Source organism: Lithobates pipiens, unplaced genomic scaffold (genome assembly GCF_037356315.1).
Source record: "Lithobates pipiens isolate NorthernLeopardFrog02 unplaced genomic scaffold, aLitPip1_a1.2 Scaffold_22, whole genome shotgun sequence".
Taxonomy (NCBI): domain Eukaryota; kingdom Metazoa; phylum Chordata; class Amphibia; order Anura; family Ranidae; genus Lithobates; species Lithobates pipiens.
This window is the reverse complement of record NW_027507784.1, coordinates 276,014,274-276,158,231: the sequence shown is the minus strand read 5'-3', so window position 1 is coordinate 276,158,231 and position 143,958 is coordinate 276,014,274. Positions and strand designations below refer to the sequence as shown.

Sequence of the window (143,958 nt, the reverse complement as noted above, 5' to 3'; positions counted from 1 at the left end):
AAAATATATATATACACTTTAACCACTTCAGCCCCGAAAGCATTTTCCCCTCTTAACAAGGGCATTTTTTTGCGATATGGCACTGTCGCTTTAACTGAATAGCGTGGTCATGCGACGTTGTACCCAAATAAAATTGATGTCCTTTTTTTCCCCACCCACGGATAGAGCTTTCTTTGGTGGCATTTGATCACCTCTGCGGTTTTTATATTTTTCCGCCATCTCTATCTATCTATCTATCTATCTATATATCTATATATATTACACACACACACACACACACACACACACACTGGTGGTGATCTGCAATTTTTCGTGGGACAGCGACATTGCGGCGGACAAATCGGACACTTGAAATTTATACAGCAAACAGTGCTATAAAATGCACCAATTACTGTATAAACATCACTGGAAGGGAAGGGGTTAACACTAGGGGGGCGATCAAGGGGTTAAATGTTTCTAACTGTGGAGGGATGGGACTGACTGGGGGAGGAGACATATTGCTGTTCGCAATTAGTACGAACAGATGTGTCTCTTCTCTCCAGTCAGAACGGGGATTTGTGCGTTTACACACACAAATTCCCCGTTCTGGCTCTCGTGCCCACCTGCAATTGCCCTTAACCACTTCAATACCTTAGGGCGCCATATGACGTCCTTGACTGTGTGTGGGGATATCTGAATGATGCCTGCAGCTACAGGCATCATTCTTTCTAGCCGGCGATTCTGTGCACGATAAGATTGATCATGGATATAATGTAAACATCCCTTGTAATAGAAGTAAGGATGACAGGTCCCTCTTTATGGAGAGACCTGGGGTCAAAAAAAAAAAAAAAAAAAAAAAGGACACACACACACACACACACATACCCTGGACTGAAAATTACACGATGTCCCTCTAGTCCTCCAAGGCCATGGAGCCTATGGGAGCAGCCGTCTGGCCGCTCAGTTATCCTGAGAAAGGCCGCCTGCTGAGAAAACAGTACCAGGGTTATGGCTGATATCTTCAGCCATAATTCCAGTAAACATACATGTATACACACTCACACACTGTGTTAGGCAAGTGGTAAAGAAAAAAAAAACCTACAGCATGCAATTTATACTCCCTCCATGTGCAGCTGTCCCACGCCAGCTCTAAAGCCTCATACACACGATAGGACTTTGTACAAAAATCCAAGGGAAAGTTTGTACAAAGGGCGTCGGCCCTGAACTTGTATTGCATACACACAGCGGGACTTTTTCAGCCAACTTTCACCAAATCACATGGTTTTCTGCTCTTTACCGCCACCTTTGGTCAACTTCTGTATTGTTGTCTGATCTTTTGCATTGGTTCTGAGCATGCCTGTTTGTACTTTGTAAAAAAGTCCTATGGTTTTCTGTACACACGATCAGACTTTGCTCCATCGGACTTTTGTTGCCAGAAAGTTTGTCCATTCGCACAGCCAACAAAAGTCAGATGAAAACCAAAAAAGTTTGTCCGATGGAGCGTACACACGGTCGGATGTTGCTCCAAAACAGCTAATTTGCATGTTTGTTGTCAAAAAGTCTGATCGTGTGTATGGGCCTTAAGGCTTCATGTACATGGCTGCTGGTAAACAGACATTTATGAGCAGTTGGGCATTTTTTTCCAACCGCTCCTGAACTCTCCTCTATTATCTTATCAGTACATGTACACAGGGTTGTTTATATGCAGTCGCGTTGAGGCTTTTTAGGAAAAGTGGGGGAAAAAAATAAATAAATAAAAATAAAAAAATAAAAACAGCGCTCGGAAGCTGCGTTTAGAGGCATTTCAAACACGGCTAAATGTGGCCTCCCCTCGTTTAGGCGCATTTTCGTCTAGTAGCGTTTTTAAAAAGGGAAACATTTTATGTATTAATTTTGAGCCTGGAAAATGCTAAAAAAAATAAAAAAATAAAAACACACCAAAAACTATCACTGTATGCAAGCTTAACAGCTTCAGCCCTGGAAGATTTTACCCCCTTCCTGACAAGAGCACTTTCTGCGATTCGGCTTTAACTGATAATTGCGCGGTCGTGCGACGTTGCGCCCAAAGTTTACGTCCTCTCTTCCCCCCCCCCCCCCACCCCTACAAATAGAGGTCTCTTTTGGTGGAATGTGATCACCTCTGCGATTTTTTTTGGGCAAAAAAATAAAAAAAAAGGTGCAAGTTTTGAAGGAAAATAAAAATAAATAAAAACCCCCACAATATTTTTAACTTTTTGCTATAATAAATACCCCCCCCAAAAAATGTATAAAAAACGTTTCCATTTTCCCTCAGTTTAGCATATGTATTCTTCTACGTTTTTTTCCCCACAAATATCACAATAAGCGTATATTGAGTTTGCGCAAAAGTTTTAGCGTCTACAAAATAGGGACTAGTTTTATGGCATTTTTATTATAAATATTTTTTTGTACTAGTAATGGCGGCGATCTGCGATTTTTAATCAGGATTGCAACATTATGGCAGACACATCGGACAATTTGGACACATTTTTTGGGACCAGTCATTTATACAGCGATCAGTGCGATAAAAATGCAGATTACTGTAAAAATTTAATTTGCAGTGAAGGGGTTAACACTAGGGAGCTATCAAGAGGTTGTTCCCCAATGTGTGTTCTAACTGAAGGGGGGAGGGGACTGTAGGGGGGAGATTAGATCGCTGTTCATACAGTACAACTGCGGCGGCTGGTCGGCAAGTGGTTAATATACTATGTGATATTCCCCTCATCAGCCAATTATGCTGTACAATACACAACTTGCATTACTTGATGCTGAAGTTGAATAGGAATTTCACCCACCCGTCAGCCATTGAGAATTTAACCTGATGACCTCCACATGTGTTGAGCCATCAATGGATGTGTCCAGTAGTGACGGACTCTGGTCCTCAAGCAATTTTCTATGTCTTTGGAGACTCAGCAAAAGCAACATCAGGAGCATTTCCTCACACATGCTCATCATGGGATCCATATTAAAGAGGAAGTAAACCCTGATGAGTTTACTTCCTCTTTCATTCCCTGCAAAGGCAAAGCATAATGGACTACTATGCATCGCATAGTAGTCCATTATGTGTCACTTACCTGACACAGGAGCCAGCGAAGTCACCGCTGTCCCCTGTAGTCCAGCGCATCCATCTTCTCGGTGGGTCTCGCCACTCCGCCGCTGTCATTCGGCGAAGCCGTCACTCCCGCACATGTGCACAGGAGCTGCCACGCGCGGCATGTTGACGGCAGCGCGCTCAGTGCGCCGCTGTCTATAGCGCATGCGCTGTAGACAGCAGTGCCTGTCTTTCGGTAAATATCTCCTAAACCGTATAGGTTTAGGAGATATTTCTTGGACCTACAGGTAAGCCTTAATCTAAGCTTACCTGTAGGTTAAAGTGTGTTGTAAGGGTTTACAACCACTTTAACAGACCAACAAAAAATAACAGCTATCTACAAGCACACTGCTTTCTCAGCAGCTACTCACACTGTTCTCTCACAGAATGGCTGAAATAGTTAATACTTGTTTTTAGTGCTTTCTAATCATTTGGTAGGGTCTCCTGAGGTTTTTAGTAAACACTCCTGAACGCAAACTCAGCTAAACAAGGCTTGTAAACGCTGCTAAACACTTTTTTTGTTTTTAAACGTGGATTACTAGCTATGATGTTCCAGCATTCGGGAGAGGTTCAGAAAACGTCCCATGTACATGAAGCCTAAAGCTCAAAAAAACATGAGCTTCTTTGGAGCAGATTACAGGCGTTTTTCTGCTTTTTACATTGGTGGCCTGTACAAAATCCTGGTAAAAATATAAAAACGCACATTGTTTTACAGGAAAAATTCTCTTTTCTTTTTTAAATAGTTATTTTTTGTCGCAGGAGCCTGGAAAAAAAAATTGCACCAGTAATCAGCAGATCACTGAAGCCATGCAGGCCTCCTGCACAATGTCAGTGTATGGGCTTATCTGTACTTCCCATACTCCCTCACAGGAAAACTCCATGAACTACCAAAGTGCTCCACAGCAGCGGTCATCAACTCTGTGCTCAGGGCCCACTAACAGGCCAGGTTTTATGTATTATCTTGGGTAGATGCAGAGTAGAATACTGCAATCACTGAGCAGCAAATATCATCTGTGATGTATTTCAGTTATTTTGAAAACCTGGCCTTAGTGGGCCCCGAGGACAGGGTTGATGACCACTGATCCACAGCACCGTGGTAGTGCATTGACAACTACAAGCACAGCCGCTAACGAGGTGTCTGAATGACACGGCCACGTGGATGGAGCCCTGCATGGCCACCCTGCTCTCAAATAGTGGTAGCTAGTTCAGAGAACTTCTGTACTGCTGCCACAGGGAGGGGGACAGTGGCTGCAGCATTGGGAACATGTTACACCCTAAAATTAGGTGGAGCACATTCACAAAGGAGAACTTATCCTTTAAAGCTAGCCAGGTAAATATCTAAAAAACGATGCTAGAGGAGCATCTCTTGAATAAACTATGTGGAATATATATGGAATATTTAAAAATGTCCAGGACACCGGCAGAGTCTTAGACAAATGAGTTATATACTCCTACCTTAGGCAGGCCATACATGGGTCATATTTCAAAAGAATTTTCTTTTGAAAAACTTATCTAAGAATTTTCATTCGTATTTCGCACCATCAGTGGGCTGCAGCAACAGCCAGTTTTCATGCAGCAATCAGATTTGCGTAAAATCGGACATGTTGGAAATTTTTTGAAAAACGATTTTCTAAGCGATGATGGGAGAATCGTGCGAGAAATGAAAAAAAAAAAAAAAAAGTGCATGTGCAAGAAAAGAAATTTCCCAGCCACGAAAATTATTTTCTGTAGCAACATGCAGTAAAATTGAAGGCTTGGTTGGCCCGAATTTTTTTAAATCAATGGTGGCACCATTGGATCACAAAACGCACAAATTTTCTGATTTTCAAAAGAAAATTCTTTCGAAATTCAACCATGTATGGCCAGCCTTAAGGTGAACAGACAACTGTCAAAGCAGGAGCTGTAAGACTCTGGGACCTGACCCTGGCAAAGCACAGCTGTGGGAGGGAAAGGATTTGCATTTACTTGAAATTTTCCTGCAGATTAATTCATGTACCCTGCCACGCACCAGATGTGTAGACATATTGTACAGATTTTGGATCAGTAACCCATCCTGTAACTGCACCCCGCCAGCTGTAAAACATGGGTCAGCCTATATTGTGTCACTTCGGGCACTGGAATGCCTCATCCTGGCACAATAAGCAAACCATGGACTTAACAGCAGTGGCCATCTATTTTCAGTGGTTCTAGCCCTTGAAGACCCTCAGAGTAATCCTTTCTAAAGTTAGCGAAGCATGGGTGGCAAATATTCTCTCAAAATTACCAGGGCTCATCTATTCTTGGGATATAAAGTTAGGGAATGGCCCTTTAACCACTTACTTACTGGGCACTTAAACCCCCGTCCTGTCCAGACCAATTTTCAGCTTTCAGTGCTGTCGCACTTTGAATGACAACTGCGCAGTCATACAACACTGCACCCAAATGAAATTTTTATCTTTTTTTCTCCCAAATAGAGCTTTTTGGTGGCATTTGATCACCTCTGCGATTCTACCGCTTTTTTTTTTTTTTTTTTTTTTTAATTAAAAAGATCACATTTTTAACAAATTTATTTTTGTTTTAAAATTTTATAACTGGTAATTTTTGTCTGTCATTGATGTACGATGATGAAGCGGCACTGATGGGCACCGATAGGTGGCAGTGATGGGCAGTGATTGATTACACTGATAGGCAGCACTTCTAGGTGGCACTAATTGGCACCACTGGTGGGCATCAATAGGTGGCATTTGTGGGCACTGTTGGTCAGTATAAAAGAGGCATAACTGTCTCTCCCTCTTAGGGACCGATGTCCCTTTAAGATAAGCCAGTGATCAGCTTTTCTTTCCCCTCTTCCACTGTGTGAGGAGGGAAAAAAAATAATCACTGAGCTTTTGTTTACATCATGTGATCAGCTGTCATTGGCCAACAGCTGATCACATGGGAAGGGGCTGGGATCGACCCCTTACTCGGATCAGTGATCACAGCACGCGCATGTTCGGAGCACAGAGCTGCAACCTTGTGCAATAGTCCTGGGACCAGGCTACAGCACTTTGGGTTTTGTTTTTTGCCCAAATTCATACTTTCCTAGGTGGATGCAGCATCGCTCCGATGCTACATCTGTCCCTCAGCGTCTCTGCACTGAGAACCGAGCCATCGAACACTGCCGATGGCTCGGTTCTCTCAGCTCATCGAGAGGAGAGCTGCCGACTGTTAAATAGCGTCTCTCCTCTTCCAAACTAACTGGAGCGCTGAGCTGTGGAGGGATGGGGAGTGGTCATCACAGAAGCTCAATGGAGAGGCTGAGACTGCCATCAGTCCAGGCACCTGGCGGATCCAGACTTCAGAAGTCAGGATGACGCAGTGCCTGGACTGAACTTGGTCACGTCAGCAGAGAGAGCGGACTTCAGACCGCTCTCTGCTGAAAACAGGTGTCACAGGACCGCAAAACGAATTGCACTCCTGTGACCCTTAGGAGAAGCCCAGCCATATGAGCCCAGGCTGGACTTCTCCTTTAAACCATGTGGCGGCTTTGGAGGACCACCAACTCTACAGCCTATCCTCCGAGATTCTGTTTGCGCCCGTGAGCCCTTGGGGTGGGATCAGGTTTGGACACCATCTTGTCTGCACAACTGTTCAAGCACAATCTACAGAGCACTACTGCAACATTCTGCTCCTGCTCTCCTCTGGTTTTGGTGGCACAGGCGACAGGCCAATATGGACACACAGCCATTAATCCCCTCCTGCAATAGTTGTAAGTAACCTAGTGGCTCCCCTCAACGCAATAGAAAAGCATAAAAGAAGGGGGGGGGGGGGGGGGTTGGTACCACAGGGCTTTTGCCTACAGAAAATATATCCCTCTGCACTCAAAATGTGCACTCTGCAGTCCAGAAGGCATCCCTCGGTCTGCTTTTACATGAGGGTACTGGGGCTGAAAGACTCTTAGGGCCATACATTATATCCAATTTCACTCACGGCTGCCAAACTTAGCAATCTGTATGTGTGTGATAAGCTGGTCTCTGCACCATCGCATGCGATTCTTGCCCAGTGCAAGATTAACGAAATCGGACAAAACGAACTGGTCCCTTCTTCACAATGAGGAGTTTAAACTTCTGTCACTGGTGGAGGATGCCGGATGTGGACCTTCTATTATCCAGGTTCAACACTAAACTGGACAAGCTTCTGTCACAGGGATCTGGTGACTCTGAAATCAGTTCTTCACAATTTAGGCCTTTTACATAGGATACTTCTTCCATTACTCAACTGGATCAAGGTGAAGAGCATACAAAGTGATCCTTATGGCAGCAAATTAGATCAAAGGACACAGTGCTTAGACATTCCTATACCTCTCCATGCTGGGAATCAGACTTCTCGCAAGGTCTGGTCATAGCACTTGGAAATTTTACTTGCTTGGTGTAAACTAAGGAAATTTCATCCTAGACAGTACTCTGTAGGACAAATACAACCCTTCCTCCAATTCAGCCATTAACCCTGGAACTCCCTCTGTGGGAACATTTCAATCTTGGCCATCCTTCGCCAGCAACCACTGGCATTTCAGCCCTCAGTAAAAGGCCTTTGTACAAGGATTTGGTCATACAGCTCCCCCTAGGCCGGTGATGGCGAACCTTGGCACCCCAGATGTTTTGGAACTACCAAATATTGCTTCGATCAGGCATGCAATAGCTGAATTTCAGTGAGTCTATAATAAAAAAAGGGGGGGGGTGGGGGGGGGGGAAGAAGAAGGGGCTGTGTAAGAATGGATTTTTGCACTTAATGGGGAATGCTTTCCTTCAGTAGCTCTTTTGGCGGAAAAACAGACCTCTGGGTATATTACTTGTCTCTAGGAGGTTGGACACTAGGAGGAAAAAAAAAAAAAAAAAAAAGTTACAGCTCCTCATAGTGGTTCTACATATAGTCTAAGCCCAGATATAGCAAACAGTGAAACATGGTGTCAGAAGCAAATGGAAAAAAAAAAAAATGGAATTACGTACCGGTAATGTCCTTTTCCAGGAGTCTTTCAGGACAGCCACCTTAGAGAGACACCGGCTCCTCCCCTCTGAGGAAACACCGCCTTCAATTTCATAATTTAAGCCTCCTCCTCCCTTCGTTCCTCAGTTCTTCCAGAGTACCTCCGGCCAAACTGGGGAGACACAAGAACACGTCAAACAAATAAACTTTTTAAGTCTTACCTGACGATCTCATGCAATGAGTTCCCGATGATCTGCAACAATTTGGGTGGGAACCGGTGCTGTCCTGAAAGACTCCTGGAAAAGGACATTACCGGTACGTAATTCCATTTTTCCCCAATCGTCTTTCAGGACAGCCACCTTAGAGAGGATAAGCGAGTATATTACCTTAGGGTGGGACTACTGCCTGTAGCACCTTTCGACCAAAGGCTTGGTCTTTGGCTGACAGAAGATCCAGTCTATAGTGTCTCACAAACGTAGAAAAACTGGACCACGTTGCAGCTCTACAGATCTGTTCCGGAGACGCACCAGCCCACTCTGCCTGAGAAGTTGCCACGGCCCTGGTTGAGTGTGCTCTAATGCCCGCTGGAGGATCTAATCCCCCTGCCACGTATGCCTGCCCAATGGCTAACCTTAACCATCTAGCTATGGTACGTCTAGAGGCTTTGGAACCCTTCCTGGCCCCTGAAAATAAAACAAAAAGTGAATCTGTCTTTCTGAACTGACTTGTGCAGTCTAAATAATAAAGAACACATCTTCTAACATCTAGTCTGTGAAACATGTGTTCCTGTTCTCTAACTGGATTTGAACAAAATGTAGGTAGCACAATCTCCTGCATCCTGTGGAAACTAGAAGCTACCTTAGGCAAAAAGGCCGGATCTATCTTCAAAACCAGACGATCCGGAAAAGCCTGAAAAAAGGGAGCCCTGACAGAAAGGGCTTCGAGTTCACTTACTCTTCTTGCTGTAGTGATCGCCACCAAAAACACCGTTTTGAGAGTGATCAGCTTTAATGAGCAAGATTCTAACGGCTCAAAAGGTTCCCCTGTGAGAACCTGTAAAACTAAAGAAAGATCCCAAACCGGGAAGGGGGAGCTTGAAGCTGGTCTTTGCCTACCTAGGGCCCTGAAGAACCTTACGACCCAAGGATCTGACGCTAGATGTTTCTCTAAAAACACGCTCAAAGCGGAAACCTGAGCTTTTAGTGTTCCAAGCGCTAACCCCTTATCCGCCCCTGCCTGCAGGAACTCTAGAACGGCTATAGGGCTATGCACGTTGAAGGAACCCTCTGAACACCAGCTGTTAAACCGTTTCCATACCTTTAAGTAAATGGACTGGGTTTCCTTTTTCCTACAGTTTAGAAGAGTGGCTACCAACCGGTCTGAGAAGCCCTTGGCTTTTAGCAATTCTTCCTCAGAAGCCACGCTGCCAGGTTCCATCGTCCTACCTGAGGGCAGAACACCGGACCTTGAGACAGAAGATCCTCCTGCACTGGGAGAATCCAGGGGGGTTCTACAGACAGGCCCTTCAAGATCGAGAACCACGGCCTCCTGGGCCAGTGAGGTGCAATTAGAATGAGGGTAGTATTCTCCGCTTGAAATTTCCTTAATACTGCTGGAATGAGCACTGGAGGGGGGAAAGCATAGCACCTGGAGAAACCCCAACTCTGTGCTAGTGCGTCCACCGCCAATGCCCCGTCCCCCCTGTTTATGGAGAAGAACGTTGCTACCTTCGCATTTTCCCTTGCGGCAAAGAGATCTATTGCAGGAATCCCCCATCTCCGGGTGATCATTTCGAATATTTCCTGCTTGAGAACCCAATTGCCTTCTCTCAGAGTTCTCCTGCTGAGAAAATCTGCCACCTGATTTTGTTCTCCCTTCAAGTGGATTGCTGAAAGGGACAGGATATTTGCTTCGGCCCATCTGAGGATGGCTTCCGCTAGGGCCCATAAGGACTTGCTCCTGGTGCCCCCCTGTCTGTTGATGTAAGCTACCACCGAGGAGTTGTCCGACCTTACCCTTACGTGCTTCCCCCGGAGCTCCTTCTGAAAGGTTCTGAGAGCTAGATCTACTGCCCTCAGCTCCCTCCAATTCGAGGATCTCCTCGAGTCCCTCTTTTCCCAAATACCCTGTATTAATTGGGAGTCTAGGTGTGCCCCCCAACCTGAGCTGCTTGCATCGGTCGTGACCACCCTGGAGGTTGGCATGACCCACTCTAGACCTTGGGACAAATTTGCTCCCTTCCTCCACCACCAGAGGGACCTCTTTACCTGATCTGGACTCGAAACCAGAGAATCCAAAGATTCCTGGCTGTGATCCCAAACCTTCAGCACAAATAATTGTAGAGGGCGGTAATGTAACCCTGCCCACTGAACCGCTGGAAGAGCGGATGTCAGCAACCCTAGCGCTGACATGATCTTCCTTATGGAGATCTGGTGGTTGCCCTGAAGACACAACAGAGCCCTGTCTATCTTTTGAATTTTTTCCAAAGGAAGAAAGACCCTTTGTACTGTTGAGTCCAACTCGTACCCTAGGAAAGTGACCCTCTGGGAAGGGATTAAGTTGGATTTCTCCAGGTTCAGGAGCCAACCCAGGCTTACTAACAGGTTTCTTGTGACCTGTAAATCCTGAATTAATTGTGCTGGGGAAGGGGCAAACAGAAGGAGATCGTCGAGATATGCGATCACCGAGATTCCCCTGAGACGCAGAAATGCCAGAACTTCTGCCATCACTTTGGTGAAGATTCGGGGGGAAGAGGATAGTCCGAAAGGAAGCGCTCTGAACTGAAGGTGTAGTACTTCCATTGGAGTTCTCACTGCCAGTCTGAGAAAACGCTGGTGGGACTCTGCGATTGGAATATGCAGGTATGCATCTTTCAGATCTATTGATGCCATGAAGCAGTTCGGAGGTAGGAGTGCTTTTACTGAGTAAACCGAATCCATCCGAAACCTTCTGTAGGTAACTGAGACATTCAGGGGCTTCAGGTTCAGGATGAGCCTGAACTTTCCCGAAGGCTTGCGAATCACGAAGACGTGAGAGTAGAAGCCTCTGCTTGTCTCTCCTACTGGAACCCGTACTACCACCTCCTGTTCTTCCAACTCCTGAAGAGAGGAAAGAAGGGCAGATGATTTTTCTGCGCATTTTGGCAGCTCGGTGACAAGGAACCTCAGAGGAGGGAGTTCCGAAAACTCCAAATGGTAACCTCCTCTGACGATCCCCAAGACAAACTGATTGGAGGAAATCATTTCCCACTGTGGGAGGAAGGCCCCCAATCTTCCTCCCACCGTGACCCTGTCACTGAGATTTTTTGGGCTGTTCAGGAGGGCGAAAAATTGCTCCCCCGGGGCCCTTGCTTTTGGGTCCCCAACTTTTCTTCTGCTGAACCGTACGGGGTGGTACAACCCTTTTCTGGGGACGAGTCTTTCTTTTGGCTTGTTCCCCAATTTTCCTTTTAACAGGAAAGGCCTTTCTTTTGTCTGCTGTGCGATCTAGCACCGCTTCAAGGCCTGGTCCAAACAGTAGATCTCCTGTAAAGGGGATTCCACAAAGTTTAAGTTTGGATGCATTGTCTCCAGGCCAGGTCTTCAACCATAAGGCTCTCCTGGCAGAGTTGGTCAGGGCCAAGGACCTTGCCGACATCCTCACGGATTCCGCCGAAGCGTCCGCTATGTAGGCTATCCCTTTAAGAAGCATGGGAAAGGAGGATAGAATAGTCTCCTTTGCTGTCCCTGCTTCAATGTGTGCGCTAATCTGGGTGAGCCAATACTCCATGTTGCGGGCCACCACCGTGGTTGCCATGGCTGGCTTAAGATTTCCCTGTGACGAATCCCAGGCCTTCTTAAGAAGGTAATCCATCCTTCGATCCATAGGGTTAGACAGTACCCCCATATCCTCAAAAGATAGATCAGTGTGTCTGGACACCTGGGAAAAAGCAGCGTCTAGTCTGGGAGATTTATTCCAGACGAGAGTCTCTTCCTCCGAAAAAGGAAACCTACGTCTTAATGCCCCAGAAAAGAAAGGTTTCCTTTCGGGATCCCGCCATTCCTTCTTGATGGTATCGATCAAGACGTCATGCACTGGGAACACCCGCTTCTTTTGTTCCCCCATGCCCTTGTACATCCGATCATGGAGTGACAATGTCTTAGTTTCTTCTTGAATACCTAAAGTGGTATGAATCGCTCCCAAGAGCTCATCCACCTCCTCCAGGGAAAGCTTATACCGCGAGATTCTGCTGGATTCCCCATCCAGCATCTCTGCGTCAGACTCCCCCTGGGAGTCTGAAACGACACTGTCAATTTCCTCCTCAGCTTCCTCCCTGGGACCCTCTGAATTCTCTCCCCTTGCAGGAGGAACATCCACAGGGCTGGATGGTACACTCTGCTGCGCTGGTGTAGGAGTACTCGGAGGCTGGGGCCACTGAAAACTGGAAAAAAAAGTTTTGGAAGGACTGAAAGGTACCAGAGAGTTCCTTCATAGAAGCTACCAGATCTGCACCCTGCTCTACTGCCTGTTCCTTAAGTAAATCCTCAACACATTGTTTGCAAATAGCTTTAGACCAAGAGTCTCCCATAGACGTTCTACACGAAGGGCACTTCTTCTTAGAACCATGGGGGGACTTGCTCGTGGCTTTCTGAAAGACACAAAATACAGGAAGGGGCAGCATGAGCCTAAAAAACTGCAACACCAGCGCTACATAGAGGACCACCGGGAGTGCCCCCCCTAGGATCAACCATCACCAGGATCCCAGACACACTACCCTTCCCCCCGACCACCAAGGAGGAACACCAGTGGAGCTACTGGATACAAGTAAGGGAACACCTCCCCAGGTTTCCTCTTACCTTCGAGTGGCTGGTGCTATTATCTCCAGGAGTTTTTGAAGCCTCTGCCTCGGACATTCTCCCGTTGAGGAAGCGTGGTACGAATGCGCCTCTAACAGCTACCTGTGCAACTGTGAAAAGAGAGGCTGCACCAGCCGAACGCTAGGTTCCCTTTCACGTGCCGCGTCCGGAACCGGAAGACGCGGATCGAACGAAGGGGTCCGCCCCCACCGGAACTGACGTCGCCCGCCTACCGGTCCGGCTTCCAGCTCCCAGCCGGCTGCGTACACAGGGGGGCCCTGGACGCCTTCGTTCAGCACCCCACTGGGCGAAACGCAAGGATGAACCTCTCCAAAGACTTCCTGCTTTCCCCAAGCGAAGATTGGAGTGCGTGTAAAGGTCAGTCGAGTATTCAGCTTCCCCAGCCGACTGGACTGTTTGTTCCGTTGAAACCCCCGCGGGTGAACGAACGGACGACCCCATAAACTTCCCGCTTTCCCCAAGCGGAGTTTAGGGTATATGGACAGTACGAACACTACAGCTCCCCGCTGATAGGACTGTCCTGGACCGACCGATGAACGGTCGGATAGCCGAACGGGGCCAGGGCTCCGCTCGGGTGGCTTCAGTTTCACCAACCGAATTTAGCCTAAGGTTCCTTGGCGATGTCTCCCCGCCGGAGGAAACACCATAACTGAGGAACGAAGGGAGGAGGAGGCTTAAATTATGAAATTGAAGGCGGTGTTTCCTCAGAGGGGAGGAGCCGGTGTCTCTCTAAGGTGGCTGTCCTGAAAGACGATTGGGGAAAAATTATAATTTTTTTTGGAAACCGTCACCAAGCAAAAGAATGCACACAGACAACAGGCCCTTCAATAAGATGCTGCAGAAAATGATTTTATGGTGCAATATTGGTGCTTTATGCTGGGGGAACCCTTGGATAGGAGACAGCATGTCCCTCTTCCTGAAGGAAGCAATAATAGGTGAATCCTGGTTTGCCCACACAACCCCCACCTACAATCTCCTTGAGAAGTTTGTGGAAAAGGAAGAGCAGTTCAAGGTCCTCATTTTAATGGATGGACTATAGGACCCTTCAGAAGAGAGAGAGGAAAAAAAAAAAAAAAAAAAAAAAAAGGGAGGCTGAAAGACCACCATGTGACTGAAGTGATGGCACGTGGGACATCATGCAAGGACCAAAAGGGGGTCCCCATGAAGGATATACAGGACTCTATTAAAGTCCCACTGGGTCACAGGGATATCCAAGTAAAAAAAAAAAAGCTACCACAACACACCAATCTCCAGCACTTTCAAGAAACTATTGATCCATATGGTCACAGAAAAGTGCCACCCTAGGATGGTTTGTTAAAATGCTGTTTGCAGCATAAAGTCTATTTTCCTGGAAAACACACGTTAGGCCCCTTTCACATATGCGGACTGTTCAGATCCATGTGTCTTTTTTTTTCAGCAGATCTGAAAGGTCACTCCATACAACTCTATGGAGCATAGGATGTCACCGGCGACATGTCCGCTGACATCCGATCCGCAAAAGCCAGACGGATGCAAACCTTAATTTTCCATCCGTCTGGCAGATCGGATGAAAACAGACAGGCGGTCCGTATTCATCCAATCCCCCCCATGGAGGAGAGGGGATATCGGACAGGTCCATCCCTGCATAGAGTGCAGAGACGGATTTGTCATCCGCCGGCTCAGTGGATATTAATGGAGTGATCCTCGCTGAGCAAGTGGAGGAGTAAAAAACGGACAGCCCTGTGTGAAAGGGGCCTTACACAGAAACAAATGGTGGCTTGCATAAAATGCAATCAATGTTTTTGCTATGTACTACTAGTTGGAATACACAGCTATCCGAAGGGTGGACCCACTCAGGAATTCTTTTGGGCAGAGATTTTACGGCACTGGGCACAGTGAAACTCTCTAAAGCCGAGGGGCTGACGTAAGGGAGAAAAAGTAAAGAATATTGTCGCTGAAAGATGAGCGAGAGCTGTTGGTGCTTAACCACCTCAATACTGGGCACTACCACCCTCTTCCTGCCCAGGCCAGTTTTCAGCGCTGTCACACTTTGAATGACAGTTGCGCGGTCATGTGCAACACTGTACCCATATGACTTTATAATTTTCTTCAAAAATAGAACTTTTTGGTGGTATTTAATCACTGCTGTGTTTTTATTTTTTCCTAAAAAAAAAAAAAGGTCTCAAGTTTTTTGTAAATAAGTAATCTCTGCTTCACTGATGTGCGCAGATTAAGCAGCACCGATAGGCACAGTTGGGGCTGCATTGTGATCAGTGTCCTGATTACCTTTACACGTCTCCCCTATGAGGAGATGCCACTGATCGGCTCTCCTCGCCTCACACTCTGGCCAGTTATAAAAATGCCTTTAGCTGTAGAATGCAAGTTTTTTTTTTGTTTTGCAGTAGTGTTTTTAGCAAAAACTATACTCCCACAAAAGCTCATGGCTCAAAGATGCTCGAAAGACAAATGGCAGCATTTTACCAGCTGAAAAACTCTTCTTCAAACCCACTAGTTCTGAGTTTTTTTTTTTCCCCAGCCAGAAAATTCCCCTGCCAAAAACTGCTGATAAAAGCCTGTGTGTGCATGGACACACATGATAACATGCTGGGGAGATTACTGGCTGTAGAAAAAATTAAATTAAAATAAATACACACACAAACACACACCTTAAAGCGGAGGTCCACCATAAAGTGGACCTTCCGCTCATCGGAACCCTCCCCCCTTCTGGCGCCACAATTGGCACCTTTCAGGGGGAGGGAGGTGCAGATACCTGTACAGTACAGGTATCTGCACCCACTTCCGGGATAGCTCTCTGCGGAAAGGGACCGCCCTTATTGCACAGCGCGACTCGCGCATGCGCAGTAGGGAACCGGGAAATGAAGCCGAAAGGCTCCATTTCCTGATTCCCATACCCAAGATGGCGGCGGCAGCACTCGAGAGACGATCTAGAGATCGGCTTCGGGTGCCGACATCACGGGCGCGCTGGACAGGTAAGTGTCACTATTTTAAAAGTCAGCAGCTGCAGTATTTGTAGCTGCTGGCTTTTAAAAAATAAAAAAAATAAAAATAAAAAAAACGCGGAGTCCCAGTGGACTCCCGCTTTAACGCTGGTTCACACAGGGGGCGACACAACTTGCAGCGCGACTCACAGACGCGACTGCAGCAGCGACTTCTGTATAGAAGTCAATGCAAGTCGCTCCAAAAATAGTACAGGAACCTTTTTCTAAGTCGGAGCGACTTGAGTCGCTCCTATTAGAACGGTTCCATTGTACAGAAGGGAGCGCGACTTGTCAGGCGGCGAAGTCGCCTGACAAGTCACTCCTGTGTGAACCGGCACTTAAGCCAAAAACAGCAGCTGTAAAAAACGTCCAGTGTGCAGGAGGCCTTAGTGAGGTCGATTACTAAACTCCCCCACCTGGAATACTTGCCTCAAGCCATCTTTCCTCTGACATGGCCCGACTGGCTGCCTTTTATAATAAACATGTCGCTGCCCATCGATTCCTACGGACAAGCAGCATTCATGGTGCCTCTGAGAACACCAAAGCAATAAACGTGCCCTCAGAGCACATATGCCGTGTTCAAAGACACTGTCCAAACAGGAAAGACCATTGAATTATGGCTGGGGAGGTTATCCTAGGTGGGCTGCACTCAGGGTGAAGTTTTTCTTTAAACCCTTGTCTACTAAAGGTACGTTTATATAAAACGTCTTGCCATTCAAGGGGTGAAAACAAATTCACAGTAGCTGCTCTTAGCTCAGTACTGTCCATTATATCCAGCTACCAAGTAAAGATGATCTGGGCGGCTGTGGAACCGCCCGATCACTTACAGGTTTGCATGAAAATATTCAAGAAGGAAGCTATGATGTACTGCACATCGGAAAGCTGCCCTGACTGTGCGTCAAGCAAAAGAGGGGACCGCAAGCCAGGGGGCCCCGCAAGCCGACCCCGCAAGCCAGGGGGCCCCCGCAAGCCGACCCCGCAAGCCAGGGGGCCCCCGCAAGCCGACCCCGCAAGCCAGGGGGCCCCCGCAAGCCGACCCCGCAAGCCAGGGGGCCCCCGCAAGCCAGGGGGCCCCGCAAGCCAGGGGGCCCCCGCAAGCCAGGGGGCCCCGCAAGCCAGGGGGCCCCGCAAGCCGAACTCGCAAGCCAGGGGGCCCCGCAAGCCAGGGGGCCCCGCAAGTCGACCCCGCAAGCCAGTGGGCCCGCAAGCCGACCCCACAAGCCGACCCCGCAAGCCAGGGGGCCCCGCAAGTCGACCCCGCAAGCCAAGGGGCCCGCAAGTCGACCCCGCAAGCCAAGGGGCCCGCAAGTCGACCCCGCAAGCCAAGGGGCCCGCAAGTGCAAGGGGCCGGCAAGTCGACCCTGCAAGCCACCCCAGCGCCCAGTAAGAAACGCCCTCAGGCAGCAAAGTATATAGAAAGCCAAGCCCAGCATGTCTCCCCAAACCCAACAAAGGCCCAATATGTGTAGTTTAGAAAACCAGTGTCAGTGATATAAGACACTACAGACCCTCATACAGTGTGACACACGTCCATCAGACACACAACCGACCTCCCCGGTCCTCATACTCACCACACGCCGCTCCTCTCACTCACCGAACCTACAACTCAGACTCTCTCCCGGGTCAGTTGACGGTCTCGGGGCGGAGCTACAGACTGAGCCGCAGAGGCCGCGCTGTATAGAAATGTCGTTGACGTAATCACGCAGCTGGCAGTAGTAGTGTGTGGAGAAATGAGGATAGATAGGGAATGGTGGCGATAGATTACTGCCACAGAATCATGTGTAGGGTATAAGGGAAGTTACTATGGACTAAAGAATGAGCAGTATATGACAGTGAGCAGTATATGCAGGAAAGGAACGAGGGTATGCTGGTGGGTGCAGGAGAGGATGGAATGATAGGAGGAGAGGAGGGAATGATGACAGGCTATGCAGGAGAGGAGGGAATGATGACAGGCTGTGCAGGAGAGGAGGGAATGATGACAGGCTGTGCAGGAGAGGAGGGAATGATGACAGCAGAGGAGGGAATGGTGACAGGCTGTGCAGGAGAGGAGGGAATGATGACAGGCTGTGCAGGAGAGGAGGGAATGATGGCAGGAGAGGAGGGAATGATGACAGCAGAGGAGGGAATGATGACAGGCTGTGCAGGAGAGGAGGGAATGATGACAGGCTGTGCAGGAGAGGAGGGCATGATGGCAGGAGAGGAGGGAATGATGGCAGGAGAGGAGGGAATGATGACAGCAGAGGAGGGAATGATGACAGGCTGTGCAGGAGAGGAGGGAATGATGGCAGGAGAGGAGGGAATGATGGCAGGCTGTGTGGGAAAAGAGGGAATGATGACAGGCTGTGCAGGAGAGGAGGGAATGATGGCAGGCTATGCAGGAGAGGAGGGAATGATGGCAGGAGAGGGGGGAATGATGACAGGCTGTGTAGGAGAGGAGGGAATGATGACAGCAGAGGAGAGAATGATGACAGGCTGTGCAGGAGAGGAGGGGATGATGACAGGCTGTGTGGGAAAAGAGGGAATGATGGCAGGCTGTGCAGGAGAGGAGGGAATGATGACAGGCTGTGTGGGAAAAGAGGGAATGATGGCAGGCTGTGCAGGAGAGGAGGGAATGATGACAGGCTGTGCAGGAGAGGAGGGAATGATGACAGGCTGTGCAGGAGAGGAGGGAATGATGACAGGCTATGCAGGAGAGGAGGGAATGATGGCAGGCTATGCAGGAGAGGAGGGAATGATGACAGGCTGTGCAGGAGAGGAGGGAATGATGACAGGCTGTGCAGGAGAGGAGGGAATGATGACAGCAGAGGAGGGAATGATGAAAGGCTGTGTGGGAAAAGAGGGAATGATGGCAGGAGAGGAGGGAACGATGACAGGCTGTGCAGGAGAGGAGGGAATGATGACAGGCTGTGCAGGAGAGGAGGGGATGATGGCAGGAGAGGAGGGAATGATGACAGCAGAGGAGGGAATGATGACAGGCTGTGCAGGAGAGGAGGGAATGATGACAGCAGAGGAGGGAATGATGACAGGCTGTGCAGGAGAGGAGGGCATGATGGCAGGAGAGGAGGGAATGATGGCAGGCTGTGTGGGAAAGAGGGAATGATGACAGGCTGTGCAGGAGAGGAGAGAATGATGACAGGCTATGCAGGAGAGGAGGGAATGATGGCAGGAGAGGGGGAAATGATGACAGGCTGTGTAGGAGAGGAGGGAATGATGACAGCAGAGGAGAGAATGATTACAGGCTGTGCAGGAGAGGAGGGGATGATGACAGGCTGTGTGGGAAAAGAGGGAATGATGGCAGGCTGTGCAGGAGAGGAGGGAATGATGACAGCAGAGGAGGGAATGATGACAGGCTGTGCAGGAGAGGAGGGGATGATGGCAGCAGAGGAGGGAATGATGACAGGCTGTGTGTGAAAAGAGGGAATGATGGCAGGCTGTGCAGGAGAGGAGAGAATGATGACAGGCTGTGTGGGAAAAGAGGGAATGATGGCAGGCTGTACAGGAGAGGAGGGAATGATGACAGGCTGTGCAGGAGAGGAGGGAATGATGACAGGCTGTGCAGGAGAGGAGGGAATGATGACAGGCTATGCAGGAGAGGAGGGAATGATGGCAGGCTATGCAGGAGAGGAGGGAATGATGACAGGCTGTGCAGGAGAGGAGGGAATGATGACAGGCTGTGCAGGAGAGGAGGGAATGATGACAGCAGAGGAGGGAATGGTGACAGGCTGTGCAGGAGAGGAGGGAATGATGGCAGGCTGTGTGGGAAAAGAGGGAATGATGGCAGGAGAGGAGGGAATGATGGCAGGCTGTGTGGGAAAAGAGGGAATGATGACAGGCTGTGCAGGAGAGGAGGGAATGATGACAGGCTATGCAGGAGAGGAGGGAATGATGGCAGGATAGGGGGGAATGATGACAGGCTGTGCAGGAGAGGAGGGAATGATGACAGGCTGTAAAGGGGGGAAGGGGGGAATGATGACAGGCTGTGCAGGAGAGGAGGGAATGATGACAGGCTGTGTGGGAAAAGAGAGAATGATGACAGACGGTGCAGGAGAGGAGGGAATGATGGCAGGAGAGGAGGGAATGATGGCAGGAGAGGAGGGAATGATGGCAGGCTGTGCAGGAGAGGAGGGAATGATGGCAGGAGAGGAGGGAATGATGGCAGGCTGTGCAGGAGAGGAGGGAATGATGGCAGGTTGTGCGGGAAAAGAGGGAATGATGGCAGGAGAGGAGGGAATGATGGCAGGAGAGGATGGAATTATGGCAGGCTGTACAGGAGAGGAGGGAATGATGGCAGGCTGTGCGGGAAAAGAGGGAATGATGGCAGGAGAGTAGGGAATGATGGCAGGCTATGCAGGAGAGGAGGGAATGATGGCAGGAGAGGAGGGAATGATGGCAGGCTGTGCAGGAAAAGAGGGAATGATGGCAGGAGAGGAGGGAATGATGGCAGGCTATGCAGGAGAGGAGGGAATGATGGCAGGCTATGCAGGAGAGGAGGGAATGATGGCAGGCTATGCAGGAGAGGAGGGAATGATGGCAGGAGAGGAGGGAATGATGGCAGGCTATGCAGGAGAGGAGGGAATGATGGCAGGCTATGCAGGAGAGGAGGGAATGATGGCAGGCTATGCAGGAGAGGAGGGAATGATGGCAGGAGAGGAGGGAATGATGGCAGGCTATGCAGGAGAGGAGGGAATGATGGCAGGAGAGGAGGGAATGATGGCAGGCTGTGCGGGAAAAGACGGAATGATGGCAGGCTGTGCAGGAGATGATTGTGGAATGTATGACAGCGCTATGTGTAAGGAAGCAGTACAGAAAACGAATGCAGCCATCACAGGACTGATTGTTGATGGTACATCATGCATCTGGAATGGCAGCCTACATGGTGCTGTAGGAGATCAGCATCACTGAGCTTTAATAAAGTATGAGCCAAGGGCGAATACAAACATTTTGTTTAAAAAAAAAAAAAAAAGAGGCAATTGTTTATGTCACACAGCACTTCAGGCATGTATGTGTATATGTATATATGTAGCCATGTGCATGTCTGGCTACAGACAGACAGTAATTTAGGACACTGTGTTGCAGTGCTTTCTGTGTCTCCTAATTGACTTCAGCTGAGTAGGTTAACACTACCTTGCTTTAATCCACCAGGGGGAGCTGATAAGCAGAAGGCGCTCAAGAGACTTGATGGTTTGCAGCATGGAATCATGGGAGATGAAGTTCAGGAAAGAAACTTTACTATGGCAGTTAATGGACTATTGGACTACAAGTCCCAATGTGAGCCAGGTAAAAGGCTCCATTCACACCTGGGCGTACTGGAATGGTGATTGTGCCCTGGAAACCAGAATTGTGGCAAAACACGGGCTGCGTTTGCAATGCCATTATTTTTAAATGGTACCCCAATCGCGGTGCGATTTTGCCACAATTGTCGAGCAACCAAATGGGCCAAAATGATCTTAGGGACTGGCCATCTAACTAGCAGCATAATTTACTTCTAAAGGCCCCTGCCTCTAAACATCTGTAAATGCCTATGGTAAAATAGGCTAAATCAGTGGGGCAGAAAAAAAATGCCAAACCCACTTAAAAGAGGCATTTTTGATGCCCAGTGTGTATGTAAGAAGGTTGAAATAGCCACTTAGGTGCTGTCCTGGCCGGGATGGTGGGAGTTAAAGCTTTTCCTGGTTCTTTGGTTTTTGGCAGGGTTCTTCTCATGCTATGGCCCACTGGACAAGTGATATATAAGAGAGAAGGAGGACAGAGAGTTCAGGGATTCCCTGTGGAGAGCCCAAAAGAGAGAGAGAGAGCATAAGGTTGTCGCTCATCACCACAAGTATGTAAAGTCACCTGAACTTGGTGTTCACCCTGAAGACACCAGCACTGGAGTATTCCTCTCAAGAACTTACATCTACATAAGAGTGTCTCTAAAGGACTTATATTTGCTGGGCAGTGAGGGAGATGTTGTCGGGTCTTCTCCAGCCAGCGGCCTGTCTCCCAGAGCAACAGAAGCTGATTCACGCCACAGAGATTTCCATCCTGAACAGGTACAAAAATTCAAGGGTTAAGTTAAAGTGGTTGTTAAGCCACTCTGTTCTCTCCACACAAGTCTCTCTGTTTGCTAATGTTATGTGCTCCATTGTATGTGCTTTACAATTGAAATGCCGTTTTACACCTTATTTCAGAGCACCCCTTGGAGCTCACATGACCAACTGCCTCTCTCCTCTCTCGATCTTACAGCTACAATGGGAGGAGCTGAGAATCCCCCACTGACGTAGTCGGGAGAAAAGAGGCAGCCTGAACACTCCAAAATAAGGTATAGAATGGCATTTTATTTATAAAGCACATACACTGGGCACCTAACGTTAGCAAACATTGAGGGTTGTATGAAAACGTAAAAGCATTTTCAGCAGCAGGAGGGGAGGGTTGGGCACTATCACTAGCTGACAGGCAGGGAGGGGAGGGAGAGAGGAGGACAAATGAGAGCAGAGGTGAGCTGCGGATAACGAAGGCACGTAAACTGACCATGGTGTCAGTAGCCATGATAAATCGTGGTCAGCTTACTGGGAAAAGGCTCAACATTGCTCCTCCTAAATGTAGACTACAGAGAAGGTGTACATTGTCATGGGTAACAGAGAGTTAACTGAAGAACAGTTGCAGTGAAAATGTACATGGTGTACGTTCATCTTTAAGAGTAGAGGCCCACCTTAAGGTTGAGTATTCCCCCATGGCAGCCTCAGCTTTATCCCTTGGCATAGCAAAGCAAGGGTACCCCGTGTGTAGTGAAGTGACCCTGTGCAGGCTGCTTAGCGTAGCCTAAGTGAACCTCTTGCATGTGACACATGGTTTGTTTAGTGTGCCACTCAGGCTCGATCACTATGGGGTGTAGTGTGGGTGATGCTGTAACCGCTGCAGGAGTGCCAGCAAGAGATGGAGCTCATCCCAGCTTCAGTAGTCACTGGAAGGAAGAGAGGAAAGATCCCTGGTACCACACATCAGATGAGTCCTATGGTGGTATATGAGAGATAACCTCAGCGTTGGGCTCCCGCCAGGCCACGCCCCAACATGTTTTACCCTCCCCCCCTGGAGCTTAATCATGGGGATCCATGCCCCTTTCCATGGGGGCACCCGTGCGAGCTTGCCCTGTCTGTGTCTAGACCCTGCCCCCGCTCGCTCTGCAAAGCATTTGACTGACAACATCAATGTGCCAATGGCTCCCACTGCTATCAATCCACCCAGTGAGGAGGGAGACAGCGGATTGGACTGGGTTCCTGAAAGAAAGGGGGGAGGGCTAGGATTTTCATAGAATGCATTAAGGTGAAAAACCTTTAGGCTTTAGAAGCACTAACTCATGCCATGGAAGTCTTCCACTTTTTTTTTTAGATACTAGCAAACAGTGAGATACCATTAATACCACCTTCCAGCTAAATTACCCTGGGACCCCTGAATATTCTTGTTGAGTTCAACATATGAAGATTATACTTTGGAGATACCTGCCCCATGACGAAGCCCTAGGGGGCAGAGTGAAACACGTTGGGGGTGCGGCCGGGTGGGGAGCCCAGGCGGAGGTTGTCTCTCTCATACCACCATAACTCGTTGATGTGCGGCACCAGGGATCTTTCCTCTCTTCTTCTAATGAACCATTTGCATGTCTGCCCATCCAAATGCCCTGTGATGTCCTTCATAGATCATTTTTCACACTACCATCTCTGGCTCTTCTCTCCTTGTTTCTTGGAAAAAAAATGTGACCTTGGAAATTTGAATCAAAAGGCACCTGTGTTCACCTATACTGTAAAAAAACAAAACAAAAAAACTATTGTTCAACAGTTCCTCATTCCAGGCTTGTTCACCCAAACACTACTATGATCAAACAGGTTGAAGTGCTAACAGATTGTTGTCTTTTCTATGCATTGTTACTGTGGTGACCGCAGCTTAGCAAGTGGGCGGTGGAGGTTGCCGGCTTGTAATTTTAGTCTTTTTAAGGACTTTATTCCTGTAGCAGTCAATGTACATTCAACATTGGTTTTCCAGTAGCAACAATGAACAGTTCTTGCTTAATTTTGGTATTGCTGACCATGTTCACAGTCTGGGCACAGGATCACCTCCCTCCTGGAATTGAGCGACGTAAGTTGTACAATTTGTATTATACAGATTTTTGTCTACAGTTTTAAAGGGTTAGTCCAGAAGCCTACGTTTCAGGTGTAAATAGACGTTGGAATATTGTATCATCCACGTCTTCTATAGCTCTGTGACTCTGATGACAAGATCTCTACTCCTGAGAATACAGTCCCAACAAAGGTAACAGCGCCACCATTCACTTCAAAACGTAAGAATTTTTTTTCTCCTATCAGCAACATTTCAGTCCTTCCAGACACCTCTTACGTTTTCTGAATTCTTAGATCTGCCTTTCGCCAGCATCCAATACAAAGTTGTCCCCATGATGGATCTATAACCTGTGTAAATACTCGCACACATGAGAATTTCGGACGAATGATCGTCCGTTTTTTGTTTGTTTTGTTTTTTGCATGCTAATCTCATATCGAAAAGGAAGGTTACAACAACGTATGAAAATTCGGGTAGATCAGAATAGAACTTCGGAAGTGATGTAATGTGTTGAATTGTATTCTAACGTATTCCTTCGTTTTCGTTTTCCATTTGGATAATTTTGGATGAACTGTCATGATTGGCTCTTGAAAGCAGTGTGCTAATGATCAGATTATCGATCACCTAGAAATTTGAATTTTTTTGTCCGATTTTCTGATCATGTGTGCTAGGCTTTAGACTTGACTCGCACTGCTGCAATGCGCTTTTTATGTGATTTTCAGTGCAATTATGCAGTGCGATTTTGAAGCAACATTGCATATTCTATGGGGCCAAAACACACTGTAAATCTCACCAAAGAAGCACAGGAACCATTTCCAAAGTTGCAATGTGCTGGGACTTATTGATGAGAATGAGCACTATTGAAAACCATGTGATTTCCGTTGTCATGCAACTCAAGTAGCATCAGAGGTCACACTAGTGTGAACCATCACTAACATTACGTAGACTCTTCTATTTCTTTTCCTTCAATCTTCTTGTTACAATTGGTTATAATTTTAAAATCATTCTCAACCAGAACTAAGCTTAAAGTAGATTTAAACCCATCATATTAAAATGGAATTAAAGACCCTATTGGTCTCTTCTGTTATAAATCTTTCTCCTTGCCTGTCGGCGTATGTGTACACTAAGCCATGCATGCATACAGTATCTCACAAACGTTTGTAAGGAAGGCAACCTCTGTCAGGTTTTTATTGCTGCCACCCTCTCCCAGTACGATGGGACTACATAGAAGCCAGTAGCCAATAGCTTTTGTCTCCAATTTTTTTTCTGAGCATGGCACTTTGTGCGTCGGAATTTTCTACACACAATCGTAAAAAGTCAGATCGGATTTTATTGTCGGAAATTTTAGATCCAGCTCTCAAACTTTTTCTGTTGGAAATTCCAACAGAAAAAGTCCGATAGAGCCCACACACGATCGGATTTTCCGACAACATAATCCGATCTGACTTTTTCTGACGGAATTTCCGACTGTGTGTATGGGGCATTACTCAAAGCTCCTGTTTTTTTTTGTTTTTTTGTTTTTTCAAAAAGAGGTTTATACTTACCTGCTTTGTGAGTGGCCCCTTACCTCCTCTTCTGAAGTCTCCTGTTGACACTTTTTACTCCTCCTCTTCTGAGTGGAGTCTGAGGGAGAGCTGGCTGTTTACTGAGTGGAGTGATCTTTGCTCTTGGTTGTGAGCAGCTTATCTTCATTGCAGAGCTGCTGATTTTCTGTACCAAGTGATTTTTTTTCTGCAACACTATGTGAGTGCATTTTTAATTCTTATTTAATAAATGGCAAACCAAGAATACTATGGTTTGTTTTTATTTTATTTGAGAGCATAAACCCTAATGAGTTTACTTCCTCTTTGATTCCCTGCAAAGGTAAAGCATAATGGACTACTATGCATCGCATAGTAGTGTATTATGTGTCACTTACCTGACACAGGAGCCAGCGAAGTCACCGCTGTCCCCTGTAATCTGGAGCATCCATCTTCTCGGTGGGTCTCGCTGCTCCGCCGCTGTCATTCGGCGAAGCCGCGATGACGTCACTCCCGTGCATGCGCACGGGAGCCGGCACTCACGGCATATCGGCGTTGACAGCAGCACGCTCAGTGCGCCTGCGCGCCGCTGTCTGTGCCGTAGATAGCGGTGCCTGTGTTTCGACAAATATCTCCTAAACTGTGTAGGTTTAGGAGATATTTATTGGACCTACAGGTAAGCCTTAATCTAGGCTTACCTGTAGGTCAAAGTTGGTTGTAAGGGTTTACAACCACTTTAAAAGGGGTTTAAAGGTTCGCAGATTATTTTTTTTAAAAACAAACATGTCATACCTCAACTGTGCAGTTCGTTTTTGCACAGAGTGGCCCCGTTCGTCCTCTTCTGGGGTCCCACGGCGGATCTCGCATGTCATTTTATGTGATTGACAGGAGCCAACGGCTGCGCTGCTATCAATCATCCAACGAAGAGCCAACAAGAGCTGGGGGAAAGCAACGCGGGATCACGCCCACGGAGATTAGGGGCTCAGGTAAGTAAAACGTGGACTGGGGGGGGGGGGGAATGATGACTGCAAGGTGTTTTTTTTTTCACCTTAATGCATAGGATGTATTAAGGTGAAAAAACACGAAGGTTTACAACCACTTTAAGTTTCATGACAGGCCATTTTTTGCTATTTAGCACTGTGCTACTTTAACTGGCAATTGCAGCATTGTACCCAAATGAAATTTTATAGAATTTTTGTTCAAACAAATAGAGCTTTCTTTTGGTGGTATTTGATCACCACTGGGTGTTAGAATTTTTATTATATACGGTAAATGTAAAAAAAAAAAATTCTAAAAAGCGCTACAGTTACAATACAGTTCAAAACAAGAGGGTTAGGAGGTCTTTGCTCATGAGAGCCTACAATCTAAAAGGGAAGGGCAAGTGATACAAAAGATAATGTTCAGTTGTTCAGGAGGCAGGATAAGCTGCTCTGAAGGGAGGTGAGTTTTCAAGAATCCCCTTGAAGGCAGACAGAGTAGGAAACAGCCCTACAAGTTGGAGTAGTTCCAGAAGGTGGGAGAGGCTTTGGAGAAGTCCTAGAATTGAGCATAGTAGGAAGTAAAGAGAGAGCTGGAGAGCAGGAGGTCTTGGGTATTTCACTACTAAATACATTATACTAAACAAAACCTCTAATTCAACCTCTAAATCAACCTTTCTCAACCAGGGCTCCTTGGAAACCTAAGGTTTCTCCAGAGGTTGCTAGGGGTTTGTTGAACAATGAGACATTTCTGCCTCTGTGATAAGTTCCCACTGACACCAATTATCTTTTTAGCTATCTGTAAGAGGAGGGTTCTTCCCAATGACCACAAGTGTAAGAAGCATTCTTCCCAGTGACCATCACACTAATGTAGCCTGAGCTAGGGGCGTACCTACAGGGGTCACAAATGCTACCCAGCACCCCCTGTACACCTGGATAGAAGGAGTGGCAGGGGCAGCTGCATAGAGTGGGACCTATACGTGATTTTGAGCACGTGGTGTAGAGGGCAACCACGCACCCCCCTACATGCTGCTCTGGCTGTGATTGGACACAGTGGGCGCCAATCAGCAGGCCAGGCGCCCACGATGGCTGATGTGACCCGACGAGCGTTTTGTGGAAAGACATATCAGCGGTGTAAACAAGATAAACCGCTGCTATGTCAGGGAGCAACGGAGAGATCTTTATGTTTCAGCCAACAAGCTCTCTTTTCCTCCAGTCTGTCCATCACCCACACAGTTAGAAAGCATCTCCCAGGCACACACTTAACCCCTTGATTGCCCCTGGTGTTAACCCCTTCCCTACCTGTGTTATTTATACAGTATTTTTTTAGTACTGATCACTGTATTGGTGTGACTGGTCCCCAAAAAGTGTCACTTAGTGTCCAATTTGTCCGCCGCAATGTCGTAGTCCCGCTAAAAATCGCTGATCCCTGCTATTACTAGTAAAAACAATGAAATAAAATAAAAGGTCCCTAAATCTATCCCATCGTTTTTGGACGCTATAAGTTTTGTGCAAACCAATCAATATACGCTTTTTGTGATTTTGTTACCAAAAATATGTAGCAGAATACATATTGGCCTAAAATATATATTTTTTTAGACATAATTGTCAGCCTTTTTTGTTTATAGCACAAAAAATAAAAACCGCAGAGGTGATCGAATGCCACCAAAAGAAAGCTCTATTTGTGGGAAAAAGAAGACATCAATTTTATTTGGATACAGCGTCACACGACTGCACAATTGTCAGTTAAAACAACACACTGCCGTATTGTAAAAAAAATGGCCTGGTCAGGAAAGGGGTGGAACCTTCCAGAGCTGAAGTGGTTAAAGTGGCTCTTCAGTCAGTTCTACCAAAATTAAGTCCCCAGCTAAAAAAAATTGTATTTGCTCACTTAAAAAAAAAAAAAAAAAAAACAGATACTGAACCGTCCAGGAATCCAGCATCATCCTCACCCAAGCCAGTTCTTCACTGGACTTCAGGTCCTTGGCTTCATCATGTTGACCGCGGGCAGCCGGCTGTGACTCCTTGCAGCTTTACAGCGCATGAGCGAGCCGTGCTGCCCTTTGTGAATGGTTTCGCAGCCTTCCTGGAGTTGTGACGTGTCCCAGGTTTCAAGCAAGGAGGGGGGATGAGAACTTCTAGTGAATCCGCCGTGGTGATCTGATCAGAAGTCTAAAGTGGTTGTAAACCCTTACAAACCACTTTGACCTACAGGTAAGCCTAGATTAAGGCTTACCTGTAGGTCCAAGAAATATCTCCTAAACCTACACGGTTTAGGAGATATTTGCCAAAACACAGGCACCGCTATCTACGGCGCATGCGCCGTAGACATTGGCGCACTGAGTGCACCGCTGTCAAAGGCGATATGCCTCGAGTGGCGGCTCCCGTGCACATGCGTGGGAGTGACAACATTGCAGCTCCGTCGAATGACAGCGCCGGAGCAGCGAGACCCACCAAGAAGATGGAGGCTCCGTACTCAAGGGGACAGCGGTGACTTCGCTGGCTCCTGTGTCAGGATAATGCATAGTAGTCCATTATGCTTTACCTTTGCAGGGAATCAAAGAGGAAGTAAACCCATCAGGGTTTACTTCCTCTTTAAACTCCCCATCCTATGTAACCAATAACCTCTCATTTATATTATATAATGACATTACACTTCCCAATTGTATTGTTATTTCTGATAAGCTACAGTTATAATTAGTCGTAAAATATACTTCTCTTGTTTGTCTTCTAATCTTTATTTATGTGAAGTCTATATATGAACTAGCATAAATGGTGATTATCTATGTACCACTTCTATATTGCTATGAACCCAACCCATCCTAGCATTGATACATTAAAATAATAACCCTGGGGAAAATACCAAAAATATACAAAAGTAAGCATTGCTGTGTCATCTCTGCCAACTCCAGCACCACACCCCTGCACATCCTGGCTCTCCTAAAATTGGCCTCTTACTGCAGTGCCAGGGGAGAGGTTTATACAAGAAATAGAATTGTTAACTAGAGGAATAAGTGAGTAAAATACACATGACTGTTCAGTAAATAGGTGTAAAAATGATTTCATTATATGGAAAAAAAGACACATGTTCAGAACGTAAAAAAGAAAAGCGTACTTACAGCTCTAAACTCACTGTTGATCTTAAAGTAGAACTAAAGGAGACACGTTTTAGACAGGGGTTATAAACCCCCGTCAGGTTTTCATTTGCCATCTGTGTCCCATTGGGGAGATTTTCCTTCACTTCCCATGGCCAAAACAGGAAGTTAGAGGAAATTCCTCCAAAGTGAAGTTAGAGGAAATCACCAGAACTGTGTCCCCATTTGAAGTTTTACTGTTCTGGAGACCATACAAAGTTTGGGATTTTCTTTCACTTTTGGTGATAACGGTAAACAGGACAGATTAAGGAAAGGACAGATAAAGTCACACAATTTCAAAGCCGTATTCGTTGTGAACAAGGGCTAATGGGCACAGCAACAAAACTGACAGGTGTTCTAATCCCTCTCCACTCTTTCTGAAACTAAAACCAAATTCTTTATTTATACTAAAGTGGTAGTAAACTCAGGCCTGCTCCTTAAAGTGGTTGTTAAACCACTCTAAGCCCTTGTACGCACGGTAGGACATTCCGACAACAAAATCCGTCGGATTTTGTCCGACGGATTTTGTCCGAAACTGGTGTTGCATACACACGGTCGGACAAAGTTGTTGGAAAATCCGATCGTACGTAACATGACAACGTTATTTCCTTACGACGGGACTACGTTCAGGCTAGTAGCCAATAGCTTTGGTCTAGGAATTTGATCTGAGCATGCATGGCACTTTGTCCGATCGGAATTCTCTACACACAATCGGACAAAGTCCGATCGGATCATGTTGTCAGAAAGTTTTATAGCCCAGCTCTAAAACTTTGTCCGTCGGATATTCAGACGGAAGCAGTCCGATGGAGCCCACACACAGTCGGATTATCCGACAACACGGTCCGATCAGACATTTTGCGTCGGAATGTCTGACCGTGTGTACAAGGGTTTACATCTTTATACTGTCCACACTGTCTCCTAATCCTGTGTCCCCCTGTGTGTATGATTTATTTTAAAAAATGCAGTACATACCTAATTTCAGAGCACTGGTTGGTGCTCACGTGACCGGCCAGCTCTCTCCTCTCCCCATCTGACAGCTGCAGTGGGCGGGGCCGAGTTTTCCTCACTGACATCAGTCAGGAGGAGGAGAGAGCCGGCGCTCTAAATTGAAGTATATACTGCATTTTTATAAATCCCACACAAAGGGGCACAGGATTAGGCGACAGTGCTGATAGTATAAAGATGTGGGTGTTATTCAAGCAGCAGGAGGGGAGGGGTGGGCACTGTCACTATCTGACAGGCAGGAGACACAGCGGATGACAGAGGCACGTAATCTGATCACAGTGCTCAGCAGCCATGATATACCATGGTCCAATTTTTTTTTTTTTAGGGTAACAAATGCATTAACAGCCAACTATTCCCTGATTGAGCAGCTTTGCCCAATCAGAGCCTAGAAAACACTGTGCAAAAATCCCGCCAGGTGCCCCAAAAATGTGGGTGTTTGTTGAACAGGTGAACAGGCATTGTTCGGGCGAAACTTATGCTCGGTACAAACCAGCACCAGGAACCGGCTGAGATTTGAAACATGTATGGGCAGGCTGAATGTACCCAGGTTGATCGACCTTATTATAGGCTTACCTGTAGGTATAAATAAAAAAGAAGCCTTTACTACTACTTTAATAGCCATTTATATTTTGTGTTAGAGCTGTCAGGACACCATAGTGTTTTCTCCACCCTGCACCTGCATTTTTCAAGGCTATGGGGTGGTCCTGCATTGTGCTGTGATAGGAGATCATTGGACCAAGCTCTCTTCCTCCTGTCATTTTTTTTTCCCCCCAATAATTAAAATACATAGGGTTTCACTTGTTTTGCGGCAAAGGGTACATTTGTAAAGCATACAGTGTAATTTACCTGTGTAATTTGGTATGGCCAGGTATATCACTGTTTTATAAATGGGCCTCCTGAAAAAATATTCGTTTTTTCACCATTTTAAAATTTTCACAACCTTTATAGTAAATAATCGTTCTGTATGTCAAAAAAAAAAAAAAAAATCCTGTAATTCCACTCTAAAGTAGAATTAAACCAAAAAGAAAAAAAAGGTTGACAGGTCTCCTCTGTGACTGTTGGTGTTTGTGCACAATGAGCCATACATGTGCAGCTCAGAGTACATTTACTGCACCACTCTGTGCCATGCTGATGTGACTCCCATGCACATGTGTTGAAGTGATATCATCATGGCCTGGCCAACCAAGAGGCTGAAGAGGTGAAACCCAGAAGGAGGACTAAGAGAAGATGCCAGTGGCAAAGAAGAAGAGTTTGCCGCTGTCACAGACTTTGGGCTGCAGGAGAACCATGGCCTGGAGAACTCTGTGTTAAAATGTGTTCTTAAGTTTTCCAGAGCTGGTCACTAATTGCTAACTAAGTGGCTTCTTATGCAAGTTAGTCTGGGGAGTTGGACTGTCTAAGGAGGTCATTGTTATGATAATGGGACTAGCTCTGCTGTGTAAGGTGACCTTTGTCTGAGATAAAGGGAGTAGCCCTTATCTGATGGTTTTCTGTATAAATTCAGTGCGTTTCTAAAAATAAAACAGTTCGTTTTCTGGTGTACTCCAAGACTGGTGTTGTCTGATCCTTGGGGTTTCTATAGTCAGATCCATTGGTCTCGTGTTCCAGGACTCGGGAAGCAGCTTCTTGGCGGAAATACCCAACAGGGTGTCCAGAGCCTGTCACAGCCGCACTCCAACCTAGTCATAGATAAAACAATGTTTATTTAAGTATTCCAAGTAAAAAAACATACAGATATCACAGCTCCATAAAGGCAGTTAACATGTTTCACACTGAATGCAGTTAGGGGGACGACATGCCCTTTTTTAAAATTTTAGCTTCCCTTAAAACCATATCAGGCCCAAAGGGCTTGGTGTGGAGTGGGGAGGGACCCCACACTTTTTTTATCATTTTTAATTGCATATTTTTTTTTACATTCAGCTGTCAGATAGCTGAGGAATCATCCATTGCTAAGGAATGCGGTGGCCAGCTTCCCGGGCTGCTCCTTAGCAACCAGCTAAATCACTGCTAAATCAAACAAATACCACATTCGATATTTATCCCAAAAAGAAAAATGCTCTGCCTACGATGATGGCCAACCGCTGAATGCCTGCTCTGCTTTTTTAAGGTAAGCATCTGTTGATGTCACCTGGTGGCACCGCCCCTTGTGATATCACACACCCAGCATTCAGTGGTCAATGACGTCACAAGGGGCGTTGCCACCAGCTGACGTCACCAGCTGGCCCGCCTCTTATCTATTTAAGAACTGTGAAACACCAGAGCAGGCATGCTACGATTAGCCTTCGACGTTGGTAAAGCGTTTATTTTTTTATTTTTTTCGGGTCGGCAGTGCGGCTGCAGTCATGACTGATAATTAATCTAATTTGGGGGACATGGGTTTTTTTTTATAAAGGAATATATTTTTGTTTTCAATGGTTTTATTTCAAATTTTTCAATTTTACATAATAAAACATAAATACAAGATAAGTAAACAGTATCGCCAAGGTGTTTACTGTGCCAACATCTAGTATCAATAAAAAACTTACAATAACATTGGTCTGACATATTATTTTCCGAGGTAGCATGGATATCAATAGTGGTACATTTATGTCCTTCTATATATAAAACAAAACAAAAAATAAGAAAAAAAAATCACTTTTTTTGTTTAGACTGATGCTGATGTTTATGTTAGACTTCGCTACCTCATGACTGGCCGGTTAGAGATGGCTGGCATAGATATTAAAACCAAATAGAGATAGGTAAAGGAAGGAAAGAATATGAAATTAGTTAAAGTTTTAAAGGTTAAGAAGGTGACCCCCCAAGTCTCAGCCCCCGCCCCCTGCCCAGCCCCCCCTATGGTTCTATCGCCCTATGGTCCCCTGCTAGGTATTGGATCCAGGGGCTCCATATCTTTTCAAATTTCTGTATTTTGTCATTTAAGATCGCTGTCATTCTTTCGTTAGTCATGATTCAGGAGAGTTTGTGTTTGAGCTGGCCAAACGGCACCACAGCCGATCTTCATGATCTGGCTATTATTGTTCTCGCTGCTGTGAAAATAAATAATATTAGGTGCTTTTGGGGTTTTGAGGCTGAATCTACCTCTGCCTCTAGCAGTGCTTGTTTTGGGGATTTAATTAAATTTACCTGGGTGAGGGAATATATAAAATTATACACCCTGAGACAGTATCATTTTACTTTGGGGCATTGCCACCATGTGTGGAACATCGTCCCCAATAGTCCGCAGTTGCGGAAGCATCTAGGGGATGCCTCTGGGGTAAAGGTCGCCAATCTTGTTGGGACCATGTACCAGCTCAATAAGACTTTATAGTTTGCTTCAATTAGTGAAGTATTTATAATAAATTTTGCTGCTCCTTGGGCCAATTTGTGCCACTCGTCCAGCTCAATACTCTCCTGAAGATCTGCCTCCCATCTCTTCATGTATTCTAGTTTTGTACTGCTGTTTGTAAGAACTATGTATAGTTCAGATATATGACCTCTTATCTTATCATATTGTGTGCAAAAGTATTCCATGGGAGTCCTTGTAGTTTCTAGAAATTGTAGATAAGAAATGCAGCGTATCTGTAATATTCCGATATCGGGAGCTAGTGCTTGCCCTCCAGTGCCTTTCTTGTTAAAATTCCTCTATGATCACACATATCTGCAATTCTAATTAGACCCTTATTTTTCCACCAATCGAACGTTCTAGGAGAGAGGCCTGGGGTGAATCTCACGTTCCCCACTAAAGGAGCTAATGGGGTGTGTGAGGATTGGAAGTTGTGGGATTTTAGTAATCTGTCCCAAATGCTCATGGAGACAGAAAGTGCCGGACACAAAATCGGGGGTCTTTGCTTCGGAGACAGCCAGAGGATGGAGGAAATTGGGTGTGTTGTGCAGGCTGCCGCCTCTATTCGCATCCAAATTGGATGTGGTCGCGAGCTATGGAATCTGGTGATGTGTGCCAGCTGCGCTGCATAGTAGTATTTTAATAGGTTTGGAAAGCCCAGTCCCCCTGTTCTCCTAGGGGCATATAACGTACGTATATTCATCCTAGGCCATCTCCCCATATGAAAGACAGAAGTTTGGTTTGAAATGATTTCAAATCTGATCTAGCAAGTGCCACCGGTAACGTTCTAAAGAGGTACAAGATTCTTGATAGCACGTTCATCTTGACAGCGTGTAGTCTGCCGAACCACGACGGCGGGTGTGAAGACCATTTTGTCAAATCGGCCCCCAATTTTTTGAACAACGGAGGATAGTTTTGAGAGTATAATGTATTCCAAGATGGAGTGAGATTAATTCCCAGGTAAGGGAGAGTGTTGGTTTTCCGTTCAAATTAGTGAGATCTTTTTAAATTAGAACTCATGGTATTTTCTAAAGAGATATTCATGGCCTGAGATTTGTTGTGGTTGATTTTAAGACCCGATATTATTGAAAATGGTTTAAGTATAGCATATAGGTTGGGAAGAGTTGTAAATGGGGATGAAATTGTCATCCATATATCATACCATATATCATCCGCAAAGAGGGTGCATTTGGATGCATTTGTGTTCAGTGTCCCCGCATTTGATTCCCTTTATATCTATTGAATTTCTTATCCGTATCGCGAGTGGTTCTAGAGCTAGCACAAAAAGTAATGGGGACAAAGCACAGCCTTGGCGTGTCCCTCTTTGTATTGTGATTGATTCTGAAAAATAACCTTTTACTGTTAGTGCTGCCGTCGGAGTGCTATAGAGAGTTTTAAGAGTGGATAGAAAATGGGTTCCGAATTCTAGCCGGGTCAGGACAAAGAAGAGGTAGTCCCAAGACAGGGAATCGAATGCCTTGTAAATATCTAAAGAAAGCAGCATTCCCTGCCTTGGCCCCCTCCCATCCCAGTCCGAGTGGATCGCGGAAATAAGATCTATAATCCTGCTCGTTTCATCTGTCGTTTGGCACCCTGGTACAAACCATGCCTGATCTGGGTGGATATAGTTGGCTAGAAATTAATTCATTCTGACCGCCAGAATCTTTGTCAAAATCTTTAAGTCAGTATTGATCAATGAGATGGGGCGGTAATTTTCACAGCATCCATGATCCTTGCCTGGTTTTGGAAGGACATGTATAAATGCCTTATTTTCCTGGTCAGGGATAGCCGTACCCTTTCGGATCGCATTCAAAAAAGAACAGAGATGTGGTGTCAGAATCTCCTGAAATTTCCTATAGTAAATCCCTGAAAAACCATCCGGGCCCGGGGCCTTGGAGGGATTAAAATCCTTGATTGCCTGTGAAATCCCAGATTCAGAGAACTCTTGGTCCATCAGATCCAAGTGTTCCTTCTATATTTTTGAAAGAGGAATGTGCCTAAAAAAAGTCATCCATTTTATTCTGCCCCACCTTTTCAGAAAGGCTGTATAATTTTTAGTATAGAATTTTAAAAACTCGGCAACTATCCTTTCCGGATTCTGGCTCAGTTGCCCAGTATTCAGTCGCAGTTTAGTGCTGAGGTAAATGGGTGGGGCGCTAACCTTCTTGCTAGTAGCATTGTGGGTTTATCACCCATAGTGTAGTATTTGTGCCGCGACCACCATATTCTTTTTTCGGCTAGAGTAGTGAGGCTTAAATTCAGTGCTAATCTGGCTTCATTTATTCTGTCTCATGTCCACCTGTGGTGATTTTTTTTGTTCCTGTAGGAGATCCCGCAAAATCTGTTCTTGTTGTGTCACTACGCTATCTCGAGTCCGCTTTCTTTGAGCTGCCAGTTGGAGTAGCTTGCCCCTAATGGTAGCCTTATGGGCTGCCCAATTAATTACTGGAGAGGTAGTCACAGGGGTATTATCCCTAAAATATAAGCAAATTTTAAAGGAATATATTTTTGACACATACTCATCCACATGGGAGGTGGCTGGAATCTGGGGGACATTGTTTTTTTTTTAATTTTTATATAAAGGAATTGTCTTTTTTTATTTTTGACACATACTCATTCACATAGGGAGGGGGCTGGGATCTGGGGGCCCCCTTGTTAAAGGGGGCTTCCAGATTCCGATAAGCCACCTGCCCGCAGATCCCCACAACCACAGCCCAGGGTTCTCGGGAAGAGGCCTTTGTCCCCATCCACATGGGGCAGAGCCCCCCCTGCCCCAAAGCACCCCTCCATGTTGGCATGTGACCTGGTATGGTTCAGGATGGGGTGGGTGCCCCTCCTCCTTTCCTGACCTGCCAGGCTGCATGCTTGGATAATGAGTCTGGTATAGACATGTGCATTTCGTTTCGTTCCGAATCGAAATTCGGACGAATTTTCATTATTCGGACATTCGGATGCATCCGAATTACCGAATTACAATGCTAACGAATTCAAACGAAATTCGAATCAAATTCGAAAAATTATATTTTGCGACCCGACTTTGGGGCCATGTATCTCAGGGCCACTTATAGCTAGGAACCCCAAATTTGGTATGCAAACACAGTAGAACCAACATATTTCTAGCACCAAGTGACCCCAAGTTACGGGGGCCAAAGTCAGGTCGCAAAATGTCATTCTCTGCTGCAGAAAAGTGCTTGACATTTTGCAACCCGAATTTGGGGCCCCATAACTCGGGGTCACTTGGAGCTAGAAACCCCAAATTTGGATATGTTGTAGTGCTACTGTGTTTGCATACCAAATTTGGGGTTTCTAGCTATAAGTGGCCCCGAGATAGGTGGCCCCAAAGTAGGGTCGCAAAATGTCATTCTCTTCTGCAGAAAAGTAATATAAATGAAATAAGATGTGTGTGTGTTTTTTTGCACTGTACACTGCAAGTATGAGAAGTTAATGTGACAGATGTATATAAGTAACTAACCATCTTCCAAAATGTCTAATTCAAATAGAAAAGATTAGAAAAAAATATAATTTAATAGAATAAAATAGAAAGAATATAAAACCATCTTCTGAAATTCACATTTCAAATAGAATAAATTTGAATTTCGAATGGTATGAATTCAAATTTTTAAATGAATTAATTTTAAATTTGGATAGAAAATATTATAATAAAATAGAATTCTATTCTGTTCTAATCTTTTCGATTTGAATTAGAAATTTTGGAACATGGTTAGTTACTTATACTTACTTATATATATCTGTCACATCAACTTTTCATACTTGCAGTGTACGGCCGCGTACATACGGGCGGACTGTCTGGCCAACTAAGTCCGTCAGACAATCCGACAGACAGTCCGTCCTACTTTTGAATGAACGGACTTGACCACACACGATGAACAGACAGTCTGCTGAAAGCTTGCACGATGACGTGTACAGCACGTACGACGGGACTAGAAATACGACGTCCAATACACTGCAATGCAACCTTCGGCCGTGTAAATCCTTTCTGAGCATGCGCCATACTTAGTCCCTCCAACTTGCCTACACACGAGCGGACTGTCCGCTGAAACCAAAGTTGGACGGACAATATTACGGAAATTCCGAAAGACTTAGTCCACCAGACTGTCCGCTGAAAAAGTCAGCTGAAGCCCACACACGAGCGGACTGTCTGCTGAAACACGTTTCAGCGGACCAAGTCCGTCAGACAGTCCGCCCGTGTGTACGCGGCCTACCAGTGCAAAAAAAACACACACATCTTATTTCATTTATATTTATGGTATCAATGAAGTTGTCAACATGCCTCATTGAAGAAGTCACAGATGTCGATCGCAAGGCAAGTGCATATGCTGTATGTCATTGTCCACTTGCCAAAAGTTGTGTATTGTATTTGTCCACTTTCCACGTCACCTGCCACAAGTTGTGTATTGTCCACTTGCCACGACACCTGCCACGAGTGCCATGTGGCCTGCCACGAGTGCCACGTGACCTGACACGAGTGCCACGTGACTGGCCACGTGACTTGACACGAGTGCCATGTGACCGGCCACAAGTGCCATGTGACCAAGTTGTGGATTGTCCACTTGCCACATCACCTGCCACCAAGCGACCCCAGATATGGGCAATATGAAAGTACTTTTCTGCAGCAGAGAATGACATTTTGCGACCCGAATTTGGGGCCACATATCTCGGGGTCACTTATAGTTCAAAACACCAAATTTGGTATGCAAACACAATAGAACTAGCACTACAACATATACAAATTTGGGGTTTCTAGCACCAAGTGACCCCGAGATACGTGGCCCCAAATTTGGGTCACAAAATGTCAAGCACTTTTGTGCAGCAGAGAATTACATTTCGCGACCCGAATTTGGGGCCACATATCTCGGGGTCACTTATAGCTAGAAACACCAAATTTGGTATGCAAACACAATAGAACTAGCAAATTTGGGGTTTCTAGCACCAAGTGACCTCGAGATGCATGGCCCTAAATTCGGGTCGCAAAATATTTTCGAATCCGGTTGAAATAGTTTTGAATGCGGCTGAAATAATTTCGAATCATATTGAAATCATTTCGAATTCGGTAGAAATATTTTTGAATTTGGTTGAAATATTTTCGAATGTGACCGATTTTTCAAATTAGGCAGAAAGCTAAACGAAATACGAAAACGAATTTAACGAATATAACTAAACGAAATTAATTAAAGCGGAGGTCCACCCTAAAGTGGACCTTCCGCTCATCGGAACCCTCCCCCCCTCCGGTGCCACAATCGGCACCTTTCAGGGGGGAGGGGGGTGCAGTTACCTGGATAATCCAGGTAACTGCACCCACTTCCGGGATAGCTCTAGCTCTCTAAGTTACGCCCCTTTCCGCAAGTGCCCGCCCCTTCCTGCAAGTGCCCCGCTGCCTGCTGGGAAACACACAGATCCCAGAGGCAGCGGGGAGCGTCCTTATTGCGCAGCCCGATTCGCGCATGCGCAGTAGGGAACCGGGAAATGAAGCCGAAAGGCTCCATTTCCTGATTCCCATACCCAAGATGGCGGCGGCAGGACCCGACAGGCGACCTAGAGATCGGCTTCGGGTGCCGACATCGCGGGCGCGCTGGACAGGTAAGTGTCACTATTTAAAAAGTCAGCAGCTGCAGTATTTGTAGCTGCTGGCTTTTAAAAAAAAAAAAAAAAACGCGGAGTCCCGGTGGACTCCCGCTTTAATTAACAAATTAAAACTAAACTAAACTAAACTAATTTTTTCCTTTTGCACATGTCTAGTCTGGTATGGATTGGGGGGGGGGCTTTTTTTGTGTGGGGTTCATCTTAAATTTAATACTAGACCCGAAGGGCCTGGTATTGATTGGGGGGGGGCACAATAATTATTTTTTTACAATATTGTTAAAAAATGCCAGCAATTCAAATGTGATTTTGTTTTCTTTTAAATGTCAGGTTTTTTTTTTGCAGCAGGCCCTATACACGGTACAGATGCATGACTTTACAGGCAAACTAAGGGGACCCCACAGTTTTTCATTTTTATTGTTTCACTTTAAGCATCATTAACTCACTGCTCCTGTAAAAGAAAAATGTTTGCATTGATACATGCCCACCAGGGCAGTACCTGAGCTCCCACACCCCTTTTAGGGTCAATAACTTGCATATAAGCCTTCAAAATTGAGACTTTTGATTTTTCAAATTCGGGTCCCATGGACCTCAGTCTCCCTAAAAATAGATGTGGCTCTGGTCCTATAGAGCACCTCAGTGTTCTTGCTCCAGTCCAGCTTATCATCTATGTGCACCCCCAGATACTTGTAACACTTTACTTCATCCACTCCTCGGATGGAGACAGGGGTCCCCGGTGTCTTCCCCCTTCTCAAACATGTTAACGCACATCATAACTGGCATAAAGCCAAACGCTTTCAAATGCAGTTCTTAAAAAAAAAAAACATAAAATGTCCTACCCTTTAACATCTCCAAATGTTAAATGTTTCACATGAATCTTAAAAGTGTCTCCTGGATCTTGACCTTGATGTTGAAACTATCTTATCTCTGTACTGACATTTATAAGCTTTGCAGACAAACCAGAGATTTCTGGGCTAGGACATTTGTGGCTGTACATACAAATTATAAGAGGTAATCAGATATCCGCATTCAGATTTTGTTTTATAGAGTAAATTGTTTATTTTTAAATATCGTTTTGTATATTGATGAGTAATCCATGATTAAAAAGCTTGGGCTTATTGCTTGCCGAGTTCAAAAGATAACGTTAAAATACTTTAGTTCCAATGGTTTGATTCATGTAAATTCCTTTGCTGGTGTCAGAATCTCGTCAAGATGCAATCTTCGGCCATTTTGATTGGCTGGAGCAGGATGACGTCATTCGGTGCATGTGCAGGAGCGCAGTACATTCTACAGGGAATTGCTAACAGGCAGATAAATGTATTTTATTGCAGAAGAGACATGTTTTATTTTTTAACTTTTTATTTTTATTTTTTAACTTTGCTTCAACTTAATGTGCCCAGGGCTGTGTTAGGCTGATGTCAGACTGGCAATTTTGTAGCAGATACCAATTACAATGATTGACAGTGATTTGTAGCTAGTGATTTAATCACTAGGGAAGGGATGTTGCTGATTTGTTGCTAAGAAGCAGTTTGTTGGGCTACACGCTAAGCTAGTGCCATACCTCCCAATTTTCTGAGATGGTAACAAGGGACACCTATTATAAGGTAACCAGATTTTTTTTAAATGAAATCCGGTGACATATTCTTTTTTTCTAGTAGTAATGGCGGCAATATGTGACTCATAGCGGGACTGTGATAATGCAGCAGACAAATCGGACACTAATGCCGCATACACACGACCGGACTTTTTTGACGGACTAGGTCCGACGGTCTTCCTGAGGGACTTTCGGCGGAGTTTCGACTGACTTTCCAAACGAACAGACTTGGCCACACACAAGCACACCAAAGTCAGATGGATTTGAATGTGATGACATACGACTGGACTAGAATAAGGAAGTTCATAGCCAGTAGCCAATAGCTGCCCTAGCGTCGGTTTTCGTCCGTCAGACTAGCATACAGACAAACTGATTTTTCGACCAGACTAAAGTCCGTCGGAAAGATTTGAAACATGTTTTATTTCTAGGTCTGTCAGACTTTTGGGGAAAAAAAGTCAGCTGGAGCCCACACATGATTGAATTGTCCGACGGATTCCGGTCCGACGGACCTAGTCTGCCAGAAAGTCTGATCGTGTATATGTGGCATCAGTGACACTTTGTGGGAATCAGTGACACTAATGCAGTGATCAGTGCTAAAAATGTGCACTGTCACTGTGCTAATGACACTGGCCAGGAAAGGGGTTAACATCAGGGGCGATCAAAGGGTTAAATTTGTTCCAAATATACAGATATATACACACACAGTGGGGACAGAAAGTATTCAGACCCCTTTAAATTTTTCACTCTTTGTTATAATGCAGCCATTTGCTAAAATAATTTAAGTACATTTTTTTCCTCATTAATGTACACGCAGCACCCCATATTGACAGAAAAATACAGAATTATTAACATTTTTGCAGATTTATTAAAAAAGAAAAACTGAACTATCACATGGTCCTAAGAATTCAGACCCTTTGCAGTGACACTCATATATTTAACTCTGTCCATTTCTTCTGATCATCATTGAGATGGTTCTACACCTTCATTTGAGTCCAGCTGTGTTTCATTATACTGATTGGACTTGATTAGGAAAGCCACACCTCTGCCTATATAAGACCTTACAGCTCACAGTGCATGTCAGAGCAAATGAGAATCATGAGGTCAAAAGGAACTGCCTGAAGAGCACAGAGACAGAATTGTGGCAAGGCACAGATCTGGCCAAGGTTGCAAAAAAATTTCTGCTGCACTTAAGCTGCACTTAAGGTTCCTAAGAGCACAGTGGCCTCCATAATCCTTAAATGGAAGACGTTTGGGACAACCAGAACCCTTCCTAGAGCTGGCCGTCCAGCCAAACTCAGCTATCGGGGGAGAAGAGTCTTAGTGAGAGAGGTAAAGAAAAAGCCAAAGATTGCTGTGGCTGAGCTCCAGAGATGCAGTCGGGAAATGGGAGAAAGTTGTAGAAAGCCAACCATCACTGCAGCCCTCCACCAGTCGGGGCTCTATAGCAGAGTGGCCCCACGGAAGCCTCTCCTCAGTGCAAGACACATGAAAGCCCGCATGGAGTTTGCTAAAAAACACCTGAAGGATTCCAAGATGGTGAGAAATAAGATTCTGTGGTCTGATGAGACCAAGATAGAACTTGTTAGCCTTAATTCTAAGCAGTATGTGTGGAGAAAACCAGGTACTGCTCATCACCTGTCCAATACAGTCCCAACAGTGAAGCATGGTGGTGGCAGCATCATGTTGTGGGGGGTGTTTTTCAGCTGCAGGGACAGGGCGATTGGTTGCAATCGATGGGAAAGATGAATGCGGCCAAGTACAGGGATATGCTGGACGAAAACCTTTTCCAGAGTGCTCAGGACCTCAGACTGGGCTGAAGATTTACCTTCCAACAATGTTTATCCACCAACATTTACCATCCAACCTGACAGAACTGGAGAGGATCTGCAAGGAGGAATGGCAGAGGATCCCCAAATCCAGGTGTGAAAAACTTGTTTCATCTTTCCCATAAAGTCTAATGGCTGTATTAGATCAAAAGGGTGCTTCTACTAAATACTGAACAATGGGTCTGAATACTTATGCCGCGTACACACGAGCGGACTGTATGGCGTACTTAGTCCGTCTAAACACATTTCAGCGGACAATCCGCTCGTGTGTGGGCTTCAGCGGACTTTTTCAGCGTGCAGTCCGGCGTACTAAGAATTTCGGATTTTTCGAAATTCTGTCCGTCGTACTTTGGTTTCAGCAGACAATCTGCTCGTCAGTATGCTAGTTCGACGGACTAAGAATGGCGCATGCCCAGAAAGGATTTACACGGCGGAAGGATGCTTTGCTGTGTCTTGGACTTCCTATTTCTAGTCCCGTCGTACGTGCTGTACACGTCATCGCGCAAGCTTTCGACGGACTGTTTGTGCATCCGTGTGTGGTCAAGTCCGTTCAGTCGAAAGTACGACGGACTGTCCGTCGGATTGTATGACGAACTAAGTACGCCATACAGTCCGCTCGTGTGTACGCGGCATTAGAGCCATGTGATATTTCAGTTTTTCTTTTTTAATAAATCTGCAAAAATATCAACAATTCTGTGTTTTTCTGTCAATATGGGGTGCTGTGTATACATTAATGAGGAAAGAAAAATGAACTTAAATGATTTTAGCAAATGGCTGCAATATAACAAAGAGTGAAAAATGTAAGGGTGTCTGAATACTTTCCATCCTGCCTATATATATATATATATATATATATATATATATATATATATATATATATATATATATATATATATATATATATATATATATATATATATATTGGCAGGATGGAAAGTATATATAATCCTGTGCAGCGCCACCGCCCTGTAGCAGTAAATCTGCCTGCTATGGGGTGCTCGGCAACTGGTTAAGATCATCAGCATTAAGATAACACACAGGCAGCAGGCACTCTATTATGGCTCTGTCACAGTGTGTCACATAACATGGCTGCTGGGCGCTGATTTTGATAAGTGGTTGTAAACCCCCCTGAGACATTTTTACATATAGGTAAGCCTGGGACTTGAGCCAAAGCAGAAGAACATGCAAACAGGAGTGGAATGGGCATGTGCCCGAAACTGAAGAAATAGTCCGACCAGTACATGATCATCAGAAAGGGACACAGATAATGGGAAAAAATAACCCCCTAAGCTAGTAGGAGTGGTGGAGCGATGGTGTGTAATTCAGATTATTATTATTTTTTTTTTCATTCTGCACTTTTCAATTGCCTGGGCCCCTGTTCAAATCCAATCTGGGAACAAAACTTGGGACAGACTTGGTCCAGGGACAGTGTTCTCAGTCCGGGGACTGACCCCTGAAACCGGGGACGTCTAGTCACCCTAAGCTATTAGCAAAAGTATGTAGGAGAAATGAGACAGGTCGCTGCTCCAGGTAAGTAATATAATCCACCAAAAAGGAAGGGCTGGGTGCTTGCTCCGGCTCGCAACTGTGAACATGTAGACCAAGTGAGAAAAATTTGCTGCACACCAACATCCATCCAACAGGTTTAGTGAAAGACCAGGACTAACACAATGGACCAAGGGGTGACGACGTTTCACACACATATTGTGCTTCTTCAAAACCCTTGAAGAAGCACAATGTATGTGTAAAATGTTGTCACCCCTTGGTCTGTTGTTTTGGTGGCAGTCTTTCAATAAACCTGTTGTCCAACAGGCATAGGACATCTCGATTTTTGTGTATTCAGTTTTAGGGATATTTGATTAAGTCAGTTTGCCCCTGGTATAGTTAATTATGGATGCGAGTTCGCCATCAGTTAAGATGGCACGTACTGTCTGTTGCCCAGGACTCAGACCGAGGCTTAGTTTTAATTCTTGTTTATAATGCGGTGCGTCAGGACGCCGCCCGTGCCCCGTGACGACGTCCTGTAGATGACGAAATGCGTAGGGAGGAGGAGCGACGTACTGACGTCACCGCTACACGCTTCGTCCCGGAAGCTACGGCTGTTTGCAAGACCGGCCGGCTCGCTATATGCTGTAATTTGAACGTCTTATTGTAAGTGTTCATTTGTCCGTTTTTTGGATATAATAAATTTAAAAAGGTTTTTATGCTATGTGAGTTTTACTTGCCTTTTGGGTTACCCGCAATATATCTGATTACTGTGGATCACTCCTGAGTTGGGGAATACCTTTTGGTACCAGTCTGTATAAGCTGTGACGCTGTCCATTCTGTCTGAGGAGTTCCGGGTTCCGCCATTACTACCTTGGGCTGGGTTCATAGCCAGTTGCACTGTGTAGTCCCCTGTAATAAGGGACCACTGAGTTCTGGTAAGCTGCAGTGTGTTCATGTGGTGGCGGTCTTTCACATATCAGTGTGTATGGAAGTACCTTTATATTGAATCACGGACATTGAAAGACTTGCATATATATTTATATTATTTTTTATTTTTATTTTTGAACTTATGAATTTTTTGATTATATATCACTATTATCAATAACTATTGTAGTAACTTTATATTACGTCACTGTATTTATTTGATAACACTGTGGTTTTGCTCATTTGATTTATTATATAGGTTTTTTTATCATTAGGTAATTTTATGAGTAACACATATAGACAGTTTTTGGCTACAAATATTGTGTGGTCACTACTTAGCGCAGCTCCTTTTCTTTGTATATAGGACAGACCACCACCGCCATGCCGCCTTAAAGGAGAAATATAAAAAAATGATTGCTGTACAAATGTCACTGCCAGGGAAGAGGTTAACACTAGGGGGGCGATCAAGGGGTCGTGTTCCCTAGGGAGATGTTTCTAACTGTGGGGGCAGTGTAGTTACTGGAGGATGATACAGATTGTTGTTCCTAATCACTAAGAACAGCAAATCTGTCTATCCTCCCCTGACAGAACGGGGATCTGTCTGTTTACATTGACAGATCCCTGTTCTGTCTCTCTCAGGCGGGATCGTGGGTGGCTGGGGGACATCGTGGCCGCAGACCACTGCATAGGCTCTGGCGTCATGCTGTGGGCACACGCCCCCTAGTAGTCTTAAAGCGGCTGATGTACAATGACGCCAATTCACTCAGGAGAGCCAACCTGCATGCGGTGGCTGGTCCTTAGCTGGTTAAAGTGATTGTAAAATTGTAAAAGCTTTTTTTTTTTTTTTATTAAAATAACAAAACAGGTTTATACTTACCTTTCACAGAGCAGCCCTGGACCCTTTCTTCTGGGGTCCCCTGCCAGCTCTCTTGGCTAACCCTGTTCTTGGTGTGCTACCATAGCAAGCCACTTTCTATGGTGGCACACCTGCAGGCTCGCTGCTGAGCCGAGGTGCCTGTGTCCATAGACATACACAGTGCGGCTTGGCCTTGTCCTCACTCCCTGCTCACAGAATTTGATTGACAGCAGCAGGAGCCAATAGCTCCCACTGCTGCTTCTGTCCTATGAATTCAGGAAGATAGAGAAGACAGCTGCTAAGACAAGCACAGTGCTGGATTGAGTAAGGACTCAAGGTAAGTATTTAGGGTAAGGTGGTCAATACAAATGCTTGGGACATTTTTTACCTCAATGCAGGGAATGCATTAAAGTAAAAAATGTCTAGTCTTTATAACCACTTTATAGCGGAACTTGCCTCCCCCCATCTCTCCTCTGTGTCTCTATTAAAAAAAAAAAAAGGAAAAAAAAAAGGTGAGCGTGCAGATGTGCTGCCAGTCTCTTCCAGGCATGTGGGTAATGGCAGAGACCAGTGACACATCTGTGTATGAGTCACTGATTCCCATGCATGTGCACAAATGCCAACGGTCTCAGGTGAATGGCCACTATAGTGCCACATGCGAGCATGCATACACTAGTAACACACTGCCTCCTGGGATAGCTGTGATGTAGCAATCCCAGGAGGCAGTGGGGCCTGACCTAGGCTGACAAAAGTGCAGCCTTGCAACAAGCAAAAAAAACAGAATACATTTTTTTGCAATTAGGAATGAGGAAGGGGGGGAGGGGACATCGCTGTGAATAAATCGCATGTCTGATATCAGTTTTATTGTGACTTTAATGGTTTACATTTTATTTGCTTTCATAACTACCAAAGCCTTTGATATAGATATTTAAGATATTTAAAAAGGGCTAGGCTACCCAACCCGTTTAACAAGATTGTCTAGCCGTACAGCTCAGTGCTGCACTTTATTCTAAGAAATGCAGATCGTTAGTGGATTGAATGACTTCTTCTGTTAAAAATTCCACCCAAAATCATTAGGTAAATGTGTGCATTACAGTCTAAAAGAAAATCACTTTCTAGTCCAGGTATTGGATGATTTAAACTTGTATGATAATGTATGTGATCAGACATGTTCTGAATATCTGATGAGATTAAATAAAATGTGGCTTGTTTTATTTGACTGCCTAGTGCTGTATGCAGTGTCCTTGTATAATCATTTTTATTTGCAATTATAATGTGCATTTGTCACATTATTTGTCTTTATTAGTGATTTTTCATTACTAGTAAGCTCTTATGGATTGTGCTCATAGGTCTGGAATATTTATTATTTGTTACCAATAAAGAATGTATGGATTTAACAAGCCCATTCTGTCTTCCCAACTGATTCTAGATTTAGAGTTTTCTGATTTAAGCTGCGTACACACGTGGCGGACTGTCTGGCCAACTTAGTCCGTCAGACAATCCGACGGACAGTCCGTCATACTTTCGAATGAACAGACTTGCCCACACACGGCACTTTTTGAGCGGACTAATACGGCGGACTAAGTCTGCCATACTATCCGCCCTACTTTTGAAATGAACGGACTCGCCCACACACGCGGAGGAAAGTCCGCTCATTTCGAGCGCGTCTCCAGGTAGGCGGGGCCCGCGAAGGAGACGTCGCTGACCCCGCCGCCTGGTATGGACTTAAAGGGGAACCCCAACGCCGAAAAAAATCAGCGTGGGGGTCCCCCCAAGTCCACAACAAACCCTTGTCCGAGCACGCTACCCGGCCGGCCAGGAAAGGGGGGCGAGCGAGCGCCCCCCCTCCTGAGCCGTACCAGGCCGCGTGCCCTCAACATGGGGGGGGTGCCTTGGGGAAGGGGGGGCCGCGCGCCCCCCCACCCCAAAGCACCTTGTCCCCATGTTGATGAGGACAAGGGCCTCTTCCCGACAACCCTGGCCGTTGGTTGTCGGGGTCTCCGGGCGGGGGGCTTATCGGAATCCGGGAGCCCCCTTTAATAAGGGGGCCCCCGGATACCGGCCCCCCACCCTATGTGAATGAGTATGGGGTACAATGTACCCCTACCCATTCACCCGTGGAAAAAAAGTACCAAAAAAAAACACAACACAGGGTTAAAATATTTTATTGCACAGCTCCGGGGGTCTTCCGTCTTCGGGGGTCTTCTCGCCGGACTCCTCCGCTATCTTCTTGTAGCTCTTTTGCTAGCGGAGGAGTCCGGCTTTCTTCCTCGCCGCCGGCCTCTTCTCCCGACTTCGGGGGTCTTGTCCCCCTCTTCGGTTCTTCTGCCGGGCCACTGCGCCTTCTTATAGCTCTTTTACAGGCGGTGGCCCGGTCTTCTGACGCCGCCGTCACCGCCGCCTTCCGTTCTTCTTCTTCTTCTTCTTCTTCTTCTTCTTCTCCAGGAGATGTTGCCTCGACGATCTCTCCGGCCGGAATGCCAGGGACGCGCTGCGCGGCCATTTATATAGGGACAATGGGGCGGTGTCACATGGCTTTATGTCACATGGGTTGGTCACATGGGTTGATGTCACATGGGGACTATGACATCGTAAGGGGGCGGGGTCACCATGTGACCAACCCATGTGACATAAAGCCATGTGACACCGCCCCATTGTCCCTATATAAATGGCCGCGCAGCGCGGCCCTGGCATTCCGGCCGAAGAGATCGTCGAGGCAACATCTCCTGAAGAAGAAGAAGAAGAAGAACGGAAGGCGGCGGGGACGGCGGCGACAGAAGACCAGGCCACCGCCTGTAAAAGAGCTATAAGAAGGCGCGGTGGCCCGGCAGAAGAACCGAAGAGGGGGACAAGACCCCCGAAGTCGGGAGAAGAGGCCGGCGGCGAGGTAGAAAGCCGGACTCCTCCGCTAGCAAAAGAGCTACAAGAAGATAGCGGAGGAGTACGGCGAGAAGACCCCCGAAGACAGAAGACCCCCGGAGCTGTGCAATAAAATATTTTAACCCTGTGTTGTGTTTTTTTTGGTACTTTTTTTCCACAGGTGAATGGGTAGGGGTACATTGTACCCCATACTCATTCACATAGGGTGGGGGGCCGGTATCCGGGGGCTCCCGGATTCCGATAAGCCCCCCGCCCGCAGACCCCGACAACCAACGGCCAGGGTTGTCGGGAAGAGGCCCTTGTCCTCATCAACATGGGGACAAGGTGCTTTGGGGTGGGGGGGCCGCGCGGCCCCCCCTTCCCCAAGGCACCCCCCATGTTGAGGGCACGCGGCCTGGTACGGCTCAGGAGGGGGGGCACTCGCTCGCCCCCCTTTCCTGGCCGGCCGGGTAGCGTGCTCGAACAAGGGTCTGTTGTGGACTTGGGGGGACCCCCACGCCGATTTTTTTCGGCGTTGGGGTTCCCCTTTAAGTCCATACCAGGCGGCGGGGCCAGCGACGTCTCCTTCGCGAGCCCCGCCTACCTGGAGACACGCTCGAAATGAGCGGACTTTTCTCCGGGCGGGAAAAGTCCGCTCATTTCAAAAGTACGGCGGACTGGCACACACATGGGCGGACTGTCCGCTGAAATGCGAGTCCGACGGACTGTATTACGGAAATTACGAAATACTTAGTCCGCCAGACTGCACGCTGAAAAAGTCCGCTGAAGCCCACACACGAGCGGACTGTCCGCTGAAATGTGTTTCGGCGGACTAAGTTGGGCAGACAGTCCGCCCGTGTGTACGCGGCCTTAGGCCGCGTACACACGGGCGGACTGTCTGGCCAACTAAGTCCGTCAGACAATCCGACAGACAGTCCGTCCTACTTTTGAATGAACGGACTTGACCACACACGATGAACAGACAGTCCGCTGAAAGCTTGCGCGATGACGTGTACAGCACGTACGACGGGACTAGAAATACGACGTCCAATACACTGCAATGCAACCTTCGGCCGTGTAAATCCTTTCTGAGCATGCGCCATACTTAGTCCGTCCAACTTGCCTACTCACGAGCGGACTGTCCGCTGAAACCAAAGTTGGACGGACAATATTACGGAAATTCCGAAAGACTTAGTCCGCCAGACTGTCCGCTGAAAAAGTCAGCTGAAGCCCACACACGAGCGGATTGTCTGCTGAAACACGTTTCAGCGGACCAAGTCCGTCAGACAGTCCGCCCGTGTGTACGCGGCCTTAGAGTTTCTCTAAAATTAATAAATGTGTACAACCTAAATTGAACCATATTGAAAGACAAAGCATGTGTGCATCAGTATCACATGAAAGAATAAATGATGGGGCTATGTAAGCTCTAAGACTGAAAGTAGTGTAAACCCTAACTAGATACTACTAGCTACTAGGTGGTTTGTTTTATTACAATCGCCATCTTTTTTTTCTTTTTATAAAGTACTGTGTTCACCTTTATTTTTATCCATCTCAGGGCTGCTGATCACCACCGCCCCCCCCCAGGCTATTTCAGCAACTTCCTGTCTACATGCATTCTTTCCAACAACAGCTGCATGTCTGGACAGGCTTCCCGACAGTGACAAATGAGGAAGAAATGGATTCTGGACAGCCGCACTCCGATAAAAGCCTTTATTGTAAGGAATAGTCAACGTTCATGTGACAACAGAAGCAGGAGGCTTTTATCGGAGTGCGACTGTCAAGAATCCATTTCTTCAATATTGCTCATGCTGAGCCTGCACCTGGCTTCCACTTTGAGGAGGGCGTTTTCTTCAGTACACCACCTGGAGCGGTTCACCCTTTTGTTCTAGTGTTAAATGTAGATAATGCCAGCATAATATCTCTTGGCTTGTAAACTCTAATGCCCCGTACACGCAGTCGGACTTTCCGATGGAAAATGTGCGATTGGATCTTGTTGTTGGAAAATCCGATCGTGTGATCCATCAGACTTTTTTCCGTCAGAATTTCCGATACACAAAGTTTGAGAGCAGAATCTAAAATTTTTTGACAACAAAATCCGATCGTTTAAACTCTGATCGTGTGTAGACAATTCCGACAGACAAAGTGCCACGCATGCTCAGAATAAATTAGGAGACAAAAGCTATTGGCTACTGGCCTGTTTATAGTCTGGTCATACGTGTTCTACGTCACCGCGTTCTGAATGATCAGATTTTCCGACAACTTTGTGCGACGGTGTGTATGCAAGATAAGTTTGGGCCAAAATCCGTTGGAAAAAATCAGACGGATTTTGTCGTCGGAATGTCTGACCGTGTGTACAGGGCATAAGAGAGGTGAGACGGGTTGTTCACGCTTAGTGCAGTGACTGTCAGTTTTCCGCATTGGATGAATGCCAATTCTTTTCCATGTGCCCTGTTCGCACTATAACACGGAGGCCCTGTGCAGTGATTTCTGCATTTTACCACAATACACAGGTAGGCTTGACACAGGGCTGGCCCAAGACATGGTGCTGCCTGGGTCCAAGAATGAAATGCTGCACCCTACCCCCAAAAAAAAATTATGGTCACCAAAAGGCCCCACATCCATTAACGTGTACCATGAGAGGGTGTGAGAGGGAGGGAGTGAGAAAGAAGGGGAAGTGAGAGAAGGGGGGTTGAGGGAAAGGGGGTGAGTGAGAGAGAGAGGAGGAGCTGAGAGACAGAAGGAGGGCTGAGAGACAGATGGGGGGCTGAGAGACAGAGGAACAGGGACTGAGAGGAGGGTGAGAAAGAGAGGGGGGCTGAGAGAGGGGCGGAGTGTGAGAGAGAGAGAGAGCGGGTAAGTGAGAGGGAGGGGGGCTGAGAGACAGAGAGGGGGGCTAAGAGACGGGGGGCTGAGAGAGTGGAGGGTTGAGAGAGAGGGGAAGACAGACCACATAACCCTGTCCCTATCTGCCCCCCCTGGCACGCTCTGTGTGCGTATGTAGGTATGTGTAGGATTCCCAGTACCTCATGGCCAGCGGTGGCAGTGCACAGTCTTCGTCTTGATCCAGAGGTGCTCTCACTGCTCTGCTCCTTCCTTGTGCTTCCTTGGCAGCCTCCACCACCCACCTGTCCTCTTCCTCTGGGCCCACGGTCAGCCTGTCCTCCAGCCCAGGCCTTACTGTTGATCTTTGAGCAGAGAGGAGGCTGGAGGAATCCACATTCTGGGAGAGCCTGCTCCTGCTCACATCTTCGGTCGTCAGGGAGGGGTGGAGCTCTTTACCCTCCTGGGCTCTCACATGTCTAACTGCCCTCCTCGCTGACCACCTTCCTTGAATCCACACAGCCTTGCTGCTGTTTGCTGCCACTGAGCTCTGCATAAAAACAAGTGGCTCAAGAAGCAGAGGCTCTGCCGCACCTCTCAAAATGCCGCCTGGGTTTAATGGACCCAGCGAGACCCATGGTAGGGCTGGCATCACACAACGTGCTACTAGGTGGTGACATGAACAAAGTGTCACTTGTGTGCACTCCCAATAAAAGCAAAAAAAGTGAAACTAACCCAGATGGCAAGCAATTGAGCTGCAAGTTTTAAAATTATTTGCTAAGCTTTTGCTAGACATGCCAGGCTTCACAAGTTTATTGCACAATTGCAGCAAGTCCGCATTGCATGACTCCAGATCAACTTTCTCTCTCAGTTCCAAAAACCCCTCCGCCAACTAAGGGCCTACGTGCAGGTAACAATCCCAGCATGGTGTCCCAGACTGAGCAGCCCGAGCCGCCTACCCTGGGGACTGAACAATTTAATGCCCTCATGCAAGCCATCATGGGCTGCCGGACCACTCTAATGGCAAAAATTTAATTAATGCAGATGGAGATGGGGTTAATCAGGCAGGATATGGAAAAATATCGGGATAGACTCTCGGAAGCGCAACTGAGGATTGGAGACACTGAAGACACAGTTCTTTAGCATGATGCCTCCCTCTGTGCGATACAAGTCAAGATGAAGGCAATGGAATCCCACGCTGAGGAGCAAGAAAATAGGAACTGTAGAAACAACCTACGACTGGTAGGCCTCCCTGAGGGAGTTGAGAGCTGCGATCCAGTGGCCTACACAGAACATCTACTGTGCGCGATCCACCTTCAGGTGCCATTTTCTCCCCAATTCATGGTGGAAAGAGCCCACGGGATGTTGTCTGTCAAGGGCCCTCCTGGTACCTTGCCACGTACCTTTATATTCTGGCTGTTGAAGTTCAGAGATCATGATTTGGTCCTGCGGGAGGTGAAAAAACTGAAGGAGCTGTGCTACAAAAATGTGAGGATCATGTTCTTTCCAGATTATTCTGTGGAAACGCAGCGACTCCGCAGAACCTTCGACCAAAGGGTTAAAGTACAACATGATGTTCCCAGCCCGACTACGTGTAGTGAATGGTGAGTCTACTCTGTACTTTACCTCCCCAGACTAGGCTTCTTAATGGCTTGAATCCCTCCCCCGGGTCTGTTAATCCTGTTTGCAGTACCGTTTGGGTTGCCCTGCTCCATCCCTTCTACTTACTTCCCCCGTGTTGTGCCCTGTTGACTTCTCCAAATACTAATTCAGACTAACATTCTCTGCTGTGGGGAACTTACCTGGAACACTGGAGACTAACGAGCCTTGAAACATTGGCCTGGGTCCCCTGGGGCTAAACTAAACCTAAAGGTAACAACCTGTACCCGTTTGCCATGGGAGATCCTCTACTGGCCATCCTACCATGATAATTCACCCCCCCTGGGCTCTGACAGGGTTTGCTGTCCCCCAGACCCTCTGCAGTGCTATGTCAGAAGGCTGGCTGCTTTCCTGCCCAGTTTGCTAATTCCTCAGCAGATATATCCCTTGACTCCTAGAACTATGGGACTTGAGCGCTCAGTCCAGCTGCTTACGGGCCTCAGGGGGGTGTCACTGGTTCCCCTCTCTGTATGGACATGAGGGGCCTGTAGCTGTGGGTTGTATGCAGCTCTCCTTGCCCTACTTGACCCTCATGGAACTCTGACGTGCTCGCCCAGGCGGGCCCCATGTACGGTGTTAAGTCTGATCACATAGGAAAAAAGGAAAATGGCGCAAATTACCGACCAGGCATTGAGAGCAAAAAACTACGTATACATAATGATTTCTTAACATTCAATATGAGAGGTAGTGTATATATATATACACACATAAAAAAAGAGAAGAGAGTCCCAAATGGTAATGATGAAAAAAATTATGATAAAAAATTGTATAAAAATGACGATAAGCACCAGCGGCAGCTCCCTTGGGAGTAGAAGCAGTTACTTTGAAAGACAAAGTGAAAAGAGACAAGGTGCGCCAATCTGCAGTATCAAACAACTTTAATAGGTAGGTATAAAAAGGTGGCCAAATGGCTACTCACAATTACTCAATAAGAGTTAGGCATGTAAGCTGTTCATAGGAGATCTGCAGCTGTTCACAGTGGGGCATCCCAAGGATATGGAGAGAGCTATCCAAAAAGTGATGGTACGCAGTCTGTGGTCCGTAATCTTTAATCTGTGATTTGCAATCTTTGGCCAGTGGGAGCGCTGCTGTGGGGGTACAGGAGAGCCCAGGTGTCAGCAAAGGTTGTGCGCCATCCGTTTTAAACACCGTAAACCGAAACCAGAAGAGGACCAGCGTGGAACGCACACCTCACTGGAAGCTAGACAGCGGAAATGATGTCTGGATGTGTCAGATGACGCATTCTACTTCAGATCTAGTAGGCTAATGGACACTATCAATCATATATATGCTGATGCCGGTTGCTAAACAACGGCATCAGCTAGAGCGACGGCAGTAAACTGCATAGAGATGAATGCTTATAATGTAGAAGCATGTTAAACCTTAAAAAAAATATTAAAAATTATTAAAAAACTCATAACTTAGGATATAAAGAAAGAAAAGAAGAAGACGAAAAACATATAAAATGAAAATATAGAAAATACATAAGACTTATTAATGAATAGATAAATAAGTAGATGTAATATTAGTTAGATTTAAAATGCACCAGGGGCGTGGCCGGATGGAGGTGTGAGTGTGAGAGAGTGGATGCAGATGCGCCGTCCCATCGCTCTCCCTGATGGAAACTTGGAGTGAGCGCTGACCCACCTGATGAGATCTGCCGCCCAAGTCGTTTGCCTGTCCCATCCCTGAATGGGGGCTGAGCAAATTCGGGGACAAGACGGCGTTGGTGCTCCCCTCCCCCCCCCCCTCTGGCTTCCCCTTTCTCCAAACTTCCTTTTTTTTGGGCTGATTCCCCTCTTGGCTGAATTTCTCCTTGGCTTGATTTTACTGTTTTGCAACACAAATTTACAACTATGTTAAGTAAAAGGTCCACCGAAGATATGTCGCATGGCGAGGGGTGCCATAAAACACGGGCAGCAAAGGAGAAAGCGAACCAGGCCTCTGCGGCGGTAGCAGCCGCAAAACTTGAACGTTTTGCCCACGCAACTTCACCATCAAAAGGAGGCCATCATCAGCTGGCGGGGCAAATAAAGATGCAGGGTGTAATCTTAGATAGGAGAAGTGCAGGTCAACCAGTATCGGGCTCCGCCACCCCAAGTACCAGGAAAAATGCGAGCAATTTAGGTTCAGGAGATGGTAAGGCTGCCTATGGTGTAGTCAACTCAGCAGAACCCCCGAAACTGAGGATGGTGAACCTACACTGCGGGACATATTTCTGGCAGTAAATGAATGTAAGGACTCTATTTCTGGCCTTAATAACCAGCTGAGTGGTATAAAAAATGAACTACACTCAATGAGCCTATTGCTGAGTAACACCATTGAAAGAACTGCTGCACTTGAAGGTAGATTAAGCTCGGTTGAGGATGAGTTACCACCATTACAACAAAAAATTATGGCACTACAGAATCAAATTTCTAAGCAGGCATATAAGCTTGATGAAATGGACAACAGAAATCGCAGGAACAATGTGCGTTTGATCGGTCTGCCGGAGTGTAGCGAGGGCCCTAACCCCATAACCTTCCTAGAAAGCTGGCTAAAAGAACTTCTAGGAGATACCCCTGTCTCTTCATTATTCGCAATAGAAAGGGCGCATAGAGTCCCTGCTAGGTCTCGGCAGCCGGATGAACGCACTAGACCATTACTATTTAAATTGGTGAACTACAATGACTGGATGATTTTGTTGCAAAAGACCAGAGATATGAGAGACATCTTCTATAAGGGGACCAGAGTATCGTTCTTTTCGGATTTTTCCCCCGGAGTTGCAAAAAAAGCGGGCAGAGTTTATTCCCGTTAAGCGCATCCTTCAGAAGTATAAAATAACTTATGCCTTGCTGTATCCGGCCCGATTGCGGATGATTGCTCTGGGCTCAACTTCATTTTTCAATACCCCAATTGAGGTTGAAAGATGGTTGGAGGAACATAAAGGGGACTTCTAAAGATTGTTACGCTCTAGAAATTGTGATTCTTTCCCCCACCCCCCTTTTTCTTTTTTTTTTTTTGTAAATAATAGAGAAGAGTTGTTAATGCTGTTGGATTCACTAGCAGATGCGAAAACATTGGGTGTGGAGTGTTTAGTCGCCAGTTAGATAGCGATCAAGAAGGGGCTGGGGGGGAGGTGGGGGGGGGATATACACAAGAGGTATTATTTTATAGGGTAAGAATGTATATCACATTTGTTTATACAAAAAATTTTAAGAATTGATTAAAAGAGAAAAAAAACATTTTCGCCACGTGAGGTGAAGAAACATGACACTTAGAAGAATTGCTAATTTCTTTGATTTATTAATTAATAATTCTGGTTTTACTAATGGAATTGAAATGCACTGAATTGAAAATGTTGGCATGGGGGTGTCAAGTTATGTTATGCTACTAACTGGGAACGTATCACAAAGGGGAGAGGGGTAGGGGGTGGGGAGGGTTTGAAATAGGTGGTATTTTACATACGAATAATTAAGGTATATTAATATATATGTATAGTCGGGGGGCGGGTTGGTTTTATACCCCCTCTCCTCCTTTTCTTTTTCTGGGGGGGATGAGGGATTAGTGCTAAACAGGGCGGGAATTTGATGTTTAATAGACCTATTGACATTGGGAAGGTGGGGCTTATAAATGAGGGGGAGGGTGGAAGTATGGGACGGTGCTCTGGGACTAGGGTGCATAGAGAATGAGAGGGCCACGGCAGGGACCCCTAGGGGAGGCCCAAGTGGGTAGGGTTGGGTGGGTTGGGAAGTTCGGGGGATGGGGGGGTGGGTTGGGAAAATCAGTGCACACTATTCGGGTCAGGAGGGGTGGGGATGCGGCGGGGCTTGGGGAGGCGGGCTGCGCCGCTATTAAGGGGGTGCTGCTCCCCTTTGCCTTGGCTTCCTCGTTTTTTTTTCCTCTTTCTTTTTTTCCTTTCCTGTTTGTTCCTTTGTTTTTGCTTGATTTAGATTTTCTTTATGCAAGCAAATAAAGTCGATATCATTTCATGGAATGTGAGGGGACTGGGCGATTCAAATAAAAGAGGTGTGGTGCTGGCTGTGTTAGAGGGGAGAGGACCTGGCCTGCTACTTCTGCAGGAGACACATTTGACTCCTAATACAGCTTCACAATTAACAAATCGAAAATTTCAAACTTACTATCATTCCTTTCACTCCTCTTACTCAAGGGGAGTAAGTATTCTAGTAAAAAGGGGGACAGATTTTTTTTTGCAGGGAATCCTCCATTGATGCAGAGGGTAGGTATATTTTTTTGTATTGTTCGATCGGTAAGCAGAAGTATATCTTGGCAAATGTTCATATACCCCTCCCCTTTCAAATTGGAGGTGATGTGTAGGCTTTTTGCATTTAGCCTGGATAAATCAGGGACCCCAATAATAATACTGGGAGATTTCAATGAAACATTAGATAGGAACTTGGATAGATTCCCTGTACCGGGTGGGGCCAAGGCTGTAAGGGCTGGCCGCCTACAACAATTCTTAATGGAAACAGGACTAAGTGATTTATGGCGTGCACGACACCCACAGGAAAGACAGTATTCCTGTTTTTCAAGCACGTACCATACTCTCTCAAGGATAGATATGGTCTTGGGGAATAGAGAGGCATCAGGGTTGGTACAGATAAATTTAAAAGTTGCGATGCGCTAATTTCAAACCATAAAATAATCGAAGTAAACCACAAATATACAATTAAAAATACAAAGTGCAACTGTGCATAAATTAATCAAATAATGCTTCTGTGCATGCATAAAAGTGATAGCTAGTGCCTAAACCGTAGAGTGACTATCTGTGCAAATAAACGCAAATTTGTCATAAAGACCAAAAAACATACATATATATAGTGTATGAACTTTTTTGCAAAATATATATAATAAAGCAAAGACAAGTTAGGAGTGTACGTTTAAGTGATAACTGGTGTAAGGACCATAAAGTGGCTAAATGTGCAAAAAACGCAAATTTACGCAAAATTATCATATGAAAAAAACATATAAAGAGTGGATATTAAAGTATGAATTAAGCTGTGGCGCTAAAACCTTTTCTAACAAATATCCTGGTGTCAAAAAGGTGTGTAGAGATCTAATCAGTGTAATGAATAGATGGCCCTGTTTATTGCCCCGGAAAATAATATAAATAAATACTGTGAATTGATGTGAAATGTGTGGTCTCCTGAGGACCACCTTATAGGTGGTACCTACCAAATATTATATATATACTTCTTATAAATGCGTGTTGTGTAGAAAGGACAATTTTTCTTGTTGGCATGCAGCTCAAAAAGTACACATGTGTTATAACCAAAGAATAGTGAAAATATTTCATAAAAATGTAAATAAATAAACCATATATGCTAAGTGAGAGAGATCATATGCAAACCACAAGCCACTATATTAGTGGTCTGTAAACTGTGCTCTATATTATGAGTCCCAAGAGTGACAGTCCAAGAACAGCAAAAACAAAAAGAATTCTTTCAATGCCCAAACAAACTTTTTCAAATCGCATCACACAGTTGCTCGAAAAAACGCATAAAGTCTCTTCAAGTAAAAAGGGTAGACCAAAGTGACTAGTGCAGAAAGGTTAGGAGCAATCTTCTCCGGTGCGCCACTCAGTGTCAGAGAAATAATTGCGCTCACCAGACAGAGAACCCTGAAAGGGTTAGCCGAGCAGTCACAGTATAAGCCACTGTGCAGCTTTTGAAATGGCTGCGCTGGCGTTGCTGCCTGTATAGCAGTATGAGGTGCACGTCCTAGGCCACGCCCTACGCGTTTCGTCAGAGCGACGTCATCTTCAAAGGCGAATTGTTTTATGAAATATTGTGAGTAGTTTGGATTTTAGATAAATAAATCGTTAACAAACAGTGTTGCACTATGGTTGTACTTCTGTTTCCTCCCTCATGCACTTGCTAAACGGACTATTTGCGGAAGTAAAAGGGCGAACATTCCCCCAGCACAGCAGGAGCAGAGCCCAAGGAAAGCTGCACAGTGGCTTATACTGTGACTGCTCGGCTAACCCTTTCAGGGTTCTCTGTCTGGTGAGCGCAATTATTTCTCTGACACTGAGTGGCGCACCGGAGAAGATTGCTCCTAACCTTTCTGCACTAGTCACTTTGGTCTACCCTTTTTACTTGAAGAGACTTTATGCGTTTTTTCGAGCAACTGTGTGATGCGATTTGAAAAAGTTTGTTTGGGCATTGAAAGAATTCTTTTTGTTTTTGCTGTTCTTGGACTGTCACTCTTGGGACTCATAATATAGAGCACAGTTTACAGACCACTAATATAGTGGCTTGTGGTTTGCATATGATCTCTCTCACTTAGCATATATGGTTTATTTATTTACATTTTTATGAAATATTTTCACTATTCTTTGGTTATAACACATGTGTACTTTTTGAGCTGCATGCCAACAAGAAAAATTGTCCTTTCTACACAACACGCATTTATAAGAAGTATATATATAATATTTGGTAGGTACCACCTATAAGGTGGTCCTCAGGAGACCACACATTTCACATCAATTCACAGTATTTATTTATATTATTTTCCGGGGCAATAAACAGGGCCATCTATTCATTACACTGATTAGATCTCTACACACCTTTTTGACACCAGGATATTTGTTAGAAAAGGTTTTAGCGCCACAGCTTAATTCATACTTTATCTCTGACCTACTCCTTTATTTTAAGGGGTAGATTCTAAGCACAGGCAGCTTCAACCTCTCGAGTTTACTTTTTATCTTATTCTTATTTTCACTTGTTTTTCTTTCAGTTTTGCAGTGTATAGGCATTATATCTGTCCATAGCGCAATCTTATTTACCTATTTAAAGAGTGGATATTACTTATAAAAACATATAAAGAGTGGATATTACTTAAAAATGAAAAATACAGGTATCAAACAAATATAAACTGTTCAGTACAAGTGACCAGCGTGATTGGAGATAAAAATGTCCCATACACAGGCAGATCATGCAATTCGGTAAATGCACTAAGTGAGATGTGCAACGTGCTGGGCAATCAATCCATCCGTGATGATCCGTGCAATAAAGTGCAAATAATATGCAATTACCTCACTGCTGTGAGTAAACAGCAATATAAATGATGATCACCAGGATGATTGCTGGAAACGGCAGAGTAACACAATCTTTTGGGAGACTTCTCTAACTTCCTCGTAAATGGCCAGTAAACTCAAAGGAATAGATTAAAGGAGACCGCCATAGTGTAGTATTTCAAACATCTAAGTTTTATTAAACAAGTTTAAAAACTACTCACAAACGATGCTGGTTTAAGCACATCAGACAAACAGCATTAGAGCAAAACCGGATATGGACGTCACTTCCGGGTTCCTACGCGTTACGTCTTGGAGACTTCAACTGGGATAGTTACACAGGGTACAGGAAGTGACTTATAGGTGTACTGGGCGGGACTACGCCGCCCATTTCATTGATATGCTGATGCAACGCTGTGTGGCCATAGTAATGCTAGTGGGGGGCGGGCCGAATGGATTTAGATGTTATGGATGGCCTCCCATCTAAATAAAGCATTAGACAGCGCAGCGGAGACAGTAAATACAGGGGCGCAAACGGAAGAGCGGGGGGAGGTTTGGCCAGACATTATACTGAATGTGGCGAACTGATTAAGTTATAACTCCGGACTGTGCTATATCATAGATCGTGCTATATGCTATTAAACTAATGTAAAATGATAGAGCACGTCCGGCGGCCATTTTGTTGGAGCTCAAATTTAGATATGTAAGTGGCCATGTTTTGGTGGTTTAATGTTATATAGAGCATTAAAATTATAGAACTAAAATTGAAACTAAGATACAAAACACGGGAACCTCAATAGATATCAATCTATCTTATTGGGCCAGCAAAGAAAGGTAGAAAATGGCTAAAGGAACCATATCTTATATCGGTAGATATAAAAGGCTACATATACACAGCTGTATTTAGAAAACTGGAAAGGTAATTAAAATCAATTTAAAATTATTGTTCAATTTTAAAATAGTGTTCAAATTTAAAATAAAGTCCAAGGGGAGGTTACTAAGCAGGTTACAAACACACATAATGTGGAGGCACGGAGGTGACGTCCACATTAGACATGTGATACAAACATAGCAAGCTGAAACTATAAAAAATGCATAAAATCGCATAAAATTGTTTAGCCTAAAATTATAGGAGCATAGGTTTAAGAACATATGATATTAAGATGACGGTATGTAGATAAATCATTTTAAAAGGTATAAGAAAATTAAAATATTGAAAGAAGATAAAGGACCATAACATGAAATCGCACATAAAAATTTATATCTAAAAGGGGTTAAAAATCGCTAATAAAACAGTTCAAGTCGAACTCTATATTTAATCCCCTGGGGGCAAAGGTATCGAGGGTATATATCCATTTGGACTCTATCTGACTTAGAGTCCTCACCTTGTGCCCTCCCCTCCAGTGTCTAACATAGGGGACAATACCCCAAAATTTCAAATGCTTGGGGTCTCTATTATGGTGAGTAGCAAAATGTTTAGAGACATTATGCTTATCGTACCCCTTTTGTATATTTTGTATGTGCTCTTTCAATCGAATTTTTAAAGGCCTTTTTGTGCGGCCTACATACTGCAGACCGCAACTGCACTCTAAAACATAAACAGCGCCTACTGTATTACAGGAGATAAAATCTTTAATCTTGTGGGTATTACCGGTACTTGAGGCTAAAAATTCAAAGACTTTAGTAGGTTTACTCGCTCTGGTGCACGCTAGGCATCTTTTACAAGGGAAGAAACCTTTCCCGGTGAAGAACGTGAAATTATTCACAGGAGGATCAGGTATGTTTTTCACTAGCATGTCTCTGAGGTTGGGGGCGCGTCTATAAATAAACTTCGGTTTAGGAGGTAGAACTTTGTGCAAATCTTTATCATTCAAGAGAATGTGCCAGTGTTTTTTGATTATACTTTCTATTTTTTTATATTGGTTATTATAGTCCAGAATTATTGCTCCTTCTACACCTTTTTTGGCTTTGTGTTGCGTTTTCGTATCTTTAAGGAGATGTTCGCGGTCCATCTTCTCCACTTCTGATATTTTTTCTTGAATTACGCACTTGTCGTAACCCTTCTCCTGGAATCTTTGTCCCATGGATTCCGCTTGTTCGAGGAACACTTCTTTTTTGCTACAATTTCTCCGTAGGCGCATAAATTGCCCCTTGGGGATATTGAAAAGCCAATTTTGGTGATGGCAACTTGTCAGCGGGAGATAGCTGTTTTTGTCTACACTTTTAAAGTGTGTTTTAGTTTCTATTCTCCCGCCACTTTGTGCAATTAGTAAATCTAAAAAAACTATCTCCTTCTCATCTGAATTCCAGGTAAGTTTTATATTTAGATTATTCTCATCTAATTTTTGTTGGAACAGATTAAGACTGGCACTACTCCCTTTCCAAAGTATTAAAATATCGTCAATATAACGTCTATAGAGCACTAGTTCTTTAGGTGGGTTTAAAAATACTACGTTCTCTTCCCATCTAGCCATGAATAAACCGGCCACACTCGGGGCAAATTTGGCCCCCATCGCGACGCCTGTAGTTTGGTGATAAAACGTTTTATTAAACCAAAAATAATTATTTTTTAAACAAAAGTCCAGACATTTAACTAAAAACTTTCGTTGAAAGCAAATGAGGTCAGAGTGATTTCTCAGACCCCACTTCACAGCCTCGCATGCTTCATGGTGGGGAATTATGGTATAGAGTGAAGTTACGTCTGCCGTGACCAGAATAAAAGGTCCGTCTTGTGTGAGCTCATCTAAAATCTGTAAAACATGCTTAGTGTCACGGAGATAAGCCTTCGTCTTTTGTACTGTCGGCTGTAGGAAGTTATCTATGTAGGATCCCATCCTTGAAGTAAGGGAATCTATCCCATTTACTATGGGTCTCGGTGGGGGGTTGGTCCTGTCCTTGTGAATTTTAGGTAAATAATAGATAATTGGTGTTCTTGCTGCTTCTGGTATGAGGTATTGGGCTTCTTTTTTGGTCAAGATAGCTTTTTTTAGGCCCAGATGGACTACAAGCTCCAGCTCTTTTTTTCCTCTAAAGATAGGATTTTTTGGTAAGATAGTGTAAGTCTTAGTGTCGCTCAGCAATTTTGCCATATTATCATTGTATTGCGTTTTGGACAAAACTACAATGCCTCCACCTTTGTCCGCTGGGCGGATCACTATATCTTTCCGCTCACTGAGGCGTTTCATTCCACATCTCATATGGTTTGGCTCGGTATGTTTCTTGGTGTCAAGGTCCTTTAAATCTTCTGCAACAATTTTCTTAAAAACATCTACAAATTTGTTATTACTGATTTGCGGGTTAAAAGTAGATTTATTCCTAAAAGTGCTATGTTTAATATCATTAGGTGGCGGGACAGAAGTGGTTCTGGGGTTGTTTAAAAAATATTTTTTCATATTTAAGCCCCTTATGTACTTCTGAATATTAACATAAGTCTCGAATTTGTTCAGGTTCTTTTTTGGGGCAAACTTGAGGCCTTTGTCTAATACTGTCAATTCTTCAGTTGTTAGCGAGATGCCACTCAAGTTAAAAACACCTACTCCTTTTACTCTCTTTTTCGCTTGAGTTCTCGCTCCTGCTCTTCTTCCTCTCTTCTTTTTGGGCTTCGTTCTCTGTCTCTCTGCACATCCCTCACCCTCGGAGTGTGATGATCCGGGCCTCTGCCTAAAAAAGCCCTATTTGTATTTGGATCGGGGTAGTGGGTCTGATAGTACTCTTCTTCCCTTTCATTCTCTCGATAGTCCCTTAGTGGTGCATAATGATTGTATGTGGGGACTGAATAATGGTCGTAGGGTCGATAATAGGGTTGTGCTGGACCCCAATCATCTCTCTCTCTTCGGTTCTGATCGTAATAAGGAGCAGGGTTCCTTATTTGAGGAGGATAGTAGGGGGCTCGAGGCTGTTCGTACGAAGGGTGATGCCATTGGTCATCCTGATTCGCCCTCTTATTCTGGGCTTTTTTCCAGTGGGGTTTTTTCCACCCCTTTTTCGGCGTATGGGGGTTGTGTGGAGGCCTTTTTTCCGGGTATTGAGGTGTTGACTGTTTGGGATAATTCTGTCCCACATTGGGTCTATTCCTCATTGGGGACTCGTTAGATACATTTTTTACATTTTTTGTTGTTTGTCCACTTGTAGAAGATATTACAGTGGGGTTAGTTGGGGGTAATATAGACTCTATTCTTACAGGTCTCTCAGGTGTTGAGTAGGCGGAGATGGGATCTACTCGTCCCAACTGCCCCTGCCACCTGAACACCTGATCATTTTTAAAATCCCCCATGTCTCTGGCATATTTTTTGCTCTTCCTTGTTTGGACTTCTTTGTCTTTTTTAATCAGGTCTTTACTAAGCTGTGTTGTCAATGTGAGGAATTCAGCAGAATCTTTGTGTATCTCCAGATCATTTTTGATTTGTTCAATATTCTGTTCAACCATCCTAATCTTTCTCTGTTTTCTTTTGATCAAGAATTTTAGTAACTCTAATCCCTTTTCATTAAAGAATTTGAACCATTCATCTATTGACTCCTGGTCCATCAATCCATCATTGGGTGGTACATCCCACCTTAGCCGTCTAGGGACTAACCCATCCTTTAGGTATTGTTCAAAGGTAGTGGTGTCCCACCATAAGCTCACTCTTTTTTCCATATTATATCTCAATTTTTTGGTAAGTTGCTCAACACTATTATTCTTGGATTTGGTCTCTATATTAGTGGCATTAAATACTTCTTCTAAATTGATCTGTCTCTTTTCTAAAAAAGAGAAGACCTCCATATTTGCAGCGGAAGGTAAAAAAGTTTATGTAAACGTCTAGTATATATATCTAAAAACTTCTGCGCTCTATGGGAAGAATGGAAAATAACTAATAGAAAAAAGCAGCAATCACTAAATGAGTTGTCTCTCACTACTGGAAAATAAATTTAAAAGTTGCGATGCGCTAATTTCAAACCATAAAATAATCGAAGTAAACCACAAATATACAATTAAAAATACAAAGTGCAACTGTGCATAAATTAATCAAATAATGCTTCTGTGCATGCATAAAAGTGATAGCTAGTGCCTAAACCGTAGAGTGACTATCTGTGCAAATAAACGCAAATTTGTCATAAAGACCAAAAAACATACATATATATAGTGTATGAACTTTTTTGCAAAATATATATAATAAAGCAAAGACAAGTTAGGAGTGTACGTTTAAGTGATAACTGGTGTAAGGACCATAAAGTGGCTAAATGTGCAAAAAACGCAAATTTACGCAAAATTATCATATGAAAAAAACATATAAAGAGTGGATATTACTTATAAAAACATATAAAGAGTGGATATTACTTAAAAATGAAAAATACAGGTATCAAACAAATATAAACTGTTCAGTACAAGTGACCAGCGTGATTGGAGATAAAAATGTCCCATACACAGGCAGATCATGCAATTCGGTAAATGCACTAAGTGAGATGTGCAACGTGCTGGGCAATCAATCCATCCGTGATGATCCGTGCAATAAAGTGCAAATAATATGCAATTACCTCACTGCTGTGAGTAAACAGCAATATAAATGATGATCACCAGGATGATTGCTGGAAACGGCAGAGTAACACAATCTTTTGGGAGACTTCTCTAACTTCCTCGTAAATGGCCAGTAAACTCAAAGGAATAGATTAAAGGAGACCGCCATAGTGTAGTATTTCAAACATCTAAGTTTTATTAAACAAGTTTAAAAACTACTCACAAACGATGCTGGTTTAAGCACATCAGACAAACAGCATTAGAGCAAAACCGGATATGGACGTCACTTCCGGGTTCCTACGCGTTACGTCTTGGAGACTTCAACTGGGATAGTTACACAGGGTACAGGAAGTGACTTATAGGTGTACTGGGCGGGACTACGCCGCCCATTTCATTGATATGCTGATGCAACGCTGTGTGGCCATAGTAATGCTAGTGGGGGGCGGGCCGAATGGATTTAGATGTTATGGATGGCCTCCCATCTAAATAAAGCATTAGACAGCGCAGCGGAGACAGTAAATACAGGGGCGCAAACGGAAGAGCGGGGGGAGGTTTGGCCAGACATTATACTGAATGTGGCGAACTGATTAAGTTATAACTCCGGACTGTGCTATATCATAGATCGTGCTATATGCTATTAAACTAATGTAAAATGATAGAGCACGTCCGGCGGCCATTTTGTTGGAGCTCAAATTTAGATATGTAAGTGGCCATGTTTTGGTGGTTTAATGTTATATAGAGCATTAAAATTATAGAACTAAAATTGAAACTAAGATACAAAACACGGGAACCTCAATAGATATCAATCTATCTTATTGGGCCAGCAAAGAAAGGTAGAAAATGGCTAAAGGAACCATATCTTATATCGGTAGATATAAAAGGCTACATATACACAGCTGTATTTAGAAAACTGGAAAGGTAATTAAAATCAATTTAAAATTATTGTTCAATTTTAAAATAGTGTTCAAATTTAAAATAAAGTCCAAGGGGAGGTTACTAAGCAGGTTACAAACACACATAATGTGGAGGCACGGAGGTGACGTCCACATTAGACATGTGATACAAACATAGCAAGCTGAAACTATAAAAAATGCATAAAATCGCATAAAATTGTTTAGCCTAAAATTATAGGAGCATAGGTTTAAGAACATATGATATTAAGATGACGGTATGTAGATAAATCATTTTAAAAGGTATAAGAAAATTAAAATATTGAAAGAAGATAAAGGACCATAACATGAAATCGCACATAAAAATTTATATCTAAAAGGGGTTAAAAATCGCTAATAAAACAGTTCAAGTCGAACTCTATATTTAATCCCCTGGGGGCAAAGGTATCGAGGGTATATATCCATTTGGACTCTATCTGACTTAGAGTCCTCACCTTGTGCCCTCCCCTCCAGTGTCTAACATAGGGGACAATACCCCAAAATTTCAAATGCTTGGGGTCTCTATTATGGTGAGTAGCAAAATGTTTAGAGACATTATGCTTATCGTACCCCTTTTGTATATTTTGTATGTGCTCTTTCAATCGAATTTTTAAAGGCCTTTTTGTGCGGCCTACATACTGCAGACCGCAACTGCACTCTAAAACATAAACAGCGCCTACTGTATTACAGGAGATAAAATCTTTAATCTTGTGGGTATTACCGGTACTTGAGGCTAAAAATTCAAAGACTTTAGTAGGTTTACTCGCTCTGGTGCACGCTAGGCATCTTTTACAAGGGAAGAAACCTTTCCCGGTGAAGAACGTGAAATTATTCACAGGAGGATCAGGTATGTTTTTCACTAGCATGTCTCTGAGGTTGGGGGCGCGTCTATAAATAAACTTCGGTTTAGGAGGTAGAACTTTGTGCAAATCTTTATCATTCAAGAGAATGTGCCAGTGTTTTTTGATTATACTTTCTATTTTTTTATATTGGTTATTATAGTCCAGAATTATTGCTCCTTCTACACCTTTTTTGGCTTTGTGTTGCGTTTTCGTATCTTTAAGGAGATGTTCGCGGTCCATCTTCTCCACTTCTGATATTTTTTCTTGAATTACGCACTTGTCGTAACCCTTCTCCTGGAATCTTTGTCCCATGGATTCCGCTTGTTCGAGGAACACTTCTTTTTTGCTACAATTTCTCCGTAGGCGCATAAATTGCCCCTTGGGGATATTGAAAAGCCAATTTTGGTGATGGCAACTTGTCAGCGGGAGATAGCTGTTTTTGTCTACACTTTTAAAGTGTGTTTTAGTTTCTATTCTCCCGCCACTTTGTGCAATTAGTAAATCTAAAAAAACTATCTCCTTCTCATCTGAATTCCAGGTAAGTTTTATATTTAGATTATTCTCATCTAATTTTTGTTGGAACAGATTAAGACTGGCACTACTCCCTTTCCAAAGTATTAAAATATCGTCAATATAACGTCTATAGAGCACTAGTTCTTTAGGTGGGTTTAAAAATACTACGTTCTCTTCCCATCTAGCCATGAATAAACCGGCCACACTCGGGGCAAATTTGGCCCCCATCGCGACGCCTGTAGTTTGGTGATAAAACGTTTTATTAAACCAAAAATAATTATTTTTTAAACAAAAGTCCAGACATTTAACTAAAAACTTTCGTTGAAAGCAAATGAGGTCAGAGTGATTTCTCAGACCCCACTTCACAGCCTCGCATGCTTCATGGTGGGGAATTATGGTATAGAGTGAAGTTACGTCTGCCGTGACCAGAATAAAAGGTCCGTCTTGTGTGAGCTTGTGTGAACTTACCTGGAATTCAGATGAGAAGGAGATAGTTTTTTTAGATTTACTAATTGCACAAAGTGGCGGGAGAATAGAAACTAAAACACACTTTAAAAGTGTAGACAAAAACAGCTATCTCCCGCTGACAAGTTGCCATCACCAAAATTGGCTTTTCAATATCCCCAAGGGGCAATTTATGCGCCTACGGAGAAATTGTAGCAAAAAAGAAGTGTTCCTCGAACAAGCGGAATCCATGGGACAAAGATTCCAGGAGAAGGGTTACGACAAGTGCGTAATTCAAGAAAAAATATCAGAAGTGGAGAAGATGGACCGCGAACATCTCCTTAAAGATACGAAAACGCAACACAAAGCCAAAAAAGGTGTAGAAGGAGCAATAATTCTGGACTATAATAACCAATATAAAAAAATAGAAAGTATAATCAAAAAACACTGGCACATTCTCTTGAATGATAAAGATTTGCACAAAGTTCTACCTCCTAAACCGAAGTTTATTTATAGACGCGCCCCCAACCTCAGAGACATGCTAGTGAAAAACATACCTGATCCTCCTGTGAATAATTTCACGTTCTTCACCGGGAAAGGTTTCTTCCCTTGTAAAAGATGCCTAGCGTGCACCAGAGCGAGTAAACCTACTAAAGTCTTTGAATTTTTAGCCTCAAGTACCGGTAATACCCACAAGATTAAAGATTTTATCTCCTGTAATACAGTAGGCGCTGTTTATGTTTTAGAGTGCAGTTGCGGTCTGCAGTATGTAGGCCGCACAAAAAGGCCTTTAAAAATTCGATTGAAAGAGCACATACAAAATATACAAAAGGGGTACGATAAGCATAATGTCTCTAAACATTTTGCTACTCACCATAATAGAGACCCCAAGCATTTGAAATTTTGGGGTATTGTCCCCTATGTTAGACACTGGAGGGGAGGGCACAAGGTGAGGACTCTAAGTCAGATAGAGTCCAAATGGATATATACCCTCGATACCTTTGCCCCCAGGGGATTAAATATAGAGTTCGACTTGAACTGTTTTATTAGCGATTTTTAACCCCTTTTAGATATAAATTTTTATGTGCGATTTCATGTTATGGTCCTTTATCTTCTTTCAATATTTTAATTTTCTTATACCTTTTAAAATGATTTATCTACATACCGTCATCTTAATATCATATGTTCTTAAACCTATGCTCCTATAATTTTAGGCTAAACAATTTTATGCGATTTTATGCATTTTTTATAGTTTCAGCTTGCTATGTTTGTATCACATGTCTAATGTGGACGTCACCTCCGTGCCTCCACATTATGTGTGTTTGTAACCTGCTTAGTAACCTCCCCTTGGACTTTATTTTAAATTTGAACACTATTTTAAAATTGAACAATAATTTTAAATTGATTTTAATTACCTTTCCAGTTTTCTAAATACAGCTGTGTATATGTAGCCTTTTATATCTACCGATATAAGATATGGTTCCTTTAGCCATTTTCTACCTTTCTTTGCTGGCCCAATAAGATAGATTGATATCTATTGAGGTTCCCGTGTTTTGTATCTTAGTTTCAATTTTAGTTCTATAATTTTAATGCTCTATATAACATTAAACCACCAAAACATGGCCACTTACATATCTAAATTTGAGCTCCAACAAAATGGCCGCCGGACGTGCTCTATCATTTTACATTAGTTTAATAGCATATAGCACGATCTATGATATAGCACAGTCCGGAGTTATAACTTAATCAGTTCGCCACATTCAGTATAATGTCTGGCCAAACCTCCCCCCGCTCTTCCGTTTGCGCCCCTGTATTTACTGTCTCCGCTGCGCTGTCTAATGCTTTATTTAGATGGGAGGCCATCCATAACATCTAAATCCATTCGGCCCGCCCCCCACTAGCATTACTATGGCCACACAGCGTTGCATCAGCATATCAATGAAATGGGCGGCGTAGTCCCGCCCAGTACACCTATAAGTCACTTCCTGTACCCTGTGTAACTATCCCAGTTGAAGTCTCCAAGACGTAACGCGTAGGAACCCGGAAGTGACGTCCATATCCGGTTTTGCTCTAATGCTGTTTGTCTGATGTGCTTAAACCAGCATCGTTTGTGAGTAGTTTTTAAACTTGTTTAATAAAACTTAGATGTTTGAAATACTACACTATGGCGGTCTCCTTTAATCTATTCCTTTGAGTTTACTGGCCATTTACGAGGAAGTTAGAGAAGTCTCCCAAAAGATTGTGTTACTCTGCCGTTTCCAGCAATCATCCTGGTGATCATCATTTATATTGCTGTTTACTCACAGCAGTGAGGTAATTGCATATTATTTGCACTTTATTGCACGGATCATCACGGATGGATTGATTGCCCAGCACGTTGCACATCTCACTTAGTGCATTTACCGAATTGCATGATCTGCCTGTGTATGGGACATTTTTATCTCCAATCACGCTGGTCACTTGTACTGAACAGTTTATATTTGTTTGATACCTGTATTTTTCATTTTTAAGTAATATCCACTCTTTATATGTTTTTATAAGTAATATCCACTCTTTATATGTTTTTTTCATATGATAATTTTGCGTAAATTTGCGTTTTTTGCACATTTAGCCACTTTATGGTCCTTACACCAGTTATCACTTAAACGTACACTCCTAACTTGTCTTTGCTTTATTATATATATTTTGCAAAAAAGTTCATACACTATATATATGTATGTTTTTTGGTCTTTATGACAAATTTGCGTTTATTTGCACAGATAGTCACTCTACGGTTTAGGCACTAGCTATCACTTTTATGCATGCACAGAAGCATTATTTGATTAATTTATGCACAGTTGCACTTTGTATTTTTAATTGTATATTTGTGGTTTACTTCGATTATTTTATGGTTTGAAATTAGCGCATCGCAACTTTTAAATTTATTTTCCAGTAGTGAGAGACAACTCATTTAGTGATTGCTGCTTTTTTCTATTAGTTATTTTCCATTCTTCCCATAGAGCGCAGAAGTTTTTAGATATATATACTAGACGTTTACATAAACTTTTTTACCTTCCGCTGCAAATATGGAGGTCTTCTCTTTTTTAGAAAAGAGACAGATCAATTTAGAAGAAGTATTTAATGCCACTAATATAGAGACCAAATCCAAGAATAATAGTGTTGAGCAACTTACCAAAAAATTGAGATATAATATGGAAAAAAGAGTGAGCTTATGGTGGGACACCACTACCTTTGAACAATACCTAAAGGATGGGTTAGTCCCTAGACGGCTAAGGTGGGATGTACCACCCAATGATGGATTGATGGACCAGGAGTCAATAGATGAATGGTTCAAATTCTTTAATGAAAAGGGATTAGAGTTACTAAAATTCTTGATCAAAAGAAAACAGAGAAAGATTAGGATGGTTGAACAGAATATTGAACAAATCAAAAATGATCTGGAGATACACAAAGATTCTGCTGAATTCCTCACATTGACAACACAGCTTAGTAAAGACCTGATTAAAAAAGACAAAGAAGTCCAAACAAGGAAGAGCAAAAAATATGCCAGAGACATGGGGGATTTTAAAAATGATCAGGTGTTCAGGTGGCAGGGGCAGTTGGGACGAGTAGATCCCATCTCCGCCTACTCAACACCTGAGAGACCTGTAAGAATAGAGTCTATATTACCCCCAACTAACCCCACTGTAATATCTTCTACAAGTGGACAAACAACAAAAAATGTAAAAAATGTATCTAACGAGTCCCCAATGAGGAATAGACCCAATGTGGGACAGAATTATCCCAAACAGTCAACACCTCAATACCCGGAAAAAAGGCCTCCACACAACCCCCATACGCCGAAAAAGGGGTGGAAAAAACCCCACTGGAAAAAAGCCCAGAATAAGAGGGCGAATCAGGATGACCAATGGCATCACCCTTCGTACGAACAGCCTCGAGCCCCCTACTATCCTCCTCAAATAAGGAACCCTGCTCCTTATTACGATCAGAACCGAAGAGAGAGAGATGATTGGGGTCCAGCACAACCCTATTATCGACCCTACGACCATTATTCAGTCCCCACATACAATCATTATGCACCACTAAGGGACTATCGAGAGAATGAAAGGGAAGAAGAGTACTATCAGACCTACTACCCCGATCCAAATACAAATAGGGCTTTTTTAGGCAGAGGCCCGGATCATCACACTCCGAGGGTGAGGGATGTGCAGAGAGACAGAGAACGAAGCCCAAAAAGAAGAGAGGAAGAAGAGCAGGAGCGAGAACTCAAGCGAAAAAGAGAGTAAAAGGAGTAGGTGTTTTTAACTTGAGTGGCATCTCGCTAACAACTGAAGAATTGACAGTATTAGACAAAGGCCTCAAGTTTGCCCCAAAAAAGAACCTGAACAAATTCGAGACTTATGTTAATATTCAGAAGTACATAAGGGGCTTAAATATGAAAAAATATTTTTTAAACAACCCCAGAACCACTTCTGTCCCGCCACCTAATGATATTAAACATAGCACTTTTAGGAATAAATCTACTTTTAACCCGCAAATCAGTAATAACAAATTTGTAGATGTTTTTAAGAAAATTGTTGCAGAAGATTTAAAGGACCTTGACACCAAGAAACATACCGAGCCAAACCATATGAGATGTGGAATGAAACGCCTCAGTGAGCGGAAAGATATAGTGATCCGCCCAGCGGACAAAGGTGGAGGCATTGTAGTTTTGTCCAAAACGCAATACAATGATAATATGGCAAAATTGCTGAGCGACACTAAGACTTACACTATCTTACCAAAAAATCCTATCTTTAGAGGAAAAAAAGAGCTGGAGCTTGTAGTCCATCTGGGCCTAAAAAAAGCTATCTTGACCAAAAAAGAAGCCCAATACCTCATACCAGAAGCAGCAAGAACACCAATTATCTATTATTTACCTAAAATTCACAAGGACAGGACCAACCCCCCACCGAGACCCATAGTAAATGGGATAGATTCCCTTACTTCAAGGATGGGATCCTACATAGATAACTTCCTACAGCCGACAGTACAAAAGACGAAGGCTTATCTCCGTGACACTAAGCATGTTTTACAGATTTTAGATGAGCTCACACAAGACGGACCTTTTATTCTGGTCACGGCAGACGTAACTTCACTCTATACCATAATTCCCCACCATGAAGCATGCGAGGCTGTGAAGTGGGGTCTGAGAAATCACTCTGACCTCATTTGCTTTCAACGAAAGTTTTTAGTTAAATGTCTGGACTTTTGTTTAAAAAATAATTATTTTTGGTTTAATAAAACGTTTTATCACCAAACTACAGGCGTCGCGATGGGGGCCAAATTTGCCCCGAGTGTGGCCGGTTTATTCATGGCTAGATGGGAAGAGAACGTAGTATTTTTAAACCCACCTAAAGAACTAGTGCTCTATAGACGTTATATTGACGATATTTTAATACTTTGGAAAGGGAGTAGTGCCAGTCTTAATCTGTTCCAACAAAAATTAGATGAGAATAATCTAAATATAAAACTTACCTGGAATTCAGATGAGAAGGAGATAGTTTTTTTAGATTTACTAATTGCACAAAGTGGCGGGAGAATAGAAACTAAAACACACTTTAAAAGTGTAGACAAAAACAGCTATCTCCCGCTGACAAGTTGCCATCACCAAAATTGGCTTTTCAATATCCCCAAGGGGCAATTTATGCGCCTACGGAGAAATTGTAGCAAAAAAGAAGTGTTCCTCGAACAAGCGGAATCCATGGGACAAAGATTCCAGGAGAAGGGTTACGACAAGTGCGTAATTCAAGAAAAAATATCAGAAGTGGAGAAGATGGACCGCGAACATCTCCTTAAAGATACGAAAACGCAACACAAAGCCAAAAAAGGTGTAGAAGGAGCAATAATTCTGGACTATAATAACCAATATAAAAAAATAGAAAGTATAATCAAAAAACACTGGCACATTCTCTTGAATGATAAAGATTTGCACAAAGTTCTACCTCCTAAACCGAAGTTTATTTATAGACGCGCCCCCAACCTCAGAGACATGCTAGTGAAAAACATACCTGATCCTCCTGTGAATAATTTCACGTTCTTCACCGGGAAAGGTTTCTTCCCTTGTAAAAGATGCCTAGCGTGCACCAGAGCGAGTAAACCTACTAAAGTCTTTGAATTTTTAGCCTCAAGTACCGGTAATACCCACAAGATTAAAGATTTTATCTCCTGTAATACAGTAGGCGCTGTTTATGTTTTAGAGTGCAGTTGCGGTCTGCAGTATGTAGGCCGCACAAAAAGGCCTTTAAAAATTCGATTGAAAGAGCACATACAAAATATACAAAAGGGGTACGATAAGCATAATGTCTCTAAACATTTTGCTACTCACCATAATAGAGACCCCAAGCATTTGAAATTTTGGGGTATTGTCCCCTATGTTAGACACTGGAGGGGAGGGCACAAGGTGAGGACTCTAAGTCAGATAGAGTCCAAATGGATATATACCCTCGATACCTTTGCCCCCAGGGGATTAAATATAGAGTTCGACTTGAACTGTTTTATTAGCGATTTTTAACCCCTTTTAGATATAAATTTTTATGTGCGATTTCATGTTATGGTCCTTTATCTTCTTTCAATATTTTAATTTTCTTATACCTTTTAAAATGATTTATCTACATACCGTCATCTTAATATCATATGTTCTTAAACCTATGCTCCTATAATTTTAGGCTAAACAATTTTATGCGATTTTATGCATTTTTTATAGTTTCAGCTTGCTATGTTTGTATCACATGTCTAATGTGGACGTCACCTCCGTGCCTCCACATTATGTGTGTTTGTAACCTGCTTAGTAACCTCCCCTTGGACTTTATTTTAAATTTGAACACTATTTTAAAATTGAACAATAATTTTAAATTGATTTTAATTACCTTTCCAGTTTTCTAAATACAGCTGTGTATATGTAGCCTTTTATATCTACCGATATAAGATATGGTTCCTTTAGCCATTTTCTACCTTTCTTTGCTGGCCCAATAAGATAGATTGATATCTATTGAGGTTCCCGTGTTTTGTATCTTAGTTTCAATTTTAGTTCTATAATTTTAATGCTCTATATAACATTAAACCACCAAAACATGGCCACTTACATATCTAAATTTGAGCTCCAACAAAATGGCCGCCGGACGTGCTCTATCATTTTACATTAGTTTAATAGCATATAGCACGATCTATGATATAGCACAGTCCGGAGTTATAACTTAATCAGTTCGCCACATTCAGTATAATGTCTGGCCAAACCTCCCCCCGCTCTTCCGTTTGCGCCCCTGTATTTACTGTCTCCGCTGCGCTGTCTAATGCTTTATTTAGATGGGAGGCCATCCATAACATCTAAATCCATTCGGCCCGCCCCCCACTAGCATTACTATGGCCACACAGCGTTGCATCAGCATATCAATGAAATGGGCGGCGTAGTCCCGCCCAGTACACCTATAAGTCACTTCCTGTACCCTGTGTAACTATCCCAGTTGAAGTCTCCAAGACGTAACGCGTAGGAACCCGGAAGTGACGTCCATATCCGGTTTTGCTCTAATGCTGTTTGTCTGATGTGCTTAAACCAGCATCGTTTGTGAGTAGTTTTTAAACTTGTTTAATAAAACTTAGATGTTTGAAATACTACACTATGGCGGTCTCCTTTAATCTATTCCTTTGAGTTTACTGGCCATTTACGAGGAAGTTAGAGAAGTCTCCCAAAAGATTGTGTTACTCTGCCGTTTCCAGCAATCATCCTGGTGATCATCATTTATATTGCTGTTTACTCACAGCAGTGAGGTAATTGCATATTATTTGCACTTTATTGCACGGATCATCACGGATGGATTGATTGCCCAGCACGTTGCACATCTCACTTAGTGCATTTACCGAATTGCATGATCTGCCTGTGTATGGGACATTTTTATCTCCAATCACGCTGGTCACTTGTACTGAACAGTTTATATTTGTTTGATACCTGTATTTTTCATTTTTAAGTAATATCCACTCTTTATATGTTTTTATAAGTAATATCCACTCTTTATATGTTTTTTTCATATGATAATTTTGCGTAAATTTGCGTTTTTTGCACATTTAGCCACTTTATGGTCCTTACACCAGTTATCACTTAAACGTACACTCCTAACTTGTCTTTGCTTTATTATATATATTTTGCAAAAAAGTTCATACACTATATATATGTATGTTTTTTGGTCTTTATGACAAATTTGCGTTTATTTGCACAGATAGTCACTCTACGGTTTAGGCACTAGCTATCACTTTTATGCATGCACAGAAGCATTATTTGATTAATTTATGCACAGTTGCACTTTGTATTTTTAATTGTATATTTGTGGTTTACTTCGATTATTTTATGGTTTGAAATTAGCGCATCGCAACTTTTAAATTTATTTTCCAGTAGTGAGAGACAACTCATTTAGTGATTGCTGCTTTTTTCTATTAGTTATTTTCCATTCTTCCCATAGAGCGCAGAAGTTTTTAGATATATATACTAGGGTTGGTACAGGATATTAACTATGGGTCAAGGGGGATCTCAGACCACTCTCCCCTGACCATATTGGTAAAGATAGGTGATGGAGCCATTTGTGGGGAGTGGAGGATAAACCCTAGTTGGTTGGAGCTAAATGGTAGCCCAAATGTCCTGATAGATGGGATCAGGGAATTCCTCCAATTTAATAGGGGCTCAGCAACACCCGGAGTGGTCTGGGATTCACTAAAGGCCTATCTTAGAGGGGCATTAATCCAGCAAGTAGCAAAAACTAAGAGGGAATCTCGGGAACAGGACAGAGAAATAGAAAAGGCAGTCGCCCACACCGAAAAGGCATAAATCGATGATCCGACCCCCGAAAGACAGAAGGAATGGCTGGATAGTCAGCAGGGGCATAAAATGATGCTTATGAAAAGGGCCGAGAACAGACAAATATTTCAACGCCAACATTATTTTGGTGAAGGAGAGAGGGTGGGACGTGCCCTCTCACTTTTGATTCAGTCAAATAATTCCTCTGACTCGATTCAGGTAATAAAAGCACCAAATGGGGACCTGGTATCTAGCCCGTCAGAGATCATGAATGTACTCGCTGACTACTATGAAAATCTATATAAATCGGTTACAAGGGGTCGAGGCCGAATAGCAACTGATTTTCTGCATCAAACAACAATCCCAGCCCTAGCAGAAGAGGATAAAATAAGCCTTGATGCGCCTCTTACACTGGAAGAATTGAAAAGTGCAGTAAGGGAAATGCCTAATTATAAATCCCCAGGCCCAGATGGGTTACCAATAGAGATCTATAAGCGCTATGGGGGCGTACCCCTACCGGAACTTTTGGAAATATTCAAATGGGCATTGGATGAGGGTAAGCTTCCTACTTCAATGTCAGAAGCCAATATTACCTTAATTCTCAAAGAGGGGAAGGACTACCAGGAGGTCTCCTCATATTGCCCGATTTCTCTATTGTGTTGTGACGTTAAAATCTTAGCTAAAGTCCTGGCGACTCGTTTAAATAAGTATATTTGTAAATTAATACACCCAGATCAGTCTGGATTTATTCCAGGTAGAACAACTAGTACTAATATTAGGAGAGTTTTTGTGAATATCCAGATGCCAATTGATAATGAGGGCCCCAGTGCGATATTAGCCTTGGATGCGATTAAAGCTTTCGATAGCTTGGAATGGGATTATCTATGGGGAGTGCTGGAGCGATTTGGATTTGGCCCACTATTTATTAGATGGGTCAAACTGCTCTATAGCGAACCCAGAGCAAAAGTTAAAATGGGTACCGCACTCTCCAGGACATTCCAGCTGGAAAGAGGGATGAGGCAGGGATGTCCCCTGTCTCCCCTCTTGTTTGTACTGGCCATGGAGCCCCTGGCTGTCCTGATGAGGTCACGCCCGGACATCCAGGGCTTCCGACGTAGGTCGGGGGAAGAAAAAATTGCTATGTTTGCGGACGATGTCCTTTTTTTCATTGGGGACATAAATTCTACTCTGAATAAGGTGATGCAGATGATGGGTGAGTTTGAACAGCAGTCGGGTTTGGGAATTAACTGGAGTAAATCAGCACTGTTACCACTTATTAGAACAGGGGACCAACCGATACCAACGACTCCCTGTTTGGATGTGGTAACCAAGTTAAAATATTTAGGTGTTTGGGTCTCTGGAGATGTAAATTACTATGTTAGTGAGAACTTAGTACCACTACTAGCTAGGCTAAAACAAAAAGTGCGTATTTGGTGCTGCCTCCCCCTTTCGGTAGTGGGACGCTGCAATTTAATTAAAATGATTTGGTTACCGCAAATATTATATATTTTGCATAATTCCCCGATCTGGATTAACCAGAAGTGGTTTAAGAAATTAGAATCATTATTCCGAGAATTGATCTGGAAGAAGGGTCAAGCTCGGATTAGCCTGCAAACATTGCAACTTCCGGTAAAGAGGGGAGGGATGGCAATTCCACACCCAAGGTTATATTTTTTGTCAGCTCAGCTCCAGCATCTGGCTGGGGCTGGTAATAATGGCAGAGAATATTCAAGCAATAAAATTATGATTGAGAAAACTCCCCATAAGTTATTGGTTGAGGCTAATTGGTTCGCCCATAAATGTCCTACGACTATCTTATTGAGGAAAGTGTGGCAGGCAACTAAGTTAGTTATGGGATACAACGAGGTGACTGATTATACCCCCTTGTGGTATAACGAAAACCTAACAGAGTTAAGCAGTATAGACAGACCTCCGGAGTGGGAGAGGCACTGAATCAATAGACTAACACAACTATCTACAAATTAGGCATGGGATTGTGGCCCAGTTTGGGGCATTGACTATAGAGAGGGTTGAAACCCCCTTGCTTCGGGGACTGGTTGAGTGTACGCAAAAGAAAGGGATAATTTCCAAATTATATACTAAACTTAGGGATACGTTTTTGAAGGGAGAGGGACCATATAGAAGTAGAAGGGGGTGGGCTAGAGATATAGGGCCGATAACTGAGGAACAATGGGATAGGATATTAGAACGTGGGTATTTGGCATCAATATCTCCCTCGCAGAGAGTGTCCCATTTGTTCTTCACTTATAGAGTGTACTATACCCCCCACAAAATGTGAAGATAGGAAGGCTAACTAGAGATGAATGTCCTAGATGTGGGGCACCAGGGGACTTTCTCCACATGGTGTGGAAATGTCCAAAGTTGTACAGGTACTGGATAGAAATAGTTCGTAGAATTAATAGGACCTTTAAGATTACTTTAGAACCTGAGGCTAGGACATGTCTTCTAGGGATTCTGGAGGAGGGTGGAGTCTCCCTCTTGGTAAGAACGGCAGTATTAAGGTGCCTGTACCAAGCTAGACGGCTGATAGCAATGAATTGGCAGGCTAGGAATCCCCCCGCAGTTGAGGCATGGGTCAATGCTATTGACTATACAATCTGGTGTGAAAGAGTGGTGTATATAAAGCAGGGCAATCTAAAGAAATTTGGGGAGCTATGGAGCCCTTGGCTGAGCGAGAGGGGTTGCCCGGTGGGTGTGGGTGGAGGGGTGGGGGGGTGCTGCGGATTGACTGGCTTCCCCCCGTGCTACCCCCTCGCCCCCCCCCCCCCCTTCCCCCGGTCCTTTTCTTGCCTCGGTTGTCTCCCTTCCTCTCCTAGCCAGCCTAATAATATTTGGCTGGGACATTCGGCGTGAACAGTGTGCACGGGGGTGGGACGGGGGGTGGGACGGGTTTAATGGGTTGATTCGAGGGCAAGGGTGTGATAACTTGAATGAGGCACATGACTCCTGTGTTTGTTTTATTTATTCTTTCTTTCTTGCTGTTATTAACTTTGATTGTGACAACGGTGTCAGTGTGCTATGTATATCCCTCCTGCTGTTATTTTAGCGGTTGATAATTGAATAAAAATAAAGAAGTTAAAAAAAAAAGATTTAAAATGCATAAATGTATGATTAAATTATGTTAATCATGAAAAATTGATTGGGTTATGGTATTAGATGATGACAAAACAGATGAACAGACTAATAAGCTAATGGACTCTGGATGAATGATTCTAAAAAATTATTTTAATTAGATCTAGAAAGCCTGGAAGTCTCTTCCCCTTACTCCTGTAGGCCGAGTCAATCTTGTTAAAGTGGTTGTAAACCCTTACAAACCACTTTGACCTACAGGTACGCCTAGATTAAGGCTTACTTGTAGGTCCAAGCAATATCTCCTAAACCTATATGGTTTAGGAGATATTTGCCCGAAAACGGGCACCGCTGTCTACGGCGCATGCGCCGTAGACAGCGGCGCGCAGGCGCACTGAGCGCGGCAGTTCCAAAAATGGAGCTGCCGCATTTGTCGACTCCCGTGCGCATGCGCGGGAGTGACGTCATCGCGGCTTCGCCGAATGACAGCGGCGGAGCTGCGAGACGCCACCAGCAAGATGGATGCGGCGGACTACAGGGGACAGCGGCGACTTCGCTGGCTCCTGTGTCAGGTAAGTGACACATAATGGGCTACTATGCGATGCATAGTAGTCCATTATGCTTTACCTTTGCAGGGAAAAAAAGAGGAAGTAAACTCATCAGGGTTTACTTCCTCTTTAAGATGTCAGTCCTGCCTAAGTTTACCTACCTCTTTAGACAGACTCCTGTACGCATACCTAGTATATTCTTTAAGAGACTGGATAGCATCATTACTTAATTCATTTGGAATGGGGCTGTTCCTAGAATAGCAAAAACGACCCTGCAAGTACTTGTCATATCAGGATGCCTAAGGCCGCGTACACACGCGCGGACTGTTTGCCCAACCTTGTTCGTCAAACAGTTTCGGCAAACAGTCCGCTCAAAATTTGCATGAGCGGACTTGCCCACACACGAGCGGACTGTTTCAACGAACTGTTTGCCAAACAGTCCGCTCAACTTTTGAAATGAACGGACTCGCCCACGTAAGGCGGAGGCAAATCCGCCCATTTCGAGCGCGTGTACAGGTAGGCGGGGCCCGCGAAGGAGACGTCGCGGGCTCCGCCGCCTGGAATGGGCTTAAAGGGGAACCCCAACGCCGAAAAAAATCGGCGTGGGGGTTCCCCCAAAGTCCACACCAGACCCTTGTCCGAGCACGCTACCCGGCCGGCCAGGAAAGGGGGGCGAGCGAGCGCGCCCCCCCTCCTGAGCCGTACCAGGCCGCGTGCCCTCAACATGGGGGGGTGCCTTGGGGAAGGGGGGCCGCGCGGCCCCCCCACCCCAAAGCACCTTGTCCCCATGTTGATGAGGACAAGGGCCTCTTCCCGACAACCCTGGCCGTTGGTTGTCGGGGTCTGCGGGCGGGGGGCTTATCGGAATCCGGGAGCCCCCTTTAAGAAGGGGGCCCCCGGATACCGGCCCCCCACCCTATGTGAATGAGTATGGGGTACAATGTACCCCTACCCATTCACCTGTGAAATAAAGTACAAAAAAAAACACAACACAGGGGAAAAAATATTTTATTGCACAGCTCCGGGGGTCTTCCGTCTTCGGGGGTCTTCTCGCCGGACTCCTCCGCTATGTGTGTGTAGCTCTTTTACTAGCGGAGGAGCCCGGCTTTCTTCCTCCCCGCCGCCGGCCTCTTCTCCCGACTTCGGGGGTCTTGTCCCCCTCTTCGGTTCTTCTGCCGGGCCACCGCACCTTCTTGTAGCTCTTTTACAGGCGGTGGCCCGGTCTTCTGTCGCCGCTGCCTTCCGTTCTTCTGTCGCCGCCTTCGGTTCTTCTGCCGGGCCACCGCGCCTTCTTGTAGCTCTTTTACAGGCGGTGGCCCGGTCTTCTGTCGCCGCTGTCGCTGTCGCCGCCTTCCGTTCTTGTTCTTCTTCTTGTTCTTCTTCTTCTTCTCCAGGAGATGTTGACACGTCGCTCCCTCCGGCCGGAATGCCAGAGCCGCGCTGTGCGGTCACTTATATAGTGACAATGGGGCGGGGTCACATGGTATATGTCACATGGGTTGGTCACATGGGTTGATGTCACATGGGGACTATGACATCGTAAGGGGGCGGGGTCACCATGTGACCAACCCATGTGACATATACCATGTGACACCGCCCCATTGTCACTATATAAGTGGCAGCGGAGCGTGTCCCTGGCATTCCGGCCGGAGGGAGCGACGTGTCAACATCGCCTGGAGAAGAAGAAGAAGAACAAGAAGAAGAACAAGAACGGAAGGCGGCGACAGCGACAGCGGCGACAGAAGACCGGGCCACCGCCTGTAAAAGAGCTACAAGAAGGCGCGGTGGCCCGGCAGAAGAACCGAAGGCGGCGACAGAAGACCAGGCCACCGCCTGTAAAAGAGCTACAAGAAGGCGCGGTGGCCCGGCAGAAGAACCGAAGAGGGGGACAAGACCCCCGAAGTCGGGAGAAGAGGCCGGCGGCGGGGAGGAAGAAAGCCGGACTCCTCCGCTAGTAAAAGAGCTACACACAGATAGCGGAGGAGTCCGGCGAGAAGACCCCCGAAGACGGAAGACCCCCGGAGCTGTGCAATAAAATATTTTTTCCCCTGTGTTGTGTTTTTTTTTGTACTTTATTTCACAGGTGAATGGGTAGGGGTACATTGTACCCCATACTCATTCACATAGGGTGGGGGGCCGGTATCCGGGGGCCCCCTTCTTAAAGGGGGCTCCCGGATTCCGATAAGCCCCCCGCCCGCAGACCCCGACAACCAACGGCCAGGGTTGTCGGGAAGAGGCCCTTGTCCTCATCAACATGGGGACAAGGTGCTTTGGGGTGGGGGGGCCGCGCGGCCCCCCCTTCCCCAAGGCACCCCCCCATGTTGAGGGCACGCGGCCTGGTACGGCTCAGGAGGGGGGGCGCTCGCTCGCCCCCCTTTCCTGGCCGGCCGGGTAGCGTGCTCGGACAAGGGTCTGGTGTGGACTTTGGGGGAACCCCCACGCCGATTTTTTTCGGCGTTGGGGTTCCCCTTTAAGCCCATTCCAGGCGGCGGAGCCCGCGACGTCTCCTTCGCGGGCCCCGCCTACCTGTACACGCGCTCGAAATGGGCGGACTTTCCGAGCGGGAACAGTCCGCTCATTTCGAAAGTACAGCGGACAGGCCCACACACGGGCGGACTGTTCGCTCAAACACAGTTTCAGCGGACAGTTTTTCGGAATTTCCGAAAGACTTTGTCCGTCCAACTGTCCGCTGAAACTGTCCGCTGAAAGCCCACACACGAGCGGACTGTCCGCCCAAACACTGTTCAGCGGACAAGGTTGGGCGAACAGTCCGCCCGTGTGTACGCGGCCTAACTCTACTCGAAGGGTCAGCTGCCTCGCCTCCACCCATGTGGCCCATGTTTTATCAAATTTCTTTGGGCAGTTCCTTCCCAGATAGGTCAGTTTATAGAGCAGCAGGGCTGCATTTACTAAAGTCCAAAAGTACAAATACGCATGTTCAGAAGCAAGGACGAAGCCAGGAGCGGCCGGTCTTGTAAACTAGCGTTCCTATTGACATTCGTGACGTTGCAAATTATGAAATCTCGAAATGCAATTCTCTTCTTCTTTAATGGGATAATAATGAAGCTGCTTTGCTGGTGATACTGATGGAGTTATTGCAAACAAATTTTCAAAGGCTTTTTTTTTCTAGTGATATCAAGAATAATATTATTACGTTTTTTTTTGTTTGTTTTTCTTTGGGCACGTTACCACAACACCATTATCCCGTAGTTTTTAAGATCAAAGGTACAACTATGTTGGTGTCCCTTGTCAATTTTACATTGTATTTTTTTAAATGTAACTGCCTACTCCCAAACTGTCATTTGAAGTAAAGCCAAGTATTATTCTCCACAATTATTTTATTGTGCATTAAAAAAAGAAAACAAATACAATTAGACATGCTATCTGATGCCAATATAACTTAACCAAAAAGTGCATTCTATGCATCCAAAAATATAGAAAATATAACAAATTAAATCATTATTATTTAACCAAAAAATAAAAAAAAACCTCATGCATGTGTCCTGCTTCTTAAAGCGGGATTGCACTGCGGAAAAAAATATTAAAAGCCAGCAGCTACAAATACTGCAGCTGCTGACTTTTAATAAATGGACACTTACCTGTCCCGGGGTCCAGCGATGCCGGCAGCCGAGGCCGATCGATCGCTCGGCTGTCGGCTGCTGCCGCCATCATTCTAGGTGAGGGAATCAGGAAGTGAAGCGAAGCGGCTTCACTTCCCGGTTCCCTACTGCGCATGCGCGAGTCGTGCAGCGCAATAGGAATTGTCCGCACTGTCTCTGGGACCCGTGTGTGTCCCAGCAGACAGCGCGCAGGGACAGGAAGAGGCATAGACTCCCATGGGAGTCTATGCCCGGAAGTGGGTGTAAATACCTGTCTTTGACAGGTATCTGCACCCCCCTCCCCCCTGAAAGGTGCCAATTGTGACACCGGAGGGGGGGAGGGTTCCGATCAGCGGAAGTTCCACTTTAGGGTGGAACCCCGCTTTAATATACTGTAGAAGGTCAGCAATGCCAAGAGTTGGTGAAAGCAGGGGTCCGTCATCTGGAGATAATTCCGAAAATAATCTGGATTATTCTCTTGGAGCTCCCACAACAAAAGCATATGACATAATTGGTCCCGATTAATAAAGCAACCAATGTTTGGTCCAAGAAATCCTTCTCCTCCTGTTCCTGGACTGGACTTGGGTCAAAGCAATAACTCCAAGGCCAATAATAAATAGCACGTTATCTCCTCCGAGTCAACATGGCTGGTTGATGAATGGCTGTTCAGAAACAAACCGAAAAACACGAAATGAAAAGCGCAAACTGAAACTTACCAAACTTCTACTAACACAAAATTTGCTGAAGAAACCCAAAGGATGGCGCTGAATAGGCGCTGAACATGCCTTTGGACAAAAGTCAGAGGTTTTGTCTGCGGAAAATCCAATCGTGTGTACAAGGCTTTACCTTGCTTGTGCATCACATCTTTCCACTTAATAAGACATGTGGTGGTATTCAATTTGGGAGGTTGCAAGCAGATATTTTTTAGAACAACATCTAAAACAAATAAATGACATTCTTTATATTAAAAATAATTTTACCACTCTCCCCAGGCCTCATTTGAGCTTTCTGAGGACCTGTTGGTTACTTACTTACTTACTACTACCCTTTAAGGAGGGGTGGCTCTTTGCAGGCTCACCTGTCCCCTACCTATCAATTATAAATGCATGTGGTCAAATTGGACACAAAATCACACGACAAGTCACAGCCAATTGGTTTCAATGGCACCCGTTCCCATCTATGCGAATTTGAAAAGGTACCTGCAATGCTTTTATGCGACTTTTGGTCCAGAGAGTTTAAAGTTCGATCAAAGCTGCACTCAAAGTCGCACTCTAAATCGTGCAACGTTGTGGTCACAGTAGTGGAAATGTAGACTAATGCCGCGTACACACGGGCGGACTGTATGGCGTACTTAGTCCGTCGAAACACATTTCAGCGGACAGTCCGCTCGTGTGTGGGCTTCAGCTGACTTTTTCAGCGTGCAGTCCGGCGTACTAAGAATTTCGGATTTTTCGAAATTCTGTCCGTCGTACTTTGGTTTCAGCGGACAATCCGCTCGTCAGTATGCTAGTTCGACGGACTAAGAATGACGCATGCTCAGAAAGGATTTACACGGCGGAAAGGTGCTTTGCTGTGTATTGGACTTCCTATTTCTAGTCCCGTCGTACGTGCTGTACACGTCATCGCGCAAGCTTTCGTCGGACTGTTTGGGTATCCGTGTGTGGTCAAGTCCGTTCAGTGGAAAGTATGACGGACTGTCCGTCGGATTGTATGACGGACTAAGTACGCCATACAGTCCGCTCGTGTGTACGCGGCATAAGGCTCAGTTTCCACTAGTATGACTTGTCATAGTGGAAATATGACTTGTCAATGTCACACATTCCCATCTATGTGACTTTGAAAATCAGCGACTTTGAAAAGATACCTGCAATGCTTTGATGCGATTTTTTCCAGAGAGTGTAAAGTTGCATTAAAGTCACACTCCAAAATCACACTCTAGCCTTAGGCTACGTTTCCACTAGTGCAACTCTAAAGCTATGTGGTTTAGAGTGCAACTTTGAATGCAGCTTTGATCCAACTTTACACTCTGGATCAAAGTTGCATAAAAGTAGTGCAGGCACATTTTTAAAGTTGCATAGATAGGAACGTTTGCCATTAAAATCAATGGGGTGTGACTTATAATGCGACTTTGTGTCCAAAGTCACATGACAAGTCGCACTAGTGGAAACGGAGCCTTAAACTCATTACTCACATGTAGCTCCCTCAGCTGGGTGTGTGTCACACCATGCACACAGTGCCAACACAGTGCTACACCATGTACACAGTGCCATCACAGTCCCACACCATGTACACAGTGCCATCACAGTCCCACACCATGTACACAGTGCCACACCATGCACACAGTGCCATCACAGTGCCACACCATGTACACAGTGCCAACACAGTGCTACACCATGTACACAGTGCCATCACAGTGCCACACCATGTACACAATGCCTTCACAGTGCCACACCATGCACACAGTGCCATTACAGTGCCACACCATGTACACAGTGCCAACACAGTGCTACACCATGTACACAGTGCCATCACAGTGCTACACCATGAACACAGTGCCTTCACAGTGCCACACCATGTACACAGTGCCAACACAGTGCTACACCATGTACACAGTGCCATCACAGTGCCACACCATGTACACAGTGCCTTCACAGTGCCACACCATGTACACAGTACCATCACAGTGCCATACCATGTACACAGTGCCATACAGAATCTCTCTCTCGCGCGCTCTCTCTCTCTCTCTCTCTCTCTCTTCGGGAAGTGAGAGGCCCCCATCAGGCATGTACTGGCCATCGGAACTACAGGGAGTTTCCTGGTGGGCCGATGGCTCAGTGGGCTGGGTTCAGTGACAACCTGCCAAGTAATGGCTGCGCGGCTCACCCTCAACTTTACGCAGTGATGTGAGAAGGATGAGAAAAACTACAGAGGAGAATAAGTGAAATAATAAGAGGTTAGTGAGGACTCCTTATGTTATGCTACTTATGTTCTTTTGCACAATTGTGTATAGTTTATATACTGTTTTTGTGCTTGTTTGCTAAATTAAAGTGGGCCGGTATGGATGAAGCCCAGGGCCAAATTGGAAGCAGTGAGTGAGTGTGTTCACTGTGTTCATTTATAAAAGGAAGGATCTGATAAATTACATATTTATTTGCCCCCTCCCCACTTTCCATCCTAAAACATCCCCCTGCGCATTCCTATGGTAGGGGTGTGTGCCACTGTTTACAGCATGATTTTCTGGAGCACTACAACATACCTCCCAACATTTTGAGATGGGAATGAGGGACACCTATTAGCATACATATGCAGGCATAGGACACCCCCCGACACACCCCCTTAAAGGAGTATCAACCAAAAAAAGGTTAATTAAAACCACAAGGGCTTTTTTTTTTACCACTACTATTCTGTTATATTGGCTTTTAAAATGTACAAATGCAGCAATTTAGAATTTGGATGAAAGATTTAGCACTGGGAAACACTTTTTGAAAGATAAAAAGTGCATTTTATATAATATTGTATAGATCAGACCAAAATGAGGGACAATGAGGAGGAAAGAGGGACAGAGGGACTTTGCTCCAAATCAGGGACAGTTGGGAGCTATGCTACAGCATTTTGTTGGTTCTTAGTTTAGCACGGTGCACTTTATAAGAAGACGGTCCAGTGTGTATTTAATTAACTTCAGGATCATTTATTTACAACAATTTCACTGAGTTTATTTATTGACAGATTGTATATTTCATAGGGCTGTTACTGATTAAAATTTTCGTGTTCGATTAATCGTTTTTTTTTTTTGATTAATTATAACGCACATACAGATCCAACTACTTTTAGCTGATCTCCTTTCATTGCAACTCTGCATTAGTCAGTGGTAAATGTGTTATACACTATATACAATCACCGACACTAGTTAGTTTCCACAATCCATGACTTAACTTCACAGTTCACATAAATACGTTTTAAATTCAAACTGTAGCACTGACGCAAGTAATTTTTTTTTACACAGTAGCGTGACAATCCCTCCACTAATCACTCTCACCTTATAGCATGGACACCTGTGCAAACAGGTGGTCATGAAAGCGGGTATCAAAGAGATTAACACGGACCATAAACTTCTCTCATGTCTCCTTAGATCTCAGCAAGGACACCAATGTTAGTTCCGTAGAGCAGCAGTGGGTGACGTCATGCGTAGCTCTTCCCCTGTACGCATTTCATTCAGGCTGGGTTCACACTGCTGCGGGGGAGATCCGGATGTGATTCGCACCGCAAATCACATCCGATCTCCGTAGCGATGCGAGTTCAGCCATACAGATAGTATGGCTGAATTCGCAGCGCTCCCGCAGCAAACTCGCACCCTTTTTTTGGTCCGCAACAGAATCGGATCGCATGGGGGTTCACACCATGCGATCCGATTCCTGTGCGAGTCGGCAGATCGCACTGCGATATGCGGACGGATCTGGGGGTGTCATTAACATAACATTGACACTCCCAGCCGTCCGCATAGGGCAGTGTGAACTGCCGGCGGGAGTAATGCGATGCGGGAAAACGCTGCGGATTCGCGGCGTTCCCGCATCGCAGCGGTGTGAACCCGGCCTCAATCAGAACTTCAACGTCACCGGACTCCTCCCCCCTTCCCTTCATTAGCAGACGGAGGCACTTGGGGAAGGGGGGAGGAGTCCGGTGACGTCAATGTCCGTGACGTCACTGGATGTCCGACGGAACTCCCTGAAGACCCGGAAGCTGGCGGAGAGGTGAGTATTTTGATTGATCAAAAAAAATTAATCGATCAAAAAAATGAACGATTAATTGAGGAATTAATCTTTAATTTCCACAGCCCTAATATTTCAATTTTATGGACTTTATATTTCACTGATTAGTTATTTATTGCTATATGCTGTATGCACTGTGGTATAATATGTAAATGATCGTTTAGCACTTTGAGCAGGATCAACAGGATTTGATCCTAATTCTTTAGAGATGCTGCAAGTTTTTTATGCTTACATCCTTAGTTACTACTACTTATGGGCATAATCATTATTCCTAGCTGCCCTTCCTATTTGAATACACCTGTCACAAAAGAAATGCAGGTGGCTGTTGTCAGTCTGCTACTTAAAATACTATTTGACTCGATGTCTCTGGCGTCAATTCTTTTGAATCACACACACTGACAAGCATGCAGCTAACAAAAGTCACACATAAAGTCACTATTCTCATCTCCATACTTGTGCTGCATCAGTGACTATAAGCATTAAAACCAAAAGTCTTCAAGGTCATAACATTTGCAGAAGGATAGGTCATCAATGGCAGTCTATTTCTATTTAAAGGAGCCCACATGTGAAGTGTGGGAAGTTTGTGATCCAGATGATTATCATGTCAAAGGTGTAAAACATGAAATACTCACTTTGTGTTTTCTTTTCTCAGGAATGTATTGTGAAACCTGCTTAGCAACAGTTCAAGGTATTTCATCTCTTTACTGCATGTAAACAGTTTATCCCTGAAAAGTAACCATAATGTGTACTTTTTATGGCTATGATTGACATCTCTTTCAGGACTGAAGAAAATATTGAACGAGTCAACCAGTGTGCCGAGCAGGACAAGCATCATAAAAGAAGTGAAGAAAGTGTGCAGCACTTTGGAAGAAAAGGCCACCGTTGCTTGCAAACATCTGCTCAGTAAGTCTGCAGCCTCTGACCCAATAAGGGAAAGGCGACGGGGCCTTAAAAAAAAGTTCAGAAAAAATATGTAAAGGTAAAAGTGTATGGCCTGTAATTACTCTCTTTGCAAGCAAAAAAGTTGCATAAAATCTTGGCCTGTAGTAATAAATAAATCCTGCCTCATATATTGCTCTGCTTTTGTACATAGTAGCCTGCAGTCATTATGCTACCCTACCGTAGCCTAGCTTACCCTACCCTAGATAGCCTAGTCTACCCTTATCTAGGGGCAAGAGGGGGGTAGGTCGTGCTATGGAACAATTAGATATAGAACAATTAGATATAGTTCTGGTAAGAGCGGCCTCTATTAAATTTCCACCCAATTTGGGTGGAACAATAAAATGAAATAAGGAGAAAAATAGATTTGGCGCTATACCATTTCTGACTCAAAATAAATAAATAAATATAATTTACATAGATTTTCCAGCGTGCTGGTAAGTAATAAAAATAGAAATAGAAATAAAAAATCTGTAGTAATTGTTCCTATATATATGCTTATCAGTAAATATCAATAAACCATAAAAAAATATAAACCATAGGTAGCTATTCGAACATGCTATTCCTTAAATTCAAATATTAAAGTGCAAGTGCCAGTGAGAAAACATGTGCCAATATTTGAATGCACAAAAAAACTGAATAAATGTCCAATTTGTTTATCATATTATATCTCCATATGTGCATATACTAAATATTATGTGATGAAAAGTCAGTGAATAAAAATAAAAATATTAAAATATATATATAAATAACACAGGTGAACGAAATAATGATAATTATGCCGGAACAAATGTGATAAAAACTTGATTATAAAATTGATGAAAGAAATTGATATAAAAAACAGTGAAAAAATTGTGAAAAAATAAAAATAAAAATAATAAAATGGTGAAAAAATGCTTCTATAAGTGGGGGAGGGGTGGAGGGGGTGACTTCAACTGTTGCTCCCGGTGCTCGGTGACCACTTATGTAATTGCTCTCACCAGAGGTATAACCCCGTCCGGGGTGGATCAGCCTTCACAGTATAAGCCACTGTGTCGCTCTCTGGCTTGCCTCTGCTGTGGTGCTGGGAGTCCCTCGTTCCTCCGTTGGTATAGTGTGCCACGTTATATACAACAAGGAAGAGGCATATCCATGGTGTAGTACGTTTAAAAATGTGAATTTTATTTAAATAAACTTAAAACTACTCACAAGCGATCAATACAATCTCGTTTGTTATGCTGCTTGGTTTTTAAATGTCCCGCTCGGCTTCCTCGCCGTCTGAGCTAAAGGTGTACACTGTCTGGCCATGCCCTACGCGTTTCATCATTCAGACATCATCTGGAGCGGCCATCTTCATACACCTTTTCGTTTATATAGGGTGTAATGTGCCAACACGCATGCGCGAAAATTCGCCGCCATTTTTATTGAGGGAATGCCCTCGTTTAGCGCAAATATAACTGATGCAGGGCTATGCAGGGGATTTTTTACTGCGCCTGCGTTAAGCCAATTAGTTTATTGCCAAAATAAGGATTGGACATTACTCCTATATATTTGGGACTTAACCGTAAAACCACTATTAATTGTTGGAAACAAAACTAAATCTCCTCAATATACCAGACACATACAAACAACTAAAGAAAAATCCAAAGGAAGAATACAACAAAAAACTGAAAAATTATGTCAATAAGGGTCTAACTAAAGGGATACTCAACAAAAAGGAAGCGAGGTACTTAATACCCAATGTACCAAAAACCCCAGTAATATATTACGTCCCAAAGATCCATAAAAATCAAACACATCCCCCGGGAAGACCTATAGTAAGTGGTATAGACTCTTTATTCTCAAGACTGGGGGCTTACATTGATGGATTTCTGCAACCACTAGTAGCTGAAGGTAAATCATATTTGAAAGATAGTAGACAGCTTCTGAAGGAACTTCTAGATATTAACATAGGGGAGAAGGACATATTAGTAACAATTGACGTAAATTCCCTATATACAAATATCAAACAGAAAGATGGACTGAATGGGGTTGAGTGGGCCCTCCATAAAAAGTCTAAACTTAAGCAAGAACAAATTGATTATATATTAGAGGGATTGGATCTGGCAATGAGCCACAACCATTTCTGGTACAAAGGCAAATACTATAATGTCCAAACAAAAGGGGTAGCCATGGGGGCAAAATATGCACCCAGTGTGGCAAACCTTTTTCTGGATCACTGGGAAGAAGAACAGATCTATGGAGTACCTAGAAAAAATCTCAAGATGTACAAAAGGTACATAGATGATATTATGATCATCTGGGGAGGCACACACTTAGAATTACAGTCCTTTTTAGAGGAGATTAACCATAACATATATGGAATCACGTTTACAGGAAGTTGGGATGATCAGAGCATAGACTATTTGGACTTACAGATTTTTAAATCAGAGGGGACTTTAGGCACAAGAACCTTTTTCAAAGCTACCGACCGCAATGGGTATATACCTACCTCAAGTTGCCACCACCCACGATGGATTGGCAATATACCCAAAGGGCAACTCCTGAGACTGTATAGGAATTGCACCAAAAAAGAGGACTTTGATAAACAGGCGGAAGTCATTATCAGAAGGTTCATAAAGAAAGGATACAAAGAATCATATTTACGGGTTCTTAAAGAAAGCGTAACAAAAATGGAAAGAAAGAAACTGCTAGAAAATAGAACAACCACCAAGAAAACTAAGAACATAGAGACTGCCTTCCTTACGGGCTTTAATAGACAGCATAAGGAAATTGAAAGGATCATAAAAAAACGTTGGCTTATTTTAAAAACAGACGAGCTATTGAAACAACTACTGCCCAACAACCCCTCTTTTATTTATAGAAAAGCTCCCAACCTAAGAAACAAACTAGTTAAGAATACAATCGACCCCCCACGAGATATTAGGATTGCTAAACATCTAAAAGGATTTTTCAAATGCGGCCAATGCCTTCCCTGCCGCCAAAGCAAGAGAACTAATAGAAAAACCACCAACTTTACCTCAACCACCAACGGAAGAGAATTTTCCATAAAGGAACTCATTTCCTGTAAGAGCACCCATGTCACATATGTCATAGAATGTCCCTGTCATAAACAATACGTGGGAAGAACCACACGTGAACTGCATGAAAGAATCAGGGAACATATTAAAAACATCAAAAATGGATATGACAAACATAGTGTCTCACGGCATTTCAGAGACTTCCATAACCAAGACCCTAAGCAAATGACATTTTACGCAATTGATAAAATCAAAGGACATTGGAGAGGAGAAGACAAGACTATAAAAGTCTCACAGAATGAAACCAGATGGATTTTCAATATGAAAACTTTGCACCCCGCGGGAATGAACATTGACCTGGATCTTAACTGTTTTTTAACCAATTTTTAACTAATTATATATTTAATGTTTCTACAAAAAACAACACATTCAGGTCGAATGTAACACATTCAACATATATAAATTAATATACATATTCCCATTGGTAAATAGATAATAATAAAAGTAAATATACTTTTGAGAATAAGCAAATACCAAGAGCACACCCACAAATTAATATGCATACATATATATTTTATTTTATTTTATTAATTTCTTTATCTATTTCATCCACTGAGGTAGAAACATGGGAGTTGGATAAACATTACCTCCTTCATCCCTCCCTTCATGTCCCTATTTTTATATTTTTTATATATTTTTTATATATATTTTTTATATTTATTCATTTTTTCACTATCCTGTTTAACACACATGGGTCTAATGTTATTCATTCATAGTTCCCAAATAATATATAAGACATCCTCTTCCATCAATGATAGACACAAGCTAAGACTATTTCTACATATAAACAACTATTTCCTTCTGAAAAATTAATACATTATAAATGAGTCCATTATAAATATAAAGTTCTGCTGAAAATCCTCCTTTTTCCCTCAAATACTATTGGTTTTAAATTCACTAAAAAAATATCCTCTACCTAAAAACCTGTTAAATTCGTGGCATTTAATACTATAGATGGTAATTTTAATTTATACATTTTTAATTCTTAATTTATTCTGTTCCGTCATTAAATTCTGCATTAATTTTTGCAATAATTTTCGATACTGTAAGTTCCAGGAACTTCTGTCCGAATGAATAAACAGGTAATATCACGGCACACCCCATAGCCTAATCCTAACATCCCCTATATTCTCCTATATGCATCTTTTGCACTTCTTTATAAAAGATTTTCCACAATCCAAAAATCCATGTATATCCAATAATTTTTTCTTCCGTTTTATTCCCCTTCGCTTTTATCTATCTAAGTTCTCTTTACCTGAATTTCTATTTCTATTTTATTTTTATTTATCTGCATTTAGTTTTGTTTCCAACAATTAATAGTGGTTTTACGGTTAAGTCCCAGATATATAGGAGTTATGTGCAAATGTCCAATCCTTATTTTGGCAATAAACTAATTGGCTTAACGCAGGCGCAGTAAAAAATCCCCTGCATAGCCCTGCATCAGTTATATTTACGCTAAACGAGGGCATTCCCTCAATAAAAATGGCGGCAAATTTTCGCGCATGCGTGTTGGCACATTACACCCTATATAAACGAAAAGGTGTATGAAGATGGCCGCTCCAGATGACGTCTGAATGACGAAACGCGTAGGGCGTGGCCAGACAGCGTACACCTTTAGCTCAGACGGCGAGGAAGCCGAGCGGGACATTTAAAGACCAAGCAGCATAACAAACGAGATTGTATTGATCGCTTGTGAGTAGTTTTAAGTTTATTTAAATAAAATTCACATTTTTAAACGTACTACACCATGGATATGCCTCTTCCTTGTTGTATATAACGTGGCACACTATACCAACGGAGGAACGAGGGACTCCCAGCACCACAGCAGAGGCAAGCCAGAGAGCGACACAGTGGCTTATACTGTGAAGGCTGATCCACCCCGGACGGGGTTATACCTCTGGTGAGAGCAATTACATAAGTGGTCACCGAGTACCGGGAGCAACAGTTGAAGTCACCCCCTCCACCCCTCCCCCACTTATAGAAGAATTTTTTCACCATTTTATTATTTTTATTTTTATTTTTTCACTATTTTTTCACTGTTTTTTATATCAATTTCTTTCATCAATTTTATAATCAAGTTTTTATCACATTTGTTCCGGCATAATTATCATTATTTCGTTCACCTGTGTTATTTATATATATATTTTTAAATTTTTATTTTTATTCACTGACTTTTCATCACATGATATTTAGTATATGCACATATGGAGATATAATATGATAAACAAATTGGACATTTATTCTGTTTTTTTTGTGCATTCAAATATTGGCACATGTTTTCTCACTGGCACTTGCACTTTAATATTTGAATTTAAGGAATAGCATGTTCGAATAGCTACCTATGGTTTATATTTTTTTATGGTTTATTGATATTTACTGATAAGCATATATATAGGAACAATTACTACATATTTCCGTCAGGTATTACACGGAGAGTTCTGCACCTTCACCCTTTTACTATATTTATTTCTATTTCTATTTTTATTACTTACCAGCACGCTGGAAAATCTATGTAAATTATATTTATTTTGAGTCAGAAATGGTATAGCGCCAAATCTATTTTTCTACCCTTATCTACCCTATTCTTATTTCAAAATATGAATGCAGGTAGTACTATGGAGTCTTATTTTCAGCTTGATATATCAACTGCATGTTCAAAATAATAATGTAGAAGCTTCAATAGTTTAGGTGGAAGGAGTGGTAAATAGTGGGGCTGTACTTAAAGTAGTTGTAAGGTCAAATAGTGACAGACACATTATTCCAAGAATAAATGTTACACTATCCTAAATCCAGTTTGTTTGTTTTTTTCTTGACCTACGTGGCTATAGTATTATTCCTTGCTAAATTGCAGGTCACGTGATCGCTCTAGCTTACTGAGTGATCTAGGGAAATTGAAGAGTGCAAAATCTGGTGCAGCTTCCATGTTTTATTGTCAAAGCTAATTTGAACAAGCTAAAGTTAGAAGCTGACTGGCTACCATGCACTGCTGCACCAAATTCTGTGTGCTCCAGTTTTAGTAATTTCCTCCTATCTTTCTACCACATATAATGCCATTTTTTATTAAGCCCCACACACACTATTCAATTTTCTGCACATTTTTGTCTTCAGATTTACCAAAACCATGTAGTGCCAAGGGCCTGCCTGATTGCATTCAAATTGATACTCTTAAAGAGGAAGTAAACCCTGATGGGTTTACTTCTTCTTTGTCTCCCTGCAAAGGTAAAGCACAATGGGCTATTATGCATCTCATAGTAGCTCATTATGTGTCACTTACCTGACACAGGAGCCAGCGATGTCACCGCTGACCCCTGTAGTACGGAGCGTCCATCGTCTTCCGGGTATTGCTGCTCCGGTCACTCACATCGGCGGAGCAGCGATGACGTCACTCCCTCGCATGCGCACGGGAGCCACCATTAACGGCATATCGCCGTTAGCAGCGGCATGCCGCTGCTAACGGCGATAATAATGTGCCTCTGCGCCGTAGACAGTCTTTTAGTAAATATCTCCTAAACTGTGTAGGTTTAGGAGATATTTATTGGACCTACAGATAAGCCTTAATCTAGGCTTACCTGTAGGTCAAAGTGGCTTGTAAAGGTTTACAACCACTTTAAGGTTTGACCTCATATTATATGGTTTTGGTAAATCAGAAGACAAAACTCTTCAGAAAATCTAGTAGTGTGTATGGGTCTAACTTCTCTACTTTGGTGATTTGACAAATCACAGCTTCATCCAAGTTAATTGAAGGATTACCACCTATACAGATCTCCAGACAACAGAGATGGGATTGTGCAACTAGAATGTGGTTGTTTCACAAATTTCATACCTCCCATCCTGTTCTTGGACTATCAACATCTGCTATGACACATTCCATGGTGAGTGGGTTGAGGACTACATGCTGCCTGTGCAGATATAAATGCTGGGGTATGTTTCTGGCTTTAATTAGAAATGAAGAAGTGGCTTGGGTAAGCTACAAGACATCTTTACATTACAGAACAAGTCAAGTTGAATGTGACTAACTATTACTAGCCATACCATGACCTGGACATACATTTTCCTAGGTAAACCTGCACAATTGTAATAATTAAGTAATAAGTATTAGTAGTATGAGTTAGCCCAACTGCGGTCACTGAATGATGTATGATGAATAATGTGCTTTCTACCTTATGAATAATCACCTACCATTATGCATTAGATCATTGCGGACTCGTTGTGAAACATGGTTGAACTCATTTGTGATTGCTTCTGTTTAAGCTCTTTTCATGTTAACACATAGACTAAGCACAGCTTAGACCAGCCTTTCTCAACCTTTTCAACACAGAGGAACCCTTGAAATAGTTCTCTGGCCCCCGGGGAACCCCATCTAAAAATTTGAAATCTACAACTCATGATACATTAGTGTGATGGTCAGTGGGAAGAATGGTCCTTACACTTGTGGTCATTGGGAAGAATTACTTCCTTACAGATAGCTAAAAAGATCAATGGTGTGAGTGGGAACTTATCTGAGAAGCAGTAATTGCCCAATGCTGAAGGAACCCCTAGCAACCTCTGGAGGAACCCTGGTTGAGAATCACTGTCTTAGTTATTTTGTGCAGTTAACACCTGAAGGAATTTCAGCATGAAAGCTAATGTGCTTGGTTGTTGTTTCACTACAGGCGGCCCCTGGGTTACAAACAAGACAGGGACTGTAGGTTTGTTCTTGAGCCGAATTTGTTTGTAAGTCGGAACAGGTACATTTTTTAAGTGTAGCTCCACCAAAAAAAAATATTTTAATGTTTTTTGGGTAGCATAGGGAAGGGTTAACACCCCTGTAACATTTGTTTTGCTGTCTGTGCCCCTGTTCAGAAGATGTCACCTCACTTTCTGTCCCAATGAGAATTGGATTTTGAAAATTTTGGGTTGTTGTGGATGCAAGGATTGGTGATAAAGCTTCAGTGGAGACACCCTTTTCCCATGATAACGCTTACAGGAGGGAAATTCCCTTCCTAGGGGAAGATTTCTTCTCACTTCCTGTTGTCTCCCTTCATTTGTAAGTAGGAGTCATTTGTAAGTTGGATGTTTGTAACCAAGGGACCACCTGTATATGACAAAGTGCTTGGATGCATTGAAGCAGTTTGGTTTTGAGCATTGAGGCAGAGCTTCATAATAATTTAAAGTAAATATCACTTTGTTGGTTGGCCATATTGGAAAATTTGCTGATACACATTAATTTTGTTTCTGTAATTCCTGCAACTTATGTGTTTATAACAGAATCCCATGAAGATAAATTTGTGAAAATTTTACTAGCGGAGAAGGAAAAGACTTCGGAGGCTGACCTATGTTATATTCATACCATGGCCTGTGCTGGAATGAAGAAAAAGCACTTAGAGGCAAGTATTCTTTATGGATTATGGGTTTTAAAGTGTTTTATTTTTGCAGTACACCTAAAACCCATCTAAACTCAACAACAAAAATTTTATATTTTGCAGGTTGTTAGTGACTACAATAATTTTAGTTTATCAGTTTATTTTCACCTGATGTTCATGCCAGTAACACACTTCCTGTCCTAGAATGACAAAAGTCACTCACCATACTATATCTATGGAGGAGTAGTATTGTCAAACCAGGACAGAACTTTTGTTTCTTCATAACATAGTTTTAAAGGATAAGTTCACCTTTTGTAACATGCTACACCCATATTCAGAGTGTAATATGTTACAGATGCACAGCCTTTGTACTCCCTGATCCCCCATTTTAACAGCGAGCAGGGGATCTTCTCCCCCCACCTGCTGTCAGAATAAAAAACAAAAAAAACAAAAAAGAACACAGCTGCCCACCCAGCTGTGTCATTCACTCGCAGAGTCCTGTAAATGTGAAAACTACAAGTACTGACAGCCTTTGCAGCCGTTGGCTTGTAGTTCTCAATTAACTACCAGGGTGATTTTGAGCGCTTCATTGAGTCTTCCTGTCAGACTATAACTGCATGCCTGTATGAAGTACAAGCAAACAGCTTTCACAGGCAGTCTGCAAGAACCCTGTGTGGCTGGCTCATAGTAAGAAAAATAATAAATGCAAATTTTTTACTTGCATTTATTTATTTATTTTTTACGAAGGTGAACCAGCCAACAACCAACCAAATTGACCTGTCTAACAATATGCATTAAGACTAAACAGGGGTTTAGTTGCACACATTTGCAAATACATACGTAAGCTGCAGGCCCCGCCAAGGCACACTGTTTTCTGTAGTTCTTAACTACTGAAAGTTTCCATCTTGGAAGCACATGCATTTATAATGGATAGGCGCATGTATTTGCAAATGTATGCAACTAAACCCCTGTTCTTAACGCATATTCTTAGGTCAATTTGGTTGGTCGCTGACTGGTTAGTAAGTTTGAGCTTGGAAATAGCTTTATATTTGTTCGACATACGTTGCCATTCCAGTGCTCCTTGCTACAAAGACCAGTCATAGGTGGGGTCAGTGGCCACTTATTTGTACCTGAATAGTGGGAAGTGGTCTGCAGTGGACGGATAGAACTGGAAAGAGCATAACTGATAAGAATGCAGCAGACACAGAGAGTATAGGAAGGCATCAGCTTACAAGATTTTTGGAAGAATCAGTAGGCACTTTTTGAACAGATATAGCAAAATTCTTCCAATGTTTTATTTAATGCAATAAAAGGGAGCAAATAAGTGGAGTTCATTGTTAGGGTTTACATACACTCTAAATACACATTGGGGATCAGTGACTGAATAAAATATCTAAGAGCAGATTATATGTTTAATTGAATAGAAAATTTTCAGGTTGTATTAAAGGTCTGATTAGAGAACTATTAAACCCTCAGCATCTTTCAGCTTAGCACATTGAGCACATCACAATAAAATATTTGTTAATATAGTTTTATACAAGATATAATAGGGGTGTCCAACAGATGGATTCTGGCTGGTAGCTAGAAGCAGCAACACTTTGAACATTATTAGGCTGCATGTCAAATGTCTATTCACTCCAGTAGACCCTGGCCTTAAAGTGAACCAGTCAGGCTCTGAAATGTCTGAGTTAATAACACTGCTAATGTATAGACAGCTTGTGTCCATGAAAGTGCCTTTGATAATCTTCAAATCATTTCCTGCATCCCTGAGCAACTGCCGCATTCCAGGCTCAGACCATTCAATGCCCTACCAAGCAAAATTTGAAGAAACATGCTAAATGAGAGAGAGTTAATGGAAACGGCGATAATTAGAGACAATCAGCAATGGTAATCTGTAGAGAGGTGACAGGATTAGCTGTCGATAATGACTGTGACGTCTCGGCATAATCCCATCTCTATCAGCTTTCAGTTATTCTTACACTCTTAGTATAACATTTAATCCCTGTTAGCGAATTAAATTCCAGGAAAGAGTTGTGAATGCTATAAATAGCATTGATAAAAAAGTTAAATAAGTGAACATAAGGTAAACCAAATGTCCTAGTACAGGGGTGCCCAACCTTTTTGAGGAGCGAGGGCCACTTTAGTGACTTGGTAACCAGTCGCGAGCCACAATGAGCAGAGCGGACAGATGACAGGTCTGTGTCCACTCTGCATATATAGTGCAGACATGGACACAGCCCGCTCTACGCTACGGGCCCACCAATCCACCCAGACAGAAGGGGACGGATCCCCTTCTGTTTTTTTTAAGTGGACTGGATTAGAGATAGGCGGGTGTAAATGGACAGATGTCCGTTTACATCTGCCACTCTATATGGGTGAATGAAGGGTCCAATTGGATCCACATGAAAAACAGATAGGCAGACCCAATCGGACCGATTGCGTGAAAAGGGCCTAAAGCCTCATACACACAATCAGATTTTCGGACAAATGTTCATCTGTTTTTTTGCTGCATGCTAGTCTCATGTCGAAAGTGAAGAGGTTACTCATTATACAAAAGTTCTTGTAGGACAGAATACAACGTCAGAAGTGACGTAATGTGTCGACTAGTTTTGTATGTAATCTTTCGTTTCTGAGCATGCGTGGTCTTGCTCTTACAATTTTTTCATACGAAAACTGTACTAATTAAATGAAAATCAGACTATGAGTTTATGTACGACAAAAATGTTATAGTCTGCACATCCAGCTTTTGTTGGAGGGAAAAACCGGAATCAGCTGTCGAAAGCACCGTACTAACGATCCGAAAATCGGCAGATTGTTTGTCAGACTAAATTTTTCTTTCGATTTTCATATCGTGTGTATGGGCCTTTAGGCTGCTTTCACACTGATGCTCTGCAGTTTACCTGCACCTCAATTGACCTCAATCTTTACTTCGTTGTCAGGATTCCTGCAGGTATCGCTGGTTGCTGCTGTCCCCCAGGTAGGTATGGCTGGTGGCTTCTGATGCTGACTGCCCTTCAGGCCTGGTACTGCTGGCTGGTACCACTGGTGGGTACTGTTGGTTCTTGACCCACCATCCCCATGTTAGTGTAACAGGAGCCGGCGCTGGAGGAAGCATGCAGCAGCAGTAGAGAGCAGAGTCCGATGCTTTTTGTATCGCTGCTGTCACAGGCGGAGTACATTTGGTGTCACTTTGCCTGTGGCAGGAGCCGACGCTATACAGGAAGCATCAGCTCTGCTTCCTCTAGTGCTGGCTCAGTTCCTCACACTGATGCTCTGGAATGGTGGGTCATGACCAGTGATCTGGGCTTTCCAACCCGCCATCCCTGAGCAGGAGGTGGTGGGCCACATCAGAAGGCACTGTGGCACATGTGGCCCGCTGGGACAGTGGTTGGGCACCACTGTCCTAGTAGTATGTTGGGTATGTCATTTAGAAATTAGATACATATTTCTTTATTATAGGTACAACAATTTACATAGAGCTATACATTGTACATTCACATCAATCCCTGCCCTCAAGGAGCTTACAATCTAAAGTCCCTAACTCATGTTCATACACAAACTAGGGCCAGTTTATACAGGAGGCAATTAACCTTCCAGCATGTGTTTGGAATGTTGCAGTAAACCCACACAAACACAGTGACAACACACAAACTCCAGGCAGGTTGTGCCATGGTTTGGATTCATGCTAACGACCCTAGTGCTGCCAGGCAGAAGTGCTAGCCACTGTACCCCCCATATTAGTTGCCCTGTTAGATTCAGAAAATGGCAAAATTGTTATTAATTTATACTTAGAGCAGGAAGTCTGGATTTTAAAGAGGTTGTAAACCTTCAATTTTAAGTTGTACCTATAGGTAAGCCTATAATAAGACTTACTTAAAGGTACAGTAAATATCTCCTAAACCTGCACCGTTTAGGAGGTATTTACTTTGTACTGCGCCGATGATGTCATTGATCCATGTGCTGTGAAGAATAGACCCTCTGTGCTGTTTCTTCACTAGCAAATGCCGTGACTGGCGGCTCCCGTGTGCATGGGCGGGAGTGACGGCACGCGATTCTGGCCAGTCACAGAGCTGGAGTCCGTGGCCTGGGAAGGAAGAGAGGCAAACATGGATGCGGCCTCCAGGGAGACAGCGTGGGCTTCATTTGCGGGTGTCACATAATGTGCTAGTATGCGATACATACTAGCACATTATGCTTTTACTTTGCAGGGAACAAAAAAGGAAGTAAAACCCATCAGGGTCACGCCAGGCGCTTAACTTTTTTTAAACTTTATTGGCATTTTACACACTGGCATTCCAGTTCTCTTTATTCACCGTAGCTCATTGCAATGAGGTGCAGTATGTCACAACCTGCCATGGCAAAAAAAGTGGGTCATGTCCTACTTTTCTTCAGTGCACACCACTGTAGCAGTGTTGTGAATTGATCACATAATACTCAGGGCAAATTTCCTTATCTTTGCATTAGGCAAGGTTGCCCAAACTCATATGGTATAAAATTATATATGTAAGGTATATATAAAGCTGCGCCAACCCTCTAATAGATGCAATGTGAAATAAATAATAAATAATAAAATAAGACTGATACAATTATGCAAAAAAAAACCTCAAATAATGTGTAAATAACAAAAAGGGCCAACAAAATGGCAAAAAGATAAAAAGTCCAATCTAAGAAGAGTTCATAAGTGAATCCAAATAACGGACGTTAGTGTTCTTAAATGACAGCACCACAGTGGTTCAACACTTTCCAAAGCGCGTGAAGTGCCCGTCACCATATGTTGAATGCGCTTACCAGAAAATATATGAAATTAAGCATATATGAATGGTCGGTGGATAACATCCAGGTTAACCTTCCTCAGCTGGGTCAGCACTCCATCTCTTAGCGATATTTCCAAGATAGTAATCTGTTCAGTGGTCTCGATAAAAAGCACTCAGAGGCCCATGGAAAAGAAAGGGACTGACATAGCGTAATAACGTAGGAACAGTTTAATAAATAAAAGTATTGCACTTACAAGTACGTAGATAAAACACAGCATATAGGAGCAATGTAAAAAGCCGGCCGGCAAACAGGAGCCCGTCCTCCTCTCCTACAACGTGGTGGCGTCACTGCGTGCCTTCCCAGACGCGTTTTGTCATACCTGACGTTGTCAATGGGGAACGGGAACGTTCCCCATTGACAACGTCAGGTATGACGAAACGCGTCTGAGAAGGCACGCAGTGACGCCACCACGTTGTAGGAGAGGAGGACGGGCTCCTGTTTGCCGGCCGGCTTTTTACATTGCTCCTATATGCTGTGTTTTATCTACGTACTTGTAAGTGCAATACTTTTATTTATTAAACTGTTCCTACGTTATTACGCTATGTCAGTCCCTTTCTTTTCCGTGGGCCTCTGAGTGCTTTTTATCGAGACCACTGAACAGATTACTATCTTGGAAATATCGCTAAGAGATGGAGTGCTGACCCAGCTGAGGAAGGTTAACCTGGATGTTATCCACCGACCATTCATATATGCTTCATTTCATATATTTTCTGGTAAGCGCATTCAACATATGGTGACGGGCACTTCACGCGCTTTGGAAAGTGTTGAACCACTGTGGTGCTGTCATTTAAGAACACTAACGTCCGTTATTTGGATTCACTTATGAACTCTTCTTAGATTGGACTTTTTATCTTTTTGCCATTTTGTTGGCCCTTTTTGTTATTTACACATTATTTGAGTTTTTTTTTGCATAATTGTATCAGTCTTATTTTATTATTTATTATTTATTTCACATTGCATCTATTAGAGGGTTGGCGCAGCTTTATATATACCTTACTACTGTTGAATGCCATATCGCATTTATTGCTGCTGCCTATTTTGTTAGTTTGTTAATTTTACACTATTTTTCCTAGCGCGGTTTACATTTTTCCTATAAAATTATATATACTGCCTTGTTTGCCAACCTAAGTTTTTAAATGATAAATTCACATTTTGAGACATGTTACATCGGTATTCAACTGATCTCCAGTTGTGGCAAGCTGGGGATCCTCTTCCACACTCACTGTCACAATTTTTAAAATTAATTCACAGAGTTCTGTGAATGGGAGAACTACAAGTACTGACACCCTTTGCGGGCATTGGCTTGTAGTTCTGAATGAACTACCATGGCGCTAATGAGCGCTCTAGGTAGTTCATTGATGCTTCCTATCATGGTGTAACTGCCTGCCCATATGAGGTACAAGCAGACAGCTTACACTGACAGTCTGCAGGAGCCTTACATTGCACCCACGATCTGCTGAAGCAATGCTTTGCAGGCGCCTAGTAAAAAAATAAATGCACTTTTTTTTTTACCTGCCAGAATGTGTGCATTTATTTATTTATTTATTCAAAGCTGAACTTATCCTTTAAAGATGCAAGCTTTTTTGGGCTAACGTAGATCCCCTCTTCAGAATTTATTTAGAAATGTGTAAAACCTGAAGATGGCATCTTAAAAACTTGCTTCTTTAACAACTTAACTTAATAACTTTAATATCTGTGAGTTCACCTTTCAGGAACATCTTTTAGAAAATCCCCCAATGGAATTCTACATCGAATAAATAGTATATACCATAGCTCCTCCTGTTGGAAATGATGAAGGACCTTTAATTTCAGATGTAGCTGTTTTTGGTCCTCTCCAGAAAAAGCGCCGTCCCCCATACCTCTACATACAAAGGGTATCACTTAAACTGTAAGCTTTGTGCATCAGTGATGATTAACACGGTACAACACTGTACTATTGCTACTTAGAATAATGGAAAGGTTTAACATTTGTCCAGAGATCTTCAGGGTAGTTCTATTTTTTTTTTTTTTATGTAAGCTCTTGTAGCGATAATTTTTTTCTGAAATAGATGAATGAACACATGATGCAATCTGAATGAATTATTTTAGGTGGAGGACCATAAATTTGAAGATGACTTAGAAAAGTTTCTCCAGAAGCATTCAGACCGAGTACGTCGTGCCAAACCAACTGTGATGAAACCGAGAGATGAAAATTTATATCATAAAAAGGAGGAACTTTGACCTCCAGTTCTATAAATGCAAATGTGCTTTTGTTGATGCACCAATGCGCCTATTTGTGAGCTACCTGCAGAGTTAGAAATGTATTTCCTCTTTTTTTCTTGGGACTGCATTTTGAAGTGCTTGTGAAGTTTACATGTCTGAACCAAAAAAAACAATAAAGCACCCAATGTTAACTTAGGTTTGCATCTTGAATTACAATTATTCTGTGGTGTTCCATTTTAAAGGGGTAGTAAACCACCATGCTTGTTTTTTTTGTTTTGTTTTTAAACCTGCAGGGTAAAGTTATAATGTGCTAGTATGTGTCGCATGCTAGCAAATTTATGTGAAACTTATCTTAAAACAAAGCCCTCCAGTGACGTGCTGTCACCGCTGACAGGGCTTCCATCTTCACCCGATCTGGCTGTCTGATTGGCCACTCTACGATGACGTCACTCAAATGCCTTCACGGCACAGGACTCTGAAGGAACAGCACGGGCATGCCGTTCCTTCAGAGCGCATGTGCCTGTGATGTCACCGACCCATTCACAAGTAAATATATCCTAAACAGTGCACGTTTAGGAGATATTTACTGTACCTATAGGTAAGCCTTATTATAGGCAAATATCAACCATGAGAGTTTACTCCAACATTAAAGAAAACGTCTCAAATAATTCCCAGGGGCTAGGGGAGGCAGAACCACTTAATTTTGATATATAGACCCATTTTTTTACCCTTTAGATAGTAGGGATGAGCTCAGACATGTTCAGATCCAAGCCTGAACCCACCTGAGCTAACCCCCCAAGGAAGTTGTCACTGTACTGAGACAGTCATAATTGGCCGAGGCATTCCCCGCACCACAACCACACGTATACATGCCCCTTGGCTGCTTATGATTGGCCCAGTATAGCTGACATTTTCCTGCCGAGCTCACTCAAGTGGGCTGGGACTAAGAGCTGAAGACATCTGCGCTCATCCCAATTCACCAGCATGGTACAGGCACAACAATGAAATATAATTGGTGATTGGCTACCTTCGTTTTATTTTTAACTCTATGGTTTTTTTAGTAAGTTTTTTCACATATGCATGACTGTGCAAAATGTAGCCAATTTTTTTATATTTTGTAAAATTAGGCATTTTTAGAGCCTCTTTTTTTTATCCCTATCCACACAGAAGAGATTTTTTCCTTATTTCCTGTCAAGCTGACCAAACAGAAAATGAGGAGAACCTCCTCAGTGTGGACATAGGGAGGAATAAGAGCCTGTGAAGGGGGTTATAACCATTCCCCAGTCTACTCAAAACTAGCCGTGTCCCCCTTGGACAGATTTTGCTTTCATTCTGCTCCCATGCAGAAAATGAATGGTTATAACCCAACTTCACTTTATCCTAAACCTTGAAGGTCCATTCACACTTAGCACACATTGTCACAACACTTGATAGAATGCATACATTTATGTGCCTTGTCACAACTAATGGCAACAGACCTGCTCTATGTTGTGTGAGTGGTGGTGCAATTCATTGTGAATGGCTCGCCAATACATTGTACAGCAGAGCACAGAGCACCACAGTGCATATACTGAGTGTTTTGGTGCACTACAATTAATGCAATGCATGCCAACACATGCCTTAACAGATTTCTACACATGTTTTAACGTACTACAAAGGATCAATTTAGTGCTAATAAGTCCTAAAAGAAAAAAATACATCTTGCAGATGTTGGTAAAATCAGTGGAAGGTAGGTTTCCATACTTGGCATATTCACCATATTTTGCTGTAAACTATTTAGGATTGTAGATCATTACAAACAGCAGCTTAAAACCCCTTGTTTAAGGCAGATTTTATAAAATATAGTGGATTCATATCCAACAACCCAAAAGCCATTCCATTTATATTATCAGAGATTCTAAACTTGTATACACTTCCCCACTGTATCTTCTAGTGTGCTAGAACAATAGTGCAGAGTAGGTACATTTCCAGGCTTGGCTGTGTGTTTTGGTGATCTGGGTTGGGAGTGACCTAGAGTAGTGCTGGGTGACTTACAGGTGGTGTCACTAGGACCTCCCACTTCTTTTCAGAATGTTCTGGTACTTTCTGGAAAGAGAGGTGGAGAGGAGAGGTGGAGCCACCTGGGGTGTTCTAAGGAGCCCTGAACAATCCCAAATCTGGATTTGCAGGGGGCAGGCCTCCTTAAATACCCAGGGTCAGCCCAGCTGGGGAGGAGTTGTATCGGGTGGAAGATGGAGATGGAGTGTTAGGCTGTCGGGCCTTTGAGCGTGCTCCCCAATCCAGGGGGGGGTGACCTTGGGTCTGGGCTCGAGTGCGGACGGGACCCTCTTACAACCCAAAGAGGTGTCCTGGCAAGGAGACACAGGAGGGGCAAGAGAGGATAGTGGGTGAACACTGCCGGGCAAGTCTTTAGAAGTTCCACAGAGGCAGCCAGGAGGGCTGGTGAGTGAGCACACCGTCAGAAGGACTGAGATGCAGCAGTCTGGGATGGGTGCAGAGCCAGTCTGGAGGATGGTGGTGTCACAGGCAGTGGAGCGAGGCAGCTGCAGCCAGGAGGGCTGGCAGTGCCTGGAGAGGTGGTGCTGGGAGCAGTAGCTACAGGGACAGCTAGCACTGGAACATTCTATATTTGCTACAAGATAGGGGCCCGCAGTCACTGCCTGTAAAGGGCATTTGCTTTCGGTCTGGCTGAGCCAGTGTCAGGCCTACAGTGCTAGTTAGTCTGGAAAGAGAAAGGAAGCGATGTGCAGGAGGAGAGAGGAGTGTTAGAAGCTTTCTTTAATCTAATATCTAATATTTATCAATTAACAAATGGATTAGATCTTCATAGAATAATTGAGTTGTATATAGCGTATTTATCGGTGTATAACACGCACCCCAAGTTTAGGAGGGGATTTTAAAGAAAAAAAATTTAGGAGGTAAGTTTAAGGAAAACCTTACATTTAAATGCCCATCAATGTAGCCTTGTCAGTATCATTTTCAGCCTTGCATTGCAGCCTTATCAGTCATTTGCAGCCTTCCATTTAGCCTTGTCAGTCATTTGCAGCCTTGTCAGTGGCTTTGCCGGCTTGCCGTTTAAAAATTGAGCCGCCGAGATACAGAGCGGATGTCCGGTGTATCTCGGTGGCGCTCGGAAGCTTTCGGCTATTTTCGGCCGCACTCGACCATTCTCGGTGGCTTTCGGCTATTTTCAGCGCCACTTGGCCGTTCTCGGCAGCTTTCCGAAAGACACTGAGAGCAGCCAAAAGCTGCTGAGAATGGCCAAGTGTGGCCGAAAATAGCCAAAATCCGCGGAGAACAGCAGAGAAACGGAGGGGGATCAGGAATATAACACGCACCCACTATTTCCCCCTGATTTTAAGGGGAAAAAAGTGTATGTTATACGCTGATAAATACGGTGTGTATATATGTATATATATATATATATATATATATATATATATATAGCTTCTAGAGATGGATAAAGTGAAGTATATGACTATATGGACTTTTATATTTATGTGAAAATATACATTTTAATAATAATCTGTGCTTCAGAGGAACTTTAAACCAGCCCTTTTAAATATAAAGTGGGGGTCAGATTTAAGGTGTACACACACACTGATTCAATCTTCATCTTAAGAATATAATTACACTATTGATGTTATTTTTACATTTTGATATTGTTCTTTTAATATTTTGCTATTTTATTATTACATTTTTGAGTTTTTACACGAGAACTGAACGCATTTTCTTGAAGCTTTCCTCATCAAAATAATAATATTAATACAGAAATAACGGTATTTTAACAAGGAGTGATGATCTGAAAGGAAGCAATGTGCAGGAGGAGAAGCGGAGTGTATATACTGTGATGTATATAGTAGTCCCAACTTTGACTTTAATCACCTGGGCATCTCATAAATTCTCCATCCCTGTCCAAGTTTAATTTCCCTCAATAAAACATAAAAAAACAAGTGCCAGGACTGCTTTCTTGTTTCTGAGCGAATGAAAAGTGTGTGCCTGGCTGGGCAGGATGACAGACAAACCACAACACTCAGCAGCTCCTACTAGGGTACCGCTAAATTTTGGGAGCTCGATACCGGATGTCTGTTCACAGGTAACATGCTAGCAACCAAAGTTGACCGAATCGGGAATTGCACTTTGTTCCAACAAATGAGGAATTGGGGAAGGATCTGTGTTCTCTGCCTGCATTTAAAACTACAGCATTGAGTGTCGTTGTATATAGCAACCAGCAGGAGCTGTCTTCAAGTTCAAATTATTGCTGCTTGCTTACCCAGTTGCCCCAACCATGGCTGGGACAGACACTTATGCTTTAAACCTGTAATTCAGTAAATTTTACCATGTCCTGTCACCCATAGCAACCACGGTGGGCGATCGCACCCAAGAGTTACAAATATGTCCAGCGATCTGCTAATGCTGGACATCTCAAGATCGATTACAAATGTGTCCAGCAATCTGCCATTGCTGGACACCCTGAACTTATGTTTCAAACTCCTGCTTTAAACCGTAAAGTGTGTCTGGAAGTGTTTACCTTTGCCTGGGGTGATTGGGGTCAGCCTGTGGGGCGGGACTGTGCTAGAAGTGTTCCTTTCAGTGAGACCTGGGAAACAAACTTTATTGTTGCTACTGGCAACCACTGGAAAAGTCAGCGGCCATCTGCTCTCAGTTGCTGGGGCACAGCCGTTGCTAAGCGACATGCCTGGAAAAGTCCTGCTAGATTCAGCATGCCTGCAAACTTCAGTTCATCTAACAAGGGGTTACAGCAGCATGCCAGGGGAGGGGCCTGCCTATCAGTTTCACAGGTGTGCCCATCTGGAAGCGAGGGGGCAGTGCCGTGTCCTAGAGGAGACCCAGCGTTCCCTGCTAGTGGAGATTACGAGGCAGAGGAGCAAGGTGGCAGAGGGTGGTCATGTCTACCCAGCACTGACCTGGTTCCTTGACTTGTAGGAGCAGACACTGGTGGACACTGGTGTCCAGTTGGAGCATCATGGGGGATTTGCCCTCGGGATGATCGATGAAATGTCCAGAATGCTGGATACCAACCGCGGTGGTCAGTTCCTGGATCCGATGCAGTAATTGTGATGAACTGCTCACCTGGCTTTCATGCAGCCAGCAGAAGCCACAGTACTACAATGTAGACCTGCACTCAGGCCTATGCCGTGTGCAGCTGTGGACATCCCGAAAGGCCGGAGTGGGCCTGGAGTCATCGCTGAAAGGCGGGGTGGATTCTGAGCATGGTAACTCCCCTGTGTTAACAAGTGACATAAGGGAATATGAGTCTGCTGTGGTCTGTGGACTGGTCGGCGACCTGGTAACTGAGTACTGCCGTGCAGGAGCCAGATAATGTCCCTAAAATGCCGGCTGCTTCTATGTCCCTTGCTATCCCTATTTGGAAGGAGCCAGTGCTGGAGGGAAGTGTGCCCTCAGGTGAGCCAGAAGGGGAATGTGAGGGCAGGGCCAAAGATTGGGGATCCCCCAGACTGCCAGCAGAGTTCGGGTCCCTGGAGAGATTAGCAGAGTGGTCATCTCCTGGTAGCAGCTCAGAAGAGGAATGGGAGAATGGGAGAGGAGGTTTCCAGGTCCTGGAGGTCCAGTCCGAGGGAGAAGAGCCAGAATTTGATGGGAACACTGAAGAAGCTGCAGGAACCCCCATCAGTAGCAGACAACAATTCCACAACAGATCTTCCCCCACCCAGACCAGAGCAGCTGAATTCAGGCAGTGGGTCAAGAGGTCTCCAGATGCTTGTGTCCTCCCTGGAAAAGGAAAGCCCAGAGAACTGCCCAGGTTTTCCCAGTTCCAGAGGGACGTTGAGCGCAGAGTTGCTCTGGTGTGGGGTCTGGATTATCCTTATGTCCCTCCCGAGACCATGGACATAATTGAGAACTTCTGGGGAGGGTGGGAGGATGACTTGGTTTGGGAGTACTTGCACATCCCCAAGCCTTTGCAGGTGCCAGAGTGTGAGGAGACCTGGGCCTGCTTTGAGGACATTTGGCTGGAATGGTGGCTGAGGAGAGCAATCCACACAGACCTTGTGATGATCGTGAAGGCAGGATGGCCTATGAGGAGTCACACAGTCTCTAACAGGGTGGAAGGGGGAGCTAGGAAGATACTGCCCAACCCACACTTTTACGCATGAAGAGGAATGTTAGAGATATACAGCCATCATAGAAGTGGTCACATAGACTGCTGGAGAGTCGCAGTGTGTATGTGTTTTTTCTCCTCCCTGACTTTTTGCACGATCAGACCAGCCTGCCACCCTATGTTGTGCCCAATGGATGGACCTTTCCTGTTGAAGGAAACGGAGGGTGAGGTTTGATCTCTACTTCAACTCTTTTAAGGTGCCTCTAAATCCGGGGAGGGGCCCCTCCCATCAGGAACTCCAAAGAGAACTATTCTGCCTTGATACTGTTCCCCCCCCCCCCGTTTATTTCTGTCAGCAGGTCATAACCCCCTCCAGAACAAAAGAAAAAAAATGTATTCAAGTGGCATACATTTGATATTTCCGTTGGCATAATGCTAACCCCCTCCTGACAGAAAACTGTAAAGTGTATAGATAGTTGCTAGTTTAGGATGTTATTGTGTTTTGTCTTTTCAGGATCTCTTGGGATGGGTCAGCTGTCAAACCCTCTCTGGCTGGAGTCAGAGAGAGAGGGAGAGATGCTCTGGCTCAACTCGTATTGTGATTAAGTGTTAATGTTCGCTACAGGGACCTGTAGTCAGGTGTGTCTTATGTTGTATATGCTATAAATACCAGATATTTTCTATATTTTTGTATGTATTTATTTGTGAATAATCCTGTCCCAGTTTGTTCCCTTTCTCCCATCCCATTTCTATAAATTTGCCCTTGCTTCTGGGCCCAGGAGCTTATTTTTGTACATTTTCCCAGCTAAGGGACTAGCTGCATGTTAAGGGCTAGAACAATAGTACAGGTTTTTTTTCAGAGCCTGTGTGTGTTTTGATGATCTGATTTGGGAGTGACCTAGAGTAGTGCTGGGTGACTCACGGGTGGTGACACTAGGACCTCACACTTCTTTCCAGAATGTTCTGGTACTTTCTGGAAAGAGGGGTGGAGCCACCTGGGGTGTTATAAGGATCCCTGACCAAACCCCAATCTGGATTTGTAGGGGGCAGGCCTCCTTAACTACCAAGGGTCAGCCCAGCTGGGGAGGAGTTGTATCAGGGGGAAGATGGAGATGGGGTGTTAGGCTGTTGGGGCCTTTGAGGGAGTTCCCCAGTCTGGGGGGGGGGGAGGGCAGTCCTTGGGCCTGGGCTCAGGTGCAGATGGGACCCTCTTACAACCCAAAGAGGAGGCACAGAAAGAGAGGACAGTAGGAGAACACTGCAGGAGTTTCATAGAGGCGGCCTGGAGGGCTGGTGCATGGGCACACCGTCAGGAGAACAGCATGATTTCCCCACAGTACACTTCCCTACCACTTTGTCACCAGCTTATTTTTGTAAGGTTGTACTGTATTAAATGAGGCTTAGTCATTCATCCGCAATGGAAATAATCTTTTTTGCATGTTGTTTTGCTGTACTATTACACACTTAGCCCTTGTACACACGATCAGAGATTCCGACGGAATGTGTCCGATCGGAGCGTTTTGTCGGATATTCCGACTGTGTGTGGTCTGCATCGGACCCTTTCCGTCGGAATATTCGTCGGACCAACTTTTTCGGAAATATTTTCAGACAAAATGCTCCGATCGGACATACTCCGATCATGTGTAGAGAATTCCGATCGGACAAAGTGCCACGCATGCTCAGATCAAATTCCTACATCAAAGCTATTGGCTACTAGCCTGAACTCAGTCCCATCGTAACTCAATTACGTCATCACGTTCTGAAAGATCGGATTTTCCGACAACTTTGTCCGACCGTGTGTATGTAACAGTTTCGGACAAGATCCGTCGGACAAAATTTGACAGATTTGGTTGTCGGAATGTCCGACCGTGTGTACAAGGGCTAAGGGCTCTATTTTTAGATAAATATGGCTGTGTGAATACTTCAAGGAAAATACCAGGAAAATTCAGGAAAATACCATGTGAAGGCCTGCTGAAGCAAATCCCTTAAATATATTTCATTAAATGCAAGCCGTATAAAGTACCTGGATTTGACCTGGTATCAGCCTCTTGCAGTCCCTGTACAGTAGGGCTGGAGTGTGAGAGGAAAAAGCAATACAACAGGTTCATGTGCTGGCAAGAAGGATGCTGAGAGGAAGAAAAAGCAGAGTGACTGTGGGGTAAATCTCTGGCTTAAAGGTAAATATTGCAGCAAAAGTTGATTTTGTCATTTTATCTTATTGGGCTATTAACTTGTACCTTGTTAACCTTGGCAGGAGTTATTTGAGCATAAGAGGGGTGATCGGTTGGAACCTCTGCCAAAATGTATCGCCGTCTGGGTTTGTTGGTACTGGAACTTAACATAAAGGAAAATACAACATTTCCAGTAGAGGAACAAGAATAGAGTGAACTTGTTAACCAAATTACAAAAACTTGAACAATAACACGGTTGTAATAGGGGGCCTTTGATCTAAATTGGTATAGAGGAGAGGTGTTGATTGCTTGTACTAACTGATAAAAGAGAAAGGCAGTTCCATGTGTTTAGCCTATGTGCCACTAGATTTGTACATCACTAAAGACGGAAAAGAGCAATAATATTCTTAAAGTGGTAGTAAAGCCTCCAGGTTTTTTACCTTCATGTATTCTATGTCCCCCCCCCCCCCCCCATGTAGAGTAGCGGCTGGGGAGGGAGCCTGCTTGGGTGCTCTGGGGGCACTCGGCAGGAAGGAGGGGCCAGGAGCACCAGCGGGGGACCCGAGCAGGAGGATCGGGCTGCTCTGTGCAAAACCATTGCACAGAGCAGGTAAGAGTAACACGTTTGCTATTAAAGTCTTTTTTTTTAAATATCACTTTAATGATATTCACAAAATTATAATACGCAGACTGATGACAAGAAAAAAAAAACTGTACCCTACAATTAAGGCCTTAGGATGAAATTAAACAAATCTCAGCCAGAATCTTGCTTCTGTGGGTTAAGGCAGCATACTATCCATCATTAAAAGCCATGTAGTGGGGATAACAGATGTCCCTGCAGGTGAAGCTCCATTTTATCCAACAGGCAAGTCCAGAAGTGTGTGTGTGTGTGTGCGTGTGCGTGTGCGTGTGCGTGTGCGTGTGCGCGCACACACAGGACAGGACAGGACACCAGGCATGAGACCTGGATGGGAGGTATGTGTCCTCATTGTTTGTGCTGTGGTACCTTTAATTGGGACAACAAGAAGCACTCGTGCAGGGTGAGGGGTCCTGGGTAAATCCAGCAGAGAGGGAAAACTTACAGCTTTCCAGGATAATTAAAGTGGTTGTTAAGCCACTCTCAAGATAAAACGCGATCTTGCGCGGTAATATTAAATCACTAAAAACACTGAATGAGAAATCCCCAAAGGAATTAATAAAGTGCAAAATATTATATCTCAGATAAGATAAATAAAGTGCAAACAATATATATACACACACACATACATACACACATACACGTGTCACAATAATACTCAGTGACCTAAACAGACTGTGCAAAATATATATATAGAGGAGATCACAAAAAACAGCAGATAAGTGAAATCCTTCAAGGAGAATAAAAGTTCAAAAACTGTATGAAATAAAAAGCGGCAAATAAATAGTAATAAAAGTCCATAAAGAACTCCACAGGTTGGCTCCGTCTGCGTACATGCTCACCGTCTCCGTTATGGACCCCGCTCTAAGGCCCCTAATATGTGCGTTGGACCTGAGGGATATAGCCAGCGGCTCCACCGCCAGGGCGTATAAGAGCGGGGACAGGGGGCACCCCTGCCTGGTCCCCCGCCCCAGAGGAAAAGGCCCTGACAGGCAACCGTTTACCGCCACACGCGCCTCCGGAGAGAAATATAATATCCGGACCCACTTTAAAAAATTGGGCCCGAACCCAAATCGTCGAAGGCTTTCCCATAGATATCCCCACTCCACCGAATCAAATGCCTTAGCCGCGTCCAACGCCACCACGGACCTAGTACCTCCATTTTTCGTGAGAGGCTTGCAGGTTCATGTGGAGTCTGCGGGTGTTCATCGCCGTGTTTTTTCCGGGCATGAAACCTGTCTGGTCTGGGTGGATAAGGGACAAGATATGGGGGCACAACCGAGACGCTAGTACTTTGGCTAAGATTTTTATGTCCACCTGTAACAGTGAAATCGGGCGATACGAATCGGGGCGATGCGGATCTTTACCTGGCTTTGGGATGACTATAATTGTCGCTTGTCGTAAAGTATCTGGGAGGGAATCGTATTCAAAAAGGTAAGTGTATAAATTTAGTAGCTCAGGGGCCAAAACTTCAGAATATGCTGCGTAAAAATCGAATGGTAAACCATCATGCCCTGGGGCCTTGGCCGTTGCTAAGGATGATAGCGCCAGTTCAACCTCCTCAAGCGAAATCGGAGCTTCCAAATCTGTGATCTGGGCCACCGATAGCTGAGGGAAGAGAACATCCTGTAAAAAAAGCCCGGGTCTCCTGAGGCGTGACCTCCACACGAGAGGTGTAGAGGTCAGCATAGTAAGACCGGAACATCTCGGCGACGCTCCCCGGGTCAGAGACAAGAGCTCCGCTCTCATCCACCAGAGATACCACTACCGGCGGTCTCGCATCCTGATGGGCGAGATATGCCAACAGTTTACCCGCTCTCTCACCCTGCTCAAATATCCGCTGCCGCGTAAAAATTTTTTCCCGCTTGGCCTGTTCAAAGTGCAGTTGGTCTAAGACACGGGTTTGGAGCTTGAGAGCCGAGACGCTCGCCTCACTGGGGTGCATTGCGAACTCCCGGGTGACAACCTCCAGCTGCTCCTCCGCCTGACTGATTAGCATTTTAGAGGAACATTTTAATCTGTTGATCAGCCTTATCATAACTAATCGTGCATGAATTTTGAATGCCTCCCAGACACTGCCACCCGTTGCTGTCCCCCTATTAATGGCAAAAAAGTGACTCCACTCCTCAGACAGGTCATCCCGCTCCCCTAGCGCCTTCAGCCAAAAAGGGTTGAGGCGCCATACCCGAGGTCCCGCCTGCTGTGTCAGTAAAAGGGTAGCCCAACAGGGAGCATGATCTGATAAGGATCTCGCATGGAACCCCGCCTCCTCCAACTGGGGGAGGAGGACGTTTGATGCCAAAATATAATCTATGCGAGACATAGTAGAGTGCGTAGCTGAGAAGCATGAATATGCCTAGGTCGTGGGGTACCTATGTCGCCAGACATCAGTCAGCGAGAACTCCCTAATGCCGCGTACACACGAGCGGATTGTATGGCGTACTTAGTCCGTCATACAATCCGACGGACAGTCCGTCGTACTTTCCACTGAACGGACTTGACCACACACGGATACACAAACAGTCCGTCGAAAGCTTGCGCGATGACGTGTACAGCACGTACGACGGGACTAGAAATAGGAAGTCCAAGACACAGCAAAGCACCCTTCCGCCGTGTAAATCCTTTCTGGGCATGCGCCATTCTTAGTCCGTCGAACTAGCATACTGACGACCGTATTGTCCGCTGAAACCAAAGTACGACGGACAGAATTTCGAAAAAACCGAAATACTTAGTACTCCGGACTGCACGCTGAAAAAGTCCGCTGAAGCCCACACACGAGCGGATTGTCCGCTGAAATGTGTTTCGACGGACTAAGTACGCCATACAATCCGCCCGTGTGTACGCGGCATAAGGGTGTGACACAGTCTAGACCCTATCCGGGCCGCAGGGGCGGAGCCACCCTGCAGCCTATCCATGTTCGGGTTGAGGGCGATGTTAAAGTCCCCAAGCCATATGGCAGGGGTATCGGGGTATTGGGTCATATAGGAAAGTCCCTCAGACACAACACTGGCAGAGTAAGGAGGCGGTATGTACACAGCCAAGAGTAGATAGCGCCTGCCTTGGATAGTGCAGTGTATAAAGATAAACCGGCCCTGGGGATCAGTCCGCAAGTCAAGCAGGTGGAATTGTAATGTCTTAGCTATCAACAGGGATACGCCTCGAGAATAGGGGGTGTGGGTTGCGTGGTACGTCCAGCCAACCCACGGCCTTCTAAGCGCCAACTGGAGCCGGCCCGTTACATGAGTTTCTATCAACACTATAACATCTGCCCTGTAAGATTAAGGGCACGTAAAGACGACCGTACGTTTGAGCTTATCCCTAATGCCCCGGACGTTCCACGTCAGAAATTTAACCGGAGCCATATGATAGTAGCGTTCAATCTAAGCACCTGGTTGGGCGGACCGATCCCCAGTGCAGAATCCATCTCATCCCTCCCAACCCCCATCCACCAGCCCATCAGAAAACACTGGAGCACATGTCTTTGTACCATAAACTCGAAAATTAACCAAAAAACCAACACAAACCCAAACCCCAACCACAACCCCCCTCCCCCCACCCAGCTCTCAGCCCCCCCAACTGAGCCGGAGCATATATCCCCAACTCGCCAAACTTTCGCTCGTAGTCCCTGCATCAAATGTATCCAGCAGATCCTCCCCCTACTGCCTGGATTATACAAGTCCACAGGGGGACAAACTGGGCGCTTAACTGTACACGGGGCGGTCACTCGCTGCATATGGCTCAGAAAGCAGCCCACCGGGCTAAGCCGTGAAACAAGGGTCGCGGCCCCCGCCCCCCGTATCAATGAATAAGGCATTCTAAACAGCACCACATGGTTAACAGTTATGACAATAATAAAGTTAAAGGTAGGAAAAGCAAGAGAGGAGAGGTAGATAGATGGGACAAAAGAAATAAGAGAAGAGAAGGAGAGCACATGCCCGAATAAGGTATACTCATATTGTAGGGTCAGCCGGCCATGTGAGAGCAGGGAGACATAGTATAAGAAGTTCCATGCCTACGCCAGTCACAGAGAAAAGGTCGCGGTCAGGCTTCATCTCAGTAAGCCGCGCTGGAACAGTCTCAGTTCATCAGTTGAAACCTGGCAAACATAGTGAGGTTGCGGGCAGCGATGAACAAAGCCTAAAGTGCCAACAATCATCATCAAGGCAGTGCGTGGTAATAAGTAGAATAGCCCAATCACCCACTGGTAAAAGCCTACCTCCGGCGGTAAGTAAACAGTAAGGGGAGGAAAATCCCAGGAACAATGGCATATAGCAGATAGAACAGTCCATTCGTTATGCCCGACGATTTCTGTCAGCCTCCCTTCTCTCCAGCCATTCCATCGCTTGCACCGGGTCGTCGAAGAAGTGTGCTCGGTCTTCACCCAGGACACGCAGCCTCGCCGGGTACATCATGGCATATTTAATGTGGCTAACTCGCAGCCGCTTCTTAACCTCAAAGAAGCGGGCCCGCTGCTTCTGAACCTCTGCGGAGAAATCCGGGAAGGCCATAATGTGACCCGCCTGATAAGGAATGTTGCCCTTCTCTCTGCTCAAGCGCAAAACGGTATCCCTGTCCCGAAAGTTGAGCAGTTTGGCAATGAATGTGCGGGGCGGTGCGCCTTCCGGCGGGCGCCTCGCGGGCATACGATGCGCCCGCTCCACTATAAAGGTGGTGGAGAATACTTCCCATCCATAGGTTTTAATCAGAAGATTCTCAAGAAAGGTAGGTGGATCGGAGCCCTCTGCACCCTCCGGTAGACCAATAAAGCGAAGGTTCGACCTGCACGATCTGTTTTCAAGGTCGTCTTGTTTTTGGGCAAGAAGATGGAGTTGGCGCCTCACCTCCTCGTGGGAGTGTTGGAGCGGATGCAGCACATCTTCCGCCTGGCCAAGCCTATCCTCCGTCTCCTTCACACGGTCTTTGAGTTTAGACATGTCCTGTCTTATAAGAGAAATGTCAAATCTGATCTCCTCAATTTTGGTGGTAAGGGAGGATTGGCAAGTGGAAATAGCCTCCAGCACTTTGTCCGTATCATTCTCCGCTGGATGAGCTGTGGAGGGCGAGGAGGCGCCATCTTGAGCCGACTCCCTATCCTGCCTGCGGAACTTTTCCAGGGAGGCCGCCGCCGAGCCGTGTTTTTTCGTGGGAGACATGTCGGGATGAGTAACGGGGTCCCAATCCACCGATTCCCCTGTCGTAGGCTGTTACCGAAGCACAGGATAGCTGTTCAGGATGAACCGGGAGCGGAGCTCAACTCACTTGCGACCTACTCCATCGCCGTCCAGGCCACGCCCCTCAACCTGTGGAGTTCTTTATGGACTTTTATTGTTATTTATTTGCCGCTTTTTATTTCATAGTTTTTGAACTTTTATTCTCCGTGAAGGATTTCGCTCATCTGCTGTTTTTTGTGATCTCCTCTATATATATATTTTGCAGTCTGTTTAGGTCACTGAATATTATTGTGACACTTAAATATATAGTTACTGTTTGCACTTTATTTACCTTAGTGGAGCTATAATATTTTGCACTTTAAATTTTTTCCACTTTATTAATTCCTTTTGGGGATTTTTTTATTCAGTGTTTTTAGTGATTTAATATTACCATGCAAGATCACTTTTTATTTTTGTCTATTTTGTGTACTGTGAACACTTTTAGGTTTTGTTGCTGGTTTTATACAGTATTATCACTTGTTTCTGATGCTAGGTACATTTTATTATTTACTCTCAGTAGGGCGAAGGACACATTTACACATTCTCTTGTTAAACCACTCTGTTCCCTTCACACAATCCTCTCCAGTGTGTGCTTTATAAATAAAATGCAGTTTTATACCTTATTTTATAGCGCATTTAGTGCTCACGTGACCGGCCGCCTCTCTCGATCTGACAGCTGCAGCGGGAGGGGCCAAGAATCCAGTTTACAGGGGGAGGGCAGGATCCGCCAGGTATTTCAGGTGGAACAGGGGGGAGGGGGGCAAATTACACAGCGCAAGCACTGTGCTGTAGAACATGCTTTGAAGGAAAAGCATCCATTATTTATTTTTAAGGGTAACAAACGCTTTAAGTCCTAATATAACATCTGTAATCCAAGTGATCTGGTTAGGAAAAGCGCCTCCAATTCCTACTATGGGCATCTTGGTCTTTAAGGCCTGATTCACACCTATGCCAGTTGCAGTTTGCATACCCCAGGTGCATTTTGCAATACACGCTTTTAATCCATTGACGTCTATGGAACCAAAAACTGGAAAAAGGCCCTGACCCTTTCCATAAAATGCACAGATGTGAACTACATCCATAGGAAACAATGTTAAATAGACTGTAGTGTGTTTCTGCAAAACTGAAAGCGCACAAAAAAATGCATAGATGTGAACCAGGCCTTAGAAGCTAATCCACTTGTGAGAGGGCTGAAAAGGGAATGAAGCTCTTTTCAGCAGGAGTCCATGAGATATGGTGTGGAACATCAGACAGTTGTGAAGAGGGCTGTGGGTTGTTTATCTGCCCTTCTCAGCCCTCTGTCGCAAGTGGATTAGTGTTCTAAGGCCTGGTTCACACCTATGCATTTTTTAGTGCATTTTCAGCTTTGCAGAAACACACTACAGTCTATTTAACAGCTATTTATCCGTTGAGCCTTGTGGTGTGACAGGTTTATGCTGGCAGTGAGCCAATTCTGTGTTGCACCAGAAGATTATGGACTGCTTTGTTTGGTTTATCCCGAGTTATTTTTGTTTGCCTGTTTTGAAGAACTAAAAACCGCTTTTACAAAGACGGTTGGCTAGTGCGAAAACCGTCTGTATATTAGCATCCCACAATACACTGTAAACAGCATACATAAAATTACATACGTAAAGCAGAACTAAAGACAACAAATAACTCTGCAAGCTCCTTCACCAGCACCATCCTCTTCTACTCGGCTTCTTCAATTATCTTGTTCGGCCAGCGCAGGATAACACAACACATTTTCATTCATCCGCGCACTGAGGGTTTACGGAGAATGTGCATTGGAGCTACGCACGCATGCAACTAATGCTGAACATACACTATACGAAAAATCGGCAGAACCCATTTTCGAAAAACGAACATTCGGCCGTGAGCCCAAACAATAGTACCATCATGTAATGACCGATAAATCGTGCAGTGGACATAGATCAATTTTTTTTTTTTTTTTTTACATAAACCTAGTGCAGAGAGTTTGGATGGGAAACACATTAACCTTTCCATTTATCGTATGTTCGCCAGAAAATTTCCAAACTTGTCCTTCGATTTTTCAGCTCAAAAATGTCCCAACGATTATCAATTTTGCGCCCATTAACAGGCCAAAAATTGAACAACTGTCTAAGCCCACGTACACACGGTCAGAGATTTTGCCAACCAAATCCGTCGGATTTTGTCCATCGGATTTAGTCCGACGGATTGTGTCCGAAACTGTTGCATACACACGGTCGGGCCAAGTTGTCTGATTTAGCGGTTGCCAAGAATGCGGTGACGTAATTTCGTTACGATGGGACTACATTCAGGCTAGTAGCCAATAGCTTTGATGTAGGAATTTGATCTGAGCATGCGTGGCACTTGGTCCGATCAAAATTCGCTACACATGATCGGATTAGGTCCGACCGGCCCAGTAGGTCGGGAAATATTTCCAACATGTTGGAAAATTGGGTCCGACGGAGATTCGGACGGAATCAGTCCGATGCATACCACACATAGTCGGATTATCTGACGACACGGTCCGATAAGACGCATTCCGACGGATTCTCCGACCGTGTGTACGCGGCATAAGGCTGATTTTTCGTATAGTCTATGACCAGCATTAGTGTACATTCTAAAGAAGATTACAAACACACAGGTAAGTTTGCAGAAGACATAGCATGCCTCTTCTGGAATAAAGAGCCAGTCTGTCAATTTTTTATTTTTTTTTACTTTAAAATTTAGTTCTGTTCTAAATATGTGGCTAGTGTAATTTAAGTCAATGACATTGGCTTGATAAACCCTGTACAGGGTTTTCTTTTCAACATAAAAATGTCATGCCACCCGGCAGTGAAACATTATCATCAACCATTTCATAGCTTTTAATAACTTTACTTTGTATCACGCTGAGGGACGGAGCTATGGAGAAAGAAAAATAAAACCAGCTGTGTCCTCTAAGAATAGCTTTGTTTTCCCTGTGAGTTCTGTAAACTATTGTTGTAGTAAGAAATCTTAAAGGGGTTGTAAAGGTTCATGTTTTTCCACCTTAATGCATCCTATGCATTAACCACTTAAGACCCGGACCAATTTGCAGCCAAAGGACCAGGCCCCTTTTTGCGATTCGGCACTGCGTCGCTTTAACTGACAATTGCGAGGTCGTGCAACATGGCTCCCAAACAAAATTGGCGTCCCTTTTCCCCAACAAATAGAGCTTTCTTTTGGTGGTATTTGATCACCTCTGCGGTTTTTATTTTTTGCGCTATAAAGAAAAATAGAGCGACAATTTATAAAAAAAAAAAAAAGCAATATTTTTTACTTTTTGCTATAATAAATATCCCCCAAAAATATATTAAAAAAATTTATTTTTCTTCAGTTTAGGGTGATACGTATTCTTCTACATATTTTTGGTAAAAAAAAAATTGCAATTAGCGATTATTGATTGGTTTGCACAAATGTTATAGCGGTTACAAAATATGGGATAGTTTTATAGCATTTTTATTAATATATATATATATATATTTTTTTTTTTACTAGTAATGGCGGCGATCAGCGATTTTTATTGTGACTGCGACATTATGGCGGACACATCGGACAATTTTGGGACCATTGTCATTTATACAGCAATCAGTGCTATTTAAATGCACTGATTTCTGTGTAAATGACACTGGCAGTGAAGGAGTTATCCACTAGGGGACGGGGAGGGGTTAAGTGGCGCACTCCCGACCCACGGCTGGGCACTTAAAGAGCAATGTACAGGTGCTTGTGCCCAGCCGTGCCATTCTGCCGACATATATGTGCAGGAGGCGGTCCTTAAGTGGATAAGATGAAAAAACACCTGTCCGGGATAGGCCACCCCCCCGGGTTTTACTTACCTGAACCCTTGAACTTGTCCCACGCGCTCTCTCTCTGCCCGGGGTTCTCGGGTCTCTTGATTGGATAGATTAATAGCAGCGCAGCCATTGGCTCCCACTGCTGTCAATCAAATCCAATGACGCAGGGGCCGAGTCCTGCATGCGGCTGCTATGGACACGAATGATGGACTTGGGTGCACGTCCACAAGATAACCCCCCGGGAGAGCGCTTCTCCCAGGGGGAGATCTGATGTTGGGAGGAGCCGCGGGAGCCACCAAGGGACCCTAGAAGAGCAGGTTCGGGGCCACTCTGTGCAAAACGAGCTGCACGGTGGAGATAAGTATGACATGTTTGTTTATATATATATATATATATATATATATATATATATATATATATATTTTTTTTTTTTAAACTGAACCTTTAGTGGCACTTTAAGTCTTTAAATAAAGGGTTTTTCTTGTGGAGGAACAAACGCAGATAACTACAGTGAGCATTAAAGGGACCTTGCAATGCAGATGAAAAAAACAAACACAACACACTCATCTTAAACATTTCATGTTTTCTATTTTCTCTTGTGAATAATATATGGGTTTATAACATTTGCAAAGAATTGCATTCTGTTTTTAATGTCGATTTTACACAGCGTCCCAATTTTTTTTTAAAAATTGCAGATGCAATTTCCAGGGAACATGATTTATTTTCTGTCCATAAGGCAGGGTCACTTTAAACCCAGCATCCCAGTGTTAGAACACAGTAGCGTTAACCACTGAGCCATGTCACCTAGCTACGGATGCATGCATGTCACTCACAAAGGAAGTAGACATTCACAATATGCAAGAAATATTTGGCATAGCATAATATAGAGCAGGGATATGCAATTAGCGGACCTCCAGCTGTTGCAGAAGTACAAGTCCCATGAGACATAGCAAGACTCTGACAGCCACAAGCATGACGCCCAGATGCAGAGGCATGATGGGACTTGTAGTTTTGCAACAGCTGGAGGTCCGGTAATTGCATATCCCTGATATAGAGCAACAACAGGCAACCAGAAAAGGTCATCTCATGATTGTCTTATTTCACTAAGCTATAGAAATCATTATTTGCCACAATCAACCTTATTTTCTACAATGACAGCCAATACGAGATTGACCTTGGCTGTCATTGCTGAAAATAGGAGGGCTTCTGAATGTTGACTTTTTCCAGTAAAACTTGATACTGAAAGTGAAACAGGCAAATTTACTTTGTGTTGTACTGATCATTTCAGACATCAGATCAGTTGAAATGATTATATCAAACAGTTAATCATGTGAATAAACATGTGTATGACCGGCATTACTATGATTGTAGAGAAAGGAATAGGAACTCTCCACACGGAGGACACTTGTGGCTTCTTTAACAGTACAATAGGATTTATATAACAGAAACTCAATGCTGCATACACACGATTGGAAATTCAGCCAGCAAAAGACCGATGAAAGCTTTTGGTTGGAAAATGCGACCGTGTGTATGCTCCATCGCACTTTTGCTGGCCGAATTCCAGCCAGCAAAAGACTGAGAGCAGGCTCTCAATTTTTTCGGTCAGAAAAAGTTTTTATTGGAAATTCCGATAGTCTGTAGCAATTCTGACACGCAAAATTCCTACACATGCTCGGAAGCATTGAACTTAATTTTCTCGGCTCGTCGTAGTGTTGTATGTAACCGCATTCTTGACGGTCAAAAGTTCAGCAAACTTTTGTGTGACCGGGTGTATGCAAGCCAAGCTTTACGCGTGCTGCGTTTTTTTTTTTGCCTTGCAGTAAGTTGCATTCATGTGCATTTGAAGCGTTGCGCTGAAAAAAAAGTAGCACATGCTATTTTTTTTCCCCCAACGCTGGGCAAATGCAACATGCTGGTGTGAACTGCATTCATAGGGAATCATTATTTTTTGGTTGCCGTGCATTAGGAATGTGCTCACAAATTTAGTCCAGAGCACCTGGTGTGAACGAACCATTAACCACTTCCCTACCGCAAATAGCCAAATGACGTCCTTGTGCGGGGAAATCTGAATGATGCCTGCAGCTGGCAGCATCATTCAGATATCATTCTTTTCAGCCGGCGATTCTGTGCACCATAAGAATGATCATAGCGGCAGCTACGCCGGGAGGCGATGGGAGGGGACGCCCCCCCCCCCCCCCATCCAGTGCTTCTCCGGGCTCTACTGTGCCATCGGGGGCCCGGAGAAAGAATTGGCCGGCGCCAATGACGACGATAGAGATTTCCGGTGACCAGATGGCCACCAGTCATCTCTATGTTCGTCGGAGGCCCAGGCGTGACGTCGTAACAGGTTCCCGGATGTAAACAAAGCCACGATCGCGGCTGTCAGCATGAAATCTGTGAATTTCCAGCCTAGAGGATACGCGGTCTTATTGACCCCACAACTCTCCATAAAGAGGACCTGTCACAAAGATTCCTATTACAATGATGTTTACATTCCTTGTAATAGGAATAAAAGTGATTAAAAAAATAAAAATCTAAAATAAAAAAAATAAGTAAAATAAAAATAATAATAATTTTTTTAAAAAATGCCTCTGTCCCCGGTAGCTCACACTCAGAAGCCAATGCACACACAAGTCCCGCCCACATATGTAAACGCCGTTCAAACAGGTATTGCCGTGTGCGTTAGAGCGTGTGCAACAATTCTAGCACTAGACCTCCTCTGTAACTCTAAACTGGTAACCTGTAAAAATTTTCAAAACGTCGCCTATGGAGATTTTTAAGTTCCCGAAGTTTGGCACCATTCCATGAGTGTACGCAATTTTAAAGCGTGACATATTAGGTATCCATTTACTCAGCGTAATATCTTTCACATTATACAAAAAAATTGGGCTAACTTTACTGTTTTGTTATGAAACCGCTTTTTTCCCCCCAAAAAAAGGTGTTTGAAAAATGATTGCGCAGATACAGTGTGAGATAAAAAGTTGCAATGATCGCAATTTTATTCCCCAGAGTGTCTGCTAAAAAAATATATAATGTTTGGGGGGGTCTGAGTAATTTTCTAGCAAAAAAATTATTTTTACATGTAGGAGAGAAGTGCCAGAATAGGCCTGACATTGAAGTGGTTAAAGTGTTGCTAAACTAATTTAATTTTTTTAATTAAAATAACAAACATGTTATACTTACCTGCTCTGTGCAGTGGTATTATTGCCCACCTCCTCCTCTTCTGGGGTCCCTGGTGGTGAGCTTGGATCCTATTCTTCTTCTGCGGGTCTACCATAGCCAGCTGCTGGTAGTGGAGATGTAGTCCCTGTGCTCCCGAACTGTGTGTCAATGGAGCCGCGCTCTATAGACTTACACATCAGTACTTAGGCACGCCCCACTTCCTCTGACACGCTTACTGCTGCTCGAATAAAGTGTAGAGAGGAAGCAAAGGGAGAAAAGATGCAGCCCTGCAGAGCTCTGATCTCTTCTCCCCTTCACATAGGGAAGGGGGGGGGGGGGCACAGGGACTTCGAAAATGTTGTTACCTTAATGCAAGCAATGCATTGGGGTAAAAAACATTTTTAGGTTTAGTAACACTTTAAAGCAATCCTGACGCTAAAGTAAGCTTTTGTAAATTAGCCATACCTGTAAAAGACCAGTGTAAATACCACTCCTAACGCCCACGCCACTGAATACTTCTCAGATACTTAGAAATCTTAAGCTGAAGTCTGCAGGAAAACCGACACTTCTGGGAGTGTCAATATCCTGGGCCCTGTATCTGGCCTCCACTCATTACAGGATACAGTAATGATGTGGAGGTCAGAGAATTGGATGTTTTGCACCAAATTTAGGTGTAGCACCGTCTACTTAGGTAGGTGCTAGAGGTGAGAGTTTTGTCAGAGCAGTTACATTTAGGCAGACCTGGCTGGAAGCTAGGTCTGTTTGTTTTGATCTGTGTGGGCTGGGAGTGGCTCAGAGTAGGCTGGTGACAGATAGCATTATCTTTCGGTTACCTCCCTATGACTTCTACAGGACTCTAGAAGAGGAGGGGAAGAGAGGTGGAGCTGTCTGAAGGTGTCTTAGAGAGCCCTGACCAATCTCCAACTAGGATTGGCAGGGTGCAGGCCTCCTTGATATACCCAAGGTCAGCCCAGCTGGGGAGGAGTTGTCAGGTGAAAAAACTGGAGATGGAACATTAGGCTGTCGGGCCTTTGAGGGCGTTCTCCAGGGGTGACCTTAGGCCTGAGGGTTCAGGTGCAGTACAGAGGCTTTCTGAGCAAGCAGAAAGAATCTGGGCCAGAGGCACAGAGAGGAACAAAAGAGGACACCAGGAGCTAGTGTTGCCAGGCAAGTCTTCAGGAGGGATCCACCGGTCGCAGCAAGGAGAGCTGGTGAGTGACAGTCACAGTTGAGAGAGCTGGGGAGGCCTGCTGGAGCAGACTGGGAGTGTGCAGTCTGAGATGGATGTAGAGCCAGCAGGAAGGACTGGGATGTCATGTGCAGTGGATATGGGCTGCTGCAGCCAGGAGGGTTGGCAGGGCCTGAAGAGGACTAGCTGGGAGCAGTAGTCTGCCATAAGACTGCTAGCACAAACATACTTTTCTATCATTACTTTGCTACATCAAAGAGGCCCGCGGTCCCTGCCTGCAAAAGGCATCTAACAAGGCCTAACTGAGGCAGAGTTGGGCCTAACAATGTGCTAGCAAGTCCTGGGAATTGAAGTGTTGTGCAAGAGACAGTCGGCAAGCAGCTGTTGTGCTAGAGGAGACTGGAGTACAGTGTAAATAGAGGTCCTAAGCAATTCATCAATTAATTTCTGGGCATCTCATTAATTCCCTTACCCATCCAAGTTAAATTCCCCTAAATAAATCAACAAAACAAAGTACTAATCTGTTCATTGTCTCAACTGACTGAGGAGTAAATGCTGGGCAGAGGTGACAGGTGGGACCACAATATCCAGCAGCCCCTACGGGGGTACTGCTACATAGGCTATTTTGGCAAACGAGGCGTGTTCTCTTTTTGTTACTCATGTTCAGCTGCTTAAAAAAATGCACTCTTAACGCTAATTTAAAAAAAATATAATTATACACAATGCAGACAATCCCAATAAAAGAAAAAAAAAAAAAGCTTCTTATTCCTAATTCAAGTCCATGATTGTTTTTTTTAGTTTTTTTTTATCTTATGAAGTAAAATAAATACACTTTCTAAATAAAATCTTAAGGCAGGAGTAGGTGGTAGGTCAGTTACACACACTACTGTAAGTCAGACGCTGGTGGCGATGTGGATTCTGTTTGATCGTTGTCTTTGTTCAACTGAATGTGCTGAAGCAACTGATCACAATATGCAGCAGTCCTGTGTTTATGCTTCACAGCTTCAATTTCTTGCACTAACAATGAGGGATATACAATACTGGCTTCTTTCAGGACATCTATAAAGCAAACACAAAGATCACTATTATTTAAAGTCATAAACTGGTAAAGAGAACCTGTCGGTTCTTAATGCCGATAAACATTTACTTGGAAGTGAAAAAAAAATCTGCCATTCTGCCCCAACGTCAGCCCAGTCAATATATAAATTAGGATAACTTAAGAAATAGTAAAGATGACAGCTGGGAAATGCCATGTCTCTAGGTGCCCACAGATATTGATCAGACAAGTTAGAAACTCTGCAGCTCCCTCCTCTTCCTCTACGCCAGTGTTTCTCAAATCAGTCCTCAGGCCCCCCCAACAGGTCATGTTTTCAGGATTTCCCTCAGATGAAACAGCTGTGGTAATTGCTAAGGCAGTGAAACTGATCAAATCACCTGTGAAAAATAATGGAAAACCTGAAAACATGACCTGTTGGGGGGGCCTGAGGACTGGATTTGAGAAACACTGCTCTACGCGAATATAAAATTTGCATCGCCAACTTAAGGTATCGATCACATCTTTGTTTCCACCATTTAAAGGGGGAGTTCCACCCAAAAGTGGAACTTACGCTTAACTGCTTCCTCCCCTGTTTTTGACAGGTACCCTACCTCACTTCCGGGAGACGGCGTCGTCTCTCAGAAGTTAGTCTCCCCCTCCTCCTTCCACCGCGCCAGTTAGAAAGCGCAGCGTGCTTTGCGCATGTGCAGTAGGGAAGACTTCACTGCCGGTTTCTCTTTGTGTAGATGGCGGGGACAGTACCCGACAGTTGATCCGAAAATCAGCTGGGGTGCCTCATCGTGGGCTCCCTGGACACGTAAGTGTCGTTATATTAAAAGTCAGAAGTTACAGTATTTGTAGCTGCTACATTTAACATTTTTTTCCCCAGGCGGAACTACTCAAATTTCATAATCGGATCAATCAAAATAAGATCAAATCCATGAATAAAAGTACCTAAATGTTGCTGTTTGATGTGAATCGATCCATAATATATGTGCAATCTCTGTTGAATCGCCTTTAGATTTGCTGACTATCTTGTACAATCTTTATCTGAACAATTCATTCAATTTATATCCAACCAGTAAGGTCTCGCACTACATAATTGTTGGTATAGAGCATTGATGGCAAACCTTGGCACTCCAGATGTTTTGGAACTACATTTCCCATGATGCTCATGCACTCTGCAGTGTAGTGGAGCATCATAGGAAATGTAGTTCCAAAAACATCTGGGGTGCCAAGGTTCGCCATCACTGGTATAGAGGATTGAACAATCAGAATAAAGTGCACCCGTTATCACCAAGTATAATCAGCTAAAGGCAGCTTTCGGTAAAATGTAAATTTTCAATGAAAGCGGCATTATGGGGAGCTGACTTTACATTTTACTTACGTTTCAACCGTTTTTTATTAAAGGTTTACAATGCAAATAAAAAAACAAAGGTCTCAACTTTTCGTTATGCAAATACAACAAGTTCAATATGCAATACTTACATTTTACTTAAAGCTGCTTTTATTTTATTAGGTTTTCGAAGGGAGACAGGTGCACTATAAGCTCTATAAAAACAGCTCACAGCTGTCATTTTTATAGTACCGTTTTGCAAACGAACCAAAGAAGCTTATTTGGTTGCTATGGGCAACATGAAATGACAGCTCTAGTGCACTCTTTATATGATAGATCTAATGTGTTTAAAAAAAATATTATACAAAAAGTCAAATATCAGGCTTGGTAGCTAAACTAGAGCTTGGCAAACTATGGGTCACAAGCAAGCAAATTGTATGGATTGGTGCATCCTTACAACTGTAGTTTAACAACTAAGGTTCGTAACAAATAATATAAGTATAGTATAGTATAGTATAGTATAGTATAGTATAGTATAGAAGCCAGAGTAGAGCACTTACTTTTTATTTTAGTATTATACTGCCATCTAGAGCCATTACCCTGATATTACATAAATAACTATTACAGCAAATACAATAATACGAATATACATAAAAATAAGGTTTTTAAAAAATTAACACATACTGATAGACATTATTTATATGAAGCTGATAGCTTTTATTGACAATATATCTGAAAAAATAAATATAAACCTTACATTCCTTTAAAGTAGACCATAATATAGCTAACCTTTCCTCTTCCCAGTAACCTAATGTAAAAAACTCCCCCCAAATCCTTAGAGACAGACAAATCACAATTACGGGTATAGGTCTTGCCCTGATGCTGGTGATAAAAGTGGAGCAGAAGCCCAGAATTTCTGTCAAGCATATGTAAGGCTGGCAATTTTTCTAAGAAGGAGACAGACTGCATCAAAAACCTAAAAGAGGCTCTAAACCTGGGATACCAGCCTCCTGCACCCAATTGTCCAAGCATCCCCCTTCATCATCTGCATGCCAACAAATGCTTTTCTGAGGATTTAGTAGACCAAATGCTAGACCAGACTAGGAACCTTGTGAGGAGTAAAGTGTTGTGTGCCGGTGCCAAAATACAAAAAAAAACAATTAGTTAATTGTATACCAATGCTGCACCTAAAATTAGTGGAAAACTAATAACAATATAAAAGTATATATAAAGGGCGCAAAGGAAGCAATACAAAAATCAGATATCAAATTATTAAAGAGGAAGTAAACTCTGATGGGTTTTACTTACTCTGTTTCCCTGAAAAGGTAAAGCATAATGGGCTACTATGCACCGCATAGTCGCCCATTATGTGACACTAACCTGCAGGAGAATCCCACGACGTCCCCATCTTCCTCGCTAGCAGCGAGCGTCCATTCTTCACCCCTCTTCCTTCCAGGGCTGTGAACTCCGACTCTGTGACTGACTGGAGTCGCGCAACGTCACTTCCACGTATGCCTGCGGTAGCCGCCAGTCATGGCATGACCAGAGCTAGAAACGGCACAGCTTGCCCTTTCTAACTCCGGCGCATGCGCAAAAGAAATCGCCATACGGCGATTTGCAAATATCTCTTAGACCGTGTAGGTCTAGGAGATATTTCGAGCACCTACAGGTAAGCCTTAATCTAGGCTTACCTGTAGGTTAAAGTGGTCTGTAAGGGTTTACAACCACTTTAATATACACTGTGTATCCGATTAATAAAGTGCACAATAAAATAAACCATCAGAAATGTCCATAATAATCATATGTGAACAAATCTTGTGTATGCTCCAACACTGTGAAAAATATAATGAACACATGCGTCAATAAACTTGCTTAAAGTGTTTCACCCGAAGTGATAACAAAATGCACTCACCAGATCGCCTTGGCCACACAGTGACCTCAAAGCATGACTAATAGGAAGGAATCCTTCATTCAATGCTGTAGCTCCTTTATGCATCCCATTCCAATCAAGCAATCATATATGGAGGAAGCTGGATCCCAATCCACTTTGCAGGTATACAAATGTAGGTGTCTTCACCTTATAACATCTCTTCACTGCATATATCAACTTGCATCAAGTACATCTGTGAAATAGCTCCCCAACAAAGAGCCACAGAAGGCAGGAAATTCCTGTCTTCTGTGGCTCTTTGTTGGGGAGCTATTTCACACTATGAAGGCCAGTATACATGTGAAGGTAAGTATACCTGGGTTGGGGAAGTGGGCTTATTGAAAAGAGCCAGTCACTTTGTCTGAATGGGCATACTGTATCTGATGGGGTCTCTATAGGCCATTGTACTGGCAAGTGTGAAAAGTGGGCTTTCTGCACAAATTCCTGCCAAGTACATACCCAGCAACCACTTCAAAGACCTCCCTTTGAAGGAGTGTCAAATATCAGTGGAAAGTATATAGCAAGCTATGAGCATTTGCATGTGCTTCTTCAGCCAGATCAGGGTAGGCCCACGCAAATAGTTTCTGCTTTAGTAGATCAGCTAGTAAGCAGTTCTGATAATTTATAGCACCATTCTAAGACCATAATAATTCCTGGCATAGAACATACCTAGTACTGTAGTCTGCAGGTTTGTATCGGGGTCATCAAGGTGCACAAGGAGACCTCGGTATAAGAATTCCAGGTGAGCCTTATAGGTGGTCCTGTCATACTGTCCATCAATACATTTAAACCACAGACTAATTGTTTTGGCAGCTGTGATTCGGACTTCGTCTGAAGCATCATCAAGTCGTTTTAATACCTCTGTAAATACCAATATGAAAGATAAATAAGAATTCATAACACAGAATTTACAGCGAGTTAACATAATACTTGTTCTCGTAACCTTACAGTTTCTTCAATGAATCATGAAAATCATACTTTTGTGCAGACCTATAAATCAAATGGTAAATTGGACCCAGGTTAATACCCCCAAAGCCACCCCCGTATGCTACCCCTATATCTAAAATAAAAGGACTTCCTCCCCTAAATACTTACCTTACAACAGAATCAGGGTTTCTCTATGGAGAGAGGCGATTTGAGGCGATTCAGTTCGCATTGTGCGCTATACAAATTATTCATTCATTCAGAGATAGATGCAGCATGCATTGTCTGCTTTCACCTTAGCAGTCAGTACATCTGTCCCACACAGATTCCACTCTATTGACCTAGGAGGTGTGTAGCGCATTCCCGGAAGTAAGAGAGCAGTGGTGAGAAAGTTAAGATTTTATCCTGGGATTAGGTCCTCCTTAAAGGGACAGCTCACCTTTACAATAAACTGCCAATGCAGGTAAGTGGTGTCTGTAGATAAAAACAAACTGCAGCTCTGACTAAAGTTGAATAAAGCCCTTGCTATAAGTGTAGGCCATTTACATACCTTCCGAAGCCTGACCGGAATACTCCCAGTTGCTAAATGAGGCCTAGTCATTACTGATCACTTTCACATGCGTGAGCTCCTCCTCTGATTCAAACCCCCTTACATGCTCTTCCTCTCTCTTGATGCAGTAGCTTTGAGCTCAGTGTTTAGGAGCTCCTCTGATAGAGGGGTGAGCAGTAATGACTAGGCCTCACTTAGAAACGTCCTAGCAACTTCCTGGGCGTATTCTAGTCAGGCTTTAGGGGTTATGTCAGTGGCCTACACCTACAGCAAGGGCATTTTTCAACTTTAATCAAAGCTGCAGAGTTTGTTTTGATCTAAACACATACTTTATCCCCATAGGCAGTTTTTTTTGTAAAGGTGAACTAACCCTTTTACAGCCTTATTGTAAATAATAAATAAAAAGTACTACAAGGGCTGTAACACTTTTCCATGAGAAAAGCTTGCTATGGGCTCCCACCATTATTGCTTATATGATCACAAAGTCTAGGCCTTTTGCCACATGACAACTGTTGAAGAGAAAATCAGCCAATCTAAAAACGCCTCTTCAGCAAAGATAAAATGACAAAAAGCCTTGGCAGCATTTTCTCCAAGAAAGAAATATCTTTCACCTGATACCCTTTATTGATCCATTACAGAAAGTCTGTTAACACAGCTATATGTGAACATTGAGAAAAGGTAAAATTGTTAGTTCATGTCTATATTTTTTATTTAAGAAGCCACGATATAGTTCTATAAGCGACATCCGATTTGCAGTTTAATTTCTGGCTACTTACGTTGCAGGTGTGGAGGAGAAAATATATTAAAATTATTTACTTCTTGTTTAAAATATTCCCTTATGTACCTCAAATAAGGCTTTCTACTTAGGATGTGGCTGCTTTACAAAGCAGATTTAGCCTAGGTTCACACTGATGCGGGTTTGAATTTGTGAAGCTGAACTCGCAAAAAAACGGTAATGCAGTCCGACTTTGGTGGCGATTTGACAGACATCTGTGTGGGTTCCTGCACAGACGTCTATTCAAATCGCCCCCGAAGTCACCAAAAGTAGTACAGGAACTACTTTTGCCAATCGCTGTGGCACCGCAAAGTCAGCGTCACACCAATTCGAATGGTACCATTGCTGGGAACAGCCACCGATTTGACATGTCAAAACGCATGCCAAATTGGCCCAATGTGAACGTGGGCTAAAACTCCAATTAAATTCTTGGTTTAAATCAGCTGGATACATTCTAGGCACATCAAAACAAAAGGTGTTTATTGTGTTTTCTTTCTAAAGCAGCTATAGTCTGAGTAAAAAGCTGGTTATCTGCCAGCACGCTGCAGAGTGGCATCCTTGCATTCAGTAGGGGAGCTTTGATCTTTCTGCATGCCCTCTGCTAAGCCACAGCCCGAGCTTTCCTGTTTGCAGAGCTATAGGTCTGGCGTAGTAGGGGGCATGCCAGACCTTTGCAGAGAGACCAATGCTTCACTTCAAACAGCAAAGGTCCCACTCTGCAGCTGAAGACAGGTGACAGTCTTTTCTACTCAGGCTATAGCTACCTTTGAAAAAAAATGAATTGTAAGATATTGAACACATTTTATTTTGATGCACTTAGAATATATTTAAAGTATTTTAACAGAGAGATGAATAGGGCCTTAAAGCAGTGTTCCGCCCACCTCTGCAAAAATTAAAAGCCAGCAGCTACATATACTGCAGCTGCCGGCTTTTAATAATAGGACACTTACCCGTTCTGAAATCCAGTGATGTCGGTACTGGAGCTGATGTTTCCATCAGCTGTCAGTGCATGCCGCCACCATTGCGGGTAAGGGAACACGGCAGTGTAGCCTTACGGCTTCACGCAGGGAACCCTACTGGCCCACGCAGGGAACCCTACTGGCCCAACGGCAGGGGGAGGAGGAGGGAGCTGAGCAGTGACATCATGGGGTGTGGCCGGAGCCCCGGAAACTGGGAACAGGATACCAGTCAAAGACAGATATCCGCTCCCCCACGAAAGGCACCCAATGTGGCACCAGAGGGGGAGAAGATAAATCAGCGGAGGTTCCACTTTTGGGTGGAACTCCAATTAAACTGAAAGTTCAATGGGGCTTTAAGGTTAGTGCAAAGAAAGCTGATGTACATGATTACTGGCAATTTAGTACATCCAAATTTAGTTCTATAGCTACCCACTAAATATTAATTCCTTTATCCATCTTTAGATTAGTTAATAGTATTCATAAAAGAACACTTGCCAAGGTAGATCTTGTTCAGTTGGTCTGGATCTAAATGGTTATCACAGGCCCCTAGTAGAGCCCGGATAATACGACAGGACATCAAGCGGCTCGTCTTTGATTCCTCTTCTAGAATTGTGAGTATTGTGGGCATCAGAACGTTCTGTATCTGGAGAATCTGCAAGACACGAGACACATGTTACAGTCCACATTTTTTTTCCCATTTGGGTGCACTATGGGTGCCTATACACAGCCCGATATCTGCAAGCATTTAAAGTGATACTAAACACACACACACACACCACTTCAATTACATAACATTTATCCTTTCTCTTTCTCTTAATAGATGACGCAACTGTAATTATTTAAATAAAAAAATAAATTAAAAAAGTACCTATTTTTCTAATCAATATACAGCAAAGCAAAAGCTAAGCGTTACCTTAAAGTAAACCAGTCATGAGAGAAATATGAACGGTGAAAGTTCTGTCCTTAATATTTTGGCTTTAATACTCTGAGTCACTGACCCAGCAGTAGTATGAACAGTCATAGTCATGTCAGATGTCCAGATCAGCACATTTGCACTGAGTCAGTATCAGTAACTCAGTCAAGGTACAGGATCAGCTTAATCAACCAGGGACTTGATATTTACGTTTTTCTCATAACAGGTTTGCTTTTGATGGAAAGGAACCGAGATAAATACAAGCAGGTTGCTGCTGCTAGCTTCTAAAAATTATTCTGACTGCCATTCTGATCTAATAGGTTCAGGACTTTGAGTCATAGAACTAGAACAAGTGTGCAAATCAAGGTTTCTTTTTTTCAGACTTCAGTGACAGCATGATTGTTCCAGGTCAGTGAGTTTGTAAGTGTTTCGGCTAAAGACAACCAAGGAGGTCACTGGTGCTGATGCACTGCCTCCATTATCATTTCCTTACAGGTTTCACTCCCACAGCCAGAGGCGGCTCTTTAATTAGGCAAATTAGGCGATCGCTTAAGGCCTCGCGCTCACAGGGGCCTCGCGACCGCACAATTTGCCTACTGAAGAAAGGGGAGCACTGCCGTAACTTGGGCAGCTGGTGGACCCGTGCTGTCCCTGGGTCTGATGCCACAGCCGGCTGCGGGAGTCGGGACACTACTAGCAGAGCTGCCTGCCTGCACTGAGGGGGAATCGCTGCAGCGGGGAATAATTACAGGAACCATGCCCTGCATCTGTGTCCGTCCAGCAGATGAAAGCTTTAAAGATCCGCCCCCCACCCTTCCGCGCTGGACGGACACTGATACAAGGCACCATGGTTCCTGAATTGCTCCCCTGCAGCCTCATCTCGGTCAAAGCCTCGTGTCAGGCAGAGCTTTCTTCTCTGCCCGACACATCACATCATACTGCTGATGCAGACAGCAGGACCTGCGGGCAGCGGTAGCGGGACTCGGGAGCCCTGGAAGAAGTACACGCACAGTGAGTAGAGGGCTGTGTGTGATAGAGGTGGAGGCTGGGCGGGACTATGGGACTACAATCTCCAGCATGTCTACGAAGGAGGAGCACTTATTGTGGGGCTGGGGGTGAAAGCATGGTATATAAGTCCCACTTGAAGTGTAGGTGAGAGCACATGTGTCTGGATGGCAGGAGGAGGAGCTCAGAACACCCTGATTTTTATCTGCAATCAGTGGTGGCTGGTGTTTTCTTTGGGGGGGGGGGGGGGGGGGGGGGCTGGCAAACAATCCACCCCCCGCCAGCCCCCTGTCAGGTCGCAGATGGCACAGTGGAGCCCCCCATGTTCAGGGGCGGCACCCACCGCCCCCGTTAGTCAGGTTAGTCAGTCAGGGCCCGCACTTACCCCATATAGTGAGCTTCTCTTCCCCCCATTCCCCAGTGTCTCCTCCCTCCTCCTCCTGTCGGCCGATCGGATCTCATCTTCATTCGGCCAATCGAGTGACGGGTCTCATGGCCTGCTTCCTGATTGCCCGGGAGGACAACTGGGTGGGCTTGGAGCGCAATGCTCTGCACCCAAACATCACCTTTTTTTTAAGCCTATTAGAGCCTCCAGCTCTAATCATGGGAATTCATTCTTTCAGCGCCCTGTATGTGGATCAGGGGGCCGGGCACATAGATAGGGAGGGCGGCACCCATGAGCGCAGAGACAGTCTTCCACTGTCTACGATCCTACAGTACAACACTGCCCACCTAGCCTAATTATCACGTCAGCCCCTCCCCCTCTTCTCCTATCTACCCTCCCCTCTATCCCCCCTCCCTGTGCCCTCTAACCCTCCTATCCCCCCTCCCCCCCCTTATTTCCATCACCCCTCACTTTCTCTTCTCTCCTCCCTACCCCCTCCTCTCTCTCCCCCTCCCTCTCTTTATCATTCCCCCTATGTCTTCTCTCCTCCCTCCCTGTTTTCTTCCCCTCTGTCCTTTCTGCCTCCCTCCCCCTGTCCACTCTCTCCTCTCCCCCTCTCCTCCCCCCCTCCTCCGCCCTCCCCCTCTCTCTATCTATACCCTCCCCCTCCCCTCCATCTGTCCACACTCTCCTCTACCCCCTCCTTCCTCTCTCCCTTCCCTCCCTCTCTTTGTCCCCCCCATTCTCTCTCTGCCCTTTCTCACTCCCTCCCCCTCTCTTTCCTTCCCCTTTGTCCTCCCCCACCTTCTCTCTATCCTCTCGCCCTCCCTCTGTCCGCTCTCTTCTCCCCCCTCTCTCTATCCTGTCCCCCCCTCTCTCTCTCCTCTCCCCCTTCTCTCTCTGTCCTCTCTCCCTCCCTTCCCTGCCCCCCCCCCTCTCCCCCCGTCCTTTCTCCCCATTCCCTCACTATGTTCTCTCTCTCCCCCTCCTTTTGTCGTCTTTTCCCTACCCATATCCTCTCTACACCCCTTCCTCTGTCCTCTCCCCCCTCCCTCCTCCTCCTCCTCCTCCTCCTCCTCCAGGGTCATGTACTGTGTAAAGACCACTGCCCTCTAAACCAGAAGCCTGGGGTCTCATGGGCACTATGAACAGTGAGATCCAGAGGGGTGGCCAGGATACTTAGAGTTAGTTCAGCTTTAAATTTTTTGGGAAAAGGTGAACTTGCCCTTTAAGCCGTCCAAACTATCTCAGGGCATAAAAAAGGCCCTATAGGTGTTGCATTCCTGTTACCTACCTGGGGGAACATTCAGGAGACATGAGCCCCCAAAAACTCTATCATATACAGATCTAGACTAGCCAGAGGAAGTGGTAAGGCTCCAAAGGTTGTTATTGGCTTATCAATTTGATGCATGGCCTCCTTTACCAGTAGGGTGGAGAGGGCAGGCCCAAGCATTCTACAACAGTGGCTGGTAAAGATTTGCATAATGTCACCGCTCCAGGCTTTACCATCCATTGCCAAGCGCTTTCTCCTCTCCCCTGCAGCCACTAATGACTGACACGGGGGATCATGTGACCAGACCAGAGCTAAAAGTCCATGGGTTAGAGGGGCATAAATGACTTGCCTTGCCCCAGGCACTGACAACCCATGCTATGCCACTGGTGGAGAGAGCCCAGCATTGGGAAGAAGGATGGCGCTGCCACCTTGAGCTGTCAATGTTATCTTTGTGCCACTCACAAATGGTGGTCTGCTGACAAGACACACCCAGCTGAGAGCAGAGCACAGCCTGGGAAAGGGAAGGACGGTCTGGGTGAGCTCGCCAGTGTGATATGATCCAATACCATACTGGAATCCTTGAGGACTGGCCATGGATGGATTGCCATCAGTTAATTTTACACTGTACATTGCAATGTAGTATTACATTTTTATTGCTTTAATTATTCTTCCCTTTATGGGCGTGAGTGGGGCCTCATGTCTAATTTTTGCCTAAGGCCTCACAAAGCCTAGAGCCGCCTCTGCCCACAGCCAAATCACTGAAGGTCAGGAAAGCACCACCATGTGCTTAATACAACCCAGTCAGACCTACAGGTGTATAAACTAGAATTACTGGTAAAGTGTTCCTGTGCGCTGGGAGAGGACCTTAATCTCAGGCTAGGCTTGTATATGCACCCTTGACTTCTATCCAAGTTAAAATTATGCCAGTCCCTCCTCACCCTCTATCACTTAATGGTGGAGTAACAGCTGCTATTGTACATTAAATTGATTGTAAAGTATTGTTTTTTTTCTCTAGAAATAACAAACATGTTATACTTACCACCTCTGTGCAAATCCACTGCACAGAGGTGGTAAGTATAACATGTTACCACCTCTGTGCAGTGGATTTGCACAGAGCAGCCCTGATCCTCCTCTTCTTGGGTCCCTCTTCAGCTCTCCTGGCCCCTCCCTCCTGTCGAGAGCCCCACAGCAAGCAGCTTGCTAAGGGGGCACCCTAGCCGAGTCACAGCTCTGTGTCCATTCACACATGGAGTCCTGGATTCGGTCCCACCCCCTTTCTCTCCTGATTGGCTAACTGACTTTGATGGGCAACAGCGGGAGCCAATGGCGGCACTGCTGTGTCTTAGCAAATCAGGGGGAAGAGTCTCAGATGGCCGAGGAACTTGTAGACATTGCTGGAGAGAGATGGGACTCAGGTAAGTATTAAGGGTTGCTAGGGAAGCTGCTGCACACAGGTTTTTTTTTTTTTTTTTATCCTAATGCATAGAAAGCATTAAGATAAAAAAAAAACAAAAAAAAAAACTTCTGACTTTACAACCCCTTTAAGGGCCTATATGCAGCCTGAGCCTAGGATCCTGGGTTCTCCACTGTGATTTTAAGACAAATGATGTTAGTTTATGTGCCTTAGTTGTTATAATAGGTTTACTTAAAAAAATAAAAAATCCATTCAGTATTGTAAGGTTTGGTGAAATCATGATATCAGCATGTTACTATACCTCTTTCGGGGAAAGAATATCACTCTGAAAAAGGACCCAGAGGCAAGACACCGCTATGGTCCGGATGGCTGCTGCTGTCCTCCCAGCTTGCCATTTCAAGTTGGGAACTAAAATGTCCTTTATGAGGGTTTCTGAGTGCACATGGAACTGCCTGTGTGTGAAACAAACAAACAAACAAAGCATAAATAGAGGTCCACCAGTCAAAAACGTGTGCTGCTGCTTTTGATCAGTTTTGTGATCTTTGGGAGTACATGTAGGATAGTAATAAACATAAGGAGGACAATGTACTTTATTCTGTGAAGCTAGCTAAAACAGTTTGGAAGTTGCATTGGCCCCTATGGGGGAGATTTACCAAAACTGGAAAATGCTAAAATTTGGTGCAGCTCTGTTTCCAGGTTTTATTGTCAAAGCTTAAAGTATTACTAAACCCAGGACTCTGCATTCACTATATCTGGTCTCCCACGGTACACAGAACATGGAAATGCAATAATTTTAGTAAATATAAACTGTTAAATACCTTTTCTCATCAGCAATATATAGCAGCCTTATAACTTCTATCAGTGTCTGGTTAAAGCTTGTAGGAGTTTTCATTCTACTCTGACAGTCCTATGAGGCTGCAGGACCCCTGACCCTCCGTCTGGACAGTGCCCATTGGCTCTGTGCTAATCAGATGCATTCTTCCAAGGAAAAAAACAAAAATAAACCCCCAAAACAACAAAAACACCAAACTGAGCCGCTTACCCCTAAGGCTCTGTATGGTCAGGATATGGATTGGGGACTGTGGAAGAAGGGGAGGATCAGAGAAGACAGGATCAAACAGCCTTTTTACACAATGCACAGAAATACAGTTAGTATAACAAGCATGCTTTACTGCATACACAGACTAATTTGACTGTTGTGGGTTTAGTATCACTTTAATTGATAGAAGCCGATTGGCTACCATGTGGAACTGCACTAGATTCTAAGTGCTCCAATTTTAGTAAATCAACCCTTGTGTGTTTTGCCTTTTACAGTTCAACAATTGATAAAGTATGAGGTTTTTAAACAAAAATAAGACACATTAACTCATGAGTTTGTGTGTGTGTGAGCCCTTAAAAGGGAGCGGTCAAACATTTAGCAACTGAATTTGTAACTACTAGGACTTCTTTTATGGACCCATGTAATTTTTTTAGCTGAGGAGGTCTAAAGAGATCCAACTGCTTGTGTTTGTTTGGATTTTATACCAAGAAGAATTGTTCTCCATGATTGTTCTTTTTCTTGTTGATGTGCCAGCAGGGGGCACTATAACACTATATTCTAACAGAAAAACTGCAGAAATAAAAAGGTGTTCTGAAATACTCAACAGAGCAGTCTATATAATGCGGTTTCTTCGCAGGTGTAAAAGGAGACAAAAAAAAATCAAGTTTACAGGTTAACTACAATGCCAAATTGCTAAAGATGTACACTGATTGGATAACTTCCACACACATATGTGTAAATAGTAGAAGTAGTTTTTTTGGCCTTCTGTTTTAACTTTACAGCTTTTAACGAAGCAGGCCGATTAAGGCCAATATCTCTCAGCACCTTATACTACACCAGCAAAACACAATCTAACCCTTCTCCTAAATTTCAGCAGAGCCATACTACCAGTATGGTCCTGCTAACGGAGAACCTCCAGTAAAGCACTAACACCCACTGCAAAGATATTAAAGATGAAAGTCAATCTTATGAAAAAGCAGGATAAAATTTCAAAATGACAGCACACTATCAAATCCTGTCTATTTTATTCCGCATTAAGAGTCGGTGCACACTGGAATGCATGCATTTTTGTGCGTCCGTATTTTGTGCGTTCCATTATTATTCCATTATATGCGCAAAAAGTAGGGCAGGTGTGACTTTTACAAATCGCACTGCACCGAACCGCATGGCACTGCGGTACCATGTGGTTATAGGACTGCAAATTATTCATGTTTACTATATGCATTTGGGGGCCACTAACAAATAATAGCACCCACATTCATCTAGCAAGGGCAGCATGTTCCTGTGTAGTGAACACGAACAGAAACACACCTTTCCTGCAACACTATCTGGTGTGAATGAGCCCTAAAATAGATGAAAACCAGAATCTGGTTGGTTGTGATAAGAGAAAATTTCCTATTTTCCTTTTTCAGTCTTTTAGCTAATTATCTTAACATATAGTATGTTGGAAGACTTGTGAGTATATGGGTGGAGTCAAACCGCATCTGAAACTAATAATGAAAAATGTGATATATTGCAACGTGTCAGTTCTTTGATGTGGTGTAGTGTGGTGACTGCATTCATTTTCTTTTCCTTTTTAAGCTCTTTGTCCTTTATTTACAACTGGTGATCCTGCCAGTAGCACACTTCCTGCCCTAGGGTGACCATACTCACTCATCATATTGTATGTATAAAAAGCCAGTGTTGGGCAGAACTACAGAACACCTCCTCCCTCCCTATTCTACATCATGAGGAGGCAAGTGCTTTCAGTCCTCAGAAATAGGTGATAACAGTCAGCACATGCAGAGGGCTCAGGAAATTATTAGCTCACTGGATTATTTACAGGATCAACACGTATTTTTTGAAGGTATTTCAAACTGATAAATATACCATTTAAAATGTTTTGATACAACAAAAAGAGGAGAGGGATTAGAACACCTGTCAGGTTTTTACTGCCGACCGTTCCCCTGTTAGGGAAAGTTACACTTTCTATTTGTCCCGTTTACCATAATCACCAAGAGTAAAAGGTAAAGAAAATCACCAGAATCCCCAAGAGAGGAAATCTGGTGAAAACCAGGTATTCCCTCACTTTGAAGGGATTTCCTCTCACTTCCTGTATTGGCTATGGGACAGGAAGTGAAGGGAAATCTCAAATGGGACACAGATGGCAAAAAAACAAACAAACAAAAAAAACTGATAGGGGTTTTAACCCTCCCCTACTCTATTCAAAAATCATAC

At 44.1% G+C, this 143,958-nt stretch overlaps 2 protein-coding genes across 3 annotated transcripts in view; one reads left to right on the top strand and one right to left on the bottom strand.

Annotated features, from left to right (window-relative positions):
- Nucleotides 1–23,762: 23,762 nt before the first annotated feature.
- LOC143924659 (uncharacterized) lies at nt 23,763–106,149 on the top strand. 2 transcript variants are annotated; one of them, XM_077449061.1, is made up of 5 exons: nt 23,763–23,972; nt 90,250–90,285; nt 90,378–90,500; nt 98,843–98,961; nt 105,841–106,149. In XM_077449061.1, the coding sequence occupies exons 1-5, from the start codon at nt 23,888–23,890 to the stop codon at nt 105,970–105,972; spliced, it is 495 nt and encodes a 164-aa protein (XP_077305187.1). In that variant the 5' UTR covers nt 23,763–23,887; the 3' UTR covers nt 105,973–106,149. The 2 variants fall into 2 exon arrangements, with proteins under 2 accessions (XP_077305187.1, XP_077305188.1); XM_077449062.1 differs by lacking the exon at nt 23,763–23,972 and adding an exon at nt 41,093–41,111.
- Nucleotides 106,150–128,898: 22,749 nt separating this feature from the next.
- DNAAF5 (dynein axonemal assembly factor 5) overlaps nt 128,899–143,958 on the bottom strand; it is a 78,491-nt gene continuing 63,431 nt past the window's right edge. The window contains exons 10-13 of the mRNA XM_077449060.1: nt 141,004–141,154; nt 136,208–136,364; nt 133,174–133,365; nt 128,899–129,264 (exon numbers count right to left, since the gene is read on the bottom strand). Of these exons, the coding sequence (XP_077305186.1) occupies nt 129,089–129,264; nt 133,174–133,365; nt 136,208–136,364; nt 141,004–141,154 (676 nt within the window). The 3' untranslated portion in view covers nt 128,899–129,088. The remainder of the gene's footprint in view (nt 129,265–133,173; nt 133,366–136,207; nt 136,365–141,003; nt 141,155–143,958) is intronic.

What these genes read in the sequence shown, in the direction of transcription:
- LOC143924659 (XM_077449061.1), top strand. Translation starts at nt 23,888, where the DNA reads ATGAACAGTTCTTGCTTAATTTTGGTATTGCTGACCATGTTCACAGTC. An exon ending in CCCTCCTGGAATTGAGCGAC is followed by an intron (nt 23,973 to 90,249) that starts GTAAGTTGTACA and finishes TTCTTTTCTCAG; the next exon opens with GAATGTATTGTGAAACCTGC. An exon ending in TGAAGAAAAAGCACTTAGAG is followed by an intron (nt 98,962 to 105,840) that starts GCAAGTATTCTT and finishes GAATTATTTTAG; the next exon opens with GTGGAGGACCATAAATTTGA.